Source organism: Sebastes umbrosus, chromosome 11 (assembly GCF_015220745.1).
Source record: "Sebastes umbrosus isolate fSebUmb1 chromosome 11, fSebUmb1.pri, whole genome shotgun sequence".
Taxonomy (NCBI): domain Eukaryota; kingdom Metazoa; phylum Chordata; class Actinopteri; order Perciformes; family Sebastidae; genus Sebastes; species Sebastes umbrosus.
Genome location: NC_051279.1, coordinates 33,256,967 through 33,401,145, shown reverse-complemented (window position 1 = coordinate 33,401,145; position 144,179 = coordinate 33,256,967). Strand labels below are relative to the sequence as shown.

Below are 144,179 nucleotides of genomic sequence, written 5' to 3'. Positions count from 1 at the left end.
ACTGATATAAAAACATTTTCTCAAAAATAGGGGATTTCATGATTTTCTCTACACCCTGAAAAATGTAGACAGTAACCATAGATGTCAGTCTTCATACACAAAAAATATGAAATATGTTGTCTTTTATGACAGATATTGCAATTATAATATTGCAGATAAATGTCTGCTAGCCTAGGTCTGCTATTAGCTCTGACCTATACATGAATTCAACAGTAATATACTGTTGAATATATATATACCGTATATATATATCATAGTACCATAGTATAACCAACGATACAGAGTACAACATTTCAAATTTTTTACAATATTCCTTAATATCTTAACCCATCAATGGGCAAAAAGTTGAATATATATTTTTCAATACAGGTAAATACATTCTATATTCTTTCAGCCTAATTATTCAGAACACTTTTTTAAAAAGCAGTCAATGAGACTAATGAGACAAACAAAAAAAGGGAAAAAATGTAACTAAGCTCCGACAGCCATCAGTTCATCTTGTCCTTTTTCCCGTTTGATGGACGGCAGTGAGCAGTGTGGGAGATCTTCAAGGGTTTAGCGGTGTAAAGTATTCTCAAACACTGTCACGTTTAAACGCGCTCGCTGCTGTTAACTGTTTAAAGGCCCGGCGCTGCTTTGAAGAGCTGTCTCTTTGTCTAGTGGATGAGGACGGAGAACAGGGGGGCTTAGCTGAGCTGCTTGGCATTCCCCCCGAGGCTTTGTGCCTTTGGCCGCCATATGGGAGAGAGAAAACAGACATATAAGTACTTAAGCAAAGTTTATATTTACCCAGGACTTTTCTCAGCTTTGCTTTACTTTAGTGGAAAAACAATAACCAGGCTGAAACGACGCTACCATTATAAGCACTTATGCAAAGTTCATATTAGCAATGGAAATTTCAACCTTGGCAGGAATGAAGCAGTACATAATGCTGCTGCACAAATCTGCTTTTTCTCTCAACTCGGAGCAAGCAGAGTTGTGAAGTCTGGTGAAAGACGATGTGAGAAACCCTCCACCATAATTACTGTGTTGCTTCATCTTCCTTCTTTCGTTTACCTCACAGTTAACATCTCTTTGCTCAGGTCTCTCAAAGAAATAGTAGAAATGAAAAACTTTCTATCGACAATATCTGGTAAAACTGAAGACTGAAAGTAGTGACACAAATATCATTTTAGTGTTAATGATACTTTGTTTTCAAATTCACAATAATGCACATTTAAATGCTCAATGTGAGACATTTCAAACCGTTTTCACAAATTTCTTTTATTATAAACTAAACATATAGGAATAAACAAGAAGCTTCCATAAATTACAAGAACTTAAATTACAGAGAAGCTGTTTTACAAAAAGTGTGTGGTTGACGTCGGTTATATATGTTTTATTCTCTCCTACCAACTCCATATCCTTTGTGACCCAGCCTTTTAGTGACATCCATCCTGATGGAGCAGTCTTACTGAAGTCTCACTCTTCAGATATTCATACTTTCTCACTCACCCCATGCAGATAGCTTTGTTTTGTTCATTTAAATAAATTCAACAGTAATGTCTCTGTCACAGTGTCCTTGGTAATCTGGGTGATCCTCATTTCCATAGAAAGTATTTCATATAAAACCTGTGAAATCATAAGTTTATTATTCAGAGAATAGACTGTCTAGAAGAAGTGGACGTAGTCACCGTGACGTCACCGTGACGTCGCCCATTGGTTTGTGGGCTTGTGTTTTGGTCGTCACCATCTTGGTTTTTGGTCGTCACCATCTTGGTTTTTGGTCGTCGCCATCTTGGTTTTTGCCCGTCGCCATCTTGGTTTTTGGCCGTCGCCATCTTGGTTTATGGCCGTCACCATCTTGGTTTTTGGTCGTACCATCTTGGTTTTTGGTTGTACCATCTTGGTTTTTGGTCGTCACCATCTTGGTTTTTGGTTGTACCATCTTGGTTTTTGGTCGTCGCCATCTTGGTTTTTGCCCGTCGCCATCTTGGTTTTTGGCCGTCACCATCTTGGTTTTTGGTCGTACCATCTTGGTTTTTGCCCGTCTCCACTTGGTTTTTGGTTGCACAATTTTGGGTTTTGGCCGTTACCATCTAGGTTTTTGGCCGTCACCGTCTTGGTATTTGGCCGTCACCATCCTGGGTTTTGGTCGTCACCATCTTGGTTTTTGGTCGTCACCATCTTGTTTTTTTGCAACCAGAAGTGACAGGAGAGGGTGGAGCTAGGTACAACTGAATGCTGAATAATATATTTTAGGTGACCAAGAAGGTTAGAATTGACTTTGATGACCTGAAAACACACTGTGAAATGGTTAAAGTTGTAAGACAGAAACACGGACAATTCACAGACTGGACAACAACATTTTTTCATCGACTTCAACCAGAGGAGTCGCCCCCTGCTGACTATTAGAAAACATGCAGGTTTAAGGCTCTTTCTCATTGGCTTCACTTCTCAGACCCGGAGTTGCCCTCTGGTCCAGAGTAACAAGGACATTGATCTTGGAAAGACATGTTGCAGTAAATATTTTTTTAAATGTCATATTTTAAATGCTATGAGCTCCACATCTGGAATTCCATTCACCACCATTGTACTGGAGTGGAGGCAGAAATATGACTCATAACCATAACGTACATTTTTCACCTGTTAGATACATGTTACATCGTCACCAACATATTAGCAATGGAAAAACAACAAGAGCATCAGATTCAAATTAAAACAGTTATTGAAGTAGTTTATAAGGGAATATTTCATCAACTTATCATAACTTATCATAAAGGACATCATTGTGCTACCAGAAGCACTCCTCAGCCTAATAAATGGAATATTAAAGAGGATGATGAGAAACTCTCTGTTTCAGTGCTTGTGTACATCCGTCTGGGTATCTGGAGTCTCTACCAACCCACAGACTGTGAAATAAGACAACTAGTCAGTTTATTACGGGCTGTCTAGATCAGGAAACATGTGATTCAACTAGCCAATCAGATGTGGCTCCCCTTCCTATGTCACACTATGTCACATGCAGCCTCATTTGAATATACCGCCCACAGCGGAGAGAACTACCTTTACAAAGGTGAACCATATTGTTCTCTAAGCCAATCAGAGCCGACTGGACTTTTTCAGGAAGGGGTCTTAAAGAGACAGGAGCTAAACCGGAGCGTTTCAGAGGGTGAATACAAGAATATTCCAACAGACAGGATGAGAGAAATAATGTGTTTTTTGTACATTAAAGCATGTAAACATGTTCTAGTAGAAACCCAAAATACAAGTGGATCTGAAAATGAGCATGAAATGGCCCCTTTAATATTAATAAAATTATATGTATTAAACAAAACACTATGCTGCGATTTTAAATGCAGTCCCTATGTGATACGTCAGCTACCTCTGCCTCCAAGTGGTCATTCTATACTGTACTATACTGTATGTTGGTGTAGTGATACGTCAGCTACCTCTGCCTCCAAGTGGTCATTCTATACTGTACTATACTGTATGTTGGTGTAGTGATACTGACGCATCATCTGCCAGCCAGATACTCCTCATCTTAGTCCACTGTGTTCCTTTCAAGTATAAAAACTCCTGTATTTAACTACTCTGTAGTATCACAAATGAACTGAATCAAGATGGTTTTCATTGGACTTGAGAAAGAGGGACTTGTTGGCTCCACTTGTTGGCTGAGTTCTTCATGTATTTGTCTGGATTGCAACATAGCAGAACATATGAGAGCTGTTTACCAAATAACTCCCAGCAAAGCTGTCCATCTGGATAACTGAGCATCAGCCCAGTGCATGCTGGGAGATTAGACTGAGCCTGCTTGGCTAAATATTTACCGAGGAGGCTGCTGTCAACACTTCTCTGTTACTGTTAGCCTCCCTGTGTGCACTGCATGGGACAGAATAGAAGATGTATGTGAAGAGGGTTTCTGTATATAATGTGGGATGTTTCTGGGTACATTAAAAAGGCTCATTTCCTTTGTTTTCAAATATATATTAATATTTTCCATCTGAAATTCAGCTTTCTTCTTCATCTTTACAAATACTTTAATCTGCCGCTATTAAGATACTACATGGTGTGTGTGTGTGTGTGTGTGTGTGTACATGTGTGTGTGTGTGTGTGTGTGTGTGTGTGTGAGTGGGGTTGGGGTGTAATTGATTACATGTGATGAGTGGTTACTGGCCTTCAATACTTGACTGAATTTCTGTATCCCATAAGAGCGCAAACTTATTTGTGAGTAAACCTCCAAAAACCTCCTTAGTTTCAGAGGGTTTAGGAATAAATGAGCCACACATCTGAAAGTCATCATTCTTCAGCATACTGTACATTACACACGGGGGGGTGGGTTCAGCGGTGACTTGGTTAGTGGAGTGGCATGTTAACAAAACAACACTGGGAAATCACAATAAAGGAGCCATTGTGGTTCTCCAAATGTTTTAATACTCCTAATTTGGCTCTTAAACACCAGAAGGGTAGAGATGGAGTAAATATAATTTAAAAAATCGGTCACTATATCCTGACAGTAGTTCATTATGGTTATCTGAACAAAATCATGTTCCTCCATTGTCCGATGGTGTCCTCCAGTGCTCCTAACGGCATCTGCAAGATTTCACAGACCGGAGGAAAACAGGCAGTAAGAGCCGAGCTGGAGCCTTGCCGTCTCTGGAGGAGCAGAAGTCTAGTTTTCTCTCAGAACACTTGAATTACAATATGCTGAAAGGTTATTATGGGATTTTTGCCCAATGATGCCAAAAATATGCTGCCTACTGCTTTTAGCCATCGTTCTTATCAGTAATGTAAGTTATTTCAGGCATTCATGTTTCTGAAAGTAAAAGTCACATTCATTTTGTACATGGAGCACTTCAAGGATTGGATGGACAGCAACCAGCAACGGTTGGCTCTCAGCAACTATGCCTGCCAAAAAACATCCAGTTAGTTCATAAAAAGTCAAAAGTACAAGCCCGTGGACATAAAAACATAAGAGAAGTTAACTAGGACTCCCAATGTGCTTTTTGATTGGAGACATAAAATCACTGAGCTTACAATTCTGTTATGTCCACACATGTGGATATATAACTTTCTCACCACCAATTCATAATCTCTACTTTTTCAAATTAGCTGTTTCCACGCACACCCTGGCTACATACTAACTACATACTGTAAATACCCCCTTGGGTGCATATATCCCTGGATGAGGATACCTGGTTTAGATATTCTGCATAAACTGCTGGCTTGTTTACAACCTGTCTGATCATCTGTCTGCTCATGTTTTTTGCCCTGTCAGACTAGATTGGAAGTTGCCGTTTTCTTCAAATCTGAGCGATTACTTAGCTGAGTGCATGTTATTATAACCAAAGGGAATATTGAAAAATGAGACCAAAGTTGTAACACACCAGATTTTTCCTTTAAGAGCACCAAAATGGTTTCTGCTGTTGCTCCAACATTCTCAACATGTTCAATAAATGCTATGTACTGTATATGACCTTTTTGTTAAGAGAGTGAGAGTGTGCCAGACTAAAAACGGGCAAGGAGCCGGTGTCATTATGTATACATGGATAAGTGCTTCTGTACTCACAAAGAACATGTCGTATTTACTAAATCTCTGGCTTCCTCCAGTTTATTTATTAGGGTGGTAAGGGATGCTCTCCGAACTTCAGACAAATGTTTGTGTTCTGAACCATCTGTCTGGCACCAGAGCAGAGAAAAGAAGGAGAGAAAGAGAACAGACAGAGCAGTATGAGAGAGGTGGAGAAGAGACAGTGAGGGATGAGGGAGGGGGGGTCGAGACGTTCACGGCCAGCTCACTCTCTATTCATGGATCTTAACCAGCCGTGAGATTGGCGCAGAATACCAAACACAGATACCTCCCCCTACCTCCTCCTCCCCTTCCTTCTCCTCATGGGTTATCCCCACCTCTCCATCCCAGGTTTCCAAGGCAACACTACAGGAGGTCAGAGGTCAGGTGTGGTGTAGGGTGGGGCGGGTGTGTGTCTGAACGTGGGTCCATCTGGATGAGTGACACAACATAATCAGATATCAATCCCACACTACAAGTGGGGTGAGAGACAGCGAGAGAATGCTAAGCTGATTAGTAAAGCATGGGTTTTCTATTGATGTGTATAGTGTGTGTTGGGGTGGTCAGGGTGGTGTGTGTGTGTGTGGGGGGGGCATAACTGAAATCATCTGTCACCCTCCTTGATATTGACATTTACAGCATTGAACGTAATGAAGAAAAGGGAAGACGATGATGAAGATTAACTCTTTCTCTGAAGGATGCCAGATGGTTTGTTTTGCATGTTGGCACTCTGCCACACCAGAGCACTGTTTCCAGACCAGCCTTTAATACTCAGATACAGGTTCTGATCTACTAGGCATCCACCAGTGAGGCTCCGTTAGTACCGTTCCCACGCAGATCAATTTGGGATTGAAACTGGCAATACATTTTTAAATTTGGCTGTTCTCCTTTAACCAATCCGGTGCTTGAATTGGATTTAAAAAAGAAGACAGATAGATAGTAAGGTGAAAAGGTAAAAAGGTGCCGGCAGGTGGAATAGGATGTACATGCAGCATTTGTGCTCAAGAATGATTCATTTCAGGGTACAAATGAACAATATTATCATTTAGGGGCAACACACAACAGCACACACACACACACACACACACACACACACACACACACAAATTTGCAGATTTACTGTGTCTTGAGGCACATCACCACATTTTTTTCACATTCGCTCCCTGGATCAGCACATTCTGGCTTCTGTACCGTGACAACTTTGTCTGTTCTTCCCTCAACAAATGCTCTCCCGACACCTGCCTACCTTCCAACAAATACACTCCCGATACCTGCCTACCTTCCAACAAATACACTCCCGATACCTGCCGACCTTCCAACAAATACACTCCCGATACCTGCCGACCTTCCAAAAAATACACTCCCGATACCTGCCTACCTTCCAACAAATACACTCCCGATACCTGCCTACCTTCCAACAAATACACTCCCGATACCTGCCTACCTTCCAACAAATACACTCCCGATACCAGCCTACCTTCCAACAAATACACTCCCGATACCTGCCTACCTTCCAACAAATACACTCCCGATACCTGCCTACCTTCCAACAAATACACTCCCGATACCTGCAGACCTTCCAGCAAATACACTCCCAATACCTGCCTACCTTCCAGCAAATACACTCCCGATACCTGCCTACCTTCCAACAAATACACTCCTGATACCTGCAGACCTTCCAGCAAATACACTCCCGATACCTGCCTACCTTCCAACAAATACACTCCCGATACCTGCAGACCTTCCAACAAATACACTCCCGATACCTGCCTACCTTCCAACAAATACACTCCCGATACCTGCAGACCTTCCAACAAATACACTCCTGATACCTGCCTACCTTCCAACAAATACACTCCCGATACCAGCCTACCTTCCAACCAACAAATACACTCCCAATACCTGCCTACCTTCCAACCAATCCAATCCCGACACCTGCCTACCTTCCAACCAACAAATACACTCCTGATACCTACCTACCTTCCAACCAACAAATACACTCCCGATACCTGCCTACCTTCCAACAAATACACTCCCGATACCTGCAGACCTTCCAGCAAATACACTCCCGATACCTGCCTACCTTCCAACAAATACACTCCCGATACCTGCCTACCTTCCAACAAATACACTCCCGATACCTGCAGACCTTCCAGCAAATACACTCCCGATACCTGCCTACCTTCCAACAAATACACTCCCGATACCTGCCTACCTTCCAACAAATACACTCCCGATACCTGCAGACCTTCCAACAAATACACTCCCGATACCTGCCTACCTTCCAACAAATACACTCCCGATACCTGCAGACCTTCCAACAAATACACTCCCGATACCTGCCTACCTTCCAACAAATACACTCCCGATACCAGCCTACCTTCCAACCAACAAATACACTCCCGATACCTGCCTACCTTCCAACCAATCCAATCCCGACACCTGCCTACCTTCCAACCAACCAATACACTCCCGATACCTGCCTACCTTCCAACCAACAAATACACTCCCGATACCTGCCTACCTTCCAACAAATACACTCCCGATACCTGCCGACCTTCCAACAAATACACTCCCAATACCTGCCGGCCTTCCATCAAATACACTCCCAATACCGGCTGGCCTTCCAACAAATACACTCCCAATACCTGCTGACCTTCCAACAAATACACTCCCAATACCGGCTGGCCTTCCAACAAATGTGACCCGCTCTATCAAAATGAGTCATAAGTCGCGGCAGCGCATTCTTGTAAAAACACGTTTTTTTATGAAAAAGTGTGTTTTGGGTTGTTTTGTTTTTTTATGCGTTTCTGAATAAATAAAGTCTCAGCTTTAATACAAAGTAAGAATCAATGTAAAATTCAAATGATAAGTCTAGTTTTGAAGTTCTTAAACATAACGTTGTCGTAAAGTTTTTACCGGAAGTCCGCTGTGTATTGACGTGGCTCAATAGAGTTGATTGACAGATTGTGGTTGACAGAGGAGATAGCTGGCTTGACAAGATGAAATCACGTGAGGAAAACATCGCTCGACTTTTAAATTAAATTCATGTTAGAGGTGCTACATCTGACGACAACTGGACCGACTTAAATTCAGATTATTTCACCGCATCGGGTGATCAGGACAGCGGGTGCGCCGAGTCGGGTCGGACGCCCGGCTAACGCTAGAGGCTAGGCTAGCTCTCAATCCGCTTATCCTGACGGAGAAAGTGAGTTGGAGGAAGACGAGGAGGAAGATATTCCACTCATGGCTGAGCTGATGATGGCACGAAATGTCTCTGATTATAGTTATTAAATCAGGACAGTGTTAAAGAGACTGAGATCGCCCGGCCGGGAGTACCAGTGTAGCTGCAAACTGTAAAACAGCACCGCCCTCTAAACCGGAGGAGATGGAGAGAAGACGCGACCAAATGGAAGAAATGACTGATGGTAAGTTATTATAGTTTAACTACACTATCCTTGTTTTATCTGTTTGTTTTAAAGACTTTTAAAATCACTATAGAGCAGGCTAAGAAGCATTAATAGCAGCTAATAATGTGTGTGTCACTGTGTGTAGTCTATAGGTGTCTGTCTGTCTCAGGTGTGTCTCTGAGGTGTCTGTCTGTCTCATGTGTGTCTCTCACTCCCAATACCTGCCGGCCTTCCAACAAATACACTCCCGATACCAGCCAGCCTTCCAACAAATACACTCCCGATACCAGCCAGCCTTCCAACAAATACACTCCCGATACCTGCAGACCTTCCAACAAATACACTCCCGATACCTGCAGACCTTCCAACAAATACACTCCCGATACCAGCCAGCCTTCCAACAAATACACTCCCGATACCTGCAGACCTTCCAACAAATACACTCCCGATACCTGCAGACCTTCCAACAAATACACTCCCGATACCAGCCAGCCTTCCAACAAATACACTCCCGATACCTGCAGACCTTCCAACAAATACACTCCCGATACCAGCCAGCCTTCCAACAAATACACTCCCGATACCTGCAGACCTTCCAACAAATACACTCCCGATACCAGCCGGCCTTCCAACAAATTCTCATAACACGTTGTTTGAAGTTGTGGTCCAGAGAGACATAGTAATACATTTTATCTACAGTATATAGCGCTTTGCAAGAAACTCAAAGACACTTTACACAGCTAAAATGATTATAAATAAGAGCATCATGATATATAAAACACACAACAATAATCACACATTGAAAGCAGTTCTAAAAAGGTGAGTTTGATTAGTGATTTGAATGTGGACAGGTTGGTGCAGTCTCTGATGTCTGATGTTCCAAAGGGAGGGGGCAGCTAAGGTGAATGCTCCATCACCCCAGGTCTCCGATTTGTTTCCCTACCATGTCCTTAAAAAGATATAATAGAGGGGCTTTATGGCTCCAAGCTATAGACCAGACCAGCATGGCTTTATAGCTCCAAGCTATAGACCAGACCAGCATGGCGTCCTCTCTGAGGCTGCGTTCCCTTTTGGGGAAAGAAATTGCTCTCACAGGAGAGAAAATGATGAAAAGCTGTTGTGTAGCGGGTTAACGAGGCTTTCACACTGAGATCTGAGGCTCATACGATACGTGAATATTCACTGTCAGTGTGCTAAATGGCTAAATGATGCTGGTGACAGTGACTAGCATGGCTAGCTAACGTTAGCTTGAGTGGGAGGCTGCTGCAGTAATACAGTCACACATTAACGTTAAAACAGAATCAGACTGTCGTCTCCAACTAAATCTCAGCCTATAGATCAAACAGTTGGTTATTAACACGTTGGTTATTTACAGACAACACTTAGCCTAACGGGATTCTATCAGATATGTAGAGATGTCTGGATCAGTAATATCCTCCACTGTGTTGGACGGGGGACGACTGAAGGGACGTGGCGGTATCGTGAACGCTCAGGTTCAGGCAAGATCGCTAAATAATTATTAGACATGTGTATAAAACAAACATTTGTATAACAAGAGATGAATGCATACAAACTTGTCAAAATTACAATCCAAACATATGTCAGATCACATTGAAGTCTCTGAGATCTTCAGTTTCCTTTCCCCCAAAAGGGGGAGTGGCCTTGACTTTTGCAAAGTACCCGTATGTGCCGGTCTGATGCTTAATCTGTGTTTCTATCCAAATAACCAGTAAAGTCAGATCTGACTCTGTGTGTAAAGACATTATCCTCTAAACCAACACCAGCAGTGGCGAGTCAGCAGCATAGGGATGTCTCATGAAGTCCAGGAAGTGAAACACAGAAGAGGTAAAGGTATACAAAAATGATAAAAACAATAAAAGAGATATAATCCCCCCTTCGATGATATACGAACATTGTAAGCCCCCTCACCGCACCCGACCCCACCCACCCCAAATGGGTCGTACCTTCTTTGTTTTGAATTAATTGCATTATAATATATAAACTCTATAAAATATGTTTTTTTCTTTCTAAAATAAGTACATATCACTTCACATTTCTACTTCACAGTTTATTGTTCAGTTTGTTTTACTGAAAAAAAATAGCAATAATAAAATCAATTTCCAAAAAGATTGGACTTTAGATTGCTTTCAAGTAGTGCTTTCAGACATATTAATTGCATTACATTCTTGAATATATTTTCAAGTAAAATTAACTTCAAAATCTTAAAATTGAAGTTAGGAACATTGAAGTTAGGAACAGTGCAACAACTTACATTTCCCCATTTAACAGTAGGTTTTGAATTGAACTGAATTAGTGTGCAAGAAAATTAAAATTCCTACATATAGAATAATGACTAATCAAAGACAAGATGTGCAAGTTACTCAGTGCTTTCTCTGCATAGATCACATTCCTATGCATAGGCACATTCCTATTCCTACATGTAAATTGCTTTCTGACATATTCATTTGTAAATAAAATGAACTTAATTTCTTTTAATTGCAAACAACGTATATTTCCCCACATTTAACAGCAGGTTCTCTCAAACAAGAAAATAACATATCCAGCAATGATTGATGTGGATTTACTTTGTTCTGATTGCTTTCAATAAAAGCTTTTTGTGACATACAGGAGTGCCACAATTTAGTTTACCCAACTCTTAGGTTCTTTAAAACGGAATTATAAACAAGATGTGCAAGCTACTCAAGCTTTTTCTCAATTGATCATATTCTTTTTTTTTTTTTTTATCATATTCCTATTCATAGGTGCATTCCTATTCCTACATATCAATCAGTGACTGGTGTGGGCTTGCTTTGTTTCAGAATTTCGGAATAAAAGCCTCGTGTTAACAAATGAAGGAATTCTGTCCACAGAAAAAACGCTTGAGGGCTTTTATTCTGAGATGAAAGCAGGAAGTGTTGATTTAAACCCCACACTTTAATAAATTCATGGAGCTCTCAAAGTGACTGCAGGTACCTCACCACTGACTGCTCATATTTCAGAATAAAAGCTTTGTGTTAACAAATGAAGGAATTCTGTCCATAGAAAAAATGTTTGAGGGCTTTTATTTTTAAATGAAAGCAGGAAGTGTTGATTTAAAAATAAATCTTTACTTTTTTTCATCTGTAACATTTTCTACAGATAGACATCAAAACTTTAGTAAAGTCTTGCTGGTATGATGTTAATATACAGTCAATAGATCACTTTCACTGTCTGTGGCATATTCTACAGATGTCTAGACATCTAAACTGTATTATGTAGCTGATATGATGTCCATATACTGTGACTAGATCACCTTCACTGTCTGTTGCTGCTGAGAGACGCAGCTGAGACGCGCGTGGCTTGCGTCAAAAATAGGCGACACCTCTATTCTATAAAAGAGACGCGCGTCTGCGTCTCACGCGGGTAGTGTGGCTGCTCTAACCTGTTAACAGGGACGCCAAAATACAAAACAGCACGCCACGCATCTGCCACGCGCTGCTGACATTGGATGTTTGTCCACACTGTTAGGTGCAACCATATGATATAGTGCCCTATCTTTACAACTTGTTTGCAATTGTATTTGTTATCATTTTATTTTATATTGTTTTACCGGTGTGTGTGTGTGTGTGTGTGTGTGTCTGTGTGTGCCTGTGTGTGTGGCTTGGTGATGAAGCCGCGCCCCCCCTGTAGTTCCACTGCGCCCCCCCCTAGGGGGCGCGCCCCCCAGTTTGGGAACCACTGTATGCAGTCCATCAATAAAAAAAATGTAGTATGTGCAATAAATAAATGTAATATGTACATGTGTGCAGTCTATAAAGTGGTCAATAGGATGTATAGTGTAAAGTAAGTGTAAAGTGCGCCAGTGGTTAGAGTCCAAGATGGTTGCAGATAGTGCATGTTTAAAGGTAGATAGTGCATGTTTAAAGGCAGATAGTGCATGTTTAAAGGCAGTTAGTGCATGTTTAAAGTTCTTAAAGTCCTCCTAGTTCTAATATGGACGTCAGCCTTGGTTGTGGAGCCTGATGGCTACCAGCATGAAGGACTGACCCAGGTGCTTTGTGTTGTGCCGAGGGGGGATGAGTCTGTGGCTGAAGGTGCTCCTCATCTTGACTAGCTCATCATGGAGGTGGTGGGAGGGGTTATCCAGGATAGCGTCCAGCTTCCTCCTCATCCTCCCCTCTGCCACCACCTCCAGATTGTCCAGTTCAGATCCAACCACAGAGCCAGCCTTCCTCACCAGCCTGTTCAGTTTGTTGGCATCTCTTGAGTTGGTGTTACCCCCCCAACATGCCACGGCAAAGAAGAGTACGCTGGCTACTACAGACTGGTAAAACATCTGCAGCAGCCTATTGCACACGTTGAAAGACCTGAGCCTCCTCAGGAAGAACAGTTTGCTCTGTCCCTTCCTGTAGAGGGCCTCGGTGTTGTCAATCCAGTCCAGTTTACTGTTGATATGTACTCCCAGGAACTTGTAGGTGTCCACCACCTCCACCTCCTCCCCTCAGATGGTGATGGGAGTTTGGGGCCTCTTGCTCCGCCGGAAGTCCACCACCAGCTCTTTGGTCTTTCCAATGTTGAGCTGGAGGTGATTGTTATCGCACCACCCTACGAAGTTCTCCACCAGGGCTCTGTACTCCTCCTCGTTGTCATCCGTGATGCAGCTGACGATGGAGGAGTCATCAGAGAACCTCTGTAGGTGGCACGTACCCGAGTTGAAGCGGAAGTCGGAGGTGTAGGTGATGAAGAGGAAGGGTGACAGCACAGTTCCTTGGGGGGCGCCGGTGTTGCTCACCAGCACATCTGACAGGCTGCCCTGCAGTCTGACATACTGTGGTCTGCTGGTGAGGTAGTCTGTAATCCAGGCCACCAGGCCATGGTCTACCTGCATCGCTGAGAGCTTCTCAGCTAGCTAGAGTGGCTGGATAGTGTTGAAGGCGCTGGAGAAGTCGAAGAACAATATTCTGACGGTGCTGTGCGGCCTCTCCAGGTGTGTGTAGGCTCTGTGGAGCATGTAGATGATGGCATCATCCACACCGATGTTTGCCTATGTAGGGACCCAGCATCTGGCTGGTTTCAAGTGACCTCATGACCTCAGTAACCTGATCCTTGACCACAGGACTCATCTCAGTCCTCATTGGCTACAGTAACATTTCACACCTAGGTGTGAAATTCACACAGAACAAAACCAGAGGAATGTTCTTTGTTCCTCCTCTTTCGTCTCTTTCTTCTCATCTGCTCATCTCTCCTGACGTGTGAGAGGTGAGCTGCTGCGCTCTCTCTGCTCTTCATCTCCTCAACCCAGGCTGACCTGGTTGAGGTGAACGGCTCTCAAGTCCAGAACTTGCAAAACAGTTCTGCTTCTGATCTATGGTCTGTTAGGAAACAGACATAGCCACAAGGAACCAAACAGCAGACGACGCGAGTGCTCTGCCCTTTCCGCCAGCTAACTTCAAGCTATCAAGCAAAGAAGTTAGCACCAAACTAACAGCAAAGACGACCTCTTTGACTTGGAACCACAACTTCAACAAATGGAATCACAAACCCTTTTCTTCCATGGATTGGTAACGTACTGGCCTTAGCATTAGCAATCGCACAGGGCTGAGCAAGACTGTCCAACTTTGATTTCTAGAAAGTACTTGTATTGATTTGGTTTAATGTTATTCATTGAGTTTGACTGTGTTGATTTATTTGTATTTGATTTTTGGGTAACTGGCTTCGCCACATCTGATGTGTTTAGTTTATGCTTCACATAGACAAGGTCTTGCATGCAAACTAACCATCTTTTCTAACCCACTGCATATCTAACACACATTAAGATCACATACAGAAACTGTGAATTAGTTAAACATAAACATACAGCTTCAGATAATCTTAACCCCCACATCACCCCCCTTCTTTGTCCTTCCTGAGCACATGGGTTCAGAAGAACAAAGAGGCCATGTGGTGACATGCTGATGGCCATCTTTGATTCCGCCATCTTTGATTCAGCCATCTTTGTAGTTTTACAGTGCCCGCCATTTTGTTTGTAGGCCATACAGACATTTTGAGACAAGAACCCATCTTGTTTCCCCCCCCCTCTCTCTCTCTCACACACACACACACACACACACACACACACACACACACTTTGTTTGGTTTGTTTAGTTTAGTTATTTAGTTAGATTAATATTGTGTTTTGAACCTTTATTATCTTGTAAATAAATGTTTGTGGAATATACATGCTGGTCTGTTTAATGTTGCACAAGAGTGAATAATGCCAACCTCTGCTATGTCAAGAACTCCGATATCCTTCAACCTTTACTATCTATTTTGGTTATAGTTATTAATTTAATTATTAATCAACGTTCCAAATTGATAGTTTAGCATATATAATGAGACTATATTAACGTTTTGGTCATTGGTCCCTGATTCCAGGGTGGTGCCCCGTTTATTATTGATGTTTATTGATAATCTTTATTAATATTAATAATTCTATTATTATTTATTAATTAATTTGCTAATAACCAAAACCTACTAAAGTAGAACCCCTACACCTAGTATGCAAACTGCAGGGGGTCCAGGGAGTCGCTCATAAGGGGCTTGAGGTGCTGCAGAACCAGTCTCTCAAAGATCTTCATGACGTGTGACGTCAGAGCAACTGGCCTGTAGTCATTGGGGGTGCTGGGGTGTCCCTTCTTGGCCACCGGGACGATGCAGGAGGTCTTCCAGAGCTGGGGCACCTTCTTCAGCCTCAGGGAGAGGCTGAAGAGATCTTTGAGAGCTGCTTCCTTACCTGGCTGGTTGTGATGAACAGGGTGGGTGTTGTGATGTCTCCAGGTGTAAAAGACATGCTGGGGCTGTGATCCTGAGGGTAGGTATGGGGGGGCAAGCTGCTGCTGCCTCCTGGGGAAGGGTGCTGGGGGGGAGGAGGAGGGGAGGTGTGGAAAGGGGTGCACCGGTGTTGGTGAGTGGGGACCCAGGCTGTCCTACTGAGCTCATGGGGGTTGGTTGGTCAAACCTGTTGAAAAACAGGTTTAGCTCGTTTGCAACACATAACAAATATGTTGGTCATGCCAGCTTTGCTCTTTCTTGTTTTTCAGAAGTTCTTAAAAATCTAGTTTCAGTTGATCTTTCTGTGTGATCTTTGTGTGTGAAGGCTGTGGAACCCTGAGGTGATGATGTGTTAACGTTTTGTGTACACACTTTTATCAAGGGATGACTGTCTCAACTCGTCCAGCATGTCCACTTCAGGCTTGCTTTAAGCCACGTCATCCAATTTGCTGACCTCTGAGGCCATGTTGTGTTGTCATCGTTAGACTCCATACAGCTTGTTGGAGGAAAGCTCACACAGGACACTGAGGCTGAATTCGAAACTGCATACTATACTAGTAGCACGTACTGATTTGGCCAAAATGTAGTATGTAGTATGTAGTATGTAGTTTATGCGAACAAAAGCAAAATCTACAGTAGGCCTATGCCAAAAATGCCCGTATGTCGTACTGATTTGGAAAAAATCTCCAGTCTGCATCGGACCAGTCTACCTCGCCTACTGTATCCCACAACGGAAAACTCTGGACCGCTACAGGCTACGGTTACAACAGCAGCCAAAAACTGCTTGTTTTTTTAATTTTTCGTAGCTATTTCATCACGAAATTCACTTCTCAAAGTTTTTGAGGCGAGAAATCAACTGTGTAGATTTTTAATATCGGCAGTTTTACGAAGTTAGATGGTGAATCAAACATCTGTTCCACCGTTGTCGGAGTTTAGAAGCCCCACAAAATGCTATGACAGCTAGCTATAGCGCCTGCTGGAGTCGCTGCCAGCCAGCCAGGTAGTCACGCTCAGAGACCGCTATGAGCTGGCCGGAGCTCTCTAGAGACCGGTCTGTAGACGAGAGGCTTTTATTTCCTTGTTGACGGATAGTTTGTTTAAATATCACAACACAGATGTCCGTTATAAATTAACAGGGACCTGTGATTATCTGCCTTTATGGAGTTGACGGCTACAGAGCAGCAGAGTGGAGAGGGAAGAGGAGAGGAGAGGGAAGAGGAGAGGGAAAAGGAGAGGGAAGAGGAGAGAGGAGAGGAGAGAGAAGAGGACAGAGAAGAGGAGAGGGAAGAGGAGAGGAGAGGGAAGAGGAGAGGGAAGAGGAGAAGGGAAGAGGAGAGGGAAGAGGAGAGAGAAGAGGAGAGGAGAGGAGAGAGAAGAGGAGAGGGAAGAGGAGAGAGAAGAGGGAAGAGGAGAGAGGAGAGGAGAGGGTAGAGGAGAGGGAAGAGGATAGAGAAGAGGAGAGGGAAGAGGAGAGAGGAGAGGAGAGGGTAGAGGAGAGGGAAGAGGATAGAGAAGAGGAGAGGGAAGAGGAGAGAGAAGAGGAGAGAGAAGAGGAGAGGAAGAGAAGAGAGAAGAGGAGAGGGAAGAGGAAAGAGAAGAGGAGAGGGAAGAAGAGAGAAGAGGAGAGAGAAGAGGAGAGAAAGAGGAGAGGGAAGAGGAGAGAGAAGAGGAGAGGGAAGAGGAGAGAGGAGAGGAGAGGGAAGAAGAGAGGGGAGAGGAGAGAGAAGATGAGAGGAAGAGGAGAGGAAGAGGAGAAGTAAAGAGCAGCCTCTGACGGAGCAGAGAGATTCCTGCTGAGACAACATGACCCTTTTTAACATTCCTCTAATATCTGGAGGGAGATCAGTCCTCTGTTTAGTTGCTGGAACTGAAAAAGCAGTTTGAGTAACGTAAATGTTGTGGATGAATATTTTATATTTCCCGTCTCCCCTCATTGATGATCCTGTGACTTCATTATGAGCTGTTAGAATAAATAGTTTAAACCTGCAGTATCTTATAAAGTAAACTAACTGAACAGAAACAACTGAATCAAAGTTATATTTTTCGATAATATTGTAATAGTGGTACGAGTTACTTTTTTTGTCCAGTGCTTTAAGAGCTGGTTTAAAGGCTAAAGCCTGGTCTAACATACTGCAAATACATCACTTAAACCGCCGCCTACTACATACTACTGACGAACACAGTATGCAGTATACAGTACATACTGCATACTGCGTTCGTCACTAGTATGTAGTAGACGGTTTCGAATAAAGCCATACATTCTCTTGGCAGCCAATGTCCAGCCAGCCATCCACATTTACATCTTCCTGACAAGTCCTTTTGTAGTTTTACAAATAATGACTGTCTTTTCTAAGTAAAGGTGGATGTTCTAGTGTTCTAATGAGAAAGTTCACAAAAGTTTTTTTTGTTGTTGTTTTCATTTGGCGTTTGTTTGCCTAAAAACAACATATTTGTACAGTTCTATCATATGGAAGCAGTCAGGGTGGATGGATGACATCAGTCTGATCAGGTGTGGGACTTGGACACTATTAATTTTTCCGTTTAACAACAGTCAACATGGTTTCTTTTAACCATGACTGTGATCTTTCCCTAACCTTAACCAATAAGTTTGGGGACTGCCCATTGTCTGACGGCCCATTATTCTGAAACCTTAATAGTGCGAAAAATGTCCCATTGAACCAAAAGCCCATTTGTCTGACAGCCTGCTATCCCGAAGACGAAGGTTACGATGTTGTAACCCTATTTCTATAAGCACAGGCGGAGCCCTCTACTGGACTCTATGGGGTAATGACCTCCTCCACTCGCGAGCACGCATATACCCACTAAATTTTGCATAAACGTAGCCAGCCAATCAGGACGTGCTTACCCGAATACATGCGGACCCCTCAGACAGAGTCTATCACTGTCAGGCATCCCATGCCCTCTTCAGCGAGCGGCGCAGGAACGACAGGGCCCCTTTGGTAGAGGGCTCCGCCTGTGCTTATAAAACTAGGGTTACAATATCGTAACCTTCATTCTAACTCACACAGGCTGCGCCCTCTACTGGACTCTATGGGTACAGTGGGTAGAGCCTGATGGATGTACACCCTGCAGCGACACCACATTGACCTTACCACAATGATCCAGACCGGCTAAAGATTAGACACCACAGCTCACCTACTTCTTTAGAAACCTAGACCGCCCCAGCGGAGAAGTAGGGGGGCCCTAGCCATCTCAGATAGTACACAACTGATCTGGGTAAAGCCATGGTCTAACCCTGCAGGGGTCAAAAAGAAACAGTAGACACCCTGCTCCCCGGGTCATCAAGGAGCACGGGAACATGTAGGTGTATCATGCCAACACAACTGACACTCCACCCCCCCCCCCCCCCCCCCACCACCACCCTTTTCACCAGTCCTGTGTCGTTCCAGCGAGTACAGACCCTGAAAAGGAGCCCAACATGTCCACATGTCGTTGACTCCTTACCACCTGCAGAAACCACTTCATTAGAGGGTGGCCAAAGACCAGTCTGTTGCCATACCCCTCGTGGAAGGAAGAAATGACTGCTGCATACACTTTAATAGTGGCATGAGACAGCCCTCTATCCATCAGATACTGTAAAAAGGAGAGAACGGACCTAACTTCACAGGACAGGGGATCTAGCCTCCTTTCCATGCACCAACTTTGGAACCCTAACCACTTTGCCCTGCAACAAGCAGTGGTGGATCCCGCTCTTGCCGCCTAGATGGTCTGTACAACCTGTACAGACAGTCCAGTCCTCCTCAGCCTGTTCTTCTCAGGAGCCAAGCCTGGAGAGGATGACCCAGAGTGGGCAGCGCGCCTACCGCCCCCGCCTCCTAAGACAGAGCCCCCAAGAACTAGGGGATGGGCCACCGTGGTGCAGTTGTGGTCCTCACCAGTAGATGCTTCCCCCGTATCAGGGGCCTGAAGTGCTGGAGGACCAAGGACACTACCTGGAGCTTGAGGAGGTTGATGTGTCGGTCCTCCGAGGCCACACTCCACCAACCGCTCTACCCAGGCAAGTCCCCCCACCTCGTCAGGGACACGTCCATGAACAGCGTGACATATACTACTTTCACACCGAGGACTCAACCAGGGTTGAAAAGAAACGGAGCGACGGCAGCAGGAATGTTTTCAGACACACCGGAGGTGAACGACGGACGAGAACAACACAGATATGTGGCGGGACATCGAGGTGCGGGAGCTGCTGGCCGTCCGCAGTGAGGAAGAAAAAAGCGGTAGATGACGGGACGGTGAGAGACAACGTAGTGTAACGTTAAACAAACATAACGAGCTTGCTGAATGAGAGAGGCATCCGCCGTTACGTTACACAGAAACACACCGTGTTAATAATACCTGACGGTACCGCCAGCTGTATGCGCATTTGTTTTTTAAAGCGTGTTTACACATCTTCTATTTGTAACGTTACCTTTTTAAACTTTTTATCTTTCAAAATAAACCTGCAAAAAGATCCATCTGTCGCCTGTTCGCTCTGTTATAAAGTAATAAACCCAGTCCCAGATCATTATATTATCAAGTAATTAGCAAACTAAATGAAATATAAACTCATTTTATTATGTTTGGACAAACTCTTCCATTATCCAACAGCTGCCACATGTCCAGCTGAAACACTTTAGTAGGTCGACTATATGTAGTAAATCTTTGCTGGGATGGTGGAGTGAGTGAAATCTACATTTAAATCTCCAGAAGTGTCTAATCCGTCTGTAAATGTAGCCTATATTATCATATTAGATAACACAATGTAGTCTGATATATGATAAATGGGTACTGTAGATAGACCCGGGTTTTGACCCGGGTCATAACTGTCCTGTCCCGGGTTGACTGGCTTGGTTTGAATTGACAAAAGGAGGGTTGGACCAGGGTGGGTAAAACCCTGGTCCAACCCTGGTCATTAGTGTGAAAGTGGTAATAAAGGTCACAGTGAAGGACGCTGCCTGTCATGTAATCGGGTAGGCACGTCCTGATTGGCTGGCTACGCCTATGCAAATTTAGTGGGGGAATGCGTGTGCATGATTGGAGGAGAGTATTACCCACAGAGTCCAGTAAAGGGCATAGCCTGTGTGACTTAGGACAAAACCTTGCCATGCTAGGAAAAAAATAACGCAACCGGGAGGGTCCGATGTCGTCATGCTGCATAAGAATTAGCCATGTGCTTCTGTTTGTTGCACAGAGAGTTTGTATTTTCAATGCAATGGGCCTTCAGAACAGTGGTGTTAACGGGTTGTCGGACAAATGGGCTTTCGGTCCAATGGGACATTTTTCGGACTACTGGGAATTCAGGAGTAATGGGTCGTTGGAACAATGGCATGGCACCAGAAGTTTTTGGTGCCCTACCCATCCGAACCTTGGGCATTGTGTTGGCATATCAGGAAATGGTCATATGAATCACATAAGTCTTTTGGGAAGGCAATGATAACTTATGACTTGTTGTGTACCACTAAAGGTCAAGGTGGACAATTGGGCTTACAATGTGTGTAATTTCGACACCAGAGACAGCGGTTCATGTCAACATGTTTGTTTCATTTAACCATGACCACTCTCTTTTTCTAACCTTAACCTAAAAGTAGTTATAGTTGGCTCAGTTTGAACTAAACCTTCTCCATTGAGGTGGCAGATCAGAAAACACTCAAATGAGGGATTTTTGGAACAGTCATATGGGTAGTTATGGATGCTCTAAGAACTTGTTGGACCCTTTTTACAACAAGCACACACACACCACAGACACACACACACACACACACACACACACACACACACACACACTATAAACACAAAGTACAGCTGAGGCTGATGGTATTTGGTTAGAAACCGAAGTAATGAACAAGGTGAAAGTTTGACCTAATGACGGCACTGGTGAGATATAGTTTATATATTTATATTTATGCATGCTTTGCTATATATTTTTGTAAAATGTTTGGCTCCAACTGAGGCAATCAATGGAGACCAAACGTTGACCTATAGCAGCCTTTGCTGTGATGTTTGTGCCCTACACTTCCCATAGATCACTTGTCATGCTAACCACCCACTTCTATTTATTCCAGACAAACCAGATGTTTAAATTGAACGTGCGGGTTGGAGGAGTTTTTCCCTGAAACGGCATCTGGATGTTTAGAGCTGCACATACGCTAGTGTTCTTGAAACAGCTATAAGTTGAATCACCACTGTGCTTGTGTGAGTAGTCATATCAACTAACATACTACGGAATATGAACATGTACTGCTGAGATATGCCATCATGGAAATAAAATTACATGAAAACCAACCACATGTCTTCTAGCTCTTGGATAAGGGAGGCAAGCAGATGGGAATGTATAGCACGTGGGTGTTTTCAAGTGAAATAAGCTGTAATTATGCTGTAAAACACAGCCAGAGGCAGCAGAGAACAACACAGGATCTACGAAGGGAGACTGTGACTTAAACACTATCAGCTGTGCTTACACTGTCAGCTTATTCAACCACTGTTTACACCCCTAATCTGGCCCCTCTCTCTCTCTCTCTCTCTCTCTCAGTCATTATCAGTCTCTTTATCTCACAGTGTGATAGTGAAGTGTGGGAGAGTACATATTTACCTTTGGAGAAGTGAGAAATTTCACCATCGCTTGTTGGTAAACAGGAGTCTCGCTGTAATCAGAGCCTAAACTCTGGTACGAGGCGACTCTAACAAGAAACAAAGAAGTCTGCTACATCTGGACAAATAGTTTGGGATTATTCAGTATTTCAGCACAAGTATAAGTAAACTACAACTCCTAGGCTAAGGATATTGCTACTGTATGATAATTACAGCATACTATAATAAACATGCAAACATTAACACAGAACGTGTTGGATATATCAGCATGTGATGAAGTTAAACAAGTAAGTTGATCAGTTCTGGGAAAATTGTAAAGAAAAAGCTCACAACATCATGAAATCTTTTTTTTCCATAAAACTTTGGCCGTACTTCAACCAAGCAGAGTGAAAGTCGACCTGTACCTGTCCTTCTGACCTGACCTCCCAGAGCTGCATGTGATATCATTAGCACCCAGTAAGCAGTAATTAATAAAACCTGTTCTACTTTATTAGGACTGTCAGTGACAAGTCACGGAGCAATTAGTACGAGCATGCTACTTCCATTAATTACCACAAGTGCAGAACATTTAAGAAGCTGTCAAAGGTCAGACTCATTATGGAGGACAGTATTGTCTCCTGCTTATCGTTGTTGCTGTCAGGTAAACCCTGTCTCCTACAATGTTACCTTCTCATAAAACTGAACCGCATTCTTGATTACATTTCAAGGGAGACATACAGTATTTTCTCCAGGATCACAGTCCATAATAATATAATCCAGCAGCCCCAACGACGCCACTACGACCATGATGGGAGAGCTGCTGTTGGACATCACAGCGGCCTTAACAAAAGCTTTACTGAAATCTCTCAGGAGCACGACCGTGGCATCTGAGGACGACGTCAAGATCAATCTGGGTAACACCACCTCTCAGGGGTTTTGCCGAGCTCCAAAAGCTTGACGAGATTGATCTCTGAAGAAGTTTCGGAGATCGTCCGAAGTGCCCTCTCCAGCCCCGAGGGCGCCTCACTCCTCCCAGCAGACTCAACAACATGATGCTGCACGCCTGCAAAGTGTGCCAGGCGTTCATCGGCAAGATGAAATCGGTGTTCTTGCCTCGACCGCGCAGACGCAGTTAAACGACATCACCGAACCTGTCTTGAATGACGTGCCGGACTCCGAGTACACGCTGCTGCGGTCTCAAAGCTCTTGGGAAATTGAAGACGTCGCGGAAGACATCACTCGGAGCATCGCCGAAGATGCTGTAAGCCCGACTACGTCGGAGCAGAAGAGCAAACGCTCCAAGAAAAGCATCGGAAGCAAGCACTTGGCGCTCCACTCATAAACATTCCCCCCGGTCGAATCTTGGAATTCACAAAGGTCTTAAGTGATCTCCTCTACACGCACATCCTACACAGGCCAGAGATCATCCCTGAGCCGGTGATACGTGCCAACATGCTCGCCGACTTGCAGCGGAAGGTGCTCGATTTCCTGTCTCTGGCCAGATGGTGGCAGATCTTTCAGGCCAGCGACCTTGCCGACAATATGAGACACGCCATACTGGGCACTAAGCCCAGGGCCAAGAAACCTTTGGCAATTGCTGCACCGCCTGCCCCCGTATCCGTGACGAAAAGTCGTGATGACTCTGCACGGCGAGCGCGGAACAAAAAAACAAAGTCTGCGTCAAGGTGTACTTGGAGAAGCTGGTTACGCGGATCTTCAAGAAGGCGAAGGTTACCTGGACCATTTCAAACGTCCAGGACATCATCCAGCGCCTTCTTAAACGAACGTGTGCCGAAGTTGAAAGTCTTGATTTCGATTCCAGCCCGAAAACATTGGAAAACCTCGAAAAAGCCATTTGCCGGGACCTGATTAAGAAGTGGGGCAATGCGACGTTGGTGCTGGTGTCCTTGAAAGTGGATCAACCGGCATTCGGCTATCAAATGTCTTGAATGTGTCATTCATCTTGAAGGAAAAATTTACTTTTTCCTTCAGAATGAATGCGAGGGCTTGAGCTCTCAGTGCCACCTCGGTAGTCAGTGTTGTCTGCTGTTGTGGAACGCACGGGTTCGATCTGGGTGATCCAGTTCTCCCACAATCAGTGCATAATAATGAACATCTAATTAAATAAGATAAATAATAATATAAATAAATAATATGAATTCATTTCTGATCATTTCTCTCATCATTTGCTGTAAATATTCAACTCAGACTGAAGTTCTGCTGATTCAGTGAATTTGTATAAAGTACAAAAATAAATACAAAGAAAAGTGTGTTTTGCAACAGTATTTTTTCTTATTAAAACGACTTGCATCAGCCTTAAAGTTATAGTCATAACCGATCAGTCATACTGCATATTTTAATGAGTTTACCTGCCTGATTGTAAACATGTAGAGAATGATTGGAAAGGAGAATCAGGCTTCTCGTGTGTATTAGCCCACACAGTCTGTAAATAGTTATTAATATTTAAAACCACGCCTATTCCTGACCGATCAGAACTGTTGTAATTAAAGATCATTAGACCTTATTTATTATGTTTATATATTTATTTATTGACACCTTCACTGTAAGGTGTATGAAGACATATCACAATGATGGTGTATTGTTTTACTAGAAACATAAATGCACTCTTATTCAATGAAAATAAACAAGGTTATTTTAACAGCGGGGATGTGTGTTTTTAAGTGTAAAGATAACTCATACATTAGTTCATTCAATAAGCCTATAAATGTGGGGGATACCACTGCTGCCCACACACATTCTGCAGGCAGGTTCAGGTGAGTTTACTAGGTCAACAAGTGACTGTGAAAGAGATGGAAAGCATCTCCCTCACTCAAGGTGGAAAGAACACACAGTGACGGTGTAAAGTTGGACAAAACAATCTAATACAGGAAGTGATTATGCTGATGTTGTGCTTTTATTATGTTGTGCTTTTATTTTATAATGCAGCGAGGGCCCAAATGAGAGCTTAGCGTGTATGTGTGCACATGTGTGTGTGTTTTTGCATGTGTGTGCGTGTGTGTGTGTGTGTGTGTGTGTGTTACTAAATACTGGATCATTTCAGTCAACACTGACAGCTGTGCATGTAAACCAGAGAGTTTTGCACATTCTATAACAAAAACAATTTTTTTCCTAATATGCAACGCATATTAAATACCAGCCCCTAGTTCTGCTGCTATAGGCCTAGACTGCCGGGGGACTTCCTATGACACACTGAGCTCCTCTCTCCTTCTGGATATATTCATGTCCCATTCATTTTTACTAACTTCATTTCTTCCCCGGAGTCCTTGTGCTTTCTTGTCTCACAGGTAACCATGGAGCGGGGTTACACCTGGAGCGAGGTTACACCTGGAGCGGGGTTACACCTGGATTGGCATTACACCTGGAGCAGGGTTACACCTGGATCGGGGTTACACCTGGAGCGGGGTTACACCTGGATTGGCATTACACTTGGAGCGGGGTATACCTGGATCCGGGTTACACCTGGATTGGCATTACACTTGGAGCAGGGTTATACCTGGAGCGGGGTAACACCTGGAGCGGGGTTACACCTGGTTTGGCATTACACTTGGAGCGGGGTATACCTGGATCCGGGTTACACCTGGATTGGCATTACACTTGGAGCAGGGTATACCTGGATCGGGGTTATACCTGGAGCGGGGTTACACCTGGTTTGGCATTACACTTGGAGCGGGGTATACCTGGAGCGGGGTTACACCTGAATTGGCATTACACTTGGAGCGGGGTTATACCTGGAGCGGGGTAACACCTGGAGCGGGGTTACACCTGGTTTGGCATTACACTTGGAGCGGGGTATACCTGGATCCGGGTTACACCTGGATTGGCATTACACTTGGAGCGGGGTATACCTGGATCGGGGTTATACCTGGAGCGGGGTTACACCTGGTTTGGCATTACACTTGGAGCGGGGTATACCTGGAGCGGGGTTACACCTGGATTGGCATTACACTTGGAGCGGGGTTATACCTGGAGCGGGGTAACACCTGGAGCGGGGTTACACCTGGTTTGGCATTACACTTGGAGCGGGGTTATACCTGGAGCGGGGTTACACCTGGATTGGCATTACACCTGGAGCGGGGTTACACCTGGATTGGCATTACACCTGGAGCGGGGTTACACCTGGAGCGGTGTTACACCTGGAGTGGGGTTACACCTGGATTGGCATTGCACCTGGAGCGGGGTTACACCTGCTGCTGCGTCTGCTGCCTGCTTGACACCAACTGCTACCATCATCAATTAATTCCGTCTGTACGAGGGACTACCAAGGCTAAGTGACAAAGTGGTAGCCTGGAGAATGAGACTTCTTGGTCACTGCCAAAGACATCAAGAACTCCCAGTAAGCATGCTGATGCTGCGGGAACCAACGCATGGGCATCAATCACAGGGACGTCCCACACCAACATACATGGACGTACTGAGGAGAGATCCTGGACAGTCCTGGCGAGCTAGCCAGATGTATGGAGGACTGAGAAAGCTGGAAGCTCCGCTGGAAAGCCCATCTGAGGACGACCCAATGATATTAATTCCGATAGTTGTATTATCACTCTTTTAAATCCACTGCTATTGATTTTTGTTATCAGTCCTACTTGTATTAGTTATTACAGCTGCTGTGCTATTATTGTGGTTGCTGTGCTCTCTCTCTCTCTCTCTCTCTCTCTCTCTCTCTCTCTCTCAACCCAACCGGTCGCGGCAGATGGCCGCCCACCCAGAGCCCGGTTCTGCTCTAGGTTTCTACCAGCTAAACGGGGAGTATCCCTGGCCACAGCGCACTCCAGTGCAATGCTCTTGTTGGGATCTCTTGTTGGGTCTCTAAACTATAGAGTACGGTCTAGACCTGCTCTATATAAAAAGGGTCTCAGGATAACTTCTGTTATGATTTGACGCTATTTAAAAATAAATTGAATTGAATTGAATTGAATTGAATTGAATTGAATGAATCTGGATATTTGGATCTCAATATTTGAAGTCATCTTTGCATAAATGTATGGTTCAGTGGTAGTGTTGAAACTGTTATCTCTCCCGATAATGTGCAAGGCAGAAGGGTGACCAGATCCCAACAAACCAAATGTGGGACAAAGAGTATGTTTGTGTGGGACAATGTGGGACAATGTGGGACAATGTGGGACAATGTGGGACACGTTACCGAGGCTGAGAGGTAGTCTACAGTTTAGATATAATATCTATCTAATTTAAATAATAAACATGTCTATTCTGCCCCTTATCTCGTAACATCTCTATGTTTTAGTGCCTGAATGCATCCAGAGATCGGCACATCTCTTCTCTCTTTTCGAGCCACACGTTTCTTGTGAGACTCACATGAACTGTGTCGCTTCCTGTCGTATTCCCCCTCAGTGTGAAACTGAACAATAACTGGCAAATTTCACAAAACACTCTGAGAATCTCCTTCCAGCGGCTTCTAAATACTTCCAACAGTTGTTGTAGCTGCTCTTCCTTTCCTTTGTGCTAGTTTCCATCATGTTTCTCCTAAATCTGCAGAGCTCGGGACTTTGCTGTGACTCACCATCTTCTCCGTTGGGCTTTAGCGTAGCAAAGACGGTGGAACAATAACCTGAACTTGACCCACGTGTGCTCAGTTTGACAGCAAACACAGCGCCGTGAAGATGACAGCCTTCCTGCTTTCTTCACAGCCAACAGGACAAAAGACCGATTTTTAAAAAGCGTCTGTCCTGCAATGGTTTGACTTTTGAAAACTAGAGCCGATGAAAATGTGGGACATCGTCTCAATATGTGGGATGTGGGACAAGGGATGAAAATGCTGTGCAGTCCCTTGTAAAGTGGGACACCTGGTCACCCTATTCTAACGTCATGTAGTCAGTACTGACTGCAATGTAAACACATGGTGAATAGGCTACGTTCATAGCTAGTGATGTAGAATAGAAAGGAAGAGAGACCGCTGATGGTGGGCAGAAGGGGAGGTAGATGGGTCCAACAAACACAGGACTTTCTACCAGGAGACCAGTGTTTGAGAGTTTTGTTTTGCAAGTGATATTTGTGTGTGATATATTTTTTAGTGACGTGTTTTCCGTACTTATATTACGTCATTTACTTATATTACAGAGTGAACGTACTTATTTTAAGCCCAATCATGAGTTTTTTCCTAAACCTAACTAAGTGGTTTTGTTGCCTATTATAATTATTAGGCTCTGTTGGAAGTGGAAGAGATCACCTCTGGGTATTTTTACAGTGTCAGCCTGCACTAAGCTTCTCACCCTGAAACAGAAGCCTGCTCTGACAGGCGGGCTCTGCAGTCCCACAGGTCTAATGTCCGCAACCTGGGTGTCATCCTGGACCCAACACTATCATTCCAGTCTCATATCAGGTTCATCACCAAATCCGCCTTCTTCCACCTCAAAAATATCTCACGTCTCCGGCAATCACTCTCTGACTCTGTGGCAGAAACCCTCATCCACGCTTTCGTCACCTCCCGTTTGGACTATTGCAATGGAGTTCTGTCCGGGGTTCCCAGCAAAGCCCTGGACAGGCTCCAGTATGTGCAAAACTCGGCTGCCAGGGTTCTCACCCGCACCAAGCCCTGGCAGCACATCACCCCCACCCTCATCCACCTCCACGGGCTCCCGGTCAAGTCCCGCATCACCTACAAAATCCTCCTCCTCACCTACAAATCCCTCAATGCCCTGGCTCCTCAGTATTTATCTGACCTCCTCCACCCATACACACAGCCCCGGAACCTTAGATCCTCAGGCACGGGTCAGCTCTCCATCCCTCACACAAGAATGCGAACTTTTGGGGACAGAGCCTTCAGTGTGACAGCCCCCACACTTTGGAACTCTCTCCCCATAAAGCTCCGCAACGCACCATCTCTGGATACCTTCAAAAGACTCCTCAAAACTCACCTCTTCACCAAGGCCTATGGCCCCTAGCTTCTGTTACATTTGTTGTGTTTATTTATGTCTTTGTTAAGCGTCCTTGGGTTTCATGAAAGGCGCTATATAAATCCAAGCTATTATTATTATTATTATTATTAATGGGTTGGTTTTGTCCTGCTGAGAGTTTCTCTACAGGGTCGCTCATATAACCCTCACACTGACGGGGCTCTTCCTACGGACCCACCATGGTGAACGGGGGGTTGTATTGACATCTCTGAGTCTCAGGGGACACCAGCAGACACATTCTTGGCCTTTAGATGCAGTTTGAGCCAGAGATACACAACATCCCATCATGTCATTTATAAACCACAAGCTAAACGGCTGCCACGACGGAAATGATCTGTATTTTACCGATTCACAAATGGACAAAGCAGCATTTAGTAACATCGACCTGGAATCATTAATGGTCACTATTAAGGTGATTCCAGGCTATAAAACATTCAGCTGATGATGAATTTGGTGAGTTCATACTGAATGAAAAAGAAAAGGTCTCTGAGTTGTCTGAGTGATTCATTGGTTGCTGACCTGCTATGAACATGGATCTGAGTTAGACACAGCCAATAGAGCAGCATCACTTCAAACATTCGGGGTAGAATCGATTGGTTGAATGATGAGTGAGTCCCTGAGCCGGGGTCAGAGGTGAAGGGTCAGCAAGCAGCCAGGAGGAAGCTGGGAACCAGTGCTTGTTCAGAGATCTCACCTCTCACAAACATGTATAGTTCTAGTTTTACTACCATTTCTTTAGCTGCTGCTCCTGAAGGCAGGACGAAGGAGGATTTATTAGACGTTTTATATACTGTTGAGTAAAGTCCTCTGATCAGATATTTAAAGCCCCCCCCCCAGTGTGAAACTAAAAGTCAACATTGACTTATTTTAATTTACGTATTTATTTTAAGCCTAATCGTTTCACTAAACCTAACCAAGTAGTTTTGTTTTGTTTCAATCCACAAGGTTAACCACATGTTTAAAACTGCGACTGTAATCCTGGAGAAAATCATTTCCCTCGAAATGGAACTGAGAATGCAGTTCAGTTGTATGGGAACGTAATTCAGGAGGAGACAGGGTGGGATATTGAACTTGCATATATCAGGTGGACACAAACATAACTCCAAATAAATACTAATGATGCTCTGAGTCTGCTGAATGTGTAGGGAAATATTTGCTAACATGTTAGCCATATTAACTATATAAGTGGATAATGTCAGGTTCCGCTGCCCTCAAGTGGACAAAAAAAATCACTTAATGCAGCTTAAAAAAAATCTATAGTGCACACGTTAAAAGATTATATATAAAGTGGAAGTGAAGCCCACAAACGCCAAATGTTCCCAGTAGACACACCAAGCTGCATCAGACCTCATCATCATCAAATAGTTCTATCTATTTTCATTTAAAGTCCCAAAAGACAGCTCAAGTTAAGTTCTAATTCTTTCAAATTTGCTTAATAATAATAATAATAATAATAATAATAATAATAATAATAATAATACTGATGCCTTTATAAAGTTGTCTTTTAGAGCTGAAATGACTTTATATCAAATATTTCAAATGCAAACCTTCATGTTTACATATTATTATATAATATATTATATAATATATATATTTGGGGCATGTTTTAACCCATCACTTAGGTTGTAGACCATTTATCTCCATTCCAGTTCATTCAGGCTCGTACATCAGTCCAGACCGTAGCTTCCGTAGTTGTAATTGTAGTTTGAGTCCAGTGTGCCAGATATAGATGAACATATCTTGGCTTGTGCAGTAATTAGTACTTTGATGTGACAGATGAATTGAAACACTCGTGCACACAAACCCTAACAGCTGATGTGTTTGGCAAATATTATTGACAGTGTCGGAGTGACGACGGCAAGTGTGCAGCACGTTGAGTAAAATGGTTGCCACAGCCATTTGTTGATCCATCCGCCTCATCCTTATGCGTTGCCATGGAAACTCCGTGCGCTGTGGTATCACGAGCTGTCCTGTCAACTGACCCAATGAAGGAAGCGCAGGCTGGTATACGCCACACATACAACCATATGGCAGTGTGTGTGCATTGAGGAGCAGTGTGCCACTGTCAACAACAACAGCAAACAGTCCGTTGGGTGTGAATGTTCCTGAGAAGACACCGGCAATACGGCTTGAACACATAGAGGAGGAAACAGATGGACATTAAGGTCTAATGGGTTGCTTTTGGTAAGACCCAAGTGTTTCTCATGCTGCCTGTCTCACAATGTAACATCCTGGTCCAGATGGAGAGGCCAGCAGGACCTCAGAGGAAACCATTGTTCAGAGGATACTTCTATTGGAAAAAATAAGTTCAACACCATTTTGATTGGAAATGAAAATCAGGAGAAACACTCAACTTATTGCATATAGTGATGCAACTTTAATCCATGTGTATACTGTATACCTGTATATACCTGATATAGATGAGTTTAGATGAGTTTACCTGCTTCACTTTGCCTATAGGGAATCATGTGGTCACAGACTTAGGAGAAGTTAGTCTTCTCCCTTTATTTGGGGGCTAGCAGATGAGAAGATAGAGACATGAACGTTTTCATATCTGAATGAAACCACATTGATTCTTAGGCATCACTAACATTGCCATAATCAATATTTCTGAAGAAACAATGGTTCACATCACATGTGGTCATGTGAACTTTATAATTTGGTTCCCTCTCACCGCTCACATCAACTTTGGTTCCAGGCAGCAGGCAGCCGCTTAATAAAAAAACTCTAAATTCCCACAGTTTAGCAGCAACCAGCAGACAGACCCAGTTAGAGAGCAGCTGGTGAACATGGTGGAGCATTTAGCAGCTAAAGAGCTATCAGGAGCTGGTGGAGACCAAAAACAGAGCTAACAGAGAGAGAGCTTGTTTCTGCTGCCTCAAACTTAATGTAGGTTTTAGTTCTCAAAACAAACTGTACAATTTGAGGTCACAAGCTTCATACAAATAGAATCAGCTGCTCTATGTTCACCAGGTAGAAGCTAACTGTATCTGTCTGCTGAGCAGCTGAGCTGTGTGACAAGGGGAACTGTAAAATTGTATGATCATTTTCTGTGGGTTTGTTCTACAAGTGACACCTTTTTGCACAATAAATAGCCATTTAATCCATTCTTGATATAGAAATATTTATTAGTGCTGTAATGGCTCCGTTTTACCAGGTTTGGACCCAAAAGCAGGCTGAGAGTGAATGTGAATGGGCCTGTATATATACTGCAAGGCTAATGGGAGTTCAGGTGATGAGGAATGGGCCTGTGTATATACTGCGAGGCTAATGGGAGTTCAGGTGATGAGGAATGGGCCTGTGTATATACTGCGAGGCTAATGGGAGTTCAGGTGATGAGGAATGGGCCTGTGTATATACTGCGAGGCTAATGGGAGTTCAGGTGATGAGGAATGGGCCTGTGTATATACTGCGAGGCTAATGGGAGTTCAGGTGACGGGGAATGGGCCTGTGTATATACTGCGAGGCTAATGGGAGTTCAGGTGACGAGGAATGGGCCTGTGTATATACTGCAAGGCTAATGGGAGTTCAGGTGATGGGGAATGGCGCTAACAAAGGGTTTACTACAGGATAGGACAGGATGGAGTGGCAGGATCCGTAATGACAGGAGAATTAGTATATTGCAATGGAAGAGAGCAGATAGGAAACATGGAACTAGAATCAGGTTGACGTGACAGAATACCAACAAGAAATCAAGATGGCAACAGCCAAAACGCCAAACTCGAGGCTTCAAAACTGTAGTCCACAAACCGATGGGAATGGCTACGTCCACTTCTTACTGTATATACAGTCTAAGGTCCCAGGAAGTAGCGAGGAACAGGAGTGCAACGCCATTTGGTGCTCCTCCTCATCCAGGTACGACAGCAGCAACAAGCACAAACCTGATGGGACGTTGGATTCTCTTTCTTGCTGTGGGAATAGAGGCGATTGGGAGCCATGGAGGGGAAGTAGGCTAGTAGAAGAGCTGGGAGATTGTTGTATGCCTATTCAACCCACAGCAGTTGTTTGGACCACAAGTGCAGCTTTAAAGATCTCTTTTTAGACCATTTCCTTCTAAAAGTGTAATTAGCTACAGCAATTTGTTTACCTTTGATGGATTATAAAAAATACCATGATTGACACATGTTTGTTCTGCTTTGGCACACTTGACAAACATCATTCTTTATGTGTTCATGTACCATAACCCTACATTACAATTTCTTCAAACAAAACAGAATAAGGCAAATAACTGCAGTCGTATCAAGAAATGATTTGGGAATATTCTCCAGATAAGATTTGATTTAGAAGATTATAAAAATGATCAAAGGCAGAACATGAGTCTGGGATTCAATATGTAGCACAAACTGCAGTATATACTTATTCTACATTCTTATTCTACATCTGTCCCCTTTTTATTACTCCAATTTTCTATATGTTCATCTGGTAAATAGTGTAAACTGATGTAGTTCATATGAGGAGAGGACTTACAAGGGGAAAAAAGAATGAAAGGGCTTTTATCACTATCACAGGACTGCTTAAGTACAACGCTTAGACAAGATAATGATGACAATTAGTGGATACAGTCTTTTCAGGCAACACAAGTCTAAATGATTACAAATCTTCAATAGATTCACACTTAACACTTTAATTTCCACTCTGCTAGGTCTTGTGATCCCTGCTTGTCCCAGAGGAACACCCCACCACCCCCCAGCCCCAGCGGTCTGGTGACCCCACAGGGCAGGCCGGTGGTCCTTGGCCAGTGTTTGTGAAAGGGCCCCAAGCTGCCCTGTACCGTGGCAAATGAGGCGCGTGACTCATCAGACCAAACACGGGATTAGCTGGTAATGATCTGGCAAATGGTTTTGAAATAATAATTATCTGCCCCTGTGCTGGATCCACCCAAAGAGAGAAAAAGAGGGGAGAAAAAGAGGAAGACTATAAGAAATGGCAAGAGGAAGATAGTGGTATAGAATACAGCACTAGAGGAACCAACAAACATGACACTTTTAGATGCACTACTCACATTGCTGGCAGAGCATTTATTTTAAACTGACTTTAAAATACAGCCCTCTTTGTGCAATGTAACAGTAACAGAACACAAGTCTGAGTGGCTCATCTCATGTTGCCATGTTATGGAAGACAGCAAAACATCATCAAAAGCAACTAAACCAAGAAAAATGTTGTCAGCTATTGATTCAGTGTTGTTGATCTTTGCTGCCATCTGCAGGAAGCTGCATAGAAGAACATGTCGCACTGCATGCTGTAGTTATGCTTCATGGGGACCTCACTGATCCTGTGGGGCTCTGGGTGATCGTAGGAAACAAGCAGAATATTACAACACAAATTATATTAAATTATAACACTAAAACAGATACAATGACCTATAAATAATAATAATTAAGAATGAAACAAAAACAGAGAAAGTTAGGAGCTGCCACAGGAGCCACATCAAATCAAATCACATCTATTTGTTGCATACAGTCATACACAGTACAACATGTAGTGAAATTATTTTGTGCCAGAGCTCCAGAAAGCAACTAACAAATAAAAAAATAGAATAGAATATTATTTGTATTTTTCAAAGATAAAACAATATAGCAGTAATTTTCAGAGACATGAAACATGGTGAAATGAACTATGAAACAGTTCCGGTAGAATTGATAAACTCCTATAAAAAACGGTCTCTATGTATAACTAGAATGGCGCTCGGAGAGCGCAGACCTCCCCCCCCCCTCTCTGTGTAGCTTGCGCCATCATCCACGTGTATTTTTTTGTTTATGTTGAGATCAGCTGTACGTAGCGAGGCATCATAAAACACTTCATTCAGACTGGACAAAAACAAAGTAAAACTCACCTAAACCGTCGTTGTTACTCTTTCAAACATTCACCAAGTGAGCTTTGGTCGAATTTAATGAGAAAAAACGCCGAATCCACAGGTGTCCCCCCCTCCCTCCACCCCCTGCTCTTTCTCTGTCCCTCTCTCTGCAGGCAGAAGGAAAGAGGCAGGGTGACGCGTCATGAACGCGTCATCAGTTACACTGCGCATGTCCTAAAGCCTGTGGTGTTACAGGCTGTGCGTAGTTAATAAAATTAAATTCCCGAAGCCGGATCATGATCAGGATCGCCACCAAAATCGAATGGATTGTTCATTGTGCCACACCACACCCCTCCAAAAAATTTAATTCAAATCCATCACGGAGTTTTGGAGTAATCCTCCAAACGGACAAACCAACAAACAAACCAACGCCAGTGAAACCATAACCTCCTCCCTAGGCCTTCGGCCTTGGCAAAGGTAATAATAATGTCAAACCATTTAAATAAACTCATAAAGTCATGCTGGCCAATATGAGCACAACGCTGTTTTTCGGAGTTTCCGACAAAATAATTAAAATGATTTTTAGGTGCAATATTATTTACCAACAATTACTGCTATAAATAAGAACAAATTAACATAATACAGTGTGTTGAGATGATAACATGTGAAGTTGCTCTGCTGTCCATAAAAGGGGATTCTGCCAAGGATGGATGAACTCTCATAGCTTACCAGAACCTCTTTGAGGCCAACTGCAGGTCTTTGTCTATGACACACTGCCTGCAGACCCTCTGACCTAATAATACCTGTCTGCTAATTTAGGAGTTCCCTGCTTGCATACACCAAAAGACCCTAACTCTCTTCAGCTTGACGGTTTCTCCACCTGTAGCATCCACCAGTGGGATCTCTGGTTGCTACGGGTGTTCGTTGCCAAGCCATGACAGGTATGCCAACCTTCTGGTCTTAACTCCAAGCTGCTGCATCATGGTTTTTAACATGGTGGCCTACAATCGAATTCAATTTCTCCAGCCTTCACAAGAATTTATCAAAACTTCCTCAACAGGAGTTGGGAGGTTGAAGACGTTGCAGATTCACCCCCTTCCAGGGTCCAAGGTTGTTGCCTATGAGGGCATTATAATCCCCCCAGCAGAGCTATGGAGGCCTCAAGTGGCACCATTTCCAAGACACCACCCAGAAACTCATAGAAGGCTGGAACTACTATAATAATAATAATAATAATAATAATAATACAAATAATAATAATAGTCATGTATTTAATACTCTTATCAACATGGGAGTGGACAAATATGCTGCTTTATGCAAATGTATGTATATATTTATTATTGTAAATCAATTAACAACACAAAACAATGACAGATATTGTCCAGAAACCCTCACAGGTACTACATTTAGCATAAACAATATGCTCATATCATAACATGGCAAACTGCAGCCCAACATGCAACAACAGCTGTCAGTGTGTCAGTGTGCTGACTTGACTATGACTTGCCCCAAACTGCATGTGATTATCATAAAGTGGGCATGTCTGTAAAGGGGAGACTCGTGGGTACCCATAGAACCCATTTACATTCACACATCTGGAGGTCAGAGGTCCAGGAACCCCTTTGAAAATGGACAAGACAGTTTTTCCTCGCCAAAATTTAGTGTAAGTTTGGAGCGTTATTTAACCTCCTTCATGACAAGCTGGTATGACATGGTTGGTACCGATGGATTCATCAGATTTTCACCAGGCTTCACTCTAGCTTTAAAACTGAGCTGGTTACCAAAAAAAACGAGTTGTGTTAATGCGTTAAAGAAATTAGTGTCATTAAAACAAATTAGTGTTAACTTGTTATTATCGCGTTAACGTTGACAGCCCTAAATAATAACAATGATAATAATAATATATAATAATTATCCCAACTTGTGCTTTTCCTGTAATGACATATCAACATATCTGCCATGAAAAAAGTTCTAATTGATCCTTTCAGTTCATCAACATTAAGTCTTTCCTAGGTACACAGGGACCTTTATTTTGAAGTGAGAGAACTTGTTCTTGAATCCTCTTAGCAGATTAGCCTTTCCAGAGCAACCCCTTCAGTTGCCCGGATGAAAGTCTGAGCTACACTGTTGGTCTATTACATTAGATATTCAGGTAAATACCACAACAAGAAAGCTGTGTGAGATGTCTTCACAATGTCAGATGAAAACCAGAGAGATTCAGAAGAGGACGGCCATGATGATGATGATGATGATGACAGTGAGAGTGGATCGAGCAGAGGACGAAATGGTTCATCTTTCACCACTATGTTCAATAGTTTGATTTCAAGTGGGTTATTGGCATTCCAGTCAGTCAATTTAAATGAATTGCATGTTTTTAATTAATACTGATCATTTTGACTGTGCACCATGTTGTCTCAACCATGTTAGTGGGCCAGCATGCACACTAGTGGACTAGAGCCTGAGAGTAATGCAGCCGTTATAAATGTTATTACACCTGAGAGTAATTATTAATGTTATTACACCTGAGAGTAATTATTAATGCTATTTATTACACCTGAGAGTAATTATTAATGTTATTACACCTGAGAGTAATTATTAATGTTATTAGACCTGAGAGTAATGCAGCTGTTATTAATGTTATTACACCTGAGAGTAATTATTAATGTTATTAGACCTGAGAGTAATGCAGCTGTTATTAATGTTATTACACCTGAGAGTAATTATTAATGTTATTTATTACACCTGAGAGTAATTATTAATGTTATTACACCTGAGAGTAATTATTAATGTTATTTATTACACCTGAGAGTAATGCAGCTGTTATTAATGTTATTACACCTGAGCTACTCGTGCTCTGGCATGTCAACATATCTGCCTAGTAAAAAAAGACCATATTCAGAAAGGAATATTATGTTATTATATATTATTACTTTATTGTTCTGTAATGTATGACAGAAACAGTAGAGGGCAACGGAGGACCGTCGCAACTTGATGACAACTTTTGTTGACGTCGTCGTCCATTGTGCGACAACTAATGTAGTCCAGTATAGTCAGTTCCATGTTCCATGGTGTAGTCGGGTCCATGGTGTAGTCAGGTCCATGTTGTAGTCGGGTTCGTGGTGTAGTCGGGTTCGTGGTGTAGTCAGGTCCATGGTGTAGTCGGTTACATGGTGTAGTCAGGTCCATGGTGTAGTCTTTCCATGGTGTAATCGGTTACATGGTTTAATCAGGTCCATGGTGTAGTCGGTTCCATGGTTTAATCAGGTCCATGGTGTAGTCGGTTACATGGTGTAGTCTTTCCATGGTGTAGTCGGTTACATGGTGTAATCAGGTCCATGGTGTAGTCTTTCCATGGTGGCTCCGCCACTAGGGACAGCAGTCCGCTCGTCGTTCATCACTACGTAGAAAGCAACTCATGGATTTGCTTGTTAATTATTTGGTTTAAAACACGGAAAATATTAACATGAATCGACATGTAGTGTTACGATGTAAAATGAGCTGTCATAAGTTTGTAAGGTAGTCAGTCTTCTTAGCCTAGCCTAGCCTGTTAGCTCAGCAGCATTGCTTCACACAGTTTCATAAGAGATGTGTGACAACAAGAGAGAGCGAGAGGAAGTGTGACCAGTAAAGTGAACATCTAGCAGCCAGTTGGACTGAGCTGTGGTTCATGTGCTGTTGTGGTAAACTAGCGTTGGTTCAACAGGGTTTCTTGGGAACTGGGGCTGTCTCCGAAATATGTTGAACATCCCGAGCCAGTCGTTCCCTGCGCCATGCTCCCAGCAGCGGGTCGCTACGTCCGGCCAGTCCGGGAGGAACAAGGTAACTCTCTTACCAGAGCAGATGAAAAGCACTTCTCCTTTCTATAAACACTAACATGTTAGTAATACTCTGACGTTAATTTGTCTTCAATGAGTTCTCAACATGCCTTCACACATCTCCAGAACCGAATCAATCACCAGGTTCTCCTCTGCCCTTCATTCACTAGGTGGCTCTGAAGCCTGGACACAGTCTGATGGACTGGATCCGGTTTTCCAAGAGTGGCAAAGATCTGACAGGCCTCAGAGGGCGCCTGATTGAAGTTACCAAGGAAGAGCTGCAGAAACACAACAGAAGAGATGACTGCTGGACCTGCATACGAGGTCAGTGAGACATGGGACAGGGTCCGGTTCATACACATGAACGACTTAACCTGCATGGTAGCTGTAGTATTTAGCAAGTTGGAGAATACTTGATGTCAGCTTGATGATACTTAATCCCACTCTGTCTTGAGTATAGTGGAAGTTAGAGTCAGAAGGACACCCGATCTAGTGGTACTAATGTCCACTAGATCATAGAAGTGAACACTCACAGACTTAGATTAACATCCCTGTGTGTGACTGTAGGAGGGTAGAAGGGATCAAAATGCCTGATGAGCAAAGATACAGCACTTTCAAAATAAAATCCTACCTGGAAGCAAACGCTTTCATTTGTTCAGTAAAAACTTAAGTTGTGAGACTTGTCTAAGTGTGGACACATTTTTGTATGATGGCTTTGAACTCCAGCAATTTATTATTGCACTTTCATAATGTTGGGAGACTTGCAAGAGACAGATGAAAATAAAGAAAAAGTATTTGTCCCTAATATGGGTCAAGCTTCAAAAGCACTGGATCTCACACTTCCCATAATGCAACTCACTAGCGTCTTTTGTTAGGATCATAATGCCTGTTCAAAGCCCATGTATTTTAAACTTCACACCTCCAATTTGCATGGCAAGCATTCTGTGATCCATTTCTCCAAGGGTTATTTTCTCAGACTGTGTAAAGCTCCTCCAGATCTACTGGAACCATGCAGTATATGCCCAAGCTGTTAACACCGCTGCTTCCTCTTCGGTTTGACAGATGAGACGACGAGCTGTTCCTTTCTTTTCGTCACACTTTCACTGTTTCACCTGTCCATATATGGAGTGAGGGTAGTGATTTTAGATTTTGAGGGGAGGGGGTAAGGACAGTGTGATTTACATATAATCTGGCATCTGCATACTAAGGAGAGAGCGTCACTGTTCCTGAACCCGCCGTCTGCTGTGAAGCTTCTGGCATGACCGCACACTTATGGCGATAGCTTCCAGGAGTTCACCTGGAACTCCCAAACCACATGGAAGTCTGTTTCTCTCTGCCGTTGCTATTTTACATTTGTGAAGGTTAGCCCCCCTTGGCCTCAGTCCCCTCCACTCCACACTAAAACGGTGACAGAGAATTGAAACTGAAAACCGCTGTTGCTGAATTGAAATTACTATGATTTTATTCTGATATTCTTTTGCATCCTGATGTGTTTTTCAGGGACAATCTTCTTGTTTTTTTCTTCATGTCTGTCTTTTACAATGAAAAGCACATTGTAAAAAAAATATATCTGAATAAAATTACATAATACGATTATAAAAAGAAAAATGAACAAGTGTTTTACATTCATTCTTCACTGTGTATTATTTTCAGTGGACTTTTTTTCAGTGGCCAATGCAACTTTTTCTAATACAAGTGTTTTAAAACTTTCAGATCAGGTTTTGCTTTAATGCAAAATCTTATTTTCAATGCAAAAAGCCCTAATGTAACTGTCCAGTGTGCATAGTCAGCAGGATCCTGAAAGGTGTTCTTGATCTGTTGGACAGTTGTAATGAGATGGTTCCTTGTCATCCACTACACTGGTTTTCTGTTATCCACCAGTTTGATGGCAGTTGCTGAGCTAACTAGCCTTATAACAACGTACCAAACTGCCGATTCCGATCCACCCGCGGTAGTATTATGACGATGTGATGGCCTGCTTTACTCGCATTGACACTGTTTTGTCCACAAGACAAGTCTTTAAAAGCAAATGTTTAAATGCTGTGGTAAATATTTATTTGATTGGCAAAAATGATTTCATTAATATTAGATATTTTTAATGTCGTCATTTGACATTAGTGGCTGTGCTGTTATCAGTTTGTGTCAGCGTAGGGCACTGGAAGGTGATATACATAAAGCTCTTTTTTCTCTGTATGTCTTCAGGTATGGTTTACAATGTGACCCCCTATATGGACTACCACCCTGGTGGGGAAGAGGAGCTGATGAAGGCAGCTGGGATAGATGGCACTGACCTGTTTGACCAGGTATGGAGGGTCATCCTAAAGGTACAAATGGTACACTGTAAAGGTGCAGTCCTGTATTTCTAGGTATTAAAGTCACAATAAAATGACTTTTTCAACTTGATGGTAAAAACAGTCCAAGAGTTGATATTTTTTTTAAAACACTGTATATTATTTAGTATGTGTGGAGTGTATCTGTAGGTATAGTTTTAACAATGGGCAATAAATGGCCATATTCACAGTGGTCCACCAGTGTACAAGTGAAGAGACTGTAGTATCATGTCATACTGGCAGCTTCTCTGCTAATGCAGCTCTGCTCAACCATCCATTGTTAAAAATACACATTCAAAAGTTTTTGGAGTTCAGCGGGAGTAAAAACAAGCCCCAGGACCTTGGGAGGACTGGAACATATTTTGTCATGGCTGTTTTGGCTGCTTTGTGAGTGCTGCAGGTTTAATGTAGTTCTGTAAACTCTTAAAGTTGGTATAGGTAACTTGATGGGTTTCCATGTGTTGCTATGGTAACATGCGTGTGTTTGTGCATAGGTCCATCGCTGGGTGAACTATGAGTCTATGTTAAAAGAGTGCCTGGTGGGTAGGATGGCTACTACAGTTGTTAAAGGTAAAAACACACACACACACACACACACACACACACACAGTATCTCTGCATCAGTGTGATCACATTCTGTGTCTAACTTGTGTGGTTGATCTGCAGCCTTACCTCAGTGTTAACCAGACTGTGACGCAGCACACAGTAGACAGCACTGGGGGCTGTACTGGACCTGAGTTGCAGAAGCAGCAGCTCAGTGTCCCATTCCCACTAATGCAATCACTGTAGGTTCTCTTTAACAAAACAAATGCATGGCCCATATTTGTCAAGTGTCTCAGAATACCTCCCAGGAATCACGCTGATAGTTAAACTAGGTCTAAAAACACTCTTGTCAAGGACTGAGAGTCATCTATGAAGCTCTCAGCAGGAGGAGGATGGCTCCTAGGAGAGACTGTAACATCACTGTTATACAACACTTTCAGCCACAAAGTAGAAATGATGATGACGTATTGTAGTTTTTTTCACTGTTGCAGTTCAAGGGATTAGACAATGGAAAAATTGTAAATGCCGAAAATATTCCCACTTATATACAGTACCATTATAAAGTCAAATAATACAAGTAACCGGGGATGCAAACAACCTACTTTTTGGTGAATGTCGCTTCTTTACATCAGTTTGGGTGACTTCACTGTCCAGATTTGAAGAGGTGTGAAGGTGTTGACGGACGAATCTCGTTAAGGATTCCTACAGTCCCTCCAGCAGGCTTACACGGTTGTTTACTCCAGTCTTACTGGACCGTGGCTGACACTAGCAAACGCTAAGAGGTCTGTCTGTGAACACACCACTTGCCCCCTGTACTGTACATGCTGTTCAACAGACGGCTACTATTATATACATTTTTCATTCTAATTAAAATACTTTTGATTAGCAAGTTTTACGACCACTAGCCTCCGCTTCAAAACAATGCGTGCATGACAGCGAAATGTGCAACGTACAATCTGTCTGTTTCAGTCCCGCCCCCACAGCTCTATATGAACTTGTGTGTGTGAGCGCTCAGCTGAGAGGTTGTGTGCTGCCGAGTAGAGAGTGGAGAGCAGAGAGTCATCTTCAGTGTTTGACAATATCAGTAAAATGATTGATAATAAAACACATTAAGAACTGCATTGATCTACCAGACAGGGGACATCCTCATCAGATGGACTACAGACATGGGATTAAAAACAACCCTAACCACCTTAAGTAACCCTGTTTGTTTTTAGTTGAATCACAGTGGATTTATGCTTCTATTAAAGCAGTAGGCTACATTAAACATTTCTGTAGCACAGTGAAGGGGTCAATAAATAAATAGAAAATAAAAAATAAGATCTAATGATTCTTAATTAGAAAAGTTCTGATCAGTCAGGAATATGCATACTTTTAAATATGAATAGCTATTTACAGTCTGTGTGGGCTAAAACACACTAGAATCCTAATTGTCCTTTTCAAATAACTCACTACATGCTGACTCATTAAGATATGCAATAATTAAGATCAGTGTATATGATGGAATAGTGGCATTACAATGTGCCAGAGGAACAGCATGCCCACAGACCCCCCTAGCTGGCAGCTTTTTCCCGCTGGCTGGCTACTCCAGGTGCTTGTGGAATTTCCTATTAATTTAATCTTACAGCACAGGCCTTCATCAATTTGGTTACATGATATTACGCTGTCGCCTTTTTTAAAATTTCACGTAGCTCTCTCTTTTCACCAAACATGTATTTGCATTCCCGAGTAACTAATTTATGGTTCAGAACCTGAAGCTCTGCTGAGTAATTTCCAATATGAATCACTCTGAGAATTGTTAACAAGTGGATTTCCTACTTGCAGGTGCTCGATAAATATGGGCCCTGATGCTGCTTTGAAAATGTGCTACGAAGATATGCAAGATAAAAAGGGATTTAAAAAACAAACAAACTCAACTAACTGTTGTGTAGAATTGCTTATCTCAAGCAAGTGTCTGCAACTTGATTTTCATATAGTATTAAAAGGAGTGAAAAACCAGTGGCTGCCTGTCTATCTAAAGAATTCTGGTATGCCTCAGTAGTGCTTAGCATTCATTCTGTTTTTATTCTCAGCTATCATCTCTCCTCCACCATCAACTGGCTTCGCCCCACCTATGTCATTGGCTGCTCCCCCAGACAAAGACTCTCGTCCTCGGTATGAAAGAACATAGTACATCTAAAAGCGAATATAAAACAGACACGTTGAATTTTAAATAGTTTATACATACTCAATGACCTCGTTATTATCTGCTGTCTGTTGTTTGTGTAGGTACGACTGGTTCCAAACTGATGTGACTGTTCATCTGGTGATTTATGCTAAAAGGAAGGTAATCAACACTCATCGACAAACACACATTCATGAGGCATCAAATAAGTTCCTAAGCTCTGTTGGAATACAGTGGAAACTGCAGTTGAAGATGACATTAGGTGATGAGGTAGAGGGCCCTATCTTACACCGACGCAGAGCGGCGCGCAGCGTAACTGTCATTGCTAGTTTCAGACCAATGCGGCGACACTCAAAATGCTGCATGATGGATACACTGGCACTACTAGGACTATATGGAAGAAAGGGAACAAGTGTTCAGGGACCACCTCGCTCACAAGCACCTTGATTTCTGTGTCAGAAAAACTTCTTCTCGGTAGTTGCCGTGATTCACCGTGAAGATCCACTGATCAACAGGCTCATTTCTATGCACAAACATTCATGAGGTGCTTTGCATCGATTATATATGGTTGAATGTGGGCGTGTAGAGGGCGGGACATGAGGCTGGTCCACGTGCGCAATTTTGATTTGGGATTTATTAAAGGAAATTGCGCACTGACAGGCGTACGCACAATTTTATAAATCAGGACATTTTTGGCATATATTTCCTCATTTGTACGTACACAAATATTTAGTGTGGATCCTCTGTAGTTATATAAATGAGGCCCCAGGCCTGCTCAGAGAGGGTTGTCACAAGTCAGTGTTTGGAGTTTCTGCTCCAAGACAGAGGCCAAGCACAACAAAAGAACCCAGAAATCGCTGTTGTCATGTTTCTCTATGAGGGCTAAATCACAAATCAGGTTCTATAAGCTTAATGAAAAGTATACAGTATAGGCCTTTTAATGACAGTTTGAAGAATAAAGCTATACTTTAATAAAAAGGAGGAAGTTACCACCTGGCCAGTGAAGAGGTGCCTGGATCAGTGGTTGAAGGTGACATATTTTTGCATATTGTTTTTTCTGTCAGATCCAGAGCTCAGGCTGTACCATTGTTGACCTCGAGGCGGGTGTTCTACGACTGGAAGTGCTGCTGGGGAAAATGTCCTACATGATACATTTACGTGAGTAATGATAGGGCTGTCTGCATTTTAATGTGCAATGTGCAACATAAGTGAGACGCACTGACGTCTAGCACACATCCAGTAGTTAACTCCTTCTTTCTCTTTTCTTTCTCCTGTGAAGCCCTTTGTAACTTCTGATTTTGAAAAGTGCTACACAGTACTGTATACTATATGTATACTATACTATACTATGTATATATACAGTACTACCTACTGGTTTAGAGGGTGGTCATCCAATAAAGTGAGATTAATAAGGTACAATGAAATTCCTAGAGCTGTCTGCAGACAGCCGAACCAGGACTGTACTGTATGTGTATAGAATGAAAATCAGTAGATGCAGACGGAGAATAATATAATATATTATATAATAAGAATATAATAAGAATAATATCACACTACCCCATATAAAGATCATTTCGGGGCACCTTTCGGGGTAGCTCCTTTGGTAGAGTGGGTGCCCCATGTACCGAGTCTGAGTCCTTACCATAGCAGCCCGGGTTTGAATCCGACCCGCGGCCCTTAGCTGCATATCTTGGCCTCTCTCTCGCTCCCCCTTTCATAACTATCTCTGTCATTATCTAATAAAGAAAAGGCAAAAAGCCCCAAAAATAATCTTCTATATACTGTATGTATATAAAAAGATAATTCCAGAGTTATGTGTCTGTTCTTCATCAGTGAACTCATGTTACCACCAGTCCTGGTTCCACATCTAAAAATGTGTTGTAACAGTGGCTTGTGGTCTTGATGTCTATACAACAGGTTTTTTTAAAGAGATGATAAACACATTTTTAGTTTTAACAGAGAACTAACTACGGTTGGGACAAACACAATTACACACGTAGGCAAATTTGTTGGTACCCTTCCGTTAAAGAAAGAAAAACCCACAATGGTCACTGAAATAACTTGAAACTGACAAAAGTAATAATAAATACAAATTTACTGAAAATTAACTAATGAAAATCAGTCATTGCTTTTGAATTATGGTTCAACAGAATCATTTTAAAAAACAAACTAATGAAACTGGCCTGGCCATATTTTGTTGCACAACCTTTTGAGGCAATCACTGCAATCAAGTGATTTCTGTAACTCTCAATGAGACTTCTGCACCTGTCGACAGGTATGTTGGCCCACTCCTCGTGAGCAAACTGCTCCAGCTGTCTCAGGTTTGAAGGGTGCCTTCTCCAGACTGCATGTTTCAGCTCCTTCCACAGATGTTCAATAGGATTTAGATCAGGGCTCATAGAAGACCACTTCAGAATAGTCCAATGTTTTGTTCTTAGCCATTCTTGGGTGTTTTTAGCTGTGTGTTTTGGGTCATTATCCTGTTTGAGGACCCATGACCTGCAACTGAGACCAAGCTTTCTGACACTGGGCAGCACATTTCGCTCCAGAATGCCTTGATAGTCTTGAGATTTCATTGTACCCTGCAAAGATTCAAGACACCCTGTGCCAGATGCAGCAAAGCAGCCCCAGAACATAACCTAGCCTCCTCCATGTTTCACATTAGGTACAGTGTTCTTTTCTTTGTATGCTTCATTTTTGCGTCTGTGAACATAGAGCTGATGTGACTTGCCAAAAAGCTCCAGTTTTGTCTCATCTGTCCAAAGGACATTCTCCCAGAAGCTTTGTGGCTTGTCAATATGCATTTTGGCAAATTCCAGTCTCACTTTTTTATGATTTGGTGTCCTCCTGGGTCGTCTTCCATTAAGTCCATTTTGGCTCAAACAGTGACGGATGGTGCGATCTGACACTGATGCACCTTGACCTTGGCGTTCACCTCTAATCTCTTTGGAAGTTATTCTGGGCTCTTTGGTTACCATTCGTATTATCCGTCTCTTCAATTTGTCATCAATTTTCCTCCTGCGGCCACGTCCAGGGAGGTTGGCTACAGTCCCATGGACCTTAAACTTCTGAATAATATGTGCAACTGTAGTCACAGGAACATCAAGCTGCTTGGAGATGGTCTTATAGCCTTTACCTTTAACATGAAGGTCTATAATGTTCTTTCTAATCTCCTGAGACAACTCTCTCCTTAGCTTTCTGTGGTCCATGTTCAGTGTGGTACACACCGTGATACCAAACAGCACAGTGACTACTTTTCACCCTTTAAATAGGCAGACTGACTGATTACAAGTTTGAAGATACCTGTGATGCTAATTACAGGACACACCTTAGTTTAACATGTCCCTATGGTCACATTATTTTACATCTTTTCTAGGGGTACCATCATTTTTGTCCAGGTCAGTTTCATTAGTTTGTTTTTTAAAATGATTCTGTTGAACCATAATTCAAAAGCAATGTCTGATTTTCATTAGTTAATTTTCAGTAAATTTTTATTTATTATTACTTTTGTCAGTTTCAAATTATTTCAGTGACCATTGTGGGTTTTTCTTTCTTTAACGGAAGGGTACCAATAATTTTGCCTACGTGTGTATGTGATATAGCAGAGTCAAGGCACAAGTATTTGTGTTCCTGTTAGCAACTAGCATATTTCCTCAATTGATCAAAGTACTTGCATTGTTAGGGGAAGTTGTCAGTGCCTGTAATCATGTAGGAAATAGTTTTGGACGAAATCAACAAAGGTGAAAATGTGCACTAAGATCCTACACTGTGCTGAGTGACCAGAACATTAGAAGGAGTCCTGTAAGAAACACTACCATTGCAAAACGTATTGCTTTAAATAGTTATTAAACTGTGTCACAGTTTGTGGTGTGTATAACTTATAAACATCAATGTAGGGCAGTATAAGGATGCTTTCACACGCCATTGTCCGTTTGGCTGGTCCCAATCAGAGTGAAATTCATACTTTTAGTTCGGTTTCCATTTAGTCTGGTTCAGTTTCACAGTGCTCAAATTAAAGCAGACCAAATAAAACCATTCACTTGCTGAGGGGCGTGTACGAAGGAGCAGGTCCAAAGTTTTGTCGCTTTGACTCAGCACTGATCTACTGTACGCACAAATCCCTTCTTCTCCAGTTTATCACAAATTACTTCATCAACGTCACTATTTTTGTGGACTTTATGTCTCTTCGGCCTAGATGTCAAGAAAACATCGGACTTACAGGAACAGCGTGTAGCATTTAGGGGGATCTGTTGGCCTGATAATAAGAACGGTTGTGTTTTCGTTACCTTATAATGAGCCGTTTATATCTACAGAGGGAGCGAGTCGTCTCTCCACGGAGCCGGCCGCCATGTTTCTACAGTAGCCCTGAACGGACAAACCAAACTCTGGCTCTAGACAGGGACATTCACGTTCTCACGTTTTCACGTTGGCCACCGTAATTCTCCTACAGTACATGTTTGGCACACAAGAGAAGTTTCAGTTGGTTGCATCTCCAACTTCACCACTAGATACCGCCAGATCTCATGTTAAAGACAGGGTGGGCGATCTTGAGAAACTAGCAAGAGTACACTAGATTTTTAAAAATGATCCAACCTAAAAACCAGCCCAGTGTTGACAACTCATCTCCAATGAAAGCAGCTTCACTTGAATGTTGTTCAAAGTGTGCTATTAGACGGAGTGCTGACACTATAGCACAAACCATAACTTGTGTGCCAGCGTATGATCAGACATGGACACACTGTAAACAGTATTATGCTGATTTACACATGATTTTGGTTGTGAAATCAGTGCCATTTTCATGCTTTTTCAGGTCTTGCTGCAGAAGTTGAGGGAACCGTTGCTGGTAAGACAACATCTTGATTCAATTAAAGAAAAAATAGATATAGATAATATCTGCAAAATCTGTCTTATTGTCATGTTCTTATTCTTAAACTGTCATTTCTTCAACAGTCCATCCTGCCTTCTCAGTGGGAAAAATCCAGGTCAGCATACGCAAACAGGCTAAAGGAAAATGGACAAGTCTTGGTCAACCGCTGGAGTTTCACAATACATTTCTTCGCAAAAAAGACAGAGGTGAGATCCAAGATCAGAGAAATCATTCCACTCTGTTCCACTTATTTATAGCCTATTATGTGAATGTTAATGACATGCCTTGTGTCACACCAATCAGTCACTGAGAGGTGCAGGAAATGAAACAGCAAAATTGCATTAAAAATAAAGTGTGGTATTAATGATGTCTGCATTTACAGCAAATACAGGCACATCTTTATGTTTGAAAGTTTACCAAACCACCATAAGCACAAGATCTTGTAGGGTCATCTCAATCAGATCCTCCACGTTTTGCATCTTTTCTTAAATCTTTCGTCAGATAACGTTGGACATTTGCTTGCTTATTAGGAACCCAAGGAAACGTTAACAATGTTACCTCCTGCTTACAGCTCTCTACTATCGGGATTGTGTGTTGGTGTCTAAGACTGAGGTGAACCATGACACCCATGTGTTCAGATTGCAACTTCCACGTGGGACTGTCATGCATGTGCCTGTTGGAAAACATGTCTACCTCAAAGCCCTCATTCAAGGTAAGGAACCAAGCAGACGGACTACACTGTACTGAACACAGTGAATGTTGTCCTCTATGATGTCGTTCACTTAACCTGCTGAAATAAACGTCTACATACAAGTAAGGAAAACGTGTATGCTGCTACCTTCAGTGGTGAGGGTGCAGCACACAGAACTCCAGTAAGGTATACTGAGTCGGTAGAGGAAGGCTATCTACCAAGGCTACCTGGTACGTTTGTGAACAAGCTTCCTCACTAGGGATGTCAGGGATACTCGCAGTACCGCAGGTGTCGGGGATCAGGGCTCGAGATTAACGGTGTCCCGTCGTCATGCGGACGGTAGAAGATGTCCCTGATAATGCATTATAATACATAATACAGTATGAACAGCAAATCTGTGTTGAAATCAGCAGGAGTAACGTTAGCTGTTAGCAGCCGGTGGGCAACAGCACAGTCCTGCTTGGCTAAATAAGGAGCTAATGTACGGAGGTTGCATTGAGTTTCTTTATGATGTGTTCATCTCTGTTCAATAAAAATGAGTATTGGACGAAGGTAATATTGTTTTATGAGATTAGAAACTTGAAGCGGATCATCAGGGATCAAAAAACAGTAAGCAAACGGTAACAAAGGAGTGTATGTTGAAATACAAGAGATTTATTGTTTGGTTTTTGTTGGTATATGGTATCGAATTGGGTATCGAGAGTCGTGGAATTTCACTGGTGACTTCTGTTCCATCCCATAGCTGCTTCTTTCAACAGCCTGCTTTAAGCTCCATCTAGTTCCCGTATCTCTGGCATACTGTATATCTGCCTTCAAATCCGAGGCACTGAGTTTATCAGGCTTGATTCTTCACCACAGATGCCGGTTCAGAATATGGAACTATTTTCCTTTATTAATCATAGAGTACGTGCTTCATGTTCCCTGGGCTTGATGATATGAGCTTCACTGGAAGCACAGTCCAACCTCTGACCACCACATCAACCTACCTCTGAACTACTCACTGTTTACAGAAACATTTACATCATGTTAACATAAGATTATTCTACTGTTTGTTTCCAGTCAATATACTGACAGAATTCTCATGTAGAGATACTGTAGTTCACATTTATTTCAATTTCATTTGACCGCTCTCTTTTTTAGACGGGTAGGGATGGGGGACAGGGGATGTCCAGGGGAGATAAAAAGTCATCGGTATATGCCACATACTAAGTTTGAATCATTTCATTCTGTCTGAATTATAGTTTGTATCTCTGTTAAAGTTGTTATTATTGAAGGACAGAAGAAAAACATCAATATAACAGGTGATTCCAAACTTTTGAATGGTGTTGTATGTATTATGATGTCCATTAGGTGGCACCAAACAGCATAAAGCAAGTCTTTAATGTCACAGAGAGTACAGTAGGCAGAGGAGTATTACTCTATACAGATGTTAAATGCCACATCAGTACAGATGCACAGAGGAGGTCTGAAGCTGCTCTGAAGGAACAGAGTGGACTTAACTAGATACTTCAGGTGATTCTAAGAAGTTTAATTTCATTCTTATTTGTGTCCATATCCAGACACAGAGGTAGTGAGGCCATACACTCCAGTAGATGAGAACCTGGCAGCAGCCTCCCACCACTCCTCACAGGAATCCGACCTCTACCTCATGATCAAAGTCTACCCTGACGGAGTGTTCACCCCACATCTCAACAGCCTGCACATCGGTGAGTCCCAGCCAGTGGGAGGGGAGAGAGGGGTGTGTTATTGGTAGCTTTCATTAGGTACAGTAAGGCAGCATTACGCAGTCAGTGTCTGAGACTCCCCTCCAGCTGCATTCTGGGAGTGAAGCTGACACTATGCTTCTTGTCTTGTGCTTGTCGGATAGCTTTGAATAGCCCCCCCACATTTCCACTGTGGGCTTAAGGGAGGTTGTGTCCAACTATTTCTGTAACTTTCCGAATCAGACAATATAACCAAAGCTGTAGGCCTGTTTGTATTATTAATATGGCTGTCTTTAATTTGAATTTTGTTTCCGTAGTAGAACTCGTTCCATTAGTTTCAAAAGGGCGAAACCTTTGGCCCTACTTTAGTGGAGGTCAAGCAGTGAGCGTGGGGATGTGAGGCATGCTCACTTTTGCCTTGTTTTCCATTAGCACTATCCTGGAGATGTTACCTAATACTGTACTTATGTACCTTCATATGCTCTCCATCAGGAGCTTTTGTGGGCCAGTTTTAGGGGTTAAGTGGAAATGGACTTTTCTCTCTGATGTCATGTCTAAACTGTATGCACTGTAACTCATATAAAGTGTTTTATTTGTTTCTTTATTCATATTAACATCACTGTTCCTCTGGATGTTTTTAGTCTGTGAGCACGGTGTGATCCATTGTATTAATTGTATAATTACTCTCTAGGTGACTGTATATCTGTTAGCGGTCCAGAGGGTACCTTCAGTCTCCGCCCCCTTCGTGATGTCACATATCTCTACCTATTAGCAGCAGGCACAGGGTTCACACCCATGGCTCGCCTCATCCAACTGGCCCTACAGGACGTTGACATCATCAGGTGGGAGCTATCAGGAGACACAACACTTATTAGTAGCCTGGGGGCCCGGCCAGAGAGGCCCCGGAGAGATTAAAAAAAAAAAAATCTAATTTCATCTTTATATTTTATTATATCTTTATTGTTATCTGTTTATGTATTGATTTTTTTTTTATTCTCGTACACTGTATTTCCCCTATACACACCTAAGACCCTTTCAGACATGTACCCATTAATGTTGACTTAAAAACTTCAACTTTATTTTAATCATCACATACATACATACATGAAATCTGACCTCAACATAGACCTGTCTTTTTAAGGGAGGTCCAGGGGGTCTTTAGGGGGAGATAGCAGGTCAACAGTAGATGTCACAGAAGTGGTGTGATTAATTTATTCATTAATTTATTAATTAAAATAAATTGTAAAAGTGAGTAAGAGCATAGAACATTATGATAGAAGTATATGATGGTCATGCTCCATGCTCTATTATGTCTCATAAGTTGTTGCAGCAATTTCTAATCCCTCCAAATACCACATTAAGACACCAAGACTTTGAGGAACACCATAGAAAAAGCCATGCTGTGATTTGGGATCAAAAACTTTTGACATTTGGAAATTTCTATAAGAATTGCATTTTTCTGTGATTGGATGGCGAGCACTTATGTTGTGCTGCTCAGAAACCCCCTTATTGTCAATCTAGCTAGGAAAGCCATCCGTCCTCTGAATGCTCTAGGTCTCTAGTCTGATCCATCCATTCTCTAAATGCTTTAGGTCTCTAGTTTGATCCATCCATTCTCTGAATGCTCTAGGTCTCTAGTTTGATCCATCCATTCTCTGAATGCTCTAGGTCTCTAGTTTGATCCATCCATCCTCTGAATGCTCTAGGTCTCTAGTTTGATCCATCCATCCTCTGAATGCTCTAGGTCTCTAGTTTGATCCATCCATCCTCTGAATGCTCTAGATCTGTAGTTTGATCCATCCATTCTCTGAATGCTCTAGGTCTCTAGTCTGATCCATCCATCCTCTGAATGCTCTAGGTCTCTAGTTTGATCCATCCATCCTCTGAATGCTCTAGGTCTCTAGTTTGATCCATCCATCCTCTGAATGCTCTAGGTCTCTAGTCTGATCCATCCATCCTCTGAATGCTCCAGGTCTCTAGTTTGATCCATCCATTCTCTGAATGTTCTAGGTCTCTAGTTTGATCCATCCATTCTCTGAATGCTCTAGGTCTCTAGTTTGTGGCTGTAACGTTTCATGAGGCTGTGATTATCCTCCACAGGTCATTTTATACAGGGAGGTCAATGAAATGTCTCCTATGGGGACTAACATCATCACACATGAATACAGTTGGTCTCATTGGATCCATCAGAGTCTCAGCTTTACAGTGAGACCTAATTTATGGAATTCAACACTGTTTAGGGACCCCAGGATGCAGAAATAGGAGACAATAACACATTTATACTGCATGTGATTATCATAAAGTGGGCATGTCTGTAAAGGGGAGACTCGTGGGTACCCATAGAACCCATTTACATTCACATATCTGGAGGTCAAAGGTCAAGGGACCCCTTTGAAAATGGACATGACAGTTTTTCCTCACCAAAATATAGCCTAACTTTGGAGCGTTATTTAGCCTCCTTCACGACAAGCTAGTATGACATGGTTGGTCCCGATGGATTCTTTAGTTTTTTCTAGTTTCATATGATACCAGTATCTTCACTCTAGCTGTAAGACTGAGCCTGCTACGTCCTCTTAAATAGAGCAGATTGGGTCTGGATCACCGGCTATCCTGCAGCTCTCAGAGGGTTAACCATCCTAAGCATTTAGGAGCAGTGGGCTGCTTCATCTGATGCTGTTTAACGTGTTGGTCTCATGTCTGAATAAGCACCCTGGGCACTTCTACATAAAGGTCACAATGGATCGTACCTGGTAACATAGGCCTATCTGTATCAGACCACAGCATTACAAGGGTGAACATGCAGAGAGAGAGAGAGAAAGGTGCTTCTAAGATCACTGTAATAACTTTAATATCTCAGTCTTCAACTACTGAAGCAAAGATGTATCAGTGGATTCACTGTGACAAGCGAGGGGAGTGGCACTCACGCTAGTCATTCATTAAGGCTTCAGCAGCAAAATAAGTTTTAAATTCCACAGTGATGCAGCCTGAGAGAGAATCATATCATCATCAGAGCATTTTAATTCTCTCTCTCTCCCATGTGTGCACACCATGTACCAAATATCACACAGCATGGTCTCTTACCCTAAATGTCCTGTGTGAATAAGGAGCATTAAAATGCCCTTTAAACCAACTTTAAACCGGTATCTCTTGTTAACTTCCGAACATTGATCCATTTTTGGTCCGGAGAAAACAGGCACATGGTTTTACTGTTTGTTGTGTCGCTGGTTATAAATCTAAGACATGTTTGTGTTTCCTCAGAAAAACCAAGCTGCTCTTCTTTAACCGACGAGAGGAGGACATTCTGTGGCGCTGTGACCTGGATGAACTGGCTGCTAATAGTGAGAGGTACTGCAGCTGTGTGTTTAATAGAGGGGGGTGTGGGGGTTGAAGTCACGGTTTGGTACATTTTCTTTTACAATAGAGAAAACAAAAAAATGCAGAAAATAAACTTTCTTTTTCATTTATTTTGAAAATTCTAAACATTCAACATTGGCCATAATTCTTACTTTAACAGCTCAGGCTCTCAAATACTGATATATTGTCAATAAACAAATAATAAATAACAAATAGATGACTTAAATATTAGTCATGTAAATGTAACCCAGGATCAATAAGTATTTGTGATTGTGTAATGCTCCATCATAACTGACCTAGTTTTTGCTGGTTCATACAGGGCAGACACAACGCACTGACTGAAACACACTTTGACCACATGCTTTGATTCTGTGAATTCTATGCGCTCGCATATGCACGCTCGCATAGAACCCTGGCTCTGGGGAGGAGGTGGGAGGCACAATAGTAGGTCTTCAAAGTAGAATGACAGAATTTCAGACATTTAGGGCGTTTTCACATTAGGTACTATTGCCCAGGTTTCCTGGATAGAAACAAAATAAAACTCACCAAACTGCTGTTAGTCTTTCCAACAATCACCAACTCTGGTTTGGTTGAAATAAACTCCGATTTCACCGAGTTTGATGTGAAAATAGGACGACTCTACACGTTGTCTCCCCCCCACCCCGTCTCTCTCTCTCTCTGCCCGCTGAGCAGCTGAGCAGCTGAGCGTCTCTCGTTCTTCGCAGACAGACCATTAAATCAGCTAAATAAAATAAGAAACCTCACTCAACCCCATCGCCTACTGTTTATATTTGAAGGAACCTCTCGCCGGCCTTCCTGCTGTATCATCCACGGCTGTACAGTTCAGAGGATGAGATCAGTGCATGCTGCCGCAGATACAGACGTACTGTAGATATGAAACAGTTTTATATGTGTACAGATTTTGGAGGAGACTGGCGGCTTTAAATAAAGCCTGCCCTTTCACAACTACTCGCTGACTGCTAACGTTACTCTCGTTACTCACGTTACTCTCGTTACTCTCATTACTCACGTTACTCGCGTTACTCGCGTAACTCGCGTTACTCACGTAACTCGCGTTACTCACGTTACTCACGTAACTCGCGTTACTCGCGTTACTCACGTTACTCACGTTACTCACGTTACTCGCGTTAAATACCGGTCTACTTCCGTGTTTTGGTACGGTTGGCTTTCACACCTGATGCGAGCCGTCCCTGAGTTCACATGATCCGTACTCCAGACCGCCTTTACAAGTGGACCCGGGTACGGATCGACGAACCGTGCCCGAGTACGGTACGGAGCATTCACACTAATCAATTGAACTGGACTTTGGGGACAAGTGTACTCGGATCTGGGCCCGGGTCCGTGATATTAAAGCAGCCTTAAAGAACAACATCAAGGGACTGATTAGTGGGGAGGAAAGCGAGCAGTAGGATCATTAGTCAGATATGGTGACGTCAGAATTGTGAATGTGGAGACTTTGATGGCGTTACGTACAACATAACAATGAGAAGAAATAGCAGAAATTCACCCCACCGGGGAGAAAAACAGATCTTGACTATCGAACTACCACAAAGCTTCATTGTACAGTTTATGTTTAGTATGCAGAATACATCAGACGAGGTCATGTCGAAGGATCTGAAGATAAAAAAAGAACATGAAAATGTGACTTTCTGCAGCCTTTTTACAGAAGACATAATGAGATGTGTGTGAAGGGGTTAATGTGACAAACTGAGGCACACGTTGAGTTGCAGTGTGAATGCACGCTGTGCTTTTAGGCTCCACACATCCACATGTGTATTAAGGCAGAAGTGTGAAATGCAGATGATTTCCAGCTTTCAAGATTCTTCTCCTACATCTGGACCTCAGTGTGTTTGTACAGGTGTTTGTACATGTTCAGAATGTGTGTGTGTGTGTGTATGTGTGTGTGTCAGCTTTCAGGTGGAGTATGTTCTCTCCGATCCCGGTGAAAGCTGGACCGGCAGGAAGGGTCGGGTGGACGAGTCCATGCTCCAGGATGTCCTCAACAGGCCAGATGGGTCCAAATGCTATGTGTGTGTGTGCGGCCCCACCGCCTTTACAGAGCTAACAACAGGGTGTGTAATATGACCTTTATTATTTAACCTTGACCTCACTGTCTTAAAGGTCATTTCCATTATCAGTTCTGATAGCATTGTACTGGCCAAAGTAATTGCTGAGATTTGGGAGCATGTTGACATCACTACAACAAAGTCAGGTAACTGGTAACTGGTGTGGGGGGGCTGCTGACAGTTCACCATACATTCAGAAAGGGCCTGCCTGCTTCAACCTTAGTGCTGGTGAGGTATTCATAGATGAGAACTGTCATCCATAATATTTCCAAATCAGAAATTTGCCGTTAAATGGTTGTGATGATTATATTGAGAGACTCAGACATTCGTGAGGCAGTCATAGATACAGGCCTTTCACAACACATGAAACATTCATTCAGTCATTTTAAACACTAGAGCTCAGAGTGCAGTGACAGTCTGGTTTTTGTCTTGTACTCAGCCGTTTCTGTCCTTGTCCTCCTGTCCTGTCTGTTCGTCTCTCAGGTTGTTGAAGCAGCAGGGCTTCAGTGAGGAGGAGCTCCACGCCTTCCAGGGCTGATGAGCTCTGCCTCCACCCACAAAGACTGAGTGCCTGAGTGAGAGAGAGACCTTTGATTTTAATTTATAAACTTGTGTTTGTGAGAGATGAATGGAACATTGTATTTCTATGCACCGAGGACCTGATGATGCTGACCCCCCCCCTCCCCCAATCACACAATCCCAGTGCAGTAAGATTTTTCTGATTGTGGACGGTTTGGTCAGTGTCTGAAATAAAGTTCATTGAAACATTGTAAAGGTTTGTAAAATAAAAGCAGTAAAATATGCTGAGGCATAGAGAAATTAATGACATGTAAACTGATGGAGTATATGCAATATTAAAAATAGAATGAACATGAGCTGTGAAGTGTGTAGCAGGGGATCTTCTGAAGATATTTGTTGTTCCAGTTCCATGGATGCAGTTGCAGGAGAGTTCAAACCACTGCAGTGAAATAAAATGTATTATGGTGACATTTTTAAAGGTTAGTCTTCCATTCATTAAGACTGGGGCAACTCTCAATATTACTTCTGATTGGAGTCTTAAAGGTCCAGTGAGGTGAGGAGGTTGCACTCAGCTGAAGCCTCTCCGGTGTGCCCAGCGTGTTGGAGAGCTATGGTGGCCCACGTGAGAACATGAATGTCTCTATCTAGAGTCATCTGGAGCAGAACCAGTGTGTGTGTGTGTGTGTACCTGGGAAGTGAGTGGCGAAAAGTTAACAGAGTTTGGTTTGTCCGTTCTGGGCTACTGTAGAAACATGGAGGAGCAACATAAACGACTCCATGGAGAGGACCTGCTCCCTATGGAGATATAAAGGGCTCATTCTAAGGAAACAAAAACACAATCTTATCAGACTATTATATACACTAAAGAAAACATACTTATTAATATTATATTCCATGTCTGCCAATAGATCCTCCTGATGGTTACACACTGGTCCTTTAACTCACCCAGGTTTATTATGTATAAATATAATTATATTATTTTGAGTCATGAAGTTGACCTTCATACAAAGAGTTGATTTGTTTGACCTCTTTAAAGAGAGGGAAACCTGCTTCTGCTGCCTTCTATATATTGAACCGTGTCACTCAGACGGTGATTTTATTCAAATCTCATTAGGACTCAACCTGACAGCATTTATAGTCTACATTTAAAGTAACTGATCTTAAAGCTTTCAGAAAATGAACAGTAGTAATACTGACATAGTCCTAATAAATCCAGACGTTTAAACTGACCAGTCTAAAGCTGACTGTCAGTAAGTGCTTCAGCTTAAAGAATAATGAACTTATTGCTGTGTGTCACAATCAGATCAGTTTCTATTGGCCCAAAGCTAACATGGGTGGGAGTAATGGACACAATGTGTTTGTTTTATTGGTGCAAATGATCCCCATCTGTAGATTTGCACTTTTTAATGACAACACAATTTTATAATTTATAGGAAATTATTTTGCAGACCCCCTGACAGAGAGCCACGGACCCCACTTTGAGAATCACTGCTGTAGACAATGAGACATTTTTCATAGTTTGCAATCACACACACTGATGTAACAGTCTAGTTGTCAGGGGGCAGGTTGCTGCGTTGACATGGCGATGCGGAGGGGTGCACCCTGACATGTATATAGTAGGGCTGTCAATCGATTAAAATATTTAATCACAATTAATTGCATGATTGTCCGTAGTTAATCACGATTAATTTATTTTTCATCGGTTCAAAATGTACCTTAAAGGGAGATTTGTCAAGTATTTAATACTATTACATATTTAATACTTGTTGGAAATCAATGAACAACACAAAACAATGACAGATATTGATCCAGAAACCCTCACAGGTACTGCATTTAGTATAAAACAATATGCTCCAATCATAACATGGCAAACTGCAGCCCAACAGGCAACAACAGCTGTCAGTGTGTCAGTGTGCTGACTTGACTATAACTTGCCCCAAACTTTCCGTTCTTTAAAGGGACTGTTTGTAACTTCTTACACGTATAAATCACCCGGGTCGGTGTCCCATGCGCGCTAGCGTGTGGCTACGCTGTTCAGACTCAGACTCCAACACAAACTACAGTGAAGCACCAAAACCTCTTGGTTGTATCTAGGGAAGCCCGTCTGTTAAACAGTTTTGGCTGCGGTCGGAGGACGTGAGGAGACCGTAGCTTTGGTCTCCAGGATTGGAGTCTCTGCTGTACTCTGCTCCTCTGCCTGCCTGCCTTGACTCACACAACGCGCGCGTTCTCGCTATTTCGCTCCACTCTCACGTGCATGTGCGCACACTCCACACTGCAGAAGAGTTAGTTTAGTTCTGAGAATATCTAGTGAATGTTCAGTGGACGTTTGTGCAGAAATAACTGCTGCAGCTCCTCCAGACCATCAAAGGTTTCCCGTGTCTTGTGAAGTGACGGGGCTCCACAGAGAGAAACGTTATCGTCTCCGACCGGGTGCCGGAGGGAGACACCGGCACCCATAACGTTTCTCTGGGGCTGAAGCAGGATTCATGGAGAGACCTTCGTCTGGTCAGCTAACATTACTGCCAAGCAGCTGAAATATAGAGTGATATTGTGGTTTTAGCTGACGTGTGTCGCCTCACTGTTTTGAGCGATGCTCGTTCATGTCTATGTAGAGCGAGCAAGCGCGAGCCCGACTCTGACTTTCGTTGACTTAACAGCCACAGGTGTCGCTGTTAACAAGCATTTCTGATTCTTACAAACAGTCCCTTTAAGTTTTTATATTTCTGTCAACTTTCACTTTTATTCCACTACATTTCGAATATAAAATGAGTACTTTTACTCCAACACATTTCCCTTAAGCATATTCGTTACTATTGCAAGCAAGCAGGTTAGCTGAATCAGTGGTCCTATCCTGCAAGTTACATCATTCACGTGATGGGCAACAACTGAAAACAAAATGCTCTCAAAGTCGTAGTTAAAGCTTCAGTAGTCAGTATATTTTTGGCATCATTGGGCAAAAATTCCATAATAACCTTTCAGCATATTGTAATTCAAGTGTTCTGAGAGAAAACTAGACTTCTGCTCCTCCTCATGACTCTGTTTTCAGGCTTTAGAACATCTAGTCCGAGACAGGTCATTTCATTGAGAGAGCATTCCTATTGGCTGTGCTCCGGTCATGTAACCGGACCTTGGCGTTCCTTCAACCCATCTCAACAGATCTCAACATGGCTGCCGGGTCACAAACGTTCTCATTTTACAGCTAAACTGTGCACTACAAGATGATTCTGAAAACACCTGAGGAGAGAAATAGGCATTAACGTAACAGAATATTGATTCATATTTGATCAGCGCTGCCTAGTTTGACCGTTTGATCAGAGTTGGTGAGTGATTGACAGCCGGCTCTCATAGACGGCAGCTGGACAGCAGACCTCAGATCAGCTCTTACTGCTTGTTTTCCTCTGGTCTGAAATCTTACAGATGCCGTTAGGAGCACTAGAGGACACCAGAGGTCACAGAGGAACATGATTTTTTTCAGGTTACCTGTTTCATGTACTACTGTCAGGATATAGTGTAGTGATGTTACGTGCTGTGCCGAGGCTTCGGAGCGTGTGTCGAGTAATCCAGGAAGTTTCCTGCGATGCGAGTATCGAGGCTTTTATTGTTTTAGACCAATGACGTCATTGATGACGTCCGAAGCCTCGCTGCCCGGCCGTACCGCTGACTGGTTCATGAAGTGGTTCAGATCTTCACTGGTTCAACCAATGCCACTTTCCAGAAGTGACACAGAACACTAATATTACCCCTCCTGCAATTATTATATTATATTACACTACACTACAATACAATTATTGACCAAAGGATTGGTTTACACACATAAGATGCATTACTCACAAAACAATTAGTTTATTATAAATGTATCTTATATACTCATAATATACTTACTAAATAGACATTTTATTATATATGATATATCTATAAATTGATTACATGGTAATAGATTTTTTTTCATTGTTTATAGTCATTCCCAACAGCCTTTACTGGCGCAAAATACAGTATATCACAGATCTGTGGTCGCAGTAGACCACAACCAGCACTGCTCCCAGTAGAGCACTTACACTTACACACCAAAAACTGACAAACTGACAATAACCTGATATTTTCAGGTGGATTTTCATTTAATTCTCACTGTGAAATATAATTTTCCACTTGTGCAATTTTGTTAATATTCTGTTTATTGTCAATACTGTATATACTGCTCCTATTTTTATACTTCCTATCTTTATGCTTGGTTCATATTTTGTTACACTTTGTTTAGCTCTTTTTTACTGTGTTAGCTGATGCATCTTGTTTTTTGCACTATCCCCTTTGCTGCTGTACACTGCAAATGTCCCCACTGCAGGACTAATAAAGGAATATCTTATCTTATCTTATCACATGGTTAAGATCATATCTGCCTGTTTTACACTCTTTGACCACCAGGTGGTTTCGTGAGCACATGAAACCTCGAGCAATGAAGCCTTTTCCTAACCAATTTGCTGGAAAGCTTCAAAGCTTCATGAGGCTTCATCTCGCCATCACAAATATAGTGACCGTTTTATAAAAATAACTTTTTTTAATCATATCTGCTCCAATCTGGCCTACTTCAGCTTTAAGTGTCTTCCTTTGTCTCTGGAAGCTTTAGAACCATCTGTATGTTATTAATCTGGGCTCTGGTGGTGGTCAGTTGATCTTAAAGAACATGTTATCCACCATCACAATAGCATGCTGATGGGAACTCAGGGGAGCCACACACTCTCTATGCTTTTATCCATCCACAAACCCCTCTCCCATTGGTTAGCACTTCTTATGACGCATTTCTTTCTAGCCAATCAGGTTGGTTTTGTGACCCGGGTTGGTGTTGCCGGGAACTGCCAGACACTCAAACCAGCAGACCAGCAGACCACCAAACCAGAGGAGGAGGAGGACGGTTCAACCATCAACCAGTGGACCGCCATGGATGTGAGTTGTGTCAGTGTAAGGCTGATACATGGACGCTAGTGACGGTGTGTTGGTGTATTGGGTATTCCGCATGCAGTGGGAAAAGGTTCGCTTACTTTTTTATCCAGCTAACGTTACTAGCTAAGGAGATGAACTACTTAGCTAAGGTTACTGTTAGCTAAGTAGTAGTAGTAGTAACACCGGCCGATAGGCAATACTTTCTTCAAAATAAAAGTGGGCGCTCACTTTACTAATGGTTACTGTCATCTATGCTTCACCAAGTGACCTACTGACATGAACTGGGTGGGGAGTACTTTGATGCACCGAATATAAATGTCTGGGTACATAAAACAAGTTATATCTATGCTATGGTAGGACTTTATTTTGACAGTTTGTACCGGAAGTTGTATTGGTTCATTCTATCTCCATGGCGCCGTGCTGTCAACGTCCCAACGTCTCTTCTTCATGTGTTTGAAAACACCAACCTGTTTTATAGTAGAGGTGGAGATGTTGTGGTGCTCTGTCTTCCGCTTTATTCATGGTGAGGTTAATAGGAAAGATTCGGCATGAGATGTTTCAGCGAGCAGCATTTTATTTCCGTCTAATGTCACCTTTTGATGAGTGCTTTACAGGAACTGACTCCTGGAAGAACTTGTGATCAAAACGAGGTCTCCTTTGTGTTCATGTTTTTTAACTAAAGAAATGAGAACTTGAAGGATTCCATAATAGTTCCTGTCATTTACAATCAAACATCCCGTCCACTAGACATGTCTTATCCAACTAAAGACAATTCTGTCAGTCGTAAAGTCTATTTTGTAGAACGTATTTAGAAATATTTGAGTGATATTTTTTCTGTGAAGAAACATAGTAGATATAGATATAATCACCAAGGAGGGAAGGTGTTCAACATTTAATTAAACTCAAATATATCAGTCATTTACCCCAAATGAATCGCTGCAGCAAATATACCTACTGGTTATCTGTCACAACGATACACCTTATCACATTTAGGCATTTAACGCTTAAAGTATTTAATTACATTTGTTTGAACATACTGTATGCTACTTCCATGAGGTGTAATTCTCTTTGTCTTTATGCCAGTTGTCTGGGTTCCCATTGGCTGATGGAGTGGACAGTATCACTATGTCTCACAGACTGACCAAGGAGGAGCTGGATGAACAGTTTGAGCTGTTCCTGAAGGAGGTAATGTAAGATTATGTACAGGGCTACTGTGGTACTCTTCATAGATTATCATGCTGTCCATTTAGGATTGCATGAATCACACAGTATGGAAACACTGATTCATCTGTACACATGCTTCACAAGGCCTTTTCAGACATGGAATATGCCAACATTGCTGGCTTCATCTGTCTGTTAAAGTGATGCCTTTCTGTCATTCAGACATAGATATATTTTACTACTCCTTTCACACCAATGACCAGGGTTATCTGACCCTTGTTCAACCCTCCTTTAGTCAATTCAAACCAAGCCAGTCAACCCGGGTTGAACCCTGGTCAGGACAGTTACGACCTGGGTCACAACCCGGGAGCAATGCATACCGATAAGTAATTACTTGATAATGTAATGAACAGGGACTGGGTTTTTTACTTTACAACAGAGAGAACAGGCGACAGATGGATCTTTTTGAAGGTTTATTTTGAAAGATAAAAAGTTTACAAGGTTACAAATTAGGGATGTCCATAATTAACCGTTTAACCGTTAACCGACATTAAGCATTTTAACCGATTAGTGCTATCGCTTAAAATAAATGTTAATAATTAACTCAAACGCTGAGCGGCTCAGAGGAGCGGCTCGTCTCTTTAAGGAGAAAAGCTGGTCCACCTTAAAAGCCCACCGTAAGAGGCGGAGCCGGAGTTGCAGGATACAGGAAGTCGGCTCCGGTCTCTGGCTCGTTTGAGCGGAGCGGAGGAGTTGTAGTTTCATAGCATTTATTCACCGACAAATAAACTACACACACTGCTACACCTACGTTCACAACTAGAACGCCACCAACAGCCTCACACTCACCACCAACACACACACACGGTCTGTTGGAAACTCTGCTGGAGCTGCTAACGTAGCACAAATACACACACTGTTTGTTGGCCACTCGCTAAAGTTATGCCGGGCAAACAAAATACGTTCTGCCGGGCAGACACACAGCTGACAACCTGCTAAACTAAACTAAATGTACGGTGGAGACTTTTACTGGGAAAGTGGCTGCATGTCCGCGACACTACACGCAGCATCGTAGCTGCTAAGTTAATGCTCCCGGACGGTGAACTGGAGACTCCCGTCAACCAATATCTGTTGTGCTCCTGCAACTGGTATGGGGCACAAAGGTTGTTGGTTAACGGTTAATAATCGGTTAACAAGGGTCGGTTATCGGTTAAGAAATTTGTTCAAAATGAGCATCCCTAATACAAATAGAAAATGTGTAAACATGCTTTAAAAACAGATGCGCGTACAGCTGGCAGTATTGTGAGGTGGTCGGCTTATTATTAACTTTCTGTGTATATTTCTGTGTGACGTAACAGCGGATGCCGCTCTCGTTCAGCAGCCTTGTTATGGTTGTTAGGGTGGCTGTGGCTCAGAGGGTAGAGCAGGTCGTCCACCAATCGGAAGGTCAGTGGTTCGATCCCCGGCTGCTCTGGGTCACATGTCGATGTGTTCTCGAGCATCGGTGTGTGAATTAGGTCCTGAAGTTGTCACCTTAGCAGCCTCTGCCATCAGTGTATGACTGTGTGTGTGAATGGGTGAATGCTGACATGTAGTGTAAAGCGCTTTGAGTGGTCGGACCCTATAGAAAAGTGCTGTATAAATGCAAGTCCATTAACCATTTATGTTTGTTTAATGTTACACTGCGTTGTCTCTCACCATCCCGTCATCTACCGCTTTTTTCTTCCTCACCGCGGACGACCAGCAGCTCCCGCACCTCAAAAACTTGCCACACATCCGTGTTGTTCCTCGTCGTTATGTGTCTGACATAATTCCTGCTGCCGTCGCTCCGTTTGTTTATGAGCCACGGCGACCTGTGAAAATAGCGCCATTACTGTGCAACCGAATAGGTTTGTCCCGACCTGTTTGTCAGTGACCCTGGTCCTTGCCATTCACATAGAAATTGACCCTGGTCTAACCTTGGTATCACCCACCTCTTGACGTGGGTCACAAAGCCGAGTTAGTCAACACGTGTTAACCCTTTCAGACACACAATCAACCCTGGTTGAGTCCTCGGTGTGAAAGGGGTACGTTAATGTTCCTCGTGGCTCTATGCAGCTTTTTTAACCTCTTTTACAATGGTTACACTGCGATGGGACAAGAGAGCATGGCGGGTTGAGTTGTTTTGGCGGCCACAGACTAGAGAGTTCAATTACTAAATACCTCTAAAAGCTATTTTGAAATAGGAAATTACATTTTCACATAGAGACGGTTGTATGTCAGGGCAAGTACGCTCCCAAGAAATAAGACAAACAAAGAAAAAGCAAGAAGCTGAGCTGGGCACCACTAAACAAAGCATGTAGTCAAAAAGATCTCCAATACAACGTGTAAAGGGTTAACTAATGTAGACGAGATCCACATGGGGATAGGTGAAATAGCAGCATCCTTGATGAGAGGCTGTCGAGATCTGATTGGACTAAAGTCCCTGCAGGCTTTTCAGAGCCAGGCGGCAACCTCCGGTTCTGAGAAATGAAGCGAATGTGGAAGTGCTTTAAACCTGCATTCTTTCTAATAGCCAGCAGGAGGGGTCTTCCTCAATACAGCATGATGTTCATTTAGTAAATTATGGTCCCATATAGAGTCAGATAGACCATAAAGCAGGGGATGCATTAGGGCAGGGCTACCTTGTGATTGACGGGTCTCTACCACGGTGTTGTCCGATCTGGGAGTTGTCCGTGTTTTCGTCTTACAGCTTTAACCCTTTCACAGTGTGTTTTCACTTCATCAAAGTTAATTATAACATTTTGGTCGCCTAAAAATGTCTTATTCAGCGTTCAGTTGTATTTAGCTCCACCCTCTTGTGTCACTTCTGGTTGCAAATAACCAAGACTCAAGGCTTCAAAACCGTAGTCCAGAAACCAGTGGGTGACGTCACAGTGACTACATCTTATATACAGTCTATGGTCTGAGCTGGAGATACTTTCTGACTGCAGTTACAAGGCAAACCTGCTTTGTTGCAGGGATAGCGGGAGGCATTGCCACTGCTTTATTACTGCAGCACGCTAAACCATGCACAATGTCGACTAGTGGTTTTGATGGTGGACTATTCTGTGAAACTCCTACTAGGTCCGAACTAAACAACTTCAGAGGCACAAAGAAGCTAGACTGGAATGAGTGACCCTGAATTCTCACCAGTAGCAACATGGCAGCTGACTGAAAGCACGGGTTAATCTGTCCAATCCACACCAGCTCCAACGCTCTTAAAAATGATAACACTGACTGATGTGAACTTCTCTTATTTAAAAGTGCCGTAAGCCTAGGTCTGTCAATGAATATTTTCAAGTATATATTTGAATAGAAAAAATCATATATTCAAAAAATAATATTAGATTGTGAAAAAAAGCAGCACTACGGCGGCTCTCTGCCTCGCACGCACTGAATGCAGTGAAGGGAATGAATAGATATTAAAATAGTTTGAACCTATGTGTTTTTTAAAACGATTATTCAAATGTCAAACTTGTCCCATTTGACAGACATAAAGTGCGATAGCAGAATGAGTATCTGACTCATGGTTTAATCTACACAGTCTTACAGTGGACAAAATACAAAACAAAAATGTAATTAAAGTAGTCCAGTGTTCCCAAACTAGGGGGCGGGGCAAGGCTAAATATCAATGATGCATTTTCGTACTGGCCTGTGGGCCTTTTTATCTACAAAAGGGGGTCCCTGCAGAAAAGGTTTGGGAACCACTGCGTTAGTCTAGCGTAGTTTTAAAATGTTTTTCCAGATGTTGTCATGTATGAAAAGACCCCGAATGAACACTGTAAGTGGACTAATTGATTACTATAAATAAGCAAATTATTTAAACAGCATCTGTTTAGGAATGATTCTGTCCCAAGCTTTTTGATCCATAGAAGCGGTTGATCACTGTAACCGTGATCACTATAAGCAGTTTCCACAATATCCTGAAAGCATCTCTGACTGAAACCTGCTTTCCTGTCAGTCTGTTTCAGATGACTCTGACAAGCAGCCCGGTGCCAGAAGCAATCAGAAACCAGCCCAGAAACCAACAGTGTCTTGGTGGCAAGATGAGGAACACGGCGATGGAGAAACAGGGAGAGGTAATAGTGAGGAGAGGGTTCTCCATGATATATCACCCACCACACTGACTGGACATGTTAGCCTTTGTTAGCCTGGCACTTTTTCCACAATGAAAATGTGTCAGTTGCTGCAGTTGTGCCAGTGTTTAAGCTCAGCAGGAAGTGAGAGAAGATATGGGCATATGTTATAGGATTTTACAACAGCAATTATCAGCTGGCAGTAATCAAATGCCCATGAAAGTAGTGTGCAGTGGAAAGACCAAATAGAGGTCACTGGCTCACTGGGGAATATCTTGAGAGAGAGAGAGAGAGAGAGAGAGAGAGAGAGAGAGAGAGCAGCATTAGAATCCCTCTTCTTTTTTGCTATAGATACATTATGTAAAATCGGTATGCAGGCATAGTCAACCACAGTTTATTCATAACTTTATTCAATATAAACTGGGAAAAAAAAATTCTGAAACTTGTGTTTGGTCGATTATTTCTTTGTTGTTACAATGCTAATGGTCATTGTATTTTACATGGTTGGAAAGCCTGTTTATTTACCTTCACAATGATGTCCAACTTGTAAGGATCATGCATTTGTGGGATGAGCAGCACAGCTGATTATGCGGGTAGCGCCCAAGAAAAATGTTCCAAAATGCTCTGCCAATGGTAAACAGTGTATTCTCATAAGGCTACCAGGAAGCCTGAAATGACTGCCCTTCACCGTCAGGCCCGTTGGCGCTGGTGTCGACAACACAGACAATGGAACCTGAACATGTGGGGGAATGTCATGTTCAGTGATGAGTCCAGGTTCTGTCTGTTAAAGTTGGATGGCAGGGTCAAAGTATGGAGACGACGCGGAGAACGCTATGCTGATTGTTGCACCGATGGAGTAACAGCTTTAGGTGGGGGCAGTGTCATGGTGTGGGGGGGCATCTCCCTCACTGGCAAAACAAGGCTTGTCATCATTGAAGGCCATCTCAATACAGTGAGATATTGGGATGAGATTCTGCAGCCAGTGGCGAACCCATATCTCCACAATCTGGGACCTAACTTCATCCTCCAAGATGACAACGCCCCCCACCCCACAGAGCCAGGGTTATCACAGACTACCTCCACAATGTGGGAGTAGAGAGAATGGAACGGCCTGCCAAGAGTCCACACCTCAACCCAATTCAACACTTGTGGGATCAGCTTGGGCGTGCTGTACGTGTTAGAGTGACCAACACAACCACGCTGGCTGACCTGCAACGAATCCTGGTTGAGGAATGGAATGCCATCCCACAGCAACGTGTGACCAGGTTGGTGACCAGCATGAGGAGGAGGTGCCAGGCTGTTGTGGCTGCGTATGGATCTTCCACCGCTACTGAGGCTCCTGACGGTGTATTAAATGAATAAAGTGTAAAATAGCCAATATGTCTTGTTTGTTCCTTGTTACTGATAGAGAGTTCAATCATCCAATCCACCAAACAACTCAAAACAAGAGTCAACACCAACAGGAGAATACACTGTTTACCATTGGGAGAGCATTTTGGCAAATTTTTCTTGGGTGCTACCCACATAATCAGCTGTGCTGCTCATCCCACAAATGCATGATCCTTACAAGTTGGACATCATTGTGAAGGTAAATAAACAGGCTTTCCAACCATGTAAAATACAATGACCATTAGCATTGTAACAACAGAGAAATAATCCAACAAACACAAGTTTCCGAACTTTTTTTCCCCAGTTTAGATGTAATTACCAGTTGAATCTGCGTGGCTGAATTGACACAAACATGTAGTGCCACTGTTTATGTTGATATTAAGTATACTTGTACAGTAGATAAATGTAAACTGTCTACATCCGAATCTGAATTCAGTACTTTTGCTTTTGGTCTTTATCTGTTTAATAGCGTAATGATAATTTAGGTGTAAAGGTCCTGAAAACGTATTTTCTCAAAGAGCTTCTTACTATGAGGGATGTGTCCTACATGAGAATACTATTTTCTGCCAAAGTTAACACATTTCTATTTCGTCCTTACTGAACGCCAGAGGCAGTGCTTTAACACTGAGTATCTTCGTCTCACGCATGCGCAGGTCGAGTATTAATATCAACAAAGTCACGTGTGACCCCGATGACCCTGGTTAGGTATAAGTTTGGGTATCATCCACGAGATCAGTCCTATTTCATCTTCTCGCTTGTGCAGGTTAACTACTGTGGTAGCATTAGCTTAAAAGCTAAATTATCTATGACTAAATCTCTTGGAGCTCGTCACCTGTAGCCTTGTGACCACCGGTCCAAGTTGCGGCGTTCGCCCTCCAAAGGCTGTGACAAGCTGTCCCTTCACATGGTGTTTGTTCACCGTTCGGTTCTCCGACAGCAACGGCAATCCTCGTCATCACCAGCGTGATAAGGACCATCTTCACATGTAAACATCAATCGGTGAGATCGATTTACATTGTTCTCTATAACGTTAACGTTACTGTGTTCACAATTAGCAGAGCGCTTAGCTCAAGCTAACTTAATTGTATACTAACGAGGGGGTGTCCGCTCGGCGTTTACCGATTTTCAACAACATTCTGTCAGTGAGGAGAGCGTCCCTGCTTCCCTCTCACTGTAACACTATACATTGCTTACTATAGCTTTTCTGTTTTTTCATAACGTTACTGCCTTCACAGTAAGCAGAGTGCTCTCGCTCTGGCTAATCTGGTGGACTCCGATATTGACAGCTACTGTGCTAGTGAAGAGAGTGTTCTCGCTCCCCCCTCACTGCACTGACTGTTTACTGCCCGTTTTCAGTCAGCAGAGTGCTTTCGCTCAGACCGACTTAAGCGGCCCGCAGCAACTGGTGTGGCAGAGTTTTCTCTGTTGTCATCACTATGCTCAATTCTCCTGGCTGCAACACCTGTATGGCTCCTCTTCAACCTGAGGATGGCCAGGACCTTTGCCCCTCTTGTTCCGGCGTCGAACATCTGAGGGACGGCCTGTCAGAGGACCCGTGCGTGACTTGCAGCATCATGCCTCGTGCAGTGAGGGCTGCTAGGCTGGCTGAGGCGGATCTCCTGATGGGTGATGCTGGCCTCCCCTTGTCAGGGCAGCTGGCCCCGTCCCAACCTACCCATTCCAAGCGGCAGGCTGCAGAGGCTGCGGGTGTGCCATCCAAGAAGAAGGCTAAGTCCGTCAAGCTGTCTTCTAAGGTTGATCTGCATACTGCTGATCTGGCCCAGATGAAGTCACTCCTCCTGGCCCTCCATTCTGGTGCTGGTACGGAGAGCGCAGGGGCACCCAATCCACCCATGGCTGAGTCGTTTTCTGAGGAGGATGCTGTCTCGATGGCGGCTTCAGTCACCCTCTTTAATTAATACAATGAGAAGGAGCCCTCCCATGCCTCTGGACTTAGCTCCCATTCCTCGGCCCATAGTTCTTCGGGTGGAGGGGAAGACAGTTCCATGGGAGCTATAATTTGCATGGCCCTGGCTCGCCTGCATCTGGATATACAACAGTTAGAACTGGCTCCTGCTGGTGCCTTCTTCAGGTGCGGTCCGGCCTCCACCACCTTTACTGATGAGTATCAGAGGGATTTGAATGCATGCTGGAGGGACACTAACGCTCTCTCCCGCCTCATGTGTGATGGCTGAACCCTGGCAGCTATGCAGGATGCGGCGAAATTGGCCTTGACCACATGCCAGCTATTGAGCCTGCCATTGCTTCCGTCATAGTTTCCCCTGACGGGGCTCTGAGGCCAGAGGCCGATGCCCCCGACCCCAATGTTGGGTCACAGATGACCTCCTTTCTAAGGCCTATGACACCGCGGCTTGCATGGGCTGCATCGGTAACTCCGTCTCTCACCTCATGCTTGCCCTCTCAGCCTTTCTGCAGCAGGCTGCTTTTGACGCTTCCTCCACCAGCCTCAGTGATGCATCACTGCAGGCGTTTCCCTGATGTCGAGGGAACTTGGACGTCTGATGTCCACTCTGGTTCAGACTGGTCACCAGGTTTGGCTGGCGCAGTTGCCCTTGTCAGAGACATGTCGGAGGACCAGCCATACTGTCCCAGTGGAACCAGGGCAGCTGTTTGGGACGGCTGCCTTACAGGTGCTTGAGCGGACTGTCCAAGCTGACCAGACCAGGCAGCAGTGCTGTCACCAAGGGAGAATGGTTCACATCCATGGTGTACAATTTATTATTTTAATAATAAATATCAATTCACTAGATTTATGTTATGTTATCTATGTATTAATTTGTTACATTTTGTTTTGCAAAGTTAGGAAAGTGTTTGATTCCAGCCTGATGTTGTCTTACACATAACAGAATGAACCAGTCACTTCCTCACAGTGAGGCCTACAGCTGATTAATTCAACACTGGTATCAGATCAGTACTTGGTATCGGCTGACCCAAAGCCCAGGTATCACTATCGGTATAAAGACTGAAAAAGTGGGATTGGTGCATCCCTACCTGTAAGAGTTTCATTTCTTATCCATCGTGACATAAATGAGGACACATAAGGAAACTGTGACATTTTCACCATTTAGCGTGTGGTTTATTAAGGACAAAAAAAAAAATGCCTCTGGCTGGAAAAGTAGAGAAAAAGTCAAGTAGGTTCTGACTGCACTGACAGATGGGGAGAGGAAGGATAATGTCCTAATTATTCACACTGTTTTCAGTCATATAGACCTTTGTCAGGCGTCAAGGCTCGAGTCAAACACAGATTCATCCAGGTTTACAATTAGTACCCACCTGCAGCTGATATTTTTTGATAGACCAGTTACTAATTCCATACAATAGAAACAGAAATGTATAAAATCCCTGTGAGGATAAGGACTTTCGGGAAATGTTTCCTTAGATTTGGTAGCGACACAGCTACACGAGCGAACTGGAATATTTAATGCATTCCAATAAAATCTCTTTGCGATAAATACTGCCTTTGTGAAGTCCTGATGTTGTGATTGTGTCGGGTGTTGAACCCACTGCATGCTAATCTTTGGGGTCACAGTTAGTTGTTATGTATTTGTCCTCACGTACAACTTGTAGTACTAGTAGTGAGTACATGAAAAACAGGCAGTCCTCAGTGTTCAATGACAGCTGGCACAAGAGGAACAATTACACTAAAATAAATATCTGTAAGTATAATAAATATATGATCTATTTACAGTTCTTAGTCATAGTAGTCTAAGATTGTTCAGGTCAACTGATGTGGCGTGACCTTCATTCATTGAAACAAGGTTCACTTTTCTATGACATTGTTCTCCAGGACTGCTGGGATCTGGGAAGACTTTCAGGAAGTCTTTGAGGAAGTCTATTCGAGTGGAGGAAGAGGATCCAGGAGACGCTGGTTTGAAGGAAGATGGGTTGGAAGAAGCAGCTGTTCTCAGCAGAGACAGTCTTGAGTCAGAGGGTGAGTCTGGGACAGCAGAGATGAATATTGGCTAGTAGTTTGTTGGATTACATTCCATAATGCATTTAAAACAACACTGGTTGTCTATGGCAAGGGTTTTCTAGACAGACACAACTGAGACACCCCTAGTAATATTTCAGTTCAGACGTATCACAGTTGTGCTCTCTTTATATGTGTGTGCAGACTCAGTGATGGTACCAGCTGCGAACACCACCAGTATTGGCTTGGACACTATAGAGGAAGAAGAGGAGAAAGCCAGGTTCTTTACCAAACTGGAGGCAGGAGCTTCATCAACTATAGATTACTCCAAGCTGAACAGAGAGCTGGACTCAACAAGTTCTACTGTTGGTCCTAACCTCAGGTATGCTGTAATATTACACCCACTAAGCACTAAAGGACAGAAGTAGTCTGAACAGATCAATCATGAAGGTGTCTCACCACACTCAATGCTCTTTTTTAGAGACAATATATCCAAAAGACAAGAATCGAGATCAGGAGTGTGTAATGTTCTCTTGCAGATGCTATTAGCACCCAGGTGTCAGTATACTATTAGCACCCAGGTGTCAGTGTACTATTAGCACCCATTAGCACCCAGGTGTCAGTGTACTATTAGCACCCAGGTGTCAGTATACTATTAGCACCCAGGTGTCGGTATACTATTAGCACCCAGGTGTCAGTATACTATTAGCACCCATTAGCACCCAGGTGTCAGTATACTATTAGCATCCAGGTGTCAGTATACTATTAGCACCCAGGTGTCAGTATACTATTAGCACCCATTAGCACCCAGGTGTCAGTATACTATTAGCACCCAGGTGTCAGAATACTATTAGCACCCATTAGCACCCAGGTGTCAGTATACTATTAGCATCCAGGTGTCAGTATACTATTAGCACCCATTAGCACCCAGGTGTCAGTATACTATTAGCACCCAGGTGTCAGAATACTATTAGCACCCATTAGCACCCAGGTGTCAGAATACTATTAGCACCCATTAGCACCCAGGTGTCAGTATACTATTAGCACCCAGGTGTCAGAATACTATTAGCACCCAGGTGTCAGAATACTATTAGCACCCAGGTGTCAGTATACTATTAGCATCCAGGTGTCAGTATACTATTAGCACCCAGGTGTCAGTGTACTATTAGCACCCATTAGCACCCAGGTGTCAGTATACTATTAGCACCCAGGTGTCAGAATACTATTAGCACCCAGGTGTCAGTATACTATTAGCACCCATTAGCATCCAGGTGTCAGTATACTATTAGCATCCAGGTGTCAGAATACTATTAGCATCCAGGTGTCAGAATACTATTAGCATCCAGGTGTCAGAATACTATTAGCACCCGGGGCAGAATAGCACCCCTGGATGTGTATAGCATGGCAGAGACAAGCACCCAGGTGTCCGTTGCTAACAATGCTATTTGCACCCGAGCCCGGCACACATTAGATACTGTATGTGTATACTGTATTTTTCCTAAACCTAACCAAGTAGTTTTGGTGCCTAAACCTAACCAAACTGTGTAAATAATAATTAAAATACAGAAAATAAAAAGTCAACTAAGTGAAAAATAAGCTTCTCACAGGACTTCTGTCCCGTTCTCCGGGATGTGAGTCCTGAGTTCGACCCATTCATCCATAACGACCTACTACTCGCATGTACTGCGTCGCTCTTTATTTTACTACTACTATTACCGGTGTAAATAGCCGAATAGCTGCTGTGTGACTATTCTCACCCGGGTGCAAATATATAAAAATAAAATGTAGAGTGAATTGTAAAGTTATATATAGACTATATAGACTTGTAAAGTTATTCTCTTGGAAATTCACTGGTGACAAGGGTCACATGATTTTCCTGCAAAATACCCTTGTCTGGTACAAAACAAGTCCTGTAATGTGATTATAGCTAAAATGCTGTTACGAAGTATGAGTTTTATTGCTGATGATCATGGTAAATATTTGACTACCCTCTTCCCTCTGGGATGTTGGCTCTGAATGGGGCTTGGATGTTACTTTTTTAACAGTTCTTCAGCCCTTGACAGATGTACCAAAAGTTAAGCTTGGGCAGTGGGATTGCATACTAACAGACCTCATGCTTGCTTATGGGGTGAATGATTAGTGTCTTTGCTGCTGCTCTGCTCTTGAAGATCAACTTTGTGACTGTAAAGTAATGAGGATGCATATCCTCCCACCAGGAGAGCTGAGGAAGCAGTGGAGCAGAGGGATGATGATCAGAGGAAGACAGTCAGAGAGTCTCCAGGTAAGAGTAATAAACCCTTAGCAAACCTCTCTTTCTCTGTTTTCTTTATCTCTCTTTCACACCAATGACCAGGGTTAGACCAGGGTTATCTGACCCATGTTCAACCCTTCTTTTGTCAATTCAAACCAATTTGTCAATTCAATTTAATCCATGGTCAGGACAATTCAGAAAAGACCTGGGTCAGGACCTGGGTCAGGACCTGGGTCAGGACAATTCAAATAGGACCTGGGTCAGGACCTGGGTCAGGACAATTCAGATAGGACCTGGGTCAGGACCTGGGTCAGGACCTGGGTCAGGACAATTCAAATAGGACCTGGGTCAGGACCTGGGTCAGGACAATTCAAATAGGACCTGGGTCAGGACCTGGGTCAGGACAATTCAGATAGGACCTGGGTCAGGACCTGGGTCAGGACAATTCAGATAGGACCTGGGTCAGGACAATTCAAATAGGACCTGGGTCAGGACCTGGGTCAGGACAATTCAGATAGGACCTGGGTCAGGACAATTCAAATAGGACCTGGGTCAGGACAATTCAAATAGTACCTGGGTCAGGACCTGGGTCAGGACAATTCGGATAGGACCTGGGTCAGGACAATTCAAATAGGACCTGGGTCAGGACCTGGGTCAGGACAATTCAGATAGGACCTGGATCAGGACCTGGGTCAGGACAATTCAGATAGGACCTGGGTCAGGACCTGGGTCAGGACAATTCAGATAGGACCTGGGTCAGGACAATTCAAATTCAATTCAATTCAATTCAATTCAATTTATTTTTGTATAGCGTCAAATCACAACAGAAGTTATCTCAAGACGCTTTATATATAGAGCAGGTCTATGACCGTACACCATAGTTTAGAGACCCAACAGGATCCACCAAGCGCACTGTGGCCAGGAAAAACTCCCCGATTACTGGGAAGAAACCTGGAGCAGAACCGGGCGCAGGGCGGCCGCCAGCCGAGACCGGCTGGGGAGGGAGAGGGAGAGGGGGAGAGAGAGGGAGAGAGAGGGAGAGGGAGAGAGAGAGAGAGAGAGCGAGCTGTAATAGCTAATACAAGTAGGACTGATAACACAAAACCAATAGTGGTGGATGGAAAGAGTGATAAAACTATCGGAATTGATATCATTGGGTCGTCCCCAGACGGGCTTTCAAGTGGAGTTTCCAGCTGTCTCAGTCCACCATACATCTGGCTAGCTCGCCAGCACTGTCCAGCATCTCTCCTCAGTACGTCCATGTATGTTGGTGTGGGACGTCCCTGTGATCGATGCCCGTGCGTTGGTTTACGCAGCATCAGCATGCTTGCTGGGAGTTCTTGATGTCTTTGGCAGTGACCGAGAAGTGTTATTCTCCAGGCTGCCACATTGTCACTAAGTGTTGGTAATCCCTCATTAGCATTGGTAGTCCTTCGTACAGACGTAGTTAATTAATGATGGTAGCAGTTGGTGTCAAGCAGGCACCGGACGCGGTAGCAGATGCAGCCACAATACCGGAGACCACCAAGATCCAGGTGAAACCCCCGCTCCAAGTGTACCCCTGCTCCAGGTATAACCTCGCTCCCGGTGTGATCCCGCTCCAGGTATGACCTCGCTCCAGGTGTGATCCCGCTCCACGGTTAGCTGCGAGATAAGGAGGCACAAGGACTCCCGGGGAGGAATGAAGTTAGTAACAACATGGACATGGGACATGAGTATATACAGAAGGAGAGGGGAGCTCAGTGTGTCATAGGAAGTCCCCCGGCAGTCTAGGCCTATAGCAGCTTAAGTATAAGCGTTATCAAAGAGGAAAGTCTTTAGCCTACTCTTAAATGTAGAGACGGTGTCTGCCTCCCGGACTGAAACTGGGAGCTGGTTCCAGAGAAGAGGAGCTTGATAGCTGAAGGCTCTCGCTCCCATTCTGCTTTTGGAGACTCTAGGAACCTCAAGTAACCCTGCATTCTGTGAGCGCAGTGCTCTAGTGGGGTAGTAGGGTACTATGAGCTCTTTAAGATATGATGGGGCCTGACCGTTTAGCGCTTTGTAGTTGAGGAGGACGATTTTAAAATCTATTCTGGATTTTACAGGCAGCCAGTGTAGAGAAGCTAATACAGGCGTAATATGATCTCTTTTTCTAGTTCTTGTCAGTACACGTGCTGCAGCATTCTGGATCAACTGGAGAGTCTTAAGAGACTTATTGGAGCAGCCTGATAATAAGGAGTTGCAGTAATCGAGTCTAGAGGTAACAAATGCATGGACTAATTTTTCTGCATCATTTTGAGACAGGATGTGCCTGATCTTCACAATGTTACGTAGATGAAAGAAGGCAGTCCGTGAGGTTTGTTTTATGTGAGAGTTAAAGGACATATCCTGATCGAAGACAACTCCCAGATTCCTTACGGTGGTGCTGGAGGCCAGGGCAATGCCATCTAGAGTAACTATATCATTAGATAATTTGTTTCGGAGGCGCTCAGGGCCAAGTACAATAACTTCAGTTTTGTCTGAGTTTAACATCAGGAAATTGCAGGTCATCCAGGTTTTTATGTCCTTAAGGCATGCTTGAAGTTTAGTTAACTGGTTTGTTTCGTCTGGCTTGATCGATAGATATAATTGGGTATCATCTGCATAACAATGAAAGTTTCTGGAGTGTTTTCTAATAACATTGCCTAAGGGAAGCATATATAAGGTAAATAGAATTGGTCCAAGTACAGAACCCTGTGGAACTCCGTGACTAACTTTGGCGTGAATGGAGGACTCATCGTTAACATGTACAAACTGAGATCGATCTGATAAATAGGACTTAAACCAACTTAGTGCAGTTCCTTTAATGACAATTACATTTTCCAGTCTTTGTATGGTCATGGTCAATGGTGTCGAAAGCAACACTGAGATCTAGCAAGACAAGTACAGAGACAAGTCCATTGTCCGATGCCATTAGAAGGTCATTTGTAATTTTCACTAGTGCTGTCTCTGTGCTATGGTGCATTCTAAATCCTTTTTAAGAAGAGGTTTAATTACAGCTACTTTAAAGGACTGTGGTACATAGCCTGTTAGTAAAGACACATTGATCATATCCAGTAAAGAGGTGCTAACTAAAGGTAAAACTTCTTTAAGCAGTCTAGTTGGAATAGGGTCTAGGAGACAGGTAGATGATTTAGATGAAGAGATCAGTGAAGTCAGTTTGTGGAGATCGATAGGAGAAAAGCAGTCTAAATATATATCAGGTTGTACAGCTGTGTCTAAGGTTCCTAAGTTTGAGGATAAATTGGTACCAGTTGACAGTAGGAGGTAATTAATTTTGTCTCTAATAGTTAGTATTTTATCATTAAAGAAACTCATGAAGTCACTACTACTGAGGGTTGTAAGAATACATGGCTCAATAGAGCTGTGACTCTCTGTCAGCCTGGCTACAGTGCTGAACAGAAACCTGGGGTTGTTCTTATTTGTCTCTATTAATGATGAGTAATGGGCTGCTCTGGCATCACAGAGAGCCTTCCTATATGTTTTAAGACTATCTTGCCAGACTAAATGAGATTCTTCCTGTTTGGTGGAACGCCATATCCTTTCCAGTTTCCTCGATGCTTGCTTTAATTTGCGTGTTTGAGGGTTATACCATGGAGCTGACTTCCTTTGTTTTATTAACTTCTTTTTTAGTGGGGCAACAGAATCAAGTGTGACTCGCAGTGAGTCTGTAGCACTATCTACAAGATGATCAATTTGGGTAGGGCTAAAATTAACATACGAGTCCTCTGTTAAATTGAGACATGGTATTGAATTTAATGCTGATGGAATCACTTCCTTAAATTTAGCTACAACTCTATCGGATAGACATCTAGTGTACACACTTCTGTCTGATGGTGTATAGTCTAGTAATAAGAATTCAAAAGAGATTAAATAATGGTCTGATAAAAGAGAGTTCTGTGGAAAAACAATTAAATGTTCAATTTCAACGCCATATGACATAACAAGGTCGAGGGTGTGGTTAAAGCGGTGAGCGGGTTTAGGCACGTTCTGCGAGAAACCAACCAAATAGGACCTGGGTCAGGACCTGGGTCAGGACAATTCAGATAGGACCTGGGTCAGGACAATTCAAATAGGACCTGGGTCAGGTCAATTCAAATAGGACCTGGGTCAGGACCTGGGTCAGGACAATTCGGATAGGACCTGGGTCAGGACAATTCGGATAGGACCTGGGTCAGGACCTGGGTCAGGACAATTCAGATAGGACCTGGATCAGGACCTGGGTCAGGACAATTCAAATAGGACCTGGGTCAGGACCTGGGTTACAGCAGAGAGGAGATGATAGTGGCATCATCAATGTGTGCAAAAATGTAAAATGTCACAGAATGATGCATGTCTTTGGAATAATATGGTATAAATATACACACAGCATTATACCTTTCTAAAATGTTAAACTATGTTATATGTTACGTGGAGCTGTAATGTATACAAAAACATATAGACATACAGATTTACAGTATCTATCAATCATGAGTTCATTGACTGACTGAACTGTTGAATAATGTAGGAGTTTGTCCAAATGTAATCAAATGGGTTGATATATTATTTTGTTTGCTAATAGCTTGATAATGGGATGGACTGGGACTGGGTTTGTTACTTTATAACAGATGGAACAGGCGACAGATGGATCTCTTTGCAGGTTTATTTGGAAAGATAAAAAGGTAAAAAAGGTACAAATAGAAAATGTGCAAACATGCTTTAAAAGAGACGCGCTCACAGCTGGCAGTACCGTGAGGGGGTCGGTTACACGGTGTGTTTCTGTCTCTGTGCCTAACGGCAGATACCTCTCTCATTCAGCAGCCTTGTTAATGTTCTCATACGCTACATTGTCTCTCACCGTCCTGTCATCTACCTTTTAATTTCTTCCTCACTACGGACGGCCAGGAGCTCCCGCCCCTCAAAGTCTCGCCACACATCCGCGTTGTTCAAATCGTCCTTTGTTCACCTCCAGTGAATCTGAAAACATTCCTGCTGCCGTCGTTCTGTCTGTTTGAGCTACCTGTGACAATTACGTCACAACTGAACGCCCCCATCTGCAACCAAATAGATTTGTCCCACCCACGCACCGGCGACCCTGGTGCGTGCTGTTCACATTGAAATGGACCCTGGTCCGACCTTGGTCTGACCCACCTTTCAACTTTGGTCGCGATGCCGAGTCGCTCAACGTGGGTTAACCCTTTCAGACACACAATCAACGCTGGTTCAACCCTGGTTGAGTCCTCGGTGTGAAAGAGATATCTGTTTCTGTGTGTCTCAATCAGGTCGTTTCTCTCTCAGCCTTTACAGGATCTCCACATTACAGCGAGGATTTTGAGGAAGAGGAAAATGGAAACGAGCCACCGGAGGAGGTTCGTAGTTGGAATCTATAATGAGTAAACACTGAACATGTTCTTTGATAAGTTAGGACCTTAGTGACAAACAAAATAATTTCAACTCGAGGTCCACTTACCAACTGTTTTAGTAAAAAGTACCAACTGTTGCATGCAGTGTGTATACAGTTGGATCGTACTACTTCATCATGATATTGTGCCTTGAACTTTGACCCTCTTGCTCATATATTCAGCGGCTTTTGTCAATGAGCTGTAATCCGCGGTCATCTGTCTGCTGTCTCAGCGGCTCAGTTGATGTGACGTATCCTCCGCAGCGCAAAGGATTGTGGGTCAGAAAAGCCAGAAAAGTATGCTGACTTGCATACTGCAAAATGCAACTGTATTTTTGGAATACTGAACCTGACACACTTTGTATTGGGACATACTAAATCTTTTTCTGGCATACAGAATAGTATGGTACTACGCACCAATAATCTCAACTGTATCTTCTCAGTTCTAGTATGCCGACCCCCAAAGGAGGGTTGAGGTGTCAACTGAAAAATATGTTATCCATCTTGTTAACTATATTCCAGAGGAAGCTAACATTGTTTAAAGAGAGTGGCTGATAATGATATATCCTGGCACATGCATAACATTAATGACAACCTTAAAGCCATTCAAATTAAATTAAATAAAAAAGAATCCATGATTCAAGTTGTTAAGGAATTCTACAAACATGAGCTGCTGTACTGTCTAATATAAATAACGAAATAGTTCACCAGCTCAGTTTGCCTTGTATCCAGTTCTACGCTGCCCACAGATATCTTTTTTCTTCTTCTACTTTTTACGGTAAGAAAATCTGCCAAATTGACATGCAGTACTGTTCAGTAATTCAGAGAAGTCGGGAAGCCCCCGTTGTCAACACTAATTAGACTACTGTCTGTCAATCAGGCATCAGAGTTGAGTGAGTTGAGAAAAAACATCATATTACTGTTAATCTGTCAGGCGAGCTCAGGTTGGTAAAAACAGTTTAACATGGGAGATGTCATTATTTGGACTGCAACATGTTTGATATTGGCCGGATGGTTTCAGAGCTGCAAAGGTCAATATAATCTGGGATGACATTACTGAGGCTTAATGTTGTAAGCTTTGTCTTTGTTTACTAGTGCAGTGCCCGTTCGTAGCGCGTGCCCGTCCGGAATGGGCCGATACGTTGCAGCGTTGTTGAGACCCGCGGTATGTAAGCCTGAAGTAGAATGGATTAACAGTTATCGAGATATGCGAAGGACAGTCACATACACTGACAGAGATTACTTCCTTTAGAATCACATGATCCTGCTACAAAGCCACCTATTGACCTATTGTCACTTCATATCATATCTACATATGTCCACCAAATGTGGTCGCAATAGCCCAAAGCGTTAAGGAGATATGACATTTTTTGTGACATAAGCCATAAAAACAGCATTGTCACGGCATTTGCGCTAACTTTGAGGGCCAGCTGTAACTAAACTGTATGAAACATCAAGAATCTCAAAAAGTAACGTTTCCCGGCTTGGTCCAGAGATGTTCTGTTCCAAACTTGGTGACAATTGCTCAAAATGTGTAGGAGGAGTATTGAAAAAACAGATTTGGACAAAATTCAAAATGGTGGAAAATCAATCTAGACGCAAATGGGCGTGGCTTATATGGATAGATTTGTCTGGACCCATAGAATCCAGGTTTTGAGACTAACAGTTCAAAAGTTACAGGCCAAAATGTAAATTTCATTGTTCACCATCTGGCCACTACCTTCAACACTTCACGTTCTCGGGTCCCCAGCAATACACCCGCCAAGTGTGAAGTAGATTGGAGGAACGGTTCTGGAGATATGCGAGGGACAAACCCACATATATAATAACCCTATAATACAGAGATTCCTTGTTTCATAGTTAGATACTGAAATATTACAAACTGACATCTTGCTACACGATTCAGTAATTCATGCTATTATCTGTTTTACAGAAGTCTAAAATGTCTCCAATACTTGCCAAAGGTAAGAGGAAAAACTGATATTTCACTGAGGTCATGGGTGGGTGTTTGGAGGAATACAATCTTTCAGTCAAAAAGAATGTGGACTCTGGAGATGGACAGTCTAAGGCCCTGTTCACACCTGGTATGAACATGCGTCCTCAGTGATCGGATCACAAGTTGACAGCTTTGAGTACGTCTGTTCACACCTGGCATTAAAATGCGTCTCCACATGCGTCTTCAGTGACCACTTGTGATCCGATCTCACTTCCCCACCCCATATGCAAATGAGCACGTTGTTAAGCATCTTTGGGTTTCTGAAAGGCGCTATATAAGTCAAATTTATTATTATTATTATTATTATTAGTAAACACACGGCTAATACAGCAGCCGTTGTGACATAATATTACATGAATGTCAGTAGTAATATCCTACATATTCCTGAATTCTGGTACATTGTATTAACATCAAAATAAAATGTTATTGTATTATTGTGGCAAAAGCAGCGGTGCCGGCACCGCTGTTTATGCCAGACAACAGCCTGTAGGGGTACAGCGCTCCAGAGAGCGGGAGGACAGAGAACAGGCGGGCGGTCAAGTGTCAGCTCCACTCAAAGAAGCGGAACAAAAACACAGACACATCTCCGACAGTATGATAATAATGCACTTTGTGTGCCTAGTCTACATACAGTGGAGCACAGAGACCGTTTCCATGCTGACAAGCGCCCGTGTCTGCCTGTTTGTTCACCTGAGGGGCGCGGTGATCCCGCAGATCCCAGCGGTACGTCAGTAGAGTAGGCGGTCCTTAATGTGGCCCAGGACGCATTCACTACACACTGCTAAAAGAATGTGGTCATATGTGACCAAGACCACCTCTGAATGTGGTCTGAAAGATCCGATCTCAATGCGTCCTCAATGTGTCTTGAGTGTGTTCACACCTGTACTTAGAGTTGTCCACTTGTGAGCCGATCACTGAGGACGCATGTAAATACCAGGTCTGAACAGGGCCTAAGAGAGACAGAGACAAACAAGTCATACACAGCACTCCTACCATTAAATAATGAAGCACTACAGTGGAAACCATGTTAATACTGATAATGAACAGGATCTCATTCAAATGTCATATATATATATGTATGTACGTATATATATGTATATATATACTGTATATATAATGGGTGAATGGGCAAAGGTTGTTGCCATGAGACACTGAATGCTTTGAGAGCTGATCTGAGCTACAAAATGAAAGAAAAACAAAGCCCTCCAACTTAACTTTTGTCTCAGTTTGTCTCCATGATTCCCTGGATGACACCGGAGGAGAAGACCAAAGAAAGGACACAGCAGGGTCCCTGGACAGAGGTAACTCACACACATAGGGTCAAGGAAGTAAGAGGAGGTTGTCATCCAGTAGCGTAAAACAAAACAAGTACCAGACAATATAATGCAATCTTGAAGTCATTAAGATTATTTGTTACCTGAAATTTGCATTCCATTTAAAAAAATAAATATTCCAAATGTACAGAGAGCAAGCTTTATTTGAAGTGAGTGTTGTGTCCATGTTTGTTTAAATATGGTGATATAACAGGCAGTACATGTGTCTTGGAGAAAGAGGTTGTCATAGCATTAAGGAAAAATATGTTGCTAAGATTGGTTTAACAATCCCAAAGCTCGGCTCGCAGCCTCTCCGGGACGTTCTGGTCCGCTGAACAGCATCGGAGACACACTGGTTTTTAACACGAAGCTGCTTTATTCAGTGATTTTCCCGGTTTTAATCAGCGGGGCTGTTTGTTCTGGAGAGGAGGAGACCTCTGTGGTAAAACCCTCCTGAAAGATGAACACTGAAGGACAACAACTCCCATGATCCCACGCTGCTTCACTACGTCACCAAGCTCTGTCTTTTCTTATTGTCTTGATTGAGTGACCCAGTTTGACCCAGTACACTAAGTTTATCTTCTGTACAGGCCAGTCGTATGTGCAGAGTGGAGGCTCAGAGATGGAGGCTCTTCATGAGGCCTACAGACAGATCCATGTTGTGGAAGATTCAGATGACCATAGTCACCATCATTCATCTGTGGAAGGGAGGGGGACGATCAACAGACCTGTGTCTCCATCCTCCCCTCCTCAACATGCCACCACACAGTCTCTGCAGCCTGCTTCTACCAATGACTCAGGTCAGACACTACTACACTGGAAACAGACTCCCTCTGTCTGTCTGTCTGTCTGTCCCTCTTTCTGTCTGTCTCTCTGTGTCTGTCTGTCTGTCGGTCTGTCCCTCTTTCTTTCTGTCTGTCTGTCTGTTTGTCCCTCTTTCTTTCTGTCTGTCTGTATGTCTGTCTGTCTGTCTCTCTATCTGTCTGTCTCTCTATCTGTCCGTCTCTATTTGTCTGTCTGTCTGTCTGTCTGTCTGTCTGTCTGTCTGTCTCTCTGTGTCTGTCTGTCTGTCTGTCCCTCTTTCTTTCTGTCTGTCTGTCTGTTTGTCCCTCTTTCTTTCTGTCTGTCTGTATGTCTGTCTGTCTGTCTCTCTATCTGTCTGTCTCTCTGTCTGTCTGTGTCTGTCTCTCTATCTGTCTGTCTGTGTCTGTCTCTCTATCTGTCTGTCTCTCTGTCTCTCTGTCTGTCTGTCTGTCTGTGTGTCTGTGTGTGTCACAGGTAAATCCTGTACTTCTGACAGGACTTCTGTATGATGAATAATGATTTTGTTTGTGTATGTAGAGCTCCCCACTGCAGAAGAGTTGATGAGACCCATCCGGCCAGAGGAGGACCACATCAGAGGCTTCACCCTCCAGCCTGTCAGGTTAGCACTGAATCTTACTAGGAATGATCTAAGATGAAGACATCTCAACACATCAACAGACAGTCTGTTGTTTGTAAGGAATGATCTAAGATGAAGACATCTCAACACATCAACAGACAGTCTGTTGTTTGTTAGGATGATCTAAGATGAAGACATCTCAACACATCAACAGACAGTCTGTTGTTTGTTAATTATTTTGATCGTTCACTGGTTGGTCTTATTGTCACATGTAATGTCTCAGACTTCTGGATTTTGACATATTTGGGGACATTCTGCATATAACAATGAGATCTAGTGCTGAATAGCAAGTAGTTCATTCATGAATTCAACTCTTATTTATACAGTGCCATCCAGTTACAGTAGTTATTTCTTCTACTGTATGCAGTACAATGCATTCAGTAGTTTAAGTCAGCCAAATAAAAAGTATATGCTAAACTGCAGTTGAAATGAAATATAAAAAGGATAAATGGTAAAAGAATGTATAAGGCAGGAAATCAGCATTAAAGCATTTACTTAAATATAACAACAAAGGGGACAGCCAAGGCATGAAAAGTTATTATGAAAGGCTTTTATTGTGAAAGATAAGAATGAAAAGAGTGGATCTGGTCAACGCTGCCTTTCACAAGGTTGAAAGGAGTAATAAAGTTTGCCGACTTGGTTCGGACTACAAGCCTCTGTGTTGTTGGCCCCATCCAAACGTCCAATCTCACAGACCTAAGAGTCTGTGAGGGTTCAGGGCTGTCTTGTCAAGTCTTTTGGCACTCTCTCGCAGACATTTTGAGTCCTTTATGAATTACCCACAATTCATACCTTAAACGCCAGGTTACCAGGGGAAGCCCGGAGGCTTAAAAAAAGAAAATACTTTATTGACCCCGGAGGAAGTTTAAGAAGCCAGGCATATTTAAATTTACACCAAAACATTAACGTTAAGAATTTAAGATGGTCCATAAATAACACATGAAATCAGAGTGCATTCATTAGACTATATTACACATCTGTTTCTTCATTAGACTATATTACACATCTGTTTCTTCATTAGACTGTATTACACATCTGTTTCTTCATTAGACTATATTACACATCCGTTTCTTCATTAGACTGTATTACACATCTGTTTCTTCATTAGACTATATTACACATCTGTTTTTTCATTAGACTATATTACACACGGTAAGGTAACGTGATATGTCGCCGCTGAGTGCTGTCCCATTCATATTAATACCATTTCAAGCCCTAGCAGCCTCTCACACTCAACCATTTACCAGGTGACGTCAGTCATGTCCCTGAGGGTTCAGAACTTAAGTCCTTGGGGGGAAATGGGGATTGGCCCTTTGTTTCATAAATATAGGCACAACTCATCTCGTTCTGCACAACGTGATTGGTTGATGCCTTTATTCGCGGTGCGAAAGCACTCATGACAAAAACAACAGTTTTTATATCAAATATATATACAGTATTGACGTGCAAATTAATCACACAAAAAATGCCATGGCTGTGCAAAGGCCTTTAGTCTGTGTATGTATGCCTGTGTTCCTGAGCATGCTATTAACAAGAATGTGTTTCATCGACACACAGTCTAAAGTATTTGTAGGATGACACCTGTTCAATCTGAGATCAACCAAGGAAAATCCAACAGTGTACCATAAACATTAGACACTAATCTGATCCGTGCTTGTTTTAGAACTAGTTTTAGGTGGCTTTCTCTTTATATCTTGATCACAGTGCTGTAGGACTCGACCAAGAAAAGACATCCCACTTCTTGGAAAGGACTTTCTCAGATGTGACTTCTCCAGAGTCACAACTGAAGCGACCAGAAAAGGCTGACCCCATAGCAGAGATAAAGGCAGCCAGGGGACTGACGAGCCACACGTCCTGCTCCCCAGACCCCCCCAACCTGACATGGAGCATCAGACAGGAAGTAGAGAGGCTGATGCAGGATCACAACAAATCTTCTTCTTACACGTCCTCTCAGGTTGGCAGAGCTGAGAAACAACAGGTGAGCAAGCTTCAAACTTTTCTCCATTTCAGCAGTGCTCGGATTGGTGTTCATTTTGGCATTTAGTTTTACTCTTTAGACGAAAATGCTTATCATTCTTCAATCATCTTATCTTTCATTATATCAATCTTATCATTATCTGATGAAAAACACGGCTTAAATGATTAAGAATTCAGCTTTGCACCCACCAGTCCACTATGAGAGCCACTCCTCACCGCCCAACATGCAAAAACCTGCCTTAATCAACCACCTGAACCCGACCCCGACCCGCAAACCGCCAACTCTACGCCTTATAGTAGCACAGTTGTCTGAGGCAAGAAGGACAGAGATGGACTGAGCTTAGTGTGAGAAACAGAGAGAGAGTGACAGTACAGTACAGGGCCCTGCAGTGCCAAGAGTTGAACAACACACACACACACACACACACACACACACACACCAGGGCTTCAGGACAGACACCAACCAATCTGACCCAACCACATCATCTCAAGGCTGAGTTCACTTTGTCATAAAATAATCTCTCTTATTAGTGTAATGTGAGAAATATCAGGATGTGAGAGATGATTTCTGTGAAAAAATACATAATGTATATCCTGAGTTTATCCATCTCCCCGATCCTCACAAACTGCCATATTTATGTTAACTGTTGCCATAGAATAAGAGGTGATACAAGCTCTGAACATGTTTCTGATTGACTACATCTCTAAAAGAATATCTGGTAAAAATGTATTTGGTATATTGTGGTTATTTCTTGTGTGAAATGTAATTATTCAATAATGTGTAATTTAGCTTTGGCAATAATGTAATCTGAACATTCATGCCAATAAAGCTTATTTGAATTTGAGTGACAGGTGGAAGGGGACTAAAATAAAGAGATTTTGGTAAAGTTTATGAATTTTGAACTACATTTTAGTGTTGTCTTTTTTCATCAAAGATATTGCATGTTAGTGGTTAATGACGTCAGTGCCGTCTCGTCATCATGTAGTCACAGATGGACATATTTAGTCATAGTTTTTGTGAATGAAATGAACACTGTGTGGTGGGATCAGGTCCAGAAGAGCAGAAGCTAAACTGTAGTGGTCTGTTGTTACTGAGACAATGCGTGCTGTTTTTCTCCTTTCATCAGTTCATTGTGTCAGGACAGTCGAATGAAACATTTGAAACCGAATTGTGACAGTTGTGTTTTGTGCTGTGCTAAATTGCAAAATGTAAACATGCCCCATTCCTGTTGTGCATGGGTCAATATATAACAGGAAAGCTTATTGAGAAGCAGCCTATTCACAGTACAGAGGTTACACATTGTTTATTGGAATAGGCTAATTGTGCAGTGTATAAACGGTGAAAGGTTATCCCAATGACATGATGATGAAAATCCAAAGCTTTGAGCACTTTGCAACATCAGAAGATACCGACCTAATATTTAGTGTGGGGAGAGCTTTTATAAACCAGGAAACACTGTCAACACTGTCAACAGTAACATTGTGTTCCATGTTTTGAATACATTCTGGTGTCATTTTCCCCAGGCCTCCCATGGCTCCACTAGTTCTCATTGGTCTACATCTTCAGTGAGGAAACCAGCTGTGGCTCCTGGTCGAGGCAGGAGGGCGGAGGGCAGAACAGCAGTGACTTCCAGGTCGTCAGGGCTGAGTAGAGCTGCTGCTGCAGCCAAATCCCAATCTTCTGTTTCCCATCCTCTGCAGCATCCACGAGAAAAGAATAAATTCACAAAGAGCCAAGACAAAGACGCAGACACAGGTTATTAGTTGCACTCACCAGTGCTCAAAGTGGGCCGGTAGGTCCCGGTACGCCGTACCGGCACTTCTACATTTTACTCCTCGACATACCGTGACTTTTTCTTGCGTACCAGCACTCCCCTCAAGCTGCCGGTACTCTTCTCTGCTCTCTCCATATCAGGTTCTCTGGGAGATTCATAATGCCGATTCATAACGGTGCAGTGCCAGCATATTTGCGCCGGCATCAACCGTATGAACATAAAAAACTATATGGGGAGCATCTGGAAGAGCCAACAAATTGCCACGAGGGTGCTGTAATTAATCAATACAATGCTCACCTCCTTTTTGTCAAATAATTAGTGAACTGTTCGTCATAACTTTTTTATTTGTGAACAAATGTAATTCATGAAACATTATTTAAAATGACATCATTTTAAGTCAAAAACCTTCACATTTTCTTGGGGGAGGATCCCCAAACCCAATATCTCCTAGTACCGTTTTTCAAACACTATAGATATTCAGAAAGTGTCTCTGTATAATATGTTGGAGCATCCTGACTGGGACTCTGCTCCTAAAACCTGAATGATACCCGACTACAAATAACACCGTTTTTTTCAGTATTATTGAAGTATTATAGGCCTACTATAGAAAATGCATAGCTCAAGTATAATAATATAGCAATAAAATCACAGCTGATTATGACAGAATCTGAAATAATGAATTAATAGGAAGAAGTGGACAGAGATTGTTGTTACCGGTCGATACACATACCAACACGTGAATAAGAGAGTACCGCCACTTCTTTTGTTCCACTTCAAGCACTGGCACCCTCACACAACATATCAAGTAATTCAACTGTTCAGATCATTTAAGATCAGGTTGTGATTCTCTCTGTTAATAGAATTGTACCATGATACAGATGCTACAAAGGGTATATACATTTAATTTCTATGCAGAGTTTTCTATCCTCTTCTTTTAATTAGTTCTCTTTTAATAACTGAATTTCAAACTTGAGTTTGCTCCATTTCTGAATCCCTCCGTGTCTCCATAATGCAGGAGCATGGTGTGGCATCTGTGTGTCATGTTTGGAGCTGTGTGTGATATAAAGGTACTGAATACCTTTTCTGTTTGTTTGATAAGCAGAGCCAGGTGTGAAGGTGAGCAGTGAGCTGGTGGCATCTGTTCAGTCCTTAGTGGCTGTCCTCCAACAGCAGATGGACACCAGCAGTCACCAGGATGCTACAGACACACAGGAAGGCAGAGGTCCTCCACAAACCAGGCTGACACATCATCTTCCAAATAACAATGTAGGACAACGCTTCATCCCAAGCCGACTGTTTGGTGTTGTTTCCCAGCAACAACGGTGTCAGTGAGGTCGTTGGTTTAGGGCCGCTATGGCAGAATCAGAGCTCTTCTCCATTTTAAATCCTGTATGTCCAACCAGATGTTCATAATGTGAAGTGGTGATTGATGGGGTGATCAGTGTCATTTGTCCTAAAACTTGTAAGACGTACTAATAGCTGAATCCAGAGTTATTTCCCTTCCTCCGTTCATGTGAATGAGACCCAGACCGAGGCTGGAGCGAGGGCTGGGAGGAGGAGTTAAAGGGAACGCTACTGCACCTGCTCTATGGGCCCAATGGATGAGGAAGATCACCAGAAGATCGGGGTACTTTATCACTCGGCAGTCGGGCCATTTTGGCTTCATGCTCCACTGAGCAACTCTCATAGGAATGAACGAGAGCCTCCAACGCTGTATCCAGTTCTCTTTATATACATCCATGGTGGGAGCCGGAAAAAAAACATTGTGGTCTGCAAAATCAATGAGAGTATTTAGCCAGCATGGAGCTAGAACCCCCCCGCTACTAGCTCCACTGCTGCTTTGGTGTTAGCGCTGGATGTGGTCAGGGTCAGCATCTCCACATCTGGTGTGAAGACTTTGCTGTGGGTTCTGATGTTAATACACCACCTATTGTTGACATAGATGCAGACCCCAGCGCCGCCCTCCTTGCCCGACTGACTACTTTACTCCTGTAAACACAAATGAAGGAAAAATGATGGAGACTGACCTCGGAATGTGGAACGGCTTAGTCGAGCCAGTTTCAGTCAGGGTGATGATACAGAAGGCCATCTCTCCACCAGGCGTGGAGTAAACCCATCTTATTCCTAAGGGAACGTACATTTATCAGTATGATGGAGGGTAAAGGGGGTATGAGGAGACGTTTCCTCAGTCAGATGCCTAATTCTACACCTCCATTCTGGTGGAAGGATAACTGCTGGCTTCATGATGCAGGATAGAAAATGGTAGTTGTAGAAAGTCTTCCCAGCTATAGGTGAGTGGTGTAGCCGCTAACCTGTGGTTGTAGCGCTGCGATCCAGAGGACTCACATCTACCATCTTAGACATTTAGCTACACAGGGGAGACTCTTACAAACTCACAAAAACTACAAAACAAGTCAAGCCGAGACGTCACATGGACGCTAACAGAGAAACACTAGACATGACAGATTGTGAAGTAGCAGCTCACCAGTTGGGGATCTACTGTATGTAGAGGAAATGAAGTGGGATCATTGTTCCTCTTTTATAAGATAGAGCTACAGTAGTTAGCCCTAATGTTATAGTACTGTTTTATTCAGACAGATGTGAGTAAGAATACATATACACTGTGGTTTGCTGAGAAGATCGGGACGCTTAACAGACCTGCCATGTCTAGGTATTGTTTCTAAGGTATTGGACGATCACTGTTTGGAGAAGCATTTGAGGAAGGACCAGTTGTCAATGTTGTCAGATGGGATGCCAATGAGGGATCATGTCAGTGTTACTGTGCTGGTGAATGTGAACAGATGAAATGTGAGGGGGAAAGTGTGAACTTCTGTGCATGTTAACAGCATATAATGCTTTTCTTCTATGACCATTTGTCCTTTACAAAGTCTATTGTGTTAGGTTTAATTCTTCACAGTTGATGATGCATCTGATGTCAGTGTTGATGTGTGACTTGCAGAGGGAGGAGGACGGCTCTCTGGTGGAGGAGCTGAGAGTCCAGCTGGCTCAGAAAGAGAGGGAGCTGCAGATGATGAAGGAAGGCACAGAGGAGCTCAACTCCCTCAGACAGCAGAACTACCTACTGCAAAGCAAGGTGCACAAACACACTCTTAGCACTGGACTGGACTGGTCTGGTCTGGTCTGGTCTGGTCTGGTCTGGTCTGGACATGTACATACAATGTATGTAGTAGCATCAATAAGTAGTTAAAGCTGCAAGCAGCAATGAACAGGCCCTGACCACTTGTGCACGTCGGGGGTACTGGCAAGATGCTGGTTGTGCATTTCTGTGACCGTCTGACACCGCATCACGAGTTAGATCGTATTTCTTGCGTGGAGTGCGTGGCGTTGGAAATGACGTTTTGCAAAGTTTGTACCACTTCCTTTGTCCACTATGTGGCGCTAGAGGACACATACACAAATTCTACGCTATGTTGCTGTATATCATGTGTACATCACGCCACGTAAATCTCATGTAAATTGGATGGTCATTGTCACATAAGGCTGACTTCCTGTTGTCACTAGGTGGCGCTATGACTACAACCTAATATGGTCATGTAGACTAATCCAGCATGTGAAATTTGGGGCAGATTGGACAACGTAAAGTCCAGTTACAACAGCTTCCTGTGTCATGGCGATACATGCAAATTGCCCACCTCGCCACGGCAACGCCGTTCCATGAAAACACTAAAGCTTCACAATTTACCACCATGAAGGTCTTGAGATTCTGCTGACAACATTTGAGATCGATCTGTTGAATCCTATGGGAGATCTATGACATCATCGTTCAAGGTATCGACTAATCCTCTGTGATTTAGAGCCACATTAGTCCGATGGTTATACCAACCAAATCTGAAACAAATCTGATAAACCCTCTTGGAGGAGTTTGTAAAAGTTTGCATAAAATACATGAAAAACGGACAGTACTGAAAATGGCCGCCTCCCGGTTGGGCGGAGCTAATGAAAGCCAACGAGAAATATGTCTGAAATGATGAAAGCAATGTTGGTACCAAATTTTATCAATATTGGAGCAACTTTGTTCCAACTAAGGCCTTCCGAGCATTAGGGGGCGCTATGGAGCCCACTACACATGCATGAACCCAATCGCTGTATGTTCTCACAATGTTTACAGGTTTTGATGTAGGCGCCAAGTTTCGTGAGTGTTCGAGTATACCAAGGGAGTCAAAAATGCGTTCAAAGGCTAAAAGTAATTAGGGGGCGCTGTAGAGCTGACGTGCCAAGACCAAGCCCAGTTACACCACCAAATCCAAATACTCACCAGACTGAACAAGGGTGCAAAGTTTCATGAGTTTTGGTGCATCCTAAAGTTCTCAAACATGTGTTCGTAAAATGAACGCACAGAATCCAACATAGTTGACTTCCTTATAGGTGAAAAAAGTTCTTATAGATGAGAAGATGATCCCACCACATTCTATGAACATTGAAGGAACTTTTTCTAACCTCACATGTGTTTGGGGGCGCTGTGGAGCCTGCCGGCCTCGTCCGAGCCCAATCACTGCACAACTTTGCAATTTTCACCAGTTCTGAAGCGTGTGACAATTTGTGTGCATCCCAAGCACCTCAAAAATGTGACTCCACAGTAGAACAATAATAATCTTTACAAAAACAATAGTTTTCCTCTCACTTTGTGCCAGGGACACCGTTGGGCCCTCGGCACATTGGTGCTACGGCCCTAATAAGATATGTGTTTTTATCTCTCCTCAGCTGCGAAGTGCAGAAGAGGCCAGTCAGAAGAAGAGATGGGCCGAGGCCACTGACTCTGCTGCAGAGGGAAAGCTCCAACAGATTGATAAAGAAATAAAGGAGCAGGAGACGCTCATAAAAGGTTACCAGCAGGTTTGTTTCTCTTAATGTCTTCACTGTTCATTTCTGTCCTTAATCTGTGTGGTTTTCCCACTGATCTTCATTTCATCAAATCTCCTCTTTTGATATACTGTCATTTTTTTCATTAACCTTTATTTAACCAGGTTTAGACCCATTGAGATTAAAATCTCTTTTTCAAGAGCGACCTGGTCAAGAATGGCAGCAGTACAAACAATTTCATACACACACATTAAAAAACAATAGATCAGCTCAAAGGTGCCATACCGTAAAAGTGCAGGGAAGCCATATAATCCTATTTTAATCAAAACAAGTACAATCATGGATAGAGTCGGTTTCTATAGATTTAACCATGCCTTTAAATTCATTTAGAGTGACTAGGTGCTGGAGTTGAAGTTCAGTTTGCAGGCTATCCCATGCAGATGGTGCAGAAAACATAAAAGCCTTCTTTCCCAACTCAGTCCGAACTCTGGGAACAGTCATGAGAATAGTGTCCTGAGATCGTAACCCATAATTGCCATGATTTCTGGTTAGAAAGACAGATAAATAACAGGGGAGTCTACCCAGAATGGCCTTATAGATAAAAAGATACCAATGGCTAAGCCCACGTATTGACACAGCAGGCCAATTGACTTTGGAGTACAACATCCAGTGATGAGTGAGGGCTCTACAGTTTGTAACAAACCTTAAAGCACCGTGATATACAGTATCCAACATATGGAGACAATGGACTGATGCATTCATGTAAAGCAGATCACCGTAGTCAAGAACAGGCAAGAACATTGCTTCAACCAGTTTTCGTCTGACATCAAGAGAAAAACGACTTGTTTCTAAAATAAAAACCTAACTTCAATTTCTACTTTTTCACCAGACTCTGTATATGAGGTTTAAAAGAGAGGTGGTCATCAATTAAAAATCACAAGTATTTGTATGTGGAGACTGCCTCAATTTGTTGACCTTGAGTAGTAACAATACTCTGATTAAACTCCCTCTGATTCAACTCCATTTGATTCTATTCCAAGCTTGTCGACTCTGTTCTGCTTTTGTGTCAATAATTTGGGGTTTAGAGAAATGTACTTCCTTTGTTAGGGCGCCGGGATGTAGACAAAAACTCATTTTCACCTCAGCCATGTTTCAGAATGTGTTCCCAGCTGTGGCAACTTCTGGATTTTGATGGGCACACCCTCAAACTCAGTTGGCAATGGGAAATTGGCCCGAGATCACGTTCTTATTCATCAGCAACTCCAGCACATTTGTGAGTTATTTAGGAATCTTCCTACCGTGACTCTCAGCAAGGAGAGCGTGATGTGAAAATGCGGTGTGGGAATACGGAAAATGTGTATTTTTTGTCAATGAGGCCAAATGAGTTTCCTTCTTAGTAACAGTGTTCCTGGCATTAACATTCCCAGACACTGTCTAATGGGCTAGCTTTAACACAATACAAAAACTAATCGGACTCCAAATGTAATGCTAACGCTAACTGTTGTGGCTAGCCCCGTTCTGTGACCAACATATTACAGAGGCAAGTGCATATCAGCTACATTACCATCTTCATCGTATCCCAGCTGCTGGGCGATCTCGTGCCGTATATGTGTGGTATCATGTGGTTGTTGAGGTAGTCGTCATTGGTTTGTCGTACATTGGGAGTTAAAGCTTCAGTAGGCAACAAGTTTTTGGCATCATTGGGCAAAAAAATCCATAATAACCTTTCAGCATATTGTAATTCAAGTGTTCTGAGAGATAACTAGACTTCTGCTCCTCCTCATGGCTCATGGTCATTTCAGAGAGAGAGAGCGTTCCTATTGGCTGGGCTCCAGCTGGTGGGCGGTGCTTGGTATTTCCTCAACAGATCTCAACATGGCTGTTGGCTCAATAAACTTTCTGATTTTACAGCTAAACAGTACACTACAAGATGATTCTGAGAACATGTGAGGAGAGAAATAGACATTACAGTAACAGAATATTGATTCATATTTGATCAGCCTAGTTTGACCGTTTGATCAGAGTTGGTGAGTGATTGACTCGTGGCTCTCATATAGACGGAAGCTGGACAGCAGACCTCAGATCAGCTCTTACTGCTTGTTTTCCTCCGGTCTGTGAAATCTTGCAGATGCTGTTAGAAGCACCGGAGGACACAGAGGAACATGATTTTTTTCAGATTACCTGTCTCATGCACTACTGTCAGGATATAGTGGCCGTTCTATAAAAACAACTTTTCTTAATCATATTTGCTCCATTTCTACCCACTGCTGCTTTAAGGGGACAACCCATTGTTATTCCCAAACCAATAGTCCTTTTTTTGCTTTGTCTTCTTCTTTTTCCTCTTGTGTTTTGAATAGTCGTACTATAGCGCAGTAAAACTGAGTGTATTTTACAGGAGAATGAGAAGCTGTATGAGCAGATGAAGGCTCAGCAGGTTAAGAGTAAAGCCAACGAGGAGGCCATGTTTAATGAAAACCAGAGGCTGCTGAATGAGCTGGCCTTCACAAGGTGGGTTCAGTAAATGTGTGTCTATCAGAGCTGTGAATGCATTTTTGCTTGTGCATGTCTTCCAAATATGAATGTCCATTGAAAGGAACAATGTGTAGGATTTGGCGTCATCTGGCGGTGTGGTTGCAGATTGCAACCAACTGAGTACCCCTCCGCTCACTCCTCCCTTTCCAAGACTGCAGTAATTTAAGTCGCCAAGTGCAAAACCGTGGTGACGCTGTTCGCCTCGCCCAGAGGTCATCCTTGCCATAATAACACTACTTTAGGAGCAACAGAAGTCAGACGGCGGCTGGTGGTACCACGCTTTCACACTCTGCGGCTCACGTTACCACAGTTTCACAAGCCTGTTGGAGAACTACGGTGGCCTTCAGGTAATGTAGAAACATGAAAGGCTCTCTCTAGAGCCAGAGTTTGGTTTGTCCGTTCTGGGCTACTGTAAAACATGGAGGAGCAACATGGAGGACTCCATGAAGAGGACCTGCTCCCTATGTAGATATGAAGGATTCATTCTAAGCTAACGAAAACACAACCATTCTTGGTTTCAGGTTATTATACACTAATGAAAACTAGTTATGAATATTATATTCCATTTTTGCTAATAGATCCACCTAAATGTTACACACTGTTCCTTTAAAATGTATGTTGGCCTTATGAAAGTCCATATCATGACCTTTTGACCTTTTTTCAGAACAAGTGTTGTTTCTATTCTCTGTCATTGTTCCATCTTCACCAGGGAGCAGCTGACTAAAACCTCAAGGACTGTGGGAAATGTCTGCTTAATGGATCACACTCAACGCATTACAGACTTGTTAGCGCAAATAAATACATTTCAGGTGAGTACAGCAATCACTGAAACCGAGTTTCTTAAGTTCAGCCCCCTCAGTTACCAAAGAGATGTGTTTCTGTGTTCAGAGGAATGAGGCCAAGCTGTCTGAGGACATTCACAGACTGAAGCAAGAGAAGCAGGCTCTGGAAGTAGAGCTGCAGCTGATGAGGAAAGACAGGGACCTAGCTACAGCTCAGGCCCGGTCTGTCTCAGGTAGAACTGGATTCAGGACCGTGCTAGTGGTGGAAGTTAAATCAAAGACTGTTGTAATCTTGGATATTAAACAATCAGAGGGAGATTTTCATACTATATATGCATAAATGATCTTTGGTGTTACTGACAACTAATATCTATTTTGAATGTGTCAGGGGACAAGACTTTTGAGATGCGTGTGTTGGAGGACAAGCACAGAGAAGAAGTGGCGGCCATGAAGAAGAAGCTGCAGTGGTTTGCTGAGAACCAGGATCTGCTGGACAGAGATGCTGGCAGACTGAAGGCTGCTACAGCTGAGATACAGCAGCTCAAAGAGCAGGTGAGACTCCTTTACCTGCACTGACTATACTGTATGTAATGATCTATACAAAGCCCTCCTCGTCTCCTGTTCTTTTCCTTGCAGTAACACATTAATTCATAGCCTTCATTTACTTCACAAAACAACTTCATCTTTGAGGTCTCCCGGCCCTTTAACAAAACCTGCCCCCCCATGCTAGTCTGGATCACATCTGAAGCTCAGTAAGTGGGCCACCTTGTATATACAGTGTGAATCGTAAAGCCACTAAAAGTCTGACCCAAAGGGCACTCCTGAAATATAAGTATAGATGTTCCTTCAGATCTTTGACATTTGTAAGAATATAAACAATATAATATCTTCAACTGGATCAAACTCATTTTTAAATCAAGAGACATTTTCTGCAGAAGACTTGCAGTACATTCCTTTTTGATTGGTTTAGTCATCATTGTTCTGTTATACTAAGGACAAGTTGAGATTTTTGCTGGTTGTAGCATAATTTCACTGGACACGCATAGTTTATAGTGTTTGACCTAGGGCTGTCAATTGATTAAGTATTTAATCGCATGATTGTCCATAGTTAATCGCGATTAATCGCACATTTTTTATCTGTTTTAAATGTACCTTAAAGGGAGATTAGTCAAGTATTTAATCCTCTTATCATATCCTCTTATTATAATAACATACTGGAATTCTTTATTCAGGTGGTGTTCCTCTTTAAGTTTTTAAACTGTAACAGTGCTGGATAGTTAAAGGGTTTCTAGTAGTATGTGAGATTTCAAATAGCGAAATAAAACTGAACATGAATTTCCCACGAAACATTCAAATTGAGAAGAGGTGTAACACATATCAGTGTTGTCCAGCAGAGAGCAGTATCCACCTTCAGAGACTAAATGAAAAGCACTGTCATTGGTTTTCATGAGGTACTAGGAAGACACACCATCCGTGCCAAAATGAAAAATGACCAACTGTCCAGACACAGCTATGGAGGCGGAACAATGGGTTCCATCCATGGATGTATATAAAGAGAACTGGATAGAGCTAAGGAAGCGGAACCATGGGTTCCATCCATGGATGTATATAAAGAGAACTGGATAGAGCTAAGGAGGCGGAACAATGGGTTCCATCCATGGATGTATATAAAGACAACTGGATACAGCTATGGAGGCGGAACCATGGGTTCCATCCATGGATGTATATAAAGAGAACTGGATAGAGCTAAGGAGGCAGAACCATGGGTTCCACCCATGGATGTATTAAGAGAACTGGATACAGCTAAGGAGGCCGAACCATGGGTTCCATCCATGGATGTATATAAAGAGAACTGGATAGAGCTAAAGAGGCGGAACCATGGGTTCCATCCATGGATGTATTAAGAGAACTGGATAGAGCTAAGGAGGCGGAACCATGGGTTCCATCCATGGATGTATATAAAGAGAACTGGATAGAGCTAAAGAGGCGGAACCATGGGTTCCATCCATGGATGTATATAAAGAGAACTGGATAGAGCTAAGGAAGCGGAACCATGGGTTCCATCCATGGATGTATATAAAGAGAACTGGATAGAGCTAAGGAGGCGGAACAATGGGTTCCATCCATGGATGTATATAAAGACAACTGGATACAGCTATGGAGGCGGAACCATGGGTTCCATCCATGGATGTATATAAAGAGAACTGGATAGAGCTAAGGAGGCAGAACCATGGGTTCCACCCATGGATGTATTAAGAGAACTGGATACAGCTAAGGAGGCCGAACCATGGGTTCCATCCATGGATGTATATAAAGAGAACTGGATAGAGCTAAAGAGGCGGAACCATGGGTTCCATCCATGGATGTATTAAGAGAACTGGATACAGCTAAGGAGGCGGAACCATGGATGTATATAAAGAGGACTGGATAAAGCTATGGAGGCGGAACCATGGGTTCCACCCATGGATGTATATAAAGAGAACTGGATAGAGCTAAGGAGGCAGAACCATGGGTTCCATCCATGGATGTATATAAAGAGAACTGGATACAGCTATGGAGACGGAACCATGGGTTCCATCTGCTGACAGCTTAATGGCAGCCATGACGGACAGCCTTTTGCCTTTAAACAGTGTCCTGGAAATATATAGAACAATATGTATTTCTCATTCTCAGCTCCAGTTTTTGTGAGAACTGAACATTAATGTGTAGTGTGCCTGCGGTGTGGGCATCAACCTGTGAGGCTGCAGCTGCTAAAGGAAGTTCTTGCAGTATCAGCTACGGCCAAACAATTCATATACAGACGTGGACAAAATTGTTGGTACTCTTCCGTTAAAGAAAGAAAAACCCACAATGGTCACTGAAATAACTTGAAACTGACAAAAGTAATAATAAATAAAAATGTACTGAAAATGAACTAATGAAAATCAGATATTGTTTTTGTATTATGGTTCAACAGAATCATTTAAAAAAACAAACTAATGAAACTGGCCTAGACAAAAATGATGGTACCCTTAACTTAATATTTTGTTGCACAACCTTTCGAGGCAATCACTGCAGTCAAGCGATTTCTGTAACTCTCAATGAGACTTCTGCACCTGTCGACAGGTATGTTGGCCCACTCCTCGTGAACAAACTGCTCCAGCTGTCTCAGGCTTGAAGGGTGCCTTCTCCAGACTGCATGTTTCAGCTCCTTCCACAGATGTTCAATAGGATTTAGATCAGGGCTCATAGAAGGCCACTTCAGAACAGTCCAATATTTTGTTCTTAGCCATTCTTGGGTGTTTTTAGCTGTGTTTCTGGTCATTATCCTGTTTGAGGACCCATGACCTGCAACTGAGACCAAGCTTTCTGACACTGGGCAGCACATTTCGCTCCAGAATGCCTTGATAGTCTTGAGATTTCATTGTACCCTGCAAAGATTCAAGACACCCTGTGTCAGATGCAGCAAAGCAGTCCCAGAACTTAACCTAGCCTCCTCCATGTTTCACATTAGGTACAGTGTTCTTTTCTTTGTATGCTTCATTTTTGCGTCTGTGAACATAGAGCTGATGTGACTTGCCATAAAGCTCCAGTTTTGTCTCATCTGTCCAAAGGACATTCTCCCAGAAGCTTTGTGGCTTGTCAATATGCATTTTGGCAAATTCCAGTCTCGCTTTTTTATGATTTGCGTCCTCCTCGGTCGTCTTCCATTAAGTCCACTTTGGCTCAAACAGTGACGGATGGTGCGATCTGACACTGATGTACCTTGACCTTGGAGTTCACCTCTAATCTCTTTGGAAGTTATTCTGGGCTCTTTGGTTACCATTCGTATTATCCGTCTCTTCAATTTGTCATCAATTTTCCTCCTGCGGCCACGTCCAGGGAGGTTGGCTACAGTCCCATGGACCTTAAACTTCTGAATAATATGTGCAACTGTAGTCACAGGAACATCAAGCTGCTTGGAGATGGTCTTATAGCCTTTACCTTTAACATGCTTGCCTATAATTGTCTTTCTAATCTCCTGAGACAACTCTCTCCTCAGCTTTCTGTGGTCCATGTTCAGTGCAGTACACACCATGATACCAAACAGCACAGTGACTACTTTTCACCCTTTAAATAGGCAGACTGACTGATTACAAGTTTGAAAATACCTGTGATGCTAATTACAGGACACACCTTAGTTGAACATGTCCCTATGGTCAAATTATTTTACATCTTTTCTAGGGGTACCATCATTTTTTTGTCCAGACCAGTTTCATTAGTTTGTTTTTTAAAATGATTCTGTTGAACCAAAATTCAAAAACAATGTCTGAGTACATTTTTATTTATTATTACTTTTGTCAGTTTCAAGTTATTTCAGTGACCATTGTGGGGTACCAACAATTTTGTCCACGTCTGTAAATGTTATTGAAATCGCAAAATATGGCCTACTGAAATTTTCAAATCCCAGGAGGCGCAATATTTATTAAAGGTGAAATGTGTGTCGAAATACCATTTTAAAGTAAATATTGTGGTGCTGCAGAGATGTCCTGGCTTACACATCATATTCTACAGACTGAAGAAAACATCTTTGTTTGGTACAGATCCCTGCTAAATCACACCATAATCATTGGAATAAGTTTTTCAATGAAAATGCAATTAATGATGTCAAAATTACCTCTAATATTGCAAATCATATCGCAATCGCAGTATCAGTCAAAATAGTTGCAATTATGTATTTCTTTTGGAAATTGTTGAACTGTGATGTGTGACTGAAAGTGTGCTGAACAGTTTAACAGGTTAATGCTGCTTCCTGTGTTGTAATTGACAGCTTGTCTCCATTTCAGGTAGAAAAAGTGAAACTGAATGTGGGTAAAAGTAGCAGTGAGCAGCAGAGGAAGGCCAAAGAGAAAACAGTGGACACTAAGAGGGTGCAGGAGCTTCAGCGACAGGTTTCTCACACACACAAACAAGCTAACTAATCTCTCTCTCCCTTCCCTCTCCAGTCATTATTTATAAAGTCTTTCTCTCTTTACCAGGTGAATGAGCTGGAGCAGATACTAAGACGTAGAAACCCAAACTCCCTGCCTGCTCTGATCTACGCTGCAGCCACGGCTGGAGCTCCAGAGGATGTGGCCGCCCAGACGTCCCCCCCTAGCAGGATCATTGCCCTGCTGGAGCGCAGGATTCAGCGTCTGGAGGCTGAGCTGGAGGGTCACGATGAGGAGGCCAAGCGCAGCCTGCGGGTCATGGAACAACAGTTCCACAGGATCAAGGTATAGCTAAAGTCAATACTGTAAATATTATTCAAGTAGCACTTTTTAAACTGCAAACATGTAACCTATGCTCAATGAAGATGTGGTAACACTGAGTTACAGTTTAATAACCAGGTCAAGTTATATTTAAGAATGCCCTATTAGCAATGAGACACATTTACCGAGAGACTTACTACTACTGACAGCACAGTGTGGAAATAAGAGTAAAGAGTAGCTCTGATCACATGATTAACCACGTGTGCTCAGAGAAGTTATAGAGCGCTGCAGGAACGACTCCGAAATCACAGAAATGAGTCAACATTTTTAGCACTTCCTGTTCTCTCGTCTGGAATTCAATGGGTTTTTAGTTAGATGTCTGAAATAAGGTCTGTGGTTAACACAAGCTGAAGGGATTTTATCGTTTTGTTCTACAATTTATTACACGGCTGTGTTAAGATAAGATAAGATAAGATATTCCTTTATTAGTCCCACAGAGGGAACTTTTGCAGTGTACAGCAGCAAAGGGGATAGTGCAAAAAACAAGAAGCATCAGTAAAGACAAAAAGCAAGATACAACACAGTGCAAAAAAGCAAAACAAAAGTGAAACAAAATGTGAACAATTTAAATAGAAAGAAATATAAAAATAGGAACAATATAAACAAGGGGAAATATTAAAAATAGCAACAATATATACAGTATTGACTATTCGATTCTGATTGGTCTATCACGGCATCTGCGGTCTGTAATTTCTGTATAACAGACCGTTGCTATGTATAACAGACCGTTGCTATGTATAACAGACTGTTGCTATGTATAACAGACCGTTGTTATGTATAACAGACCGTTGCTATGTATAACAGACTGTTGCTATGTATAACAGACCGTTGCTATGTATAACAGACTGTTGTTATGTATAGCAGACCGTTGCTATGTATAGCAGACTGTTGCTATGTATAACAGACCGTTGCTATGTACAGCAGACCGTTGCTATGTACAGCAGACTGTTGCTATTTACAACAGACCGTTGCTATGTATAGCAGACCGTTGCTATGTATAGCAGACAGTTGCTATGTATAGCAGACCGTTGCTATGTATAACTATGTATAACAGACCGTTGCTATGTATAACTATTTATAACAGACCGTTACTATGTATAACAGACCGTTGCTATGTATAACAGACCGTTGCTATGTATAGCAGACTGTTGCTTTGTGTCAAAAAAATTGATTTCTACAGTAAGTAGCTGTGTAATAAGCGGGATAATGTACAGCTAGCGGGTCATTGTTGTGAAAGAATCCCTTTCAGAGCGATGCTGATCTTTCGCCGTTTCTTTCACAACAATGACCCGCTAGCTGTACATTATCCCTTACATAAAATATGTCAATAAATATCCCACTCGTGAATTTTGAAGATACTAACAAGTTTCTAAATGAGACTATTAAACAACATCACACCAGACACTAGTCCGCCTTTAGCTTAGTGGTGGTGACGTGAAGTCATGTGACAGTAGTGTAGTTCGTTTATAGCCTAACGTTAGCTTTTTACTTCTGGGGATCGCATTTACGCTTCAAAATCCTAAAGTTGTGTTCGTATGTGGAGATTGTATGGCTTAAAAAAACGTGTCAGTATTATAAACGTATGTTTGCCACAGAGATTATTTCCTGCAATAATCCAAAACCCAATGGAAAAAATGAAAAAAACATTTTTTTTATTTTATTTTAAATTGTGCGTGCGTTTGTGTGTGTACAATCCTTAAAGCAGCTATAATCAATATTTGTATAGTAACAGTGTATGAAATGACGATGTGGAAACAATGTGACGGGTCGCTCATAGTGATGAACCTCCAGAGAATAACCAGCTGAATCTACAGCTCCTCTCTGCTTTACAGAGCTTTATAGAGAGAGTCAGCTCAGTGTTCATCTCTACTGTTGTGGTTCACTCTCACCGCTCTCATAGTGTTCTTTTCAGCCGCAGCAGGCAGCTGTTTTCAGAGAAACAGCTTTAAAACCACTGTTCACTACCTGCTCAGCAGCAGAAAGACAATTAGAGACTAGCTGGTGAACATAGTGGAGCATTCATGAGTTGGTAGAGACCAAAACCAGAGCTAAAAGAGAATTCCACAATGACAAAGCTGCTCACAGGCTGCATTGTAATCCTATTGGGGAAAGCTGGCAGCGTCATCTACGTCCACTAAAAGTGCTGGTTTTTACCATGACGGGCTCTGATTGTTATTTTACGTCTCTGACATCATGGAAGGAGTTTCGCTCGAGGAGAAGTCTCGTTGTGAAATCTGGAGAGGTGGCGTGTTGCTGGAAGACAACGGTGGAATAGTGGAACACATCCACGGTGGAAACGTGAGTGTTTGTTGTGTTGGAGGACGGAAAGAGTAGCTTAGTGTTATCTCAAAGATTTTCAATGTCATGGCTGAATATTTAGATGATTTCCACAATGTGGATGAGCTCTTTGAATTGGTATTTATCTGAGCCAGAGTATACAGATATTCAGATTTCACCAGACTTCTCCTTGAGAGGGACCTGGACACAATAACCAACAGACCGGATCAAGAGGAAGGTCAGTGAAGAGGTTTTTATTTATCCGTAGGGTCCTTTCCATGCTGTTGTCAGACACTTCTAATAACAATCTGAGCCTGCCAGTGGCTAAAATAAGCACTTTTAGTGGACGTAATGTTACGTTGATGCTGCTCACTGCCATCACAGCTGTCTACAGTGTTCGCCTTCAATACTGGACCAGTTTCAGAAATTGTTGTGGTGTATTTGAATATTTCTGCATACTGGGGTCCCTAAACAGTCTTGGAGTTACATAAACTGGTTATGACTATAAAACAGGACTCTTGTGGATCCAATGAGCGCAACTGTATTCCTGTGTGATGATGTTAGTCCCCATAGGAGACAAACTAGAGACCTAGAGCATTCAGAGGATGGGTGGATCAAAGTATAGACCTAGAGCATTCAGAGGATGGATGGATCAAACTAGAGACCTAGAGCATTCAGAGGATGGATGGATCAAACTAGAGACCTAGAGCATTCAGAGGATGGATGGATCAGACTAGAGACCTAGAACATTCAGAGGATGGATGGATCAAACTAGAGACCTAGAGCATTCAGAGGATGGATGGATCAAACTAGAGACCTAGAACATTCAGAGGATGGATGGATCAAACTAGAGACCTAGAACATTCAGAGGATGGGTGGATCAAAGTATAGACCTAGAACATTCAGAGGATGGATGGATCAAACTAGAGACCTAGAGCATTCAGAGGATGGATGGACCAGACTAGAGACCTAGAGCATTCAGAGGATGGATGGATCAGACTAGAGACCTAGAACATTCAGAGGATGGATGGATCAGACTAGAGACCTAGAGCATTCAGAGGATGTATGGATCAGACTAGAGACCTAGAGTATTCAGAGGATGGATGGATCAAACTAGAGACCTAGAGCATTCAGAGAATGGATGGATGTAAACTAGAGACCGAGAGCATTCAGAGGATGGATGGATCAGACTAGAGACCTAGAGCATTCAGAGGATGGATGGCTTTCCTAGCTAGATTGACAATAAGGGGGTTTCTGAGCAGTTTACACAAGAGTGCTCACCATCCAATCATTGAAAAATGCAATTCTTGCAGAAATCTCCAAATGTCAAAAGTTTTTGATCCCAAATCACAGCATGGCTTTTTCTATGGTGTTCCTCAAGGTCTTGGTGTCTTAATGTGGTATTTTGGAGGGATTATTGATCATTTTTATCAGTTCTCCAGTGGTAAAAAAAATATAAATATATAAATTTAGCACCAAATCTGTCTATCAAATGGTATCAACCCAAAAATTGCAGCAATATATGAGACATAATAGAGCATGGGGGTGGCCTTTATATACTTATATCCTAATGTTCTTAGCCCTTGTACACTTTCACTATTTATTTTAATTATTAATTAATTGATCAATTATTATTTATTTTTGATTTATGACTAGAACAACTTGACACAGTGCTGAGCTGCATCTCAAATTAATCTACTACTCACTACTTCTATGTGACATCTACTGCTGACCTGCTGTCTCCCCCTAAAAAAGACTAAAACGGGTCTATGAAAGAGGGGGGGAGTGGAAAAGGTTAACTGTATCATAATGTGATGTAAAACAATATGCTTTTACAAATTGATTTATGAAAACATGAAATTTCAACATGTGTGTCTGTGTGCATCGTTTAGCTCCGCTATGAGCAGCAGATCTCAGAGCTGGAGCAGCAGCTGGAACAGAAACAACAGCTGGAAGCAGCAAACTCAGCAGCTGGGACCGAGCCATGGATGTCACAGGTTGGAACACTGGAGGAAGAGCTGCAGCGTGTGAAGGAAAGCCATCAGGAGAAAGCAAAAACCCTCCAGGACCAGATTGAGTCTCTCCAGCAGCAGCTCAAACACAAAGTTAGCACAAGTGCTAATGTTACCCAGGTTATTAACATTAGCTTTAGCCTCAGTGTTAGCTCCAGGTGGCCTGTGGAGATGTATCAATGAAAGGTCTTTCTTGTCTTTACAGGCCCAACCGAGTCCAGGCCGACACCAGCGTCAAGCCGAGGCAGCGTTTGGCGCCCGAATAGAGCGGCTGAAAGAAGACCTTGCCTCCAAGTCACGGACCAATCAGGAGCTGTGTCGCACCGTGGAGAGACTGCAGAAGGAGCGGAAGAACATGCTGTCTGTCCCCAACCCCCGACCAGAAACATGTTCTACAGAGACAAAACGACAACCAGGCCCAGCCAAAACACTCTGTTCTGCTGCTGGAGGAAGGGAAGAACTGTTTCCAGCTGCTCATTATGAGAAGACCTACCAGCCCACTGTCTTTACAGGTATGGATGTGGACGTTGTCTTCTCTGCATGCTGAGATGAATATTAAAATATGTTGTATATGCCCTGATTTCCAAAAAGAAAACCAGATTAACAAAATAGCTGGAGGGAGTGATGCTTGGTTCGACTGTGCTAAACTGTCCTTTACTCAATCTTAAAATCAAACCGGGCGCCCCGATAGCTCAGTTGGTAGAGCGGGTGCCCATATAACACGGCTGAGTCTTAACCGCGGCGGCCTGGGCTTGAATTTGACCTGCGGCCATTTCCGAATGACGCCCCCCCCTCTCTCTCTCTCCCCCTTTCTAGACTATCCACTTTCCTTTCAATAAAGGCATGAAAATGCCCAAAATAGATATAAATGCAAACCAAATGCCAAGCAATGCAGATGCATCTAAATTGTGATCATGTTGCATGTCTTTCCTTACATAATAATACTAATAACTACTAATATCTCTAATATTTGCTAGAGCTGTACCGATTAGTTCGAAGCTTCATTCATAAACATTGACATTCAAATTCAAAAATCAACATTTGAATGCTGCATAGCCTTTTTTTTGCAGATGTATTAATTCTGTTTAAACCTGGTATTTCTGCCCAGTTGCAGATAAAGATTAGGCTACACTAATGTTATTATGTAGTATTATACTCTCTGTAGAATCACATCCCAGTGGTGGCTGTGTAGGATTGTTTCCGACTGGTGTGGTCCAGATGTTTCCAGTAACTCCAGGGCGTTGTAAAGTCCAAATTTATTGAAAAAAGAGATGTAATCATTTCCAAAATTCACTACATGTTTTTATATAACAAAATATTTTGCTTCAGTCCATACTTGTTGGCGTTTAGCCTTCCAAAAACAACATTTTCACTGCGGTCAAAAAACAGTTTTCTCTCCCGCTAGCCGCACACAAAGGGAGGCACTGACGAGTTCCACTCATTAAAGAAAGTTGATTGAATTAATTTTAACTCATTTAATCTGAATCACTTTATTCAATTTGAGGATTTTGTTCCATGATTTTTTTTTTTTTTTGAGGTGATGACGTCATTAAATATGACGACAGACATTAGAAGCTTCATTTCAAAATAGCTCAATAGAATAGAAGCTGTACATTTGGTACAGCCATAATCTGTGGCTGAGCTGGAGGTATTTCCAGATATTTGTATTTGCCAAATTACAGGTTTATATCAAATAATCAAAGGAAAGGACATTACCCTCTTTCTATACAATATGTCTCCTAAGCATCAGATCCCTGTATTACCATACTGCTTTCAGCAGAATGGTTTGTTAGCTTCTAAAACTTCTTAAATATGCAACGTGGACCGCGGTTTTCAGTCAGGGTCCACTTTTTCTTTGATTCGCCATTTTCCAACTTTCTGTCAAAAATTCTACAATTAAGTTTTTGTGGGATAGTTGACTAATTAGTGTTAGAAAAAGAGAGTGGGAAGAGCTCTGCATGTCACTTTTTGATAGTTGAGAGCAGGATTTTTGCCATTTTTTTGTGTCCAAACTTTTTAAAAGGCGAGAGCGACTGATAAGAGTCCAAACACGCATGAGGCCAGGACGAGTCCAAGATAACACAAGAAAATGCATCAAGACCAGACGGGAGTACTACAACCCTGGTTGTGAGAGGTTGTCAGAAAATTTCCAGTAAACTTCTGGAAAATTTCCAAGGGAAGTTAAGCTCGGGAGTTTTGGAATTTTCAATACAAACTTCAATAAAAACAAATCTTACCTTTTTAATAATCAACTTATTTGGGTGAAAAATACACATACAAATCGATACTAGGTCTTATGGAAAGTTGTGGTTATATTAAGTATGCCTATTTAAAGGGACTGTTTCTAACTTCTTACACGTATAAATCACCCGTGTCAGTGTTCTATGCGCGCTCGCATATGGGAGCTCACTTGTGGCTACACTGTTCAGACAAGACTCCAACACAAACTACACGGAAGCACCAAAGCACCAAAGTTGTATCTAGTGAAGCCCGTCTTGCAAAACAATGTCGGAGGACGCGGGGGAGACCGTAGCTTTGGTCTCCAGGGCCAGAGTCTCTGCTGTACTCTGCTCCTCTGCTCCTCTGCCTGCCTGCTTGCCTTCACTCAGCTCGCTCCACCTAACGTGCATGCGCGCACACTACACACTGCAGAAGAGTTAGTAGCTCTGAGAATATCTAGTGAATGTTCAGTGGACGTTTGTGCAGAAATAACTGCTGCAGCTCCTCCAGACCAACAGAGGTTTCCCGTGTCTTGTGAAGTGACGGGGCTCTTCAGAGAGAAACGTTATCGTCTCCGACCAAAACTGCGTTGTCTCCCCTGTTCCCTCCGGCCACGGTCGGGAGGCTGAAGCAGGAAAAGCCAACACTAGGATCAGCATTGATTCATGGAGAGACCTTCGTCTGGTCAGCTAACATTACTGCCAAGCAGCTGAAATATAGAGTGATATTGTGGTTTTAGCTGACGTGTGTCGCCTCACTGTTTTGAGGGATGCTCGTTCATGTCTATGTAGAGCGAGCACAAGCGCGAGCAACAGGGCGCTGACTTTCGTTGACTTAACGGCCACAGGTGTTGCTGTTAACAAGACATTTCTGATTCTTACAAACTGTCCCGTTAATTGAATAGTAACCTGCACTGCATTAAGCAGCACTCTTCCATCACATACAGATCATTTGGTAGCATCCCATTAAATCGGAATTCCGTAAATAACAACCCTCTGCATGCACAGTGCCTTCTGCCTCGTGCACTGTGTGAGCTAAAGGACTAAAAGTCTGGATTATATTACTGGAGTGAATATGTTCTATTTTAGTTAACCAGCAGATATAAGCCTTAAGCAAAGTACACAGTTTATAACTTGTCAACACCTTCTGCTAGTTTTTGCTAGCTACTGTGACCATGTAGGATGTAGCTTGATTGAGTTTGCTAATGCTAATTGAGGAGTTTTGATTAATCCTGATTAATTAATCAAATTACCTTTGGTAAATGGTAAATGGTAAATGGACTTGTATTTATACAGCGCTTTTCTAGTCTTCCGACCACTCAAAGCTCTTTACACTACATGTCAGTATTCACCCATTCACACACACATTCATACACTGATGACAGAGGCTGCTATGGTGCCAACTTTGCCCATCAGGATCTAATCTAAATACTCACTCACACAATGACACACACAATTTGGGTTTAAGTGTCTTGCTCAAGGACACATCGACATGGGGATCGAACCTCATTAGTTAATTTGCTAGCTAGCTAATTTACCACATTTCACATTGTATATTGTATTTGGCAGATTAATGGTTTATGTCTGCTTATGATATGGTCAAATATTTCTTTCTATCTGCATATGACATGGTGAATACAGCCTGAGCCAATAACCCCTACATTTCCATTTTATTCCCATAAATTTCCATAAAATCCTGTTAATTCCTGTTAATGCCCATTGGAAGTTTCCACCTCGAATATTCCCGTAATTTTGCAACCCTAGTTGTGAAACCAACCAGTGATGTCTGTCTTGTGCGTTGACTACAGTTTCATGTGATTAAAAAACAGATCAGAAATGCTTCTTGTTCTATTTGAAGAGCTGCAGCAGGAGGGTGAACGGCAACATACTGTATACCCTCAAACCAACCTAGCAGTATTCAGGTGACTGGAGTTCTGTAGAAGCACTGCTCTACTTGGAGGATAGGTTCACATTATTTGAGTCCATCTTAAAACAATACTCTCATGCCCGAATATTCATTGAAAATTGACAAATATACTGTAGCTGTCCACACTGGCCATGAAGAAATCCTTCCTACAGTGACTCCACTGGGGGACAATATCTGTCGTCCCTGTTCTGTGTGATAATGAGGGCTGTCAATGTTAACGCCATAATAACACGTTAACGCTAATCTGTTCATTTCTTTAACGCAACTTGTGATTTTTAAATTGTAGCGTCTCAGTTATAAAGCTAGAGTGAAGATACTGGTATCATATGAAACTAGAAAACCTGATGAATCCATTGGTACCAACCATGTAATAGCGTCGGGAAGTTCAAATAACGCTCCAAACTTACACTAAATGTTGGCGAGGAAAAACTCATGTTTATTTTCAAAGGGGTCCCTTGACCTCTGACCTCCAGATCAGTGAATGTAAATGGGTTCTATGGGTACCCACAAGTCTCCCCTTTACAGACATGCCCACTTTATGATAATCACATGCAGTTTGGGGCAAGTCATAGTCAAGTCAGCACACTGACACACTGACAGCTGTTGTTGCCTGTTGGGCTGCAGTTTGCCATGTTATGATTGGAGCATATTGTTTTATGCTAAATGTAGTACCTGTGAGGGTTTCTGGACAATATCTGTCATTGTGTTATGTTGTTAATTGATTTACATTAATAAATATATACATACATTTGCATAAAGTAGGATGTGACGGTGAGGAAATTTTCCCACCGGATAATAAACTCGTGACAACATTACACCGCTGTAATCGGTAACACTTTTGACACATTTGACAAGAAAAGATGACGGTCAGTATCTGTAGCGCGCTGACTTTGACCTTTATTGTAGATGGCAGTGTGTCTGGCCTCTCCGGTCCAGCCGGTGATCGCTGCTCCTTCTGTAAAAAAAAGCCAAACGACAGTTGGGGCGGTGGGTACGTAATGTAATCGGTGTGAGCCCGACCACCGTGTAACAACGGTAACACCGACTACCATGACAAGCCTACATAGAGCGGCATATCTGTCCACTCCCATGTTGATATTTGAATCGATTGACAACCCTTTTAAAAATACATTCTAAGGTTATATGACATGAGGCTTCAGCAGTCTGATTTAGTCAAATAGTCTTTCTATCACAACAGTGCCTCTTTGTGTTTCCACAAACTCTTGCTGAGTTGCAGTGGATCACTATATCACATGACAGTAGTACATGAGACAGGTAATCTGAAAAAATTATGTTCCTCTGTGTCCTCCGGTGCTCCTAACGGCATATGCCCGGAGGAAAACAAGCAGTAAGAGCTGAGCTGGAGTCTGCCGTCCAGCTGCCATCTCTGAACAGCTGTCAATCACTCACCAACTCTGATGGTCAAACTAGGCAGCGCTGATCAAATATGAATCAATATTCTGTCACGTTAATATCTATTTCTCTCCTCACATGTTCTCAGAATCATCTTGTAGTGCACGGTTTAGCTGTAAAATGAGAAAGTCTGTGACCCGGCAGCCATGTTGAGATCAGTTGAGGAAATACTAAGCACCGCCCACCAGCTGGAGCACAGCCAATAGGAACGTTCTCTCTCTCTGAAAGGACCTGTGATTGGTCAATTGTGTGTGCTTGTGGAGAGCACACACAACAATGGAACACATCATTGAAGCTTGCCCGCTCCACAGTCTAAAAGGAGGGTTAGTCACCCTCCATACAGCAGATCAGAGGCAACCGCCTGGCTCGCGGACTTTGCATTCGTTAAATAAAAAATAAAATTGGTCAAAGTCTCCTGTTAGAGCTAGATTTTCTTAAGCCTGAAAACAGAGCCATGAAGAGGAGCAGAAGTCTAGTTTTCTCTCAGAACACTTGAATTACAATATGCTGAAAGGTTATCATGGGATTTTTGCCCAATGATGCCAAATATATACTGTCTACTGCAGGTTTGACAAGATACTTACTTGATTTGTCTAACTCAGACTGTTGAAGCCTAATAATTCTATTTGAAGCTGAATTCCAGGACGCCTTAGGACTGTAGATTGTATTCCTCATCTCTTCCATTGGAACCATGAGGAGAGGATCTGTTGGCGGCCAGTATGGACAGGGGGAATAATTACAATGACCCACAACTTTTTCAGTGTACATATGTTCATGAGAGTCATGTTTCAAGACCTGTCCTTGGAATAACACAGCAACATACAGCAGCGCCGGGGTCGGCTGTGGCTCAGGGGTAGAGCGGGTCATCCACCAATAAGGGGGTCGGCGGTTTGATCCCCGGCTCCTCCAGTCCACATGTCTAAGTGTCCTTAAGCAAGACTCTGAACCCCAAACTGCTCCTGAAGGCTGAGCCATCGGGTGTGAATGAGTATTTAGATCACATCCTGATGGGCAGGTTGGCTCATCAGTGTATGAATGTGTGTGAATGGGTGAATGATGACATCAGTGTATGAATGTGTGTGTAAATGGGTGAATGATGACATCAGTGTGTGAATGGGTGAATGATGACATCAGTGTATGAATGTGTGTGAATGGGTGAATGATGACATCAGTGTGTGAATGTGTGTGTGAATGGTTGAATGATGACATCAGTGTGTGAATGGGTGAATGATGACATCAGTGTGTGAATGGGTGAATGTTGACATCAGTGTATGAATGTGTGTGTGAATGTGTGTGTGAATGGGTGAATGTTGACATCAGTGTGTGTGTGTGTGTGTGTGTGTGAATAGGTTAATGCTGACATCAGTGTGTGAATGGGTGAATGCTGACATGCAGTGTGTGAATGGGTGAATGTTGACATCAGTGTGTGAATGGGTGAATGCTGACATCAGTGTATGAATGTGTTTGTGTGTGTGAATAGGTGAATGCTGACATCTGTGTGTGTGTGTGTGTGTGTGTGTGTGTGTGTGTGTGAATAGGTGAATTCTGACATCAGTGTGTGAATGTGTGTGTGTGTGTGTGTGTGTGTGTGTGTGTGTGTGTGTGTGTGTGTGTGTGTGTGTGTGAATAGAGGAATGCTGACATCAGTGTGTGAATGGGTGTGTGAATGCTGACATCAGTGTGTGTGTGTGTGTGTGAATAGGTGAATGCTGACATCAGTGTGTGAATGGGTGAATGCTGACATGCAGTGTAAAGAGCTTTGAGTGGTCAGAAGACTAGAAAGGAGCTACAGTATATAACTGTAGGTCCATGTCCCATTACTTGGTGAATAGGATGTGAAATGGATATGACTTTTATGACCAATCATAACCATGACTTGTGAGTAAATTCCAGTAGAGGTTGAGCATGGTAATATAAAGGGAAAGGTTAGTTTGCATCACTGTCCCAATGTCTGCTATGTGTTTAATACTATGTGTGAGGGAGCCTCAGATAGACCATGCCATACCTGAAGGCATTAGCAAGCATTTGAATACTGCATTTTCTTATTGTGGCTTCTTTTTGACAGGCAGTCATATCTCAGAGGTCGTGCAGGAGAACGAGGCTCTGAAGCAGCGTCTGGAGCTGCTGGAGCGGCAGCCTGAGCAGGAGAGGGACGCATTCAAAGCTGATGCTTTACAAGCCAAGGAGGAGCTGTGCAGGTCTGTGTGTCAGTGTGAACACATTAGCATGGATGTGATCAGATAGCTGAATTGAATGTGTTCTGTTAGGCTAAAGGAGAACTCTGCAGAGCGGCTGTCCTCCATGAAAGCAGAGCACCTCAGGGTGTTGGACCAGCTGTGTGCCACCCATGCCTTGGAACACTCGTCCTCAAAGGTTGCTGAACTGGCCAATAAGCTCAACACTCAGGAGGTACTGGCACACTAACTAAACAGTCTCATGTGAACAGGAAGTCCTGAAAATGATCCTGTAGCTTTAAGCTTCACATTTTCTTGCAGATAACGGTGAAACATTTACAAGAGCAGCTGAAAGACGTGCACGGAGCTAAAGATGCACTGGCAATATCCAGGACCCGAGAGGACGCTCTGCAGAAGCAGGTGATGGTTGTCTTAGTCCTTTTAATACAAGAAACATTTCATTGGTCATAAAATATCATTTAAAGACTATTTGACTTATTGTTTGTCTTCTGGATTTTTCTTCTAGTTTGTGACTAGGGCTGTGAAAGTTAACGCCATAATAATGCGTTAATGTAAATTAGTTTTAACGCCACTAATTTCTTTAACTCATTAACACAACTTGTGATTTTTAGGTTGTAGCGTCTCAGTTATAAAGCTAGAGTGAAGATACTGGTATCATATGAAACTAGAAAACCTGATGAATCCATCGGTACCAACCATGTCATAGCGTCGGGAAGTTCAAATAACGCTCCAAAGTTACACTAAATTTTGGTGAGGAAAAACTAGCATGGCCATGTTCAAAGGGGTCCCTTGACCTCTGACCTCCAGATCAGTGAATGTAAATGTGTTCTATGGGTACCCACGAGTCTCCCCTTTACAGACATGCCCACTTTATGATAATCACATGCAGTTTGGGGCAAGTCATAGTCAAGTCAGCACACTGACACACTGACAGCTGTTGTTGCCTGTTGGGCTGCAGTTTGCCATGTTATGATTTGAGCATATTGTTTTATGCTAAATGCAGTACCTGTGAGGGTTTCTGGATAATATCTGTCATTGATTTGTGTTGTTCATTGATTGACAATAATATATATACATTTGCATAAAGCAGCATATTTGTCCACTCCCATGTTGATAAGAGTATTAAATACTTTACAAATCTCCCTTTAAGGTTCATTTAGAACATATAAAAAATGTGCAATTAATTTGCAATTAATCGCAATTAAATATTTTAATTGATTAACAGCCATATTTGTGATACATTTTTGTATTAGTGATTTTATAAGAAGCAAATATAAATGCATCCCACCTTCACCCCAGTGGTGACCAAACCCTCAATACCTGCCACAAGACCTCCAAATAGTTCAGTTAGCATTGTCACAGTGACACAATAATCAGCCTCAGCTTCACATACAGCATGTCTTAAACACTGCACACAATGTGTGTGTGAATGGGTGAATGATGACATCAGTGTGTGAATGGGTGAATGATGACATCGGTGTGTGAATGGGTGAATGATGACATCGGTGTGTGAATGGGTGAATGATGACATCAGTGTAAAGAGCTTTAAGTGTTCAGAAGACTAGAAAGGAGCTACAGTATATAACTGTTAGTCCATGTACCATTTTACCATTTAGGTTTTCTAGTTTCATTCTAGTTTCTACAACCTAAAAATCGTTAACTTTGACAGCCCTAATATACAGTATATATGACTTGACTTGACTATATATATGTATATATATATCTATATATATATACATATATATATATATATATATATTCCAAGATAAATGGGTATCTGTTTCTGTACTGGATTATGGCATTTCATTTAACCAAAATAAAGGTTGTATTTTTGTGTTTAGTATTTGTTCCTCATCATGTTAACATGAAGTCGCTGCTTTGTGTTCAGCTGACCAGACTGCTGAAGGAGCTGAAGGAAGCTAAAGAAGCTCAGAGCCCAGGGGGGAAACTCCTGTGTAGCCTGGAGAGGAAGATCCTCAACATGGAGCTCAGACACCAACACAGAGAGAAAGAGCTGCAGCAGGTTAACCACCGTCCTTTACTGTTTAACCCTGCGATCGCTTGCTGCTTCATGAAAAATCATGTTTGAGATGGTTTTTAGGTCATTTTGGAGCTGCTGTACTCTTTCTGCTAAAAGAACTTAGGGACCAGTAACCTGCAGCTGTGGTGACTCTTATACGTAACTCATTAAATGAATAGAAGCTCCACCCACACTAGGATTTCAGCAGAATGGAGCAAAAAGAGAGTACACAAGACCGGCTCTAGACCAGCTGGGAGCACAGTGGAAACAAAAGCTCAGCTAAAGTTCCTCTACTGGAAACGACCCGACAGATATGTTGATGCATCATTGGTGACACAGATATCGGTATCAGAGATGGACAGTGTATCGTGAGGTGGCTCATGATTTTCTCCCCTACCAGCTAGGGATGTCACAATACTAGAAATCTAGTAGTCGATACAATACCAGTGAATTTCCACGATTCTCGATACCAAATTCGATACCACGGTAAAAAACTAATAAATCCCATGTAATGTGTACATGTGTCTATATCTATCCTCAGATTACAAGCAGTAGTTTAAATTCACTGACATGGTGACATTTCACTGGCTATAGGCTACCAGAGGTGGAACCAAGTCATTGTTTTACAAATCACAAGTAAGTCTCAAGTCTGTGACTCAAGTCCCAACTCAGATGTCGAGTCCTAAACAAGCTAGATGTAACGTGATTTTAACAGCAGAGTAACTGGATCCAACTGGTGCTCAGTAACAGAACGTTAGTTCTTCATGGTTTTCTCCTGAAACCTGATTGGATGCTGTTGGATTGGTTCAAACTAAGTGGATCTGGGGAGTTAAGTGTAAGATAATCAAATGCAAGTCCCAATAACATTCACCAGAAATACAGAGTCCAGAGTTCAATAAAAAAAAACACCACTTTTCAGAGATTTAGCAATAAGCAACAAAAGATTCAGTTTGTTCAGTTCAGTTTTTTTCCCCACGAGTGAATCATCTTCTCGAACATAAAGGATCTCTGCATCTCTGGATCTCGCTGCTGCATGGCGCTGTTGTGTGAGCAGAGGACAGAAGCAGCCGTATTTGGCGCTTGGCGGGGGTTAATTTCGGACCCTGCAGGCATCGTACGGTACCGTCGGTACTGTAGAAAACGAGTACCGTCACGTTTTTAGAATGTTGGCATCGACTTGGATACCGAAGTATCGGTTGTCGTGACATCCCTACTACCAGCCAACACATTTGAAGACAGTGGAGAACATAGTGACAGAGTAACTCCCCATCCCTCTCCCTGCAGGTGATCGGTGGCTCGTGGCAGACGTTAGAGGCTGATCAGCAGTCAGAGCAGGAGAGCTGGAAGCGTCTGGCTCAGGACAAGGCCAGAGAGTTGGGGGCTTTCCGTCTGGAGCTGGACTCCATCCTGGACATCCTGAGACACCTCCAAAGACAGGGAGTGGTGCTCCCCACTCCTGACCCCTCATAACAGCCCCCCTCACCCAGAGGACCGACGTCTGACTGACGTCTGACCGACGTCGGTGTGAAAGCTAATGTTGATAATTGTGTATTGAAGCCAAAGACAAGATGAGCAACAATCAATGTTTCAGCATTAGAATGAGTTCAGGTGGCGGGCTTCCTATTGACAGCCAGTATAATAATATAGTATATATAATATATAATAATATTAGTCAAGAGGTAGACGGTGCCTCCTGGTCCACATCAGCAGCTGCCTTAACATCAGCACTGCTTATTATTAGCACATACAAACAGTAATAAAGCTTCTATATTTTTTGGGATTCAGAGACAGAAACATTTAAAATCATTTTATGATTCTTGATAAAGATACTGTACCTGTTTCTTATTTGTGTGTACATTTTCTAGTTAGTTTGTATTTTTTATTTAAATTATTATAACTTATTTAAAATGTAGTGAAAATAAATGGGGGTTTTTCAAGTCTAAACTGTGATAAATTGTATTTAGTTATTCTTTTCATGCACTGTACATTGGACCCCCAGTCGTGACAGTGTCAACTTTTAAAGTAATATAATCCACTTCATTCTTATCTTAATGAACAGGATTTATTATGCCAATACTGCACCGAAGACTGTTAGAAACACGGAGGGTCCAACCATGTGTTAGACACACGGAGGGTCCAAACATCTCTGCGACAAAGGGAGGGTCCAAACATCTGTTAGACACATGGAGGGTCCAAACATCTGGGTTCCAGTGACCCACTTACCTAACAAGATGCATTGTGGGACACAGAGGTTAAGAAAGACCACAAGTGAGCACTTGACATGTTCAAGAAGAAGCCAAGATGGGACTTGCTCTCTAACTGGGGCCTTGATTCAAGGGAAATTCAAGTGGGTTCAAGATAAAAGGAAATGTGCGTACATTTCTTACTGCAAGCGCTGAACCTTCCATCGTAGAATTAAACTGAAACCTGTTTTCATTGATCCAAATTTTGAAAAGGTCAAAATGGGAGGTGGTGTTGATTGGAGATTCCAATGACAAACGATATTACTTATATTTATTGTGATTAAAAATAGATTGAATTTAACAGGAAGCCCTTTTCGGTCAGTCCACCACTGATATATCTCTATTATTAACTATTGGATGGATCGCCATGAAACTTTATACAAACATTCATGGTCCCCAGACATGAATCTGATGACTTTGGTGATCCCCTGACCTTTCTTCTGTAGATCCACCATCAAGTTGACATTTGTGGTTCTGAGTGAAATATTTCGACATCTATTGGAGGAAGTGCTATAAAATATGTCATAGTCATCCATGGTGCCCGAAGGATGAATTGTAATACATTTTGTGATCCCTTAACATTTGTTAGGGGAGTCAGGTCAAAATGTTGATTTGTCCAATATCTCTGTGATTATCACCACATGCCTGCACGATGAAAGACATTCCCATCAGTCTCAGCTTGGCTTTTTGTTTAATGCTAATTATCAAATGTTACAATGCTAACTAAACTTAAATAGTGAACATGATAAGCATTACCTGCTAAATGTCAGCATGTTAGAATCAGGCGGCTACCTCCAGGTCTGAGAAGTGAAGCCAACTGCATTGCTAAACACAAAGAGAGACAGAGAGAGAGAGAGAGAGAGTAGTATTTGGGTGAAATAAACCTTTAAAACTATAAGCGCTTGGACAGAAATAGTATTTTCACTGAATAAACCTTTAAATTCTATAAGTTGTTACACAGAAAGTGGTATTTGGGTGGAAAGTAGCAGTAGGAGTTGTAGTAATAGTAGCAGTAGTAGTAGTAGTAGTAGTAGTAGAAGAGGCAGTAGGAACAGCAGCAGGAGCAGTAGTAATAGTAGCAGTAGTGGTAGCAGTAACATCACTGGTAGTAGCAGTAATAGTAGTAGTGGTAGTGGCAGTATTAGTAGTATTAGTAGCAAAAGCAGTAGTAGCAATAGTAGTAGTAATAATAGTAGTAGTAGTAGTAGTAGCAGAAGGAGCAGCAGCTGTAGTAGTAGTAGCAATAGTAGTAGTAATCGTAGTATTAGTAGTAGCAGAAGGAGCAGCAGCTGTAGTAGTAGTAGTAGCAATAGTAGTAGTAATTGTAGTATTAGTAGTAGTAGTAGTAGCAGAAGGAGCAGCAGCTGTAGTAGTAGTAGTAGCAATAGTAGTAGTAATCGTAGTATTAGTAATAGCAGTAGTAGCAGAAGGAGCAGCAGCTGTAGTAGTAGTAGTAGTAGTAGCAGAAGGAGCAGCAGCTTGTAGTAGTAGTAGTAGCAATAGTAGTAGTATTAGTAGTAGCAGAAGGAGCAGCAGCTGTAGTAGTAGTAGTAGCAATAGTAGTAGTAATTGTAGTATTAGTAGTAGTAGTAGTAGTGGTAGCAGAAGGAGCAGCAGCTGTAGTAGTAGTAGTAGTAATCGTAGTATTAGTAGTAGCAGAAGGAGCAGCGGCTGTAGTAGTAGAATCTGTTTTAAGGGAATAACAGACCGTTGCTATGGACGCAGTTCACCCCTTGACAGCGGTGCAAGTGCTTTGTGATGTCATCACATGGCGATGTCACGGTTCAGGAACTGGCTTTATGACATCACATTGGCTTTAATGTCAGAAGCCTGGTTAGAAACTGCATTTAACAGAATCTTCAGTACGATTACAGTCCCGGTCCAAGAGAGACCTAAACGTCAGTGTGAGCTACAACAGACCATAGTCTTTAATAGACTACAGTCTGATCTACAACCTCTGTTGACCTAACTTGTCTAAAGGACTAGTGTAAGTATATAATTACAGTAATCATTGTGTTTCTATATTTGAGTATAAGCAGTATATAGCAGTGTGTTCCATGTGAACACGAGAGATTTTATTCATGAAGATCGGTACGAGGCCGTTATTGGAGCAAAACTATTTGCAAATGTGTGTGTAGAGTTGTGTAACTGTCTCTCAATCTGAGTGTGTGTGCTAGTGTGCGTGTAATCATCACAATCATTTTCAGCCAATAATATCTATGTACGCATTTACACACATTACATTGAGAACTTATTGTTTATTTAAGAAATGTGAAAAATATGTTAAAAATATTTGCCTGAAAGTCAGAGGTCACTATGTGCACAGTACCATAATCTGATTACCACAACCACCATATTATTTAATTTACCAATTTCATTATCTATTTTATTCTGTTATATATATTGTTATTCATTGTTTTTTCTCTCTCATTATCTACAGTCTGCCTTGTACATCTCTAGTCTGCTACAGGATGGATCATCCAGATGCAAAGCAGTGGCTTGAATGGCTGGATGCAAAGGAGAAAAAACAAAAGCTAGAAAATGAGGGACTTGTTGGTGGTCCTCAGGGCGAACAAGGACCTCATTGGCAGAACCCTGAGGGCCAACAAGGACCTCGCCAACAGGCCCCTCAGGACCAACGAGGACCTCGCCAACAGGCCCGTCAGGACCAACGAGGACCTCGTCAACAGCACCCTCAGGGCCAACAAGGACCTCGTCAACAGCACCCTCAGGGCCAACGAGGACCTCGCCAACAGGCCCCTCAGGACCAACGAGGACCTCGCCAACATTACCCTCAGGGCCAACGAGGACCTTGCCAACAGTACCCTCAGGGCCAACGAGGACCTCGTCAGCATGGCCCTCAGGGCCAACCTGGACCTTGTCGCCATAACCCTCAAGGCCAACAAGGACCTCACCAACATTACCCTCAAGGCCAACAAGGACCTCACCAACATTACCCTCAAGGCCAACAAGGGCCTCACCAACATTACCCTCAGGGACAACGAGGGCAACAACAGGACCCTCAGGGCCAACGAGGACCTTGTCAGCATTACCCTCAGGGCCAGCAAGGACCTCGTCAACATGACCCTCAGGGCCAACCTGGACCTAATCAACATGACCCTCAGGGCCAACCTGGACTTCATCAACATGACCCTCAGGGCCAACCTGGACCTCGTCAACATGACCCTCAGGGCCAACCTGGACCTCATCAACAGGACCTTGGGATCATCTCACAGCAGGCGGCAGAAATCTCCCGACTCAAGGAAGCTCTTCAACTCAAGAATGAATCCTTCCAGCTCCTGAACCAGGACTACGAGAAGCTGCTTGAATGGTGTGAGACACAGAAACAAGTCTTAGACCTAAACAACCAGGAGACATTTGAGAGCCAAGAGCAGATCCACCAGGAGGATACCACAGCTTGGAAAGAGAAATATGAAGCTCTGGCAGCCAAAGAACAGGCTTGGGAGACCCATATAAAAGTGATGGCCAGTAAACTCAATCAGGTGGAGATTGAGAAGATAAAACTGGTGGACAAATTCACTTTGGACATGGAGGTTTTGGAATCAAGGTTCCAAAAGGAGCTGGCCAAGAACCAAGAGTTGGAGACGGAAGTCAACAAGCTGCGGGATGAGAACAAGGACCTGGCAGGAAAACATCTACGCCAGGAGACGGATTTCGACAAACTGCAGTATGAGAACAACGACCTGGCCGGAAAACATCAACGCCGGGAGATGGAATTAAAAGTCGTGGAGGACAAGAACAACGACCTGGCCCAACAACAACAACGTCGGGAGACGGAGTTCAGCCAGTTGCAGGATGAGAACAGGGTCCTGGAGGATCTCTGTCTCAAACTGAACAAGAAGAAGTGGGGTTTCTTCTTTAGCAGGAGGGAAACAGAGGATAGACGGACACAACTGGAGGAGTTGAAAAGCAAAATGCACAACAAGGAGATGAAAGGAAAAGAAAGAAGAGGGAGAAAGCGGAGATGAAAGAGAGACGTGACGGGGACAGTCGGGTGTAGAAGGCTGCTTGGTGTTGACACCAGTAGCTCCCTCTTCCTCCCCACCCTCACCTCTCCACCCTCTCTCCTCCATCCACCTCCTCTCTTTTCATCCCTCCTCCTTCTGTCCACCTTCCCTCCATCCCACCTCCACCCTTCAATTTCAGGGCGGCACAGTGGCTCAGTGATTAGTGATTAGCACTGCAGCCTCACAGAGACACCTCCACCTGTCCAGTTGTGTGGAGTTTGCATATTCTCCCTGTGTGTGCGTGGGTTTTCCCTGTTTCCTCCCACGATATCAAAAGATATGCAAATTATTTGGACACTGATTGTATTTGATTGAAGCCCTGGTGATCAGGTCTCCTCCCTGATATATTAACTAATTGTTCATATGTTTAGAGTGTTTAAGGTGAATTGACACTCGAAGCATATGAACTAATTGGTAATATATTTACAGTGTTAAGTGAGTTTACACTCTACTTAAATCAATCAAATACAATCAATCATGGAGTTTTCCCCCTGGTGCTCAGGTTTCTCTCACAGTCCAAATATATGATCAAATATCAAAATCAAAATAAATATTCAATCATATAAGGTTTTCTGCTGGTGCTCAGTTTTTGCCAAAAGTTCAATGTGTCTGCCACTCTGAGTAAACACATACAGTATAAATACATTATTGTATTTCGGTGACTTTAAATTAGAAGTACTGGTATCTGTTTAAGTTATGATATAAAAGCTGATATTGATAATGAATAAGATGATAAAAAGGATTGAATATGCTTACTGAGTTTGTGTAAAGTTTACTTTGATGAATGGTTTGAAACTGACAGCGATTTAAAGTCAACACTTGAACGTAGTCTCATATTTCTTTCTTTGCCTCTTACTGTAATGATTTTTTCTGCTGCTTCCTCTCTGTTTTAGCTACAACTTAAAGGGACTGTTTGTAAGAATCAGAAATGCTTGTTAACAGCGACACCTGTGGCCTTTAAGTCAACGAAAGTCAGCTTGAGGCGACGCGTCAGCTAAAAGCACAATATCACTCTATATTTCAGCTGCTTGGCAGTAATGTTAGCTGACCAGACGAAGGTCTCTCCATGAATCAGTGCTGATCATAGTGTTGGCTTTTCCTGCCTCAGCCTCCCGACCGCGGCCGGAGGGAACAGGGGAGACGCCGGAGTTTTGGTCGGAGACGATAACATTTCTCTCTGCGGAGCCCCGTCACTTCACAAGACACGGGAAACCTCTGTTGGTCTGGAGGAGCTGCAGCAGTTATTTCTGCACAAACGTCCACTGAACATTCACTAGATATTCTCAGAGCTACGAAGTCTTCTGCGGTGTGGAGTGTGCACGCATGCACGTGAGGTGGAGCGACCTGAGTGAAGGCAAGTAGGCAGAGGAGCAGAGTACAGCAGAGACTCCGGCCCTGGAGACCAAAGCTACGGTCTCTCCCGCGTCCTCCGACCGCGGCCAACACTGTTTAACAGACGGGCTTCACTAGATATAACCAAGAGGTTTTGGTGCTTCCGTGTAGTTTGTGTTGGAGTCTGAGTCTGAACAGCGTAGCCAAACGCGAGCGCGCATATGCGAATGCGCATGGGACACCGACCCGGGTGATTTATACGTGTAAGAAGTTACAAACAGTCCCTTTAAAGAACATAAAATAAAATAATTTCCGAAGTTATGGAAATAAATTAAACTTTAAAGAATGGAGTCTCAGAGGTCATTCATGTTTTATTGGAAATTTCAACAAGCAGTAGCCATAAAAAAGGTGAACAAGTGGGTCACTTTCTTTGGCACTTGTGATAAGATCCAGACCCCAAAGCAGACCATAGAGGCAATTTGAGGTTTAAGTAAAAAGACAGTTTACTTCTAGATTAAAGCTGATATCATGCAAACAACTCCGCTGCAGCAAGACATCAGCAACATCAGTATGTTTGCAAAAGTAAACATACTGAGTTAACTTGGACGATGTGACCATGTACAGGGTAAAATGGCTCTCTACTGTAGTATTTATACTGCATACTGTATACTGCATGGCTCATTAATGCATGAGCAGCTGTGGATGCAGGTCAGCTTATCTTCAGAAGCTCAATGAGGGCATCTACTGGAGAGAAGAGGGATAACAGGACACAGTGAGGGACGTAGACATCGATCACCTTTTATTCTTTCACATTAAACACCTGAAAAATTCAGTTTCAACAAAAGTGGAAAAAGTGGCAGTAAAAGAGAAACCCTGATCAGTGAGATAAAAGTGGAGAAGTAATCAAACGTAGCACAATGTTTTTTCCTTTGAGATAATATTTTGGTTTCAAATGATTTTTATTAACTTTCAATTATTATATTTAGTTTAATTCTTCTGCAATTTTGTTCTAATCTCATAGAAAACTGCATTAAATGCTAAAATGACTCCCAGGTCCTTTGATACACAAGTAAACATTAGAGTTGACTACTGAAGTATAACTAGTATTACTTAGTTGTTACTAATCTGCTTTACTACACCTCTGCTGGAAGGGGGACTGTTGAAGGGCAAAGCTTCATATTTCTATATAGAAATAATTACTTTAACAGAATCTGGTCTTCTATTGCACAAAGTTTATCCTCAATATCTCATTCTTGTTTGTGTGTCCTGTGTCCTGTTGTTTATTCCACACCAGGGCACATGAAATAAAAAATAAATAAGTAACTGGGTGCAGGATTGTAGACGGCGTACTGCTCATTCCTGTGTGTGACGCTTCAATGCATTCAACCTCAAACATACAACAGCAAACATGCTGAAAATATCTTTTGTCTTTATACAGTTTAGCTCAGATTGGACTGTTTTTTGGACTTTAGTACTGTTTAGTTTCAAAGTCCACAAAAGCTTGTTGAGAGCAAAAGTGTTGTCCTGCTAAACACACGACCTGCAACATCATGATCATATTATACATATACAGTTTCTATACAAGTTTTAATTAAACTGAAGTTTTGTCCTGCTCTGAAGTTCGAACTCCATCAGACACGTTCCTCAGAGAAAGTCTGAACAGCAAGTAACAAGACTATTGTTCTTCTTCTGTGGTTTTCCAGGCGCAGTAGCTCAGGTAGCTGCTTCCTGTGTAGCACAGTGTGGTCAGAAAGGCAAAGAACTGAAAAGATAGGAAGGTGGAGAAAAGATGAGGAAAATGGAGAGGGACACAATGAGGAGTAAAGTTGACTTTTAATATTTGAAAAGCATAATTCACTCTAAACTGAAACAATCTAAACTACAGTAGTATTTTGCCATTAACTAAGAGGCACACAGCTACCTTTAGTTGCAATGACAGAATGAGAATAAGGGCATACCCCTCACTTTTGTAAATGACTTTGTTAAATGTGATGATGTTTTACTTTAAATCTAAGTGGCTGATGTTGTTGGAGCAGAACACCAAGTTATTCACAGTGTCACATCTGGCATGTTGGGTACTATGTGTGAAACTTTCCCATTTGTAGTTTCTTTCTTGGTCTTTCTTGGTCTCTGCTGCTTCAATTATGACCTTTTTTTAAAAAAAGAAAAATGTATCTTGTGAGTGCCCCAACAAGTTTGAGTTTAATGAGTCTAAAAATATAAGAATCAGCTTTGTAAGCCTACGTATTTGTGGAATGTGGACTCCTCGGGTCATTATTCACAAAAACACAACCTTGGTGTCCAGACTGAAGACAGTATCTGCTGTTGCACAGTGCAATCACTTATTGCACAAATCCTAGATTATACTGCACATGTGGTTGTTATATATTCCTCTTTTTTTTAATGGAAGCACTTCAGTTGCTTTAGTGACACTGGGCTGCTCTCGTCTTGTTGAGTGTAATGTGGACGTACAAACCTCAGAGATATTTTTGATATACTTGCATATATACAACAACAACAACAACAACAACTGTCTTTTTGGATGAACTTTTCTCTCAACAGATCATATGTAATGTATATATAGACAGGAGTGCTCTTACTGCAGACGCTGCCCAGCAGTTGTAGTTGTGTCGCCCCCTAGTGGCCTGGTTGACGGAGAGAGCGTCTACTACTGCTGTCACCAGATACAGAGCTGCAGCGCTACAGTTCAGACACAGAGACTAGAAGAGAGACAGACACACTAACAGTGAAGCAGATAGACAGACAAAGCAGTCAGACCATTCTCTCTCTGTGTGTGTGTTACCAGTGTAGTCCAGGGGACCTGTGGGATCCTGTTGTGGACTCCAGTCAGGTAAATTATAAACAGGCCAATGGTCAGAACCCAACACAGGATGGCAACAAACATCACCCAGCAGAGAGCAGGGAGACGGAAATACTCTGTACCTCCGACCAGGATCCACACCAACATACCACACACCTAGAGTAGAGGAGACAAGATGAGAGGGGAGGAGAGGAGAGGAGACAAGATGAGACAGGAGAAGAGGAGAGGAGAGGAGACAAGATGAGACAGGAGGAGAGGAGAGGAGACAATAGGAGAGGGGAGGAGAGGAGAGGAGAGGAGAGGAGACAACATGAGACAGGAGGAGAGGAGAGGAGACAAGATGAGACAGAAGGAGAGGAGAGGAGAGGAAAGGAGAAAAGAGGGGAGGAGAGGAGAGGAGAGGAAACAGGAGGAGAGGAGAGGAGACAAGAGGGGAGGAGAGGAGAGGAGAGGACACATGAGGAGAGGAGAGGAGAGGAGAGGAGACAGGAGGAGAGGAGCGGAGGGGAGGGGAGAGGAGAGGAGAGGAGAGGAGAGGAGAGGAGAGGAGACGTTAACATATTTCTTGATTTACTGAGTTAAAGAAGGAAATAAAAGGTAAAGAGAGGTGAAAGATAAAACTAGAAAAAAGAGGACAGCAAAGACAAAATAGGTATAAATCTTTGGAGAAGATAGTTATGAGACACGAAATGTAACATTTTGAGGCAGTTGATGTGCAACTTTGCCAATAAACAATTTAAATAAATCAAACTAAAAACATAACAAAAAGTAGAAGCATTAGTGCCCTTCATTTGTTGTTCCATGAGTCATTTCCAAACAGCCAACATGCTCCGTCTCCACTCAATCAGATGTGGTTAATAACTCAATCTCATTCTTCAACACTATTCCAGATCCACCCTTCCTGTTTCACAACAGAAGACTGCTGCTGGAGGTTTCTCATATCACAGGAAGAGAACGTTTTCTGGTGTGAAACACGACTTTAAGAAGGGTTGGTTTATTTTAAATTAAAATCTCTTGTAGATTATCAATTTAACATCACAGTCACTGACATGTTTCAGTGCACCAACTGTCACATTCATTTAACCCAAAAACCTGAATTTACAGTTAAATGTAGTATTTACAATTAAATATAGTATTTATAGTTAAATATAGTATTTACAGTTAAATGTAGTATTTACAGTTACATGTAGTATTTTCAGTTAAATATAGTATTTACATTTAAATGTAGTATTTACAGTTAAATATAGTATTTACAGTTAAATGTAGTATTTACAGTTAAATGTAGTATTTTCAGTTAAATATAGTATGTACAGTTAAATGCAGTATTTACAGATAACTGTAGTATTTTCAGTTAAATATAGTATATACAGTTAAATGTAGTATTTTCAGGATGTAGTTTTTGTTGTTTTACCAGCATCTAATGTATTTATGATTTGAAGTTATTCTAATGTGTAGTATGAACCCACAATCTGTTATATAATGCCCAACATAAACAACTTTAGTGTGTGTCTGCAATTAGATTTAAAGTTGTTGCGATTGTAATCAGATTACTTGAACTGCCCCTCCGCTGTCTGGCAGCCGGCCAGCCTGTATTTACAGAACGGAAGAGACACAATGAGGGAGAGGAAGGAGGAAGAGTTGATTTGCTTCTTATGTTTTTGGTTAACTTCCTATTTTCTTAGAAAAATACATTTTCTGTTTTTCCTTTAACTCTATTAAATAGTCTAGAGAATACCACAAATAATCTATTTTACTCATGAATTTAGGATCCATTTGACAGAAGAGGACGATAATTAACGAGTCTCTTGTTTTCTAACACAAACCTGCCTTCATATGTTCCCTACTGTAGACTAGAAACAACCCCAACCATCAGGTTGTCATATTCATCACCACCTTCTGACAATGATTATTAAATGCAGCTATAATCAGCGGTTCCAGTAGTAACGTATTGATCTGATCAGATCTGTTGTCATGGAGACGTTTCAGAACTGCTGAGAATTTACTAATGATGATGCAGGCTCATAAAATCCATATTCACACTTACTATCTCAGCCAGGAGGAGGATTCCTTTGGCGGTTGTGGTGAAGTGCCGGTCAAAGGCCAAGGTGGAGGTTAAGATGTTGCATTCTGGGACTGAGGGGCTGCGGCGGGCCGACGCCACGGCGGCTCTCTCCATGGTGCTCTGACCCATACAGTCTGTGTGCTCTCAGTCGGGTTGTCGCTGTTGCAGAGGAAGTTGTTCTGTCCCGGAATTCAACAAGGACAACCCTCCATGAAGGGTTTAACTCTAAATACTGTAAATACTGTTTATCAGCTCACAGATTAATAATAATTGCATAATTAAACATTTGAGTTGTCTTATTCACCTTAATTTAAAAATCACTGACTCTTCTTCTCTGTTGGGTATTTAAATGTTAATCAACATTTACACTGTAGAGCCAGTTTGGTACTAAAAAAGATAGAAAGATTTACTTACCTTCTGTCACTGCTTTTTTTTTATTCTTTTATTGTGTGGTGATAAATAAATGTCCTAAATTAGGAGCGATGATGCCACATTACACATCTGGACTGTTGCAGAGGTGACAATAAATAGGAGGGACATTAAGATGACAGTCCCTTCAGAGGGCAACAAGAGGAGCGCTGTGTGTGACATCTACACACTAATAATGACAGTTGTGCTACTGATGATAAATGATGCTGATAGGTAAGAGGAAGAGGAAGAGGAGGAGTCTGTGTGGGGGAACAGAGTAGCGTTATCCCGCTAACAACAATAATTGTTATTTAGGTTGATATGCTGCATTCCAGGCTGTCATTGTTTTCTGCAATACCGTGAAAATCAATGTGCAGTGATTCAGTCTTAAGTTATGTAATGCTCCACAATGGACCTTTTACTTTTGTGATGCATTCAAGGAAGCTTGGATATCTAATACTTAGAGGCCTAAAACAGAGTGGCATTACTGGAAAGAAGAAACCCAGACCATTGACCTCCAGATATGTGAATGAAAATGGGTTCTATTGGTACCCACGAGTCTCCCCTTTACAGACATGCCCACTTTATGATAATCACATGCAGTTTGGGGCAAAAGCCATGCAGTTTTTTGGGTTTTTTTGCCATGTAGTACAAAATAAAATGACTTGTGGTGACCTCTAGGATAATCACAGCTTCATGAAACTTTACAGCCACAAACTAGAGACCTAGAGCATTCAGAGGATGGATGGATCAAACTAGAGACGTAGAGCATTCAGAGGATGGATGGATCAAACTAGAGATGTAGAGCATTCAGAGGATGGATGGATCAAACTAGAGACCTAGAGCATTCAGAGAATGGATGGATCAAACTAAAGACCTAGAGCATTCAGAGGATGGATGGATCAAACTAGAGACCTAGAGCATTCAGAGGATGGATGGATCAAACTAGAGACCTAGAGTATTCAGAGGATGGATGGATCAGACTAGAGACCTAGAGCATTCAGAGGATGGATGGATCAAACTAGAGACCTAGAGCATTCAGAGGATGGATGGATCAAACTAGAGACCTGGAGCATTCAGAGGATGGATGGCTTTCCTAGCTAGACTGACAATGCAATTCTTGCAGAAATCTCAAAAGTATTTGATTCCAAATCACAATGTGGCTTTTTCTGTGGTGTTCCTCAAGGTCTTGGTGTCTTAATGTGGTATTTTAGAGGGATTAATGGTCATTTTTATCAATTCTCAAGTGTTAAAAAATAGTTCAATTTAGCATCAAATCTAATAAATGGTATCACAAAAATGTATGAGACATAATAGAGCATGGAAATGACCATCATATACTTCCATCATAATGTTCTTAGGTCTTATACACTTTCAAAATAAATTTGAATTCATTAATTGATGATTATGTCTGATTAATGACTAGAACAACTTGACACACACTGCTGAGCTGCATCTCAAATTAATCTTCAGGTTCCAGCTTTCAGATGATGTACACCACTTCTATGTGACATCTACTGTTGACCTGATGTCTACCCCTAAAGACATTTTAAAAATGACATTTAGTTCTTCTCCCTCAATAAAATATCCCTCTTCATATAAGATGATACTCCACTGAAAAGTCCATTCACAGTATGTGCACTGTTAATGAACTCTGGGTTTAAGTTTCCACCTCATGTGTTAGTTGCATATTGGACTCCGATTGGCTCCAAACTAGTTGTGATGTCATAATATCCTGCTAATGTGTAGCCTACATGTGTTCAACTGAGATTCAGTGTGAGAAAAGACAAACTTTTCCCCTTCAGCAGATGAATGTGAGTGCAGCCTTCTACTCTTCACATCCTTCATTCTGCTCAGTGAAGGTCGAACATCCAAGTGAAGTCACGGAACACATTTTTGAGTTGAGGAGACTTTAAGGAGTTTATCACGCTCAGACCTTGTTGCTGCATTAACTCAATTCTGACCACCAAGTGAGAAGAAAGATTTCTGGCCTCGTTACATAAAACCCCGTGTTCTTCTATCAGGTGTGCTGCAGTGCAGCTGTGGAGGCAGTGAGGAGCTCTGACCCCTGGGGGGCAGTAGTTACACATGGACAAAAAGTAAACCTCAATACAGAGGAAACAGCAGAGTAGAGGGACAAAAGACGCAAGGTTGAGGCCAACAAGGCGTGCTGGGCGGGTTAACTGTCGCTACTGTGGGCGTGTAAACTGTTGTTTTCATTTATTCTGTATTTTTGCAGCTAATAAGGAGAATAGGGTGATGAGAACATGGCTGATCCAACTGATGCTCACTCTCTACAGAAGCAGGTGTGCATTCGGCCTGTCAGGAACTTGGTTGACTGAATGTTTAATTCTGCTGTGAGCGTTGCACGGACATTTATAACCGTGCATGTGCTGATTATGTTCTTTTTCCTCACAACTGAACAGAGTAGAGAAGATTAGAACAGAGGGAATACAATTATGCATTGATCAACTAGAAGCAACCTTTAGTTTTTATATAATAAAAAATATGATTCACATATGTAATCTTTATTTGTAATTGAATCAGTGAGATTACATGTTTCTCTGCTCTATAGCTGTAACTCTGATTGGACAGAAGTGACAAACAACTTCAGTCTTATTACAAAAAAATCAAATGGCAACGAAGCCAGCAAGATTTTTGATTAAAAAACAAATAGAGCAATAACCTTCACATTAAGATGCTTTGTGGTGTTGTGCTGCAGTCACTAGCCTGGGCAATGTATTATCTGACTGGGTATTTTACATGCTGTTTCTTATGCTACTTGATGGACTAATTCTGCCCTGCTGAGCACATTCTGCTCTGTACAGCAATAGATCCACTGCAGCAATCTATACTCTGCATTACTCTCTCTCTCTCTCCCTCCATTTACTCAACCAACAGACCAGCTCTCCTTGTCTTCCTTGTGCTAGCCAGTGGCTACATGTAGCCAATACAATAAATAATAATACAAATAAATGGTCATTTCTGTACATGGGATTGTCAGCTTGCACCCAGATACTTTAGTCTTTCTTCGAGAGCAATAGATTTTTCTATATGGGCTGTCTAACAGCTAATTATCACAGTAGGACTGGGGTCATTTCACTTTCATTCTTATTAATTAAAAATGGAAACACAATCTCAATGTCATTTACTAATGTCAGAGCACAGTCTTAATTATTTTATGACAGATTGAACGTGACCACCTTCAGAAAGTTTCCCTTTGTCAGACTCTGTATGTCGTAGTCTATGGTATATGTGTGCTTTTTGTTTGGAAGATTGATTGTAGATGTTATTCCTTAATAGACTCAATGAAAATGGATTTTATAGAAAATCCTAATTTTTGTCTGGAGTGTGGTGTAGATGGTCAATGGCTTTTGTGATTGATTTTATTTTATCTTCATTATAATATTTATAAGTTGTATTTCCCATATATAGTAGGGCTGTTAATCAATTAGAATATTTAATCGCGATTAATCGCGTAATTGTCCATAGTTAATCGCGTTCAAAATGTACCTTAAAGGGAGATTTGTCAGATATTTAATCCTCTTATCAACATGGGAGTGGACAAATATACTGCTTTATGCAAATGTATGTACATACAGTATTTATTATTGTAAATCAATGAACAACACAAAACAATGACAGATATTGTCCAGAAACCCTCACAGGTACTGCATTTAGCATAAAACAATATGCTCCAATCATAACATGGCAAACTGCAGCCCAACAGGCAACAACAGCTGTCAGTGTGTCAGTGTGCTGACTTGACTATGACTTGCCCCATCTGCATGTGATTATCATAAAGTGGGCATGTCTGTAAAGGGGAGACTCGTGGGTACCCATAGAACCCATTTACATTCACTGATCTGGAGGTCAGAGGTCAAGGGAACCCTTTGAAAATGGACATGACAGTTTTTCCTCGACAAAATTTAGTGTAAATTTGGAGCGTTATTTAACCTCCTTCACTACAAGCTAGTATGACATGGTTGGTACCGATGGATTCATCAGGTTTTATAGTTTTATATGATTACAGTGTCTTCACTTTGGCTTTACAACTTGAGCCGCTACAATCCTAAAAAACGCAAGTTGCGTTAATGCCTTAACACAAGTTCATTTAATCACTTGTGGTGTGACCTCAACACCACTTGTTTAAGTGAACTGGCTGCATGAATGACCAGGTTTAAAGTGCTATTGATAACATTGATAACATTCAGATACAAGATGACCCATTCTTTCTCTCTATCTCTCTCGTTCCATCGCATTTACTTCACTACAAGTTGTTGCCAGGCATTTACCGTCATTCTCAGCCATTGATCTGTTTTTTCCACACTAACTAACTGACGACGCAGAGATACCACCTGATACCAATGTCGTTTTACTATTGGTTCACAAGCCTTGTTAGAAGTGTGAACCAAACGTAAGATATCTTCCATAGAGATAAACAAAACATTCATTTTGGACCCGCCAAAATTTTTACAATGATTAATTCCCAGTCATAAAATTTCTTTTCAGGAAAAGCCATACTTTTATTTGGCACCACGGATCATACTCCCGATTTTCATCGCCCTCTCACTGTTTCCTCCCGGAGTTACAATTCTCCCGCATTTCTCCAGATTTTCATACAAATGTTCGCACCCTTTTTTTCCTTTTCATTGTCTCAACCTGTTTCACTCTTCAGCGTGTACAAGCCCTACTGTTTCTTCCCGGACAACAATACAGCTACGCCTGATGTCGTTTCGTGGGGGAAGAGAGCTTCCCGTGGTTTGAGCTGTGCTCAGTGCGTGCTGCACCCAAAGTCATGGTGTGGCGCTAGCCGTTGGAAATAACGTGTTTCAGAGCGGAGTGGTGCCGTTGTCACGTTGTGTCTGAAAGGACCTTCCTATTTGGTTTCCAAATTTTGCCTATTTTTGAGGTCTCAAGGTTGGCAAGAATCCTGTGGATGTATATTATTTATTTTTAAATATTCATTTACATTGAAAAGCTCTCAATAAGACCTTTAAAGTTTCATGTTTAAAGATACAGTATGTAGAGATGGATGGAGTTTTTGGAGGACCATGTACAGTAGATTAAAACATGTACCAGTGAATTGGAGGAAAACACTTTACAGTAATACCATAAAATCCTCTCATCACATGAACATGCAGGTATTAGTGGGATGTCAGTGAATATCTGGTGGATGCAGCCAGCGTGATCTCACATAGTCCTCATCACAATTATTAGTAATACATCAGGCTTTTCCACTCATCAATAACCCGCTGCCTCCTGTAGTAACCGCTCTCTTAGACTCTCCAAAGTAATTATTATGCTCTATATTGTCTCAGCGGCTCAATTAAAAACGGGGTTTCTCCTTTAATTTCCTGAAATACCACAAAGGCTTAGAGAAACGCAGGTGATTAACGGTTACTTCCCTGATTTTTTAGTGATTTTATGCCCACACTCATCCCTCATCCCTTTGGCCTTGTTGGAGATTTTTGATCATTTAAGTAATGATAATAATGAAGATTGACAAATAGTTCACCTGGCCTGTTCATGTTATTGTTAACCATAGAATTGTAATGTAATCAACTCTATCAGGACTGAAGAGTGAGTTCAGTTTAGTGCACCAATCATTTAACCAAACTACAGAATCTGAATCATGCATACAGTAAATGTAGGATGAGAACTATGTGAAATAACAGAAAATAACAATATTTCTTTGACTCTTTTGAAGGAAAATGTAAATTCATGACAATATCTGGACTTTATGTTGTAGTATTTCACTACCTGTGTTGATTTAATTCATTTTAATTGAATTAAGGGAAACCTTTCAGGCCTACCAGTGGCTCACAATCATCATCTCTAAGTGAGTCAATTGAAAAAGAGAAAATAAAATGAATAGAATGGGTTTTCCGCAGACTCCAGAGGGAATTATGCAATAGACTAAAAGTGTGCAGTTGTACCTTTTATTGCTTGTACTTTCCTTCTATACTGTACCTTCTTTTCTGAGAGTGTGGAGAGGAAAGAGAGCGAAGTATCACATCTCTGCTGGAAATGACAGAGCTTTTATCTAATTTATCCCCCCCCCTCCTTAAAGTGTTGTTTCCATTCTCACCATTGTCTTCATTACTACTCTGTATTTACTCTGCTTTCCTTCCCTCTAATTCTCTCTCCCCCCGTTGTTGTTGTTGTTCTTCTTCTTCTTCTTCTTCTTCTTCTTATTCTTCTTCTTCTTCTTCTTATTCGTGGTTAGTGTTTAGATTCTGCTGCTGTGACACACACACACACACACACACACACACACACACACACAGACAGACACACACACACACAACACACACAATGCACCATTTACTGAAACTCAACATGCTAAGATGTAAATAACCTGAACTCCGCCTGAACCTCCCCATCCCCTCTACACACACACACACACACACTAATAAATGTGTGCGAGCCCAGATGCTGCACTGTAATTGGCCGCTGTGGCTTCCTGCTGTGGAGAAGATATTTTTAATGCACACACTTAAAGACACACACACACACACACACACACACACACACAGTAATCCTTTGCCTCTGCAACATCTGCCACATCCCCCAACACATGTGCTGGTTAAATGCAACCACACACAAACACACACATAGAAGCATCATACACGCACCCAGTGTAACCGTGCAGGCAGCCCCTCCCTGTTTAACCACCAGCTCTGACATCAGTTCTAAATAAAATGATGTGGTTGTTCACCGACAGGCACGACCTCGCCCTCTGAGGCTTCAGCTGCTGCTGCTGCTGCTGCAGTGTTTCCCTTGGATCGGTGCCTGTGCTGTGTGGACAGGCCTCTGGAACAGTGTTTGGATCATGTGACGCTAAACATTTCCACTTCAACTTGTAGTGAGAGGGAACGAATGCTGTTCAAAAAAGTGCTTGACGCCAACATCTATCAGAGCTCAGTAACTATTTTGTGAAATCAGTGGGCTGTGGGTCGCCAGATATTCCCATTTAAACTTCAGTCAGACATCTTTAAATTTATTTCTTACCTGCCTTTTCTCTTCTCATATTCCACCTTCTTCCGTCCTCAACTTTAGCTTCATTTTCACCGTCAGCCTTGTTAACATCAGCTCTTTTTATGTCAAGTAGACACCATTTCTCTAAAAGGTCATCCCTGTGACTATAGGACCGAAGACACTATTCAATGTTTACCTTCTGTGTTCCTCTCCAGATGTGTTTGGCTAAAGTGAAATAATGTGTGATGTTAAACTTGCTGAAGGCTATTTGAGGTTGGAGCTCAGAACAAAATAATAATGCATGGCCCCTAATTAGGAAATGGTTGAGGAGAAGCGGCGGCTGATTTCACCTTGTTGACTCTGAGTTAATGACGACTGAGCGCGTAAGAGGGTGAGAGCGAGGTGATATTGTTTAAAATGGCTGAAATTTTCAATTATTTTAACATCATCGATAGGCAGGTATATCGAAATGGCAGGGTTCATTTAATTTATTTAATTTATTTAATTTATTTATTTTTATTTGATGTATTTTTAAATTTCATTTAATTTATTTAACTTAATTTAATTTATTGAATTCATTTATGTATTTATTTATTCATCCATTCATTTATTTATTCATTCATTCATTTAAAATCTGTTGAGAAACTTTTTATGGATAAAATAACCAGATCTGTTTCTGTCTAATCCAGTGAATTAAATACCTGACAAATCAAGATATCCTTCACAATGATGCAAAAATCATATAAAATTCAGTATTGCCACACAGCAGTCTGGCTCATTGGTTGCTGACAATGTTCTGCATACACCCAGAAATATTGAATTGATACCCAGTACGGTATAAATGGTATGATCCACCCCTAGTAGCTGGTAATAGTGTTTAAATCCTTAATATACAGTCAAGGTCTAAATATTGGTTATTCGGAATGTAAGAAAATATCTAAAATATCAGGTCTCACGATATCAGGTTATGTGAGACTGTATTGATTCTCAAAAACACTGCATTGATTTTTAATTCATAGTTTACTTGCAAAGATGATCTCAGTCAATACTTCATTTAATTTGAAAAGAGATGCACAGTAGTGTATGACGTTGGATGTAACAGGGACTGGGAGAAATGCAAATGCAGATCCATCTGTTCTGATTGCATAAAAAACATCAACTTGTTTTACTCAGATTTCCTGTGTATGGTGGTGTGTTCTTTATACCATGGAGTTTTCCTCAAATTAGATATAAAGAAAATCTCAATATATCGTCTTGCTTACAGTATGATACATATCATATTACAATACACAGCCCTATTGATTATTTTTTTCTCTAAAACAATGAATTAGTATGAGAGGGAGATACGTGTGAAGAAGCTTTGATTTCTAAAAGATTTATTATGTTTTCTGTTAAATTACGGAACGTGAGAAAGCCTTATTATTTAAAGTCCGAGAGGCGGTACTGCTTTGTCCGAGTTGGGGGAGAGATCGTCCCTCCATCTCTCTATGAGCATTTACTATCTACTAACCTTACTAGTTAAGAGAGACAGAGAGAGGGAGGGGGCGAGCAAAGAGAGAGAGAGAGAGAGAGAGAGAGAGCGATGGATGTATCAAACAGCAGCCCCCTGCTGAGCGGGGAATGGAAAAGCTGCTGGCACCAACATGAATATTTCAGCAGATAGCTACAGCTCTCTGTACCCCTCTCTCTCTCTCTCTCTCTCTCTCTCTCTCTCTCTCTCTATCTCTCTCACCTTTTCCTTCTCTCCACTTCCCTCCCTCTTAACCCTCCACCACCCACCCCACTGCTCCTCTCTCCCTTTACTCTCTTGTGGAGTGGACAGTGATAATGAAGAGAGTGATAGAGATGGAGAGAGTGAGACAGAGAGAGAGAGAGAGAGAGAGAGAGAGAGAGAGAGAGACCTCCTCAGACTGAATTCTGGGTAGCCAAATCAGAAAATGGCTCCTGAATATAAATCTGTGAAAGCAGCAGCAGCAGCAGCAGCAGAGTGTTGCCTCAACTTGGCTGCTTCCCCAACCCCCCCCCCCCTGCTAGACACTTGTGATGGTTTGGCCTGAGGTAGTTAGACAATAAAAACACAACAAATGGAACAAAACAAATATCAGCAGGCGGGGAGTTTCTCTGGAGACCTAAATAGATTTTTAACTGCTATTTTTTTTCCCAATAATTTAACAACTTCTTTCCTTATCTGCTTTTTATTTTTAGCAATCTTGGTATTTAGAGTGTGGTTGTGTATTCAAATGCAAGTCTGTAGTGCCGGTCTGTGTATTGGGGCGATGATAAAGACTAATGCTTCATCAATAGAAATCCTTTGATCAGTAATAACTAATGTTTCTGATAATTGCAAATAACTACAGTACAAAATTTGGATGCGCAACGCAGAATATAAAGGTGAGCTGTTGCCTGGAGGAGCAGTCTGTGTGATCTGTAGTTTTTTGCAACAACAACAAAAAAAATAAAGCGCTGCTGAAAATTTGTCTAGAAAGTGTACGTTTTAAGTTTGAGTAAAACAAGTCACTTGAGATTGGGAAAATCATTTGAATAATATTCAGACTTGATCTATGTCTAGCTCGTATTTTTGGCATCATACCCAAAATAAACAAAACCCTTGGGTTGCCGGGAGTTTGTCATCAGAAACTTTTAGGGAATAGGGGATTTAATGTGTCTCATGCATCACATTTAGAGAGCTTCTGCCACTGATTCGTTACGAGTTGAACCATCACCTAAAAAATTTAATCATAAAATAGTTTCTTAACGATATCTATCTGATTAACTGGTAAGAAAGCAGATTATTGTATTTTTCCATTTGGGCCTTTGGTGTGGTTGACGTGAGAAGAGAAATTATTTAAATTTACAATCTCCATCTATTTCAAGTCTCAAGTCGGGTAAAATGTGACACCTACAATGAACCTATAAAGGAAAGTGGAACACCACTTGAGGCCATAATGGTTTATCATAATGGATCTATTCCCCCCCCCGCTCGGCTTGTTTTGTTGTATCAGCCTATTGTTTGGGCTAATTCACTCTGTTTCTGTTATAGTAGTGCCAATATAATCAGCCAGCCAAATAGCCTCCAACCTGGATATACTGTACAGATACAGCCTCGTTATTTCTGTGTTTTTCTCCATCAGTGTCTGTGCCAACGCGTCTAAAGCTGGCTGACAGTTATTTGGATAGCAATAAGTTGATCCTACACTTCCCATGATGCAAATCTTTTCCCTCCATGTCTGTAATTCAAGCTTCACATCACCAAATCTGTAGTCTTTACGTCCAAGCCAAGACAACCCTGATGACATCGTCTATTCTCAGATTTTAGAAAGCGCCAACCGGGCACAGAAGACATTGATGAGACTTTTAAATATAAACAGTATGATTAGATCAGATCTGGTGAGTGGAGGATGTGCGTTGTACCGAAGAAAGCATGATGAAACTATAAGTTGATTTGAAGGAAAACTATTACTATAAAATAAACAATTTTTCATAATACGTAATAATAATAAATAAACAGCTTTTTTTCATCCCAAAAAATAAATAAGAATTAAATAAAATACAACCCCTTGTTTGCAGCTGACTCTCAAGTGACAGAAAACAAATACATTTTCCTTTTGAATGTGCCAAAGTCATAGCAAGCACTGAGGTAGTCACCATGAGTTGTCTGTGTTTTCGACTTACAACTTTAACCCTTTCACAGTGTGTTTTCACTTCATCAAAGATAAATGTAACATTTTGGTCGCCTAAAAATGTTTTATTCAGCGCTTTTGTCACTTCTGGTTGCAAATAACCAAGATGCCCGCCGTCAAAATGCCAAACTCAAAGCTTCAAAACATCACGGTGACTACGTCCTCTTCTTATATCAAGTCTATGCTATGGACCCTGGTCTGCCTTGTTGCAGGTAGATAATTGTTATCCAGGTCTAAGGATGGTGAGGTTGTTAGACAGTGATGATGGACAGCTAAATGACCAGGTTAACTTAACTCCAGTAGGTTAAGGTTATGCTGGTATGATAGCTTGACATTCACTGTCTGGAAATTGGTGAAAACAATCTGCAATTGAATTTGAACTATTCTTTGGCCTTCTGACAAAACTCTTGTTGATTTAAGTATAAATCAGATTTTCTCCTCTTTTTAAGTACAGGCATTTGCCCAGCACACCCTACCTTGCCGTCTCTCTCTTTCTATTCACATACACCTCCATGCAGGCAAAATGGCTTCACATTTTAGCAGTGTGGTAGTCTTTTTGTGGCCGCGCTGGCCTTGTTTTTGTTCGAGTCGTGCCAGTTTTAATGAGTATCGTTCAGACTGTTCTTGCTTGTGTTCCCAGTGCGGTTCTCTGATTCATAGTTAATAACATGTTGAGTTTGCATCATGCAAAATGAAAAGGCCCACATTGCTTCTCGCATTAATACTGAACAAAAACACTCAAAGGACTCTGCAGATGTGCTACAGAACTCGTGCTTGGTTTAAATAATTTGTGCAAAGGCAATAATTAACTTTTGATAGAGACTAATCAAAGATTAAGAAGCAATGACATCAGAGGGTGGAATCGGTTGAAATTGGGAATAAAGTGAGGAACATGTTGCTGTGTGAGTATCATGATAACAGTTGTGTCCTTGTTCTTGGGCTGGACGCTGGCTCCAGCTCCACAGCGCTGTCTGCTGTTGACCCTGCTCCTGACCTTCCCGTTGAAAAGAGAGCTTCTTCATGAGAAACATCATCGGGTCCCAACTCAGTATTAGCAAAGAGCTGTGTTTGAGTGTGTACTGTGTGTGGCTGAGTGGTGAGGCTCCGGCTGGTTAGTTTTCCATCTGCAGATACGCCTGACATCATACAGGCCCAAGTGCTTGCCCCCTGGCCAAGATGTGGACCAATGGTGACCTCTGATAACACTGCGGCTAAATATGAGTATGTGTGCGTGCATGTATGTGTGTGTTGTGTGTAGCATAACAGATAAGAGTGAAAGTGTGTGTCTGTAGCTGGAAAGGATGGCCGCATGTGGCTGTGTGTGTGTCTGTGTGTGTGTGTGTGTGTGTGTGTGTTTAATAGTCTGCTTAGTGTTTCATGGTGGTAAATCGTTCGTTCTGTCTCATCTCACACACCGCTGGACAGCAGAGTCTGCACTACCCTGATAACACACACATGCACGCACACATTGCACACACACCCACACACACACACACACACACACACAAAGTCTCACATACAAGCAGTAGCTTTCTCTCACACACTCTTACACACACACACACACACACACACACATTTACAAACACACACATGAACCAAGGCCGAGCACAGCCTCCCTCTCCCACCTTGACTTTGCGGAGCAGTAAATAGTGCAGCCTGTAGAGTATCAGCCGGTCTATTTGTCCGTCTGTCTGGTTGCTGCCCTACCTGTCTATCCCCCGCTGCCAAGGTCAGCATTGTTACATCTGTGAGGCAGTGAAGCTGCTGCGGTGGGGTTGGGGTTATACAAATATAATGTAAAGGCTAAAACTTGGCTTACCAGCTTTAACCCGGCTAAGGCTGGTGTTTTCTTGACTTAGCATTCTGTACATGGATCCAAAACATACATAAATATGACTTAGCTAACATTTCTCAGTCAAAAGAAAGCTATTTCTATAGCAAAACCCCCAATAGAAAGTTCTTTACACAAAACAATAAAAACACAAGAAATAAAGGCTGAAACCAATAAAATACAAAAGTCTAAGATGTGCAGCTTATAATACAAAAACATTATTGATCGGCTAATCGATCAAATGAGTTTTAAGAAGTGATTTAAATGAATATCATGATGATAAGGGGAGAGCAACCCTGAAATATAATCTGGAGCCTGGTCATGAAGAGCCTTCACAGTAGTCAATAAAATCTTAAAGTCACTCCTAAAACACACACGGCTGAGCAGTGATGTTACACATGGAGTAATATGATCTCTTTTCCTGGTCTAGTAGCCACATTTTGTTCTATAGTTGGAGCCTGTAGTTGAGGTTTTTTTTGGTTTGTTAAAAGACCTTTGCAGTAGTAAACCAGGCATGTACTGTATGACAATTTCTGTATCTTTAAATCTCAAAATTGGTCTGATCTTGGACATACAGGCTACAGGCCAGTCACCAGGAAAATATGTTGGCATTGTACATTACTGCAAACCACGAATACGTTGAATGTGGACGTTTTTTTTCATTCTGGCAGAGAATGTAACGTATTACAACGAGCGACGCGCAGAGAGAGTGTGACAAAGTATTGGCCGGTCGTTATTGAAAGGTACGCGGTATAATAGCGAGTATGAAGTGCGAGAAAGTCCACAAAGGGCGGATGGGAGTGGTGGTGGATAGGTCAAACAAACCAAATGTGTGAAACAGAAAGTCAACATTGAGTTGAGCTTATTAACGTACCGTTGTTACGCAAGAAAGTCTGTGTTTTTTATTTATTAACGCTACTTACTTTGTTATTATTTTAACAAAAACCATGATCTCTTTTCTAACCATAACCAAGCAGTTTTGTTGCCTAAATCGAATTGTTTCACAACATTAACCACGTGGCATTGTGCGTTTCTGCAAGCGTGACACGAGGCTGATATGAATCAAAAAGTCAAAAGTATTTTTGGTTCAGAAACGCAGACATTCAAATGTTTGCAGAAACGTAAAATGCCAACATTTTTCAGGCGATTGGGTCAACAAATATTTCAGATGGTACAAACAGGACTTTGCATGCTTGCTGATCAACCTGATCTCATTGGAAGACGTATAAATAGCACAGCATTTTAAGGACATTCTGCGTGTCATGACAACATATTTTAGGCTTTTCATGTGTCATTTAACGCCACGTCTTTACTGTGAAATGGTCGTGGTTATGTTTAGGGAACAAAACTACGGTACCGGCTGCAGTTAGGTTTAGGCAACAATACAACTGAATTAGGTTTAAGAAAAACATCATGGTTGGGATTAAAATAAATACGTAAACTAAGTAAAATACATACGCAAACAACGTAACATAAGTACGTAAAAAACACGTCACAAACGTCAAACATTTAGGGACACAAACACCGGCCTCCTGTTTGGACGTCCCGTGTTTGTTTGACCCATCCACCTCCCCTCCCACCCCCCATAAGCAGTGTTTCTCAGTTTTTATTCTACGTCACTAGTTCTGAGCGTAGCATACTCACACAGATGTGTTTACATTGCAGTCAGTACAGACTACATGGCGTAAAATGACACAGCAAATGCAAGAACGCCGTCGTTATTGGACGCGTAATGTCTTAAAAATTGCTGTTATTTATACGCCATTTGGTGAGATATGAAAATGTAGGCCGTAATCCAAAAATGTTGTTAGCAATGACACCAACATGTGGCTTGGTAGCTGTGAATGAAAAACAACATGGTTGTCTGTCCAGGACACTTGATGTGTATTCTGTGTTTTAATCGGAGAAAGAAAGAAAGAAAAAAAGATGGGAAAGGAAATACATAAGCGAAGAGGAGAGATGGGAGGATTGATAGGAGCAGAGGGGGTGGAGATGGAGATGGAGGTGGAGATGGAGATGGAGATGGAGATGGAGGTGGAGATGGAAATGGAGGTGGAGATAGAGGTGGAGATAGAGGTGGAGATGGAGATGGAAGTGGAGATGGAAATGGAGGTGGAGATAGAGGTGGAGATGGAGGTGGAGAAGGAGATGGAGGTGGAGGTGGAGGTGGAGATAGAGGTGGAGATAGAGGTGGAGATGGAGATGGAGGTGGAGATGGAGATGGAGGTGGAAATGGAGGTGGAAATGGAGGTGGAGATATAGGTGGAGATGGAGATGTAGGTGGAAATGGAGGTGGAGATAGAGGTGGAGACAGAGGTTGAGATAGAGGTGGAGATGGAGGTGGAGATAGAGGTGGAGACAGAGGTGGAGATAGAGGTGGAGATGGAGATGTAGCCGGAAATGGAGGTGGAGATAGAGGTGGAGATGGAGGTGGAGAGCGCCCGGCTGCTGCTGCTGGGAGCAGGAAATGGAGGCAGATGAGAGAGTGATAGATAGGTGAAAAGAGGAGGAAGAGAGAGCAATGAAATCTTTCCAACACAGA

At 42.4% G+C, this 144,179-nt stretch overlaps 3 protein-coding genes and 1 long non-coding RNA gene across 14 annotated transcripts; 2 read left to right on the top strand and 2 right to left on the bottom strand.

The window, feature by feature from the left end:
- Window positions 1-37,347: 37,347 nt before the first annotated feature.
- Window positions 37,348-57,591, top strand: LOC119497124 (cytochrome b5 reductase 4). 3 transcript variants are annotated; one of them, XM_037784998.1, is made up of 16 exons: window positions 37,348-37,366; window positions 38,744-38,859; window positions 39,026-39,179; window positions 41,058-41,158; window positions 41,680-41,755; window positions 43,801-43,882; window positions 43,997-44,054; window positions 44,957-45,050; window positions 48,703-48,735; window positions 48,843-48,965; window positions 49,331-49,471; window positions 51,010-51,156; window positions 51,845-51,995; window positions 54,412-54,498; window positions 56,439-56,600; window positions 57,078-57,591. In XM_037784998.1, exons 2-16 carry the CDS (start codon window positions 38,776-38,778, stop codon window positions 57,130-57,132), a joined length of 1,548 nt encoding a protein of 515 aa, XP_037640926.1. In that variant the 5' UTR covers window positions 37,348-37,366; window positions 38,744-38,775; the 3' UTR covers window positions 57,133-57,591. The 3 variants fall into 3 exon arrangements, with proteins under 3 accessions (XP_037640926.1, XP_037640925.1, XP_037640927.1); XM_037784997.1 differs by having other exon boundaries at window positions 41,058-41,179; XM_037784999.1 differs by lacking the exon at window positions 37,348-37,366 and adding an exon at window positions 38,100-38,448 and having other exon boundaries at window positions 41,058-41,179.
- Window positions 56,429-56,868, bottom strand: LOC119497125. The gene is made up of 2 exons (XR_005208875.1): window positions 56,722-56,868; window positions 56,429-56,628 (listed from the first exon to the last, which is right to left on the bottom strand). It is a non-coding gene; the product is annotated as an uncharacterized LOC119497125 (long non-coding RNA).
- Window positions 57,592-61,812: 4,221 nt separating the features above from the next.
- Window positions 61,813-118,195, top strand: cep162 (centrosomal protein 162). 8 transcript variants are annotated; one of them, XM_037785364.1, is made up of 29 exons: window positions 61,813-62,054; window positions 63,135-63,236; window positions 67,195-67,312; window positions 72,507-72,650; window positions 72,834-73,011; window positions 74,846-74,910; window positions 80,179-80,249; window positions 82,215-82,245; window positions 83,504-83,578; window positions 84,181-84,390; window positions 84,932-85,013; window positions 86,736-87,009; window positions 88,533-88,764; window positions 89,883-90,049; window positions 91,743-91,877; window positions 93,506-93,637; window positions 96,000-96,112; window positions 96,846-96,945; window positions 97,025-97,151; window positions 97,307-97,470; window positions 101,724-101,828; window positions 101,916-102,152; window positions 106,358-106,570; window positions 106,683-106,989; window positions 114,102-114,234; window positions 114,304-114,445; window positions 114,532-114,630; window positions 116,120-116,254; window positions 117,536-118,195. In XM_037785364.1, the coding sequence occupies exons 1-29, from the start codon at window positions 61,818-61,820 to the stop codon at window positions 117,719-117,721; spliced, it is 4,314 nt and encodes a 1,437-aa protein (XP_037641292.1). In that variant the 5' UTR covers window positions 61,813-61,817; the 3' UTR covers window positions 117,722-118,195. The 8 variants fall into 8 exon arrangements, with proteins under 8 accessions (XP_037641292.1, XP_037641290.1, XP_037641295.1 ...); XM_037785362.1 differs by having other exon boundaries at window positions 106,358-106,597; XM_037785367.1 differs by having other exon boundaries at window positions 61,813-62,098; window positions 106,358-106,597.
- Window positions 118,196-124,632: 6,437 nt separating this feature from the next.
- cmtm8b (CKLF-like MARVEL transmembrane domain containing 8b) lies at window positions 124,633-128,909 on the bottom strand. 2 transcript variants are annotated; one of them, XM_037783993.1, is made up of 4 exons: window positions 128,720-128,909; window positions 126,658-126,831; window positions 126,455-126,574; window positions 124,633-125,616 (listed from the first exon to the last, which is right to left on the bottom strand). In XM_037783993.1, exons 1-4 carry the CDS (start codon window positions 128,864-128,866, stop codon window positions 125,530-125,532), a joined length of 528 nt encoding a protein of 175 aa, XP_037639921.1. In that variant the 5' UTR covers window positions 128,867-128,909; the 3' UTR covers window positions 124,633-125,529. The 2 variants fall into 2 exon arrangements, with proteins under 2 accessions (XP_037639921.1, XP_037639920.1); XM_037783992.1 differs by having other exon boundaries at window positions 125,589-126,003.
- Window positions 128,910-144,179: the final 15,270 nt, after the last annotated feature.

What these genes read in the sequence shown, in the direction of transcription:
- LOC119497124 (XM_037784997.1), top strand. Translation starts at nt 38,776, where the DNA reads ATGTTGAACATCCCGAGCCAGTCGTTCCCTGCGCCATGCTCCCAGCAG. An exon ending in TGATTTATGCTAAAAGGAAG is followed by an intron (nt 44,055 to 44,956) that starts GTAATCAACACT and finishes TTTTTCTGTCAG; the next exon opens with ATCCAGAGCTCAGGCTGTAC. An exon ending in GTCCTACATGATACATTTAC is followed by an intron (nt 45,051 to 48,702) that starts GTGAGTAATGAT and finishes ATGCTTTTTCAG; the next exon opens with GTCTTGCTGCAGAAGTTGAG.
- cep162 (XM_037785362.1), top strand. Translation starts at nt 61,818, where the DNA reads ATGCTGATGGGAACTCAGGGGAGCCACACACTCTCTATGCTTTTATCC. An exon ending in ACTACCTACTGCAAAGCAAG is followed by an intron (nt 91,878 to 93,505) that starts GTGCACAAACAC and finishes ATCTCTCCTCAG; the next exon opens with CTGCGAAGTGCAGAAGAGGC. An exon ending in TCATAAAAGGTTACCAGCAG is followed by an intron (nt 93,638 to 95,999) that starts GTTTGTTTCTCT and finishes TGTATTTTACAG; the next exon opens with GAGAATGAGAAGCTGTATGA.
- cmtm8b (XM_037783992.1), bottom strand. Translation starts at nt 128,866, where the DNA reads ATGGGTCAGAGCACCATGGAGAGAGCCGCCGTGGCGTCGGCCCGCCGC. An exon ending in TCCTCCTCCTGGCTGAGATA is followed by an intron (nt 126,832 to 128,719) that starts GTAAGTGTGAAT and finishes CCTCTACTCTAG; the next exon opens with GTGTGTGGTATGTTGGTGTG. An exon ending in AGGTCCCCTGGACTACACTG is followed by an intron (nt 126,575 to 126,657) that starts GTAACACACACA and finishes TCTCTCTTCTAG; the next exon opens with TCTCTGTGTCTGAACTGTAG.